Below are 112,434 nucleotides of genomic sequence, written 5' to 3'. Positions count from 1 at the left end.
CAGCCTCTGGAAAACACTGTACTCAGAAACAGGGAGGGTAGAAAAGGCAAATAACGTGTCAGCAGTATTATGAAAATGGTTTTGATATCGTGAAACCCCAGAAACGGTCTGGGGGTGCCCTATTCGTATTTTTTTTGAAATAGAGGAAGGGGCACAGGTGGGGGCAAAGGCAGTAGTGAGGGTGGTGTTAAGGACTGTGAGACATGGTTCGGGGGAGTGGGCAGTTGCTGGGGCAGGGGCAGTAAAAGTGGGGGAAGGGTTGGTTGATCAGCTTGTTTGCTTATAAAATGTCAAGCCAGAGGTAAAATACAACTTGAAAAAAACAATCGGTAATTCTGCAAATTGGTCATTTAGCTGCTGGACAAGCAGATTGGCTTTTGGTGATCTGGCCACTCTGGGAAGCTGAGACCCACAGAGCTGAAGCCCAGTCCTGACGGTTCACAAGTGCTGGCGGGGACGGGATCTGGGCCCAGGTGCTTCTGACTTCACTAAGCCTACAGCCCCACCCCCTGGGTCTTGGGGTTTCTGTGTCTGGCCCGCCTCTTCCTTGTACTGTTGTTTATCAAACACTTTTCTTTATATTGACTCCCTTTTTAAGAAAATTGTATTGAAGTATAGTTGATTTACCATGTGTTAATTTCTGCTGTACAGCAAAGTGACTCAGTTACACACATATATACATCCTTTTTTATATTCTTTTCCATATGGTTTATCACAGGATATTGAATATAGTTCCCCGTGCTCTACAGTAGGACCTTGTTGTTTATCCATTCTAGATATACTAGTTTGCATCTGCTAACCCCAAACCCCCAGTCCTTCCCTCCCCGACCTTGGCAACCACAAGTCTGTCCTCTACGTCTTTGAGTATACTGACTCTGTCGTTTTTTTTTTTTTTTTTTTTTCACACACACTGTATTTTATTTTTACAAGAGATAAATAGACTGACACCAAGCATTGTACATGGATGACCACAACAAAAGCAACAATGATTGCAATTACCAAACATGAAACACACTCATACTATGTCATAATATTGACATTCAGTCCAGTAATCCTCCAGTGTAACAGCTCCTTTACTTTGCAGTGAAAATTGATTTGTATATTCTTTGCCTCTGAGTCCTTGTGGGATTTTTTCTTTTTTTAAATTCAAACAGAAAGTCACAAAAATTATACTCACCCTCAACTGACTCTGTCTTAAAACTTATTTTAAAAGGCAATTTTAATCACACTAGCTAATACTATATAGTGATTATTAAGTGCCAGACTCCATTCTAAACACTTTCCATGCAGTAATTCATTGAGTCCTCATGGCAATGCAGTGAGGTAGGCACTACTGTTATTTCAAGGCCCAGATGAGGAAACTGAGGCACAGAGTGGTTATGTAACTTGCCCAAGGTCACACAACTAGGAACATGGCAGAGTCTGGATTCAGACCCAGAGGTCTGACTCCAAGTACATTCTCTTAACCACTGTATTGTTTCTTATCATAAAATATAAAAAAACAAGTCTGCCCAGTTGAAGTCCGTGGGGAGAAGCTGAAAATGATCAAATTTTCGGCTTTCGTCGTTACCTGTCCCCGGAGGAAATCAGGCTTTCGGACAGCCCACTTGATTCCCAGCGGTGACTCTGAGGCCCACATCATTCTTCTTTCAGGCCCAGAGCACTGAACTCCTCCCAAGTGGCAGACACTGCTTGGTGGGTGGGGGGTGGGGGGGTGGGAAGCAGAGCCAGAGGAAACCAGAAAGAACCAGTCGCTGTTGCCGAGGAGTTTAAAGTTTAGTAGGGAAGATAATTTCAATAATATGGCAAGTGAAGGGTACGGTGGGAGCCCACAAAACGGACATGCAACAGAGCCGGGGGCATAGGGGAAGGGTGATCGGGGAGAGCTTCCTGGAGGAGGCCACACTCAATTGGAGTCTAAATTCTAGAAGGTTAAGTGGGAGTCAGCAGGCACATGGTGGCAGAGGAGAAGAGGAGAGCTTTCCAAGCCCAGCGTGAGCAGAAGTACAGGAGAGGAGCATAGCGTATGGGGGAGAACTACGAGCACTTTGGCATTAATCAGCCTTGCAAAGGCCTGGAAGGGAGTGAGACTGGAGGGGGAGGCAGGGCCAGGTCCAGTGCGGGCCTTGTTCCGTAGGTGTTGGGAAGCCATGTATTCACCAGCAGATACCTGCCGAGCACCTGCTCGGTGCCTGGGGCTGTGCCAGGTGCTGAGGACACCACACTGCACAATACAGACAAGGACGCTTCGTGTTCTGGGGGAGGACCCAACAGCCAGGCAGGTAAAACAAATGATACAGGGGAAAAAAGCCAAAATGGCAACAGAAAATTCAGAGAAAAGCAATTTAAAATAGGGGATCGGGACTTCCCTGGTGGCACAGTGGTTAAGAATCCACCTGCCAATGCAGGGGACACGGGTTCGAGCCCTGGTCGGGGAAGATCCCACATGCCGCGGGCCGCGGAGCAACTAAGCCCATGCGTCACAACTACTGAGCCTGCGCTCTACAGCCCATGAGCCACAACTACTGAAGCCCGCGCGCCTAGAGCTGGTGGTCCGCAACAAGAGAAGCCACCGCCATGAGAAGCCGGCACACCGCAACGAAGAGTAGCCCCAGCTCGCTGCAACTAGAGGAAGCCTGTGCGCAGCAACAAAGACCCAAAGCAGCTAAAAATAAATAAAAATAAATAAATTTATAAAATAGAGGATCATGGAATTCCCTGGCTGTCCACTGGTTAGGAATCTGCGCTTCTACTGCAGGGGGCATGGATTCGATTCCTGGTCAAGCCGGGGCATGGCCAAAAAAAAAAAAAAAAAATAGGGGATCAGAGGAGGGAATATTTGAGCAAAGACTGGAAGGAGTGGAAAGGGAGCTGTGTGATACCTGGGAAAGAACATTCTAGGCTGGAGCTAATGTAAGTTCAAAAGCCCTGAGACGGGTGTGTGCCTGGTGAGTCTGAGGAGGCCAGTGTGGCTGGAGTGGCACGGACCAGGTGGGGAATGCTTGGGAATCAGGTCAGAGAAATAAGGGGGTTTTATCAGGCTTTAGACAGAGGAGTGACATTTGGCTGCCCCATGGGTGAGGGTTAGGAGGCTGTGGGTTGGAGGCTAGCAGACAAGGGTGGAGGCTGCCACAGTGGGAAGATGAGCCGGAACGGAGTGTTTAGGAGGCAAATTTGGCAGCGTTTGGTGAAGATTGACTGTGGGGAATGAGGGTAGAGAGTCAAGGACACCTCCTCAGTGTCTTCCTGGGTGTCTGGCTTGGGCCTCTGGTGGAGCCCTTCATGAAATGGGAGGATGGAGGGTTTGGTGGGAGTGCAGTGGGGGAAGATGATGAGTTCAGCCCTGAAAAGGTTAAGTTTGCAAATTCCCTGGTGGTCCAGTGGTTAGGACTCCACGCTTCCACTGCAGGCTGGTCGGGTTCAATCCCTGGTCCGGGAACTAAGATCCCACAAACTTCATGGCCAAAAAAAAAAAAAGAAAGAAAAAGTTAAGTTTGATGTGCCTGCAGGGCATCCAAGTGGAGATCCAGAGGCAAATGTTTTTTCTTAGATGGACAGAAATTTTGCTAAAGATGGAAATCTTTAAACAGCATACTTATATACATATGTCTTATGTCACTGCTCAGATATCACAAACTGTAATTTTCTAGGTCAATCTGGGGCCTAAAATATGTAAAAGAATTATTTGTTTACAATTTTACCAAAGCTAAACTTTTTAAAATAAAAGCTATTATTCACTAAATACAAAGTTCACCTGATACCACTGAGTTAGGCATTGCTATGGACTAAATGTTTGTGTCCCTCCCAAAACTCATATGTGATGGTGTTCGGTGGTAGTTTGGGAGGTATTTAGGGTTAGATGAGATCATGAGAGTGGGGTCCCAGCCCTCATAAGAAGCAGAAGAGACCAGAGCCCCCTCTCTTTCCACCGTGTGAGGATACAGCAAGAAAGCAGCAAATGGCAAACCAGGAAGAAGGCCTTCACTAGGCACAGGATCTGCTGGCACCTTAATTTAGGACTTCCCAGCCTCCAGAACTGAGGAATAAATGTTTGTTTAAGCCTCCAGTCTGTGGTATTTTGTTACAGCAGCCTGAGCAGACAGAGACAGGCATCATCAGGTGTATCCCAGCTAGGGAGTCAGAAGTCCCAGCTTTCCCCCATCAACAGAGGAGTGGATAAAGAAGGTGTAGTACATACATATTGTACAATGGAATATTACTCAGCCGTAAAAAAGAACAAAATAATGCCATTTGCAGCAACATGGATGGACCTAGAGATTGTCATACTGAGTGAAGTAAGTCAGACAAAGAAAGACAAGTATATGATATCATTTATATGTGGATCTAAAATAAATGGTACAAATGAACTTATTTACAAAACAGAAATAGAGTCACAGATGTAGAAAACAAACTTATGGTTACCGGAGGGAAAGGGGGGAGAGATAAATTTGGAGATTGGGATTGACATATACACACTACTATATATAAAATAGGGAATTCCCTGGCAGTCTAGTGGTTGGGACTTGGTGCTTCCACTGCAGGGGGCACAGGTTCCATCCCTGGTCGGGGAAGTAAGATCCTGCCTGCCGTGTGGCCAGAAAATAAAATGAAATGAAAAATATAAAATAAAATAAAATAAAATAAATAAAATAAAATAAAATCCTACTGTATAGCACAGGGAACTTCTACTCAATGCTCTGTAATGACCAATATGGGAAAAGAATCTAAAAAAGAGTGGATATATGTATATGTATAACTGATCCACTTTGCTGTACACCTGAAACTAACACAACATTGTTAATCAACTCTACTCCAATACAAATTTAAAAAAAAAAAAAAGAAGAAGAAGAGAAAATACTTGAAGAAAGAACAAAACAAAGAAGTCCCAGATTTCCCGTTCATTGACTGTGACCTTGGGGAAGGAATTCCATCTCCTTTTCACCCATTCATTTATCGCATATTCAATGAGCTATGGCTGTGCTTAGGCACTGAGGAGAAAGCCATGAATGAGCAAAGCTGACAGGGTTTCTGCCCTCAAGAGAGAGTAGAAGTAATGGAGAGGCCTGTGGATCACCCGTGACCTGGAGCCTCCCTTCCTGCCTTGAGAGGCTCAGGAGCAGGTAGGTTATGTCCAAGCCCAACCAAGCCCTGGGACCTGGGACCTGGGACCTGGGCTTTATGTGCCTCGTTTTATTGTACTCTCATCTTATCCCTGCAAGACATCTATATGCTTACTCTACAGATGAAGAAATGCTCAGAGAAGCAGAGCTATTCACTGAAGGTCTTATAATTAATAAGTGATAGATAAAAATTTAGAACTTGTGCTTCCCTGGACACCATCGAGAGAGTGGAAGACACCCCACAGGATGGGAAAAGAGATTTGCAAATCACATATCCGATAAGGGAATTGTATCTAGACTATATAAAAAACTCTTACAGCTCAATAATAAAGACAAATAGCCCAATTTATTCTTTTTTTTTTAAATTTTATTTATTTATTTTTGGCTGTGTTGGGTCTTCGTTGCTGCACGTGGGCTTTCTCTAGTTGCAGCTAGCAGGGGCTACTCTTCGTTGCAGTGCGTGCGCTTCTCACTGCAGTGGCTTCTCTTGTTGCGGAGCACGGGCTCTAGGCACACAGGCTTCAGTAGTTGTGGTGCACGGGCTTAGTTGCTCCGCGGCATGTGGAATCTTCCCGGACCAGGGATCAAACCCGTGTCCCCTGCATTGGCAGGTGGATTCTTAACCACTGCGCCACCAGGGAAGCCCCTAGTTTCAGGTTTTAAATCGCGACACCTCATCTGACCAAACTCCCCAAAATAACAACTTGCTGGGTGGCTAAGGCAGAGATTTAAGTGGGTTCCACTGAGGGAGTTATTAAAATGTCATCCTCTCCTCCTTCAGGACCTTGAAGGCCTCAGATCACTTGGAGATGACCTTTCTAAATTAAAAGGTAATTCCTATGAAGGGTGTAACATGGGGCACGGAGTAAGCACTAGCTATGCGTTACTATTATTGTTGTTGCTGTTATCGGATGACTCCTAGGAGTTATGCAACAGTGAGGTGAGGTCATTCTGGGATTAGGGTGTAACAAAAATCTTCAGGGGCTCTCGGAAGCTGCTGCAGCCTGAGATCTTAGCCACAAAGCAGTGAGGATATGGATCAATTTATGCATGGAGCTCTAGAGCCCTTGGGGGTGGAGGTGGGGAAGGTCAGTACCCTAACCCTAGGCCTAATGATTCAGCCAGGGAGACCTGGAAGTGGACCAGAGCTGCTCACTCAAGGCTGAGAGATGGTCTCTGAGATATATTCACCTCTAGGAAGGGAGTCTGGGCTCAAGACTTGGGGCCCAGAATCTCCATCCATCCATCCATCAAATCATTGAAGAAATATTACAGTAAATCTACTAAGGGCCAAGGCAATGTCATTTTTTGACCCTTGTTGGTCTTAGTCTGTCAGACTTTTGGGGTCCCCACCCCACATCTTCTCACATCTGATCAAATGCACCTATGTCCCACATCAAATAATATTTTGCTGTAAATTTCTTTGAAAGAAATTTTATAGTTTTGCTTTTGAAATTATGTGACTTCATGTAACTTGTTTAAATTATGATTTGCTAGAAAAATGTAAAAAAAAAAAGAAAAAAGAAACAAACAAAAATAAAACAGTCCAGTGGGAATAAGCAAAATAAGGACAGGGTATGATGGATGCTGAAAGATATAGTGTTCTGAGAGAGAGGGAGGGGGCTCCTTTAGACGAGGTGGTCCTTATTCTGAAGAAATAGCATTTAGGCTGAGACAGGACAGCTGGGAAGGAACCTGCCCCCTACAGAGCAGGGGGAGTCTCTCCAGGCAGAGGGAACAGCCAGTGCAAAGGCCCTGAACCTGGAAAGCACTTAGCTTGTGGACAGGAAGAGGGTCATTGTGGCAGGGGCTGAGTGAAGGGCAGTGAGAGAGCACGAGATTAGTTCAGACAGGAGGGCAGGGGCCAGGTGATACCCAGCTGTACAGACCATGGTACGGAGTTGAGATTTTGTTCTAAGTGGAGAGCGCCAGTTAGGTTGGGCTCCCTGGGGAGCAGATTCAGAGAGGGTGATTGGCGGGCAGGAGGTCCATTAAGGAGTGCTCTCAGGATCAACACCGGGGGATGAGAGGGGAGGGAGGCAAGACTGAGCAGAGGGAGAATTTGAGCTGCCGTGCAGTCTCAATGGACACCTCCCCTGACACAGCAGGGAGTTCTGAAGCTGGGATGACCCTTCAGATTTGTCATTAGATGCAGCTGCCTGGGGGAGTGGGCATGACTCTTCAGCCGAGGCCCCGAGGGGCTGACAGCGGAGGGCAGTGAGCCAGTAGCTGGACACCAAGTCCATCCCTGAAGGAGAATCTGGTCTGTGCGTCACAGCCCACAACCTGATCCAGTTTATGTTTAAGGAGGTCCCTCTAGCTGCTGCGTGGAGAGAATTATTGGAGGGAAGAGTGGGTCCAGCCAGGCCAGCAGTGATGGTGGTTTGGCCATGAGCGATGGCTGTGGGAATACAGATAAGTGGATGATTCTTGGAGACATTGGGAGGTGGAACCAGAGCACTTGAAGACGGATTAGATGAGAAGCATGCAGGGAAGGGAAGAAACAAGGACGCTTCAGGTCTGTGGACTGAACAACCGAGGGAACAGTGATGCCATATGCTGCGATGTGGGATTCCTGAGGGAAGTGGCTGGGTGGGAGGTGAGAGAGCAGGGAGAGAGCGCCCCTCAACTTCTTTACAGGCTCGAGACCCTGGGAGTGTCCAGGACCAAGCTTCAACAGCGCCATCGTGTGGTGGTAATAAGTCATAACAGCAGTGGACTCCAGACCTCAGTTGCCTGCAAGGTGGGGAAAGAGGTCAGACCACAGAAAATACCCTCAGAAACCAGCCCCACGGCGCCTCTTTCACACTAAGTAAATCATTGCGGATTTTGGACAACTCAGAGTAGGAGGGAGATGAGGAGCCTCAAAAGAAAGAGATAGCTAGGCAACGGAGTTTGAGGAATTATTTGAGAAAGATAAAATGGTGTTATTGTACCTGTGCCATAAAGGAATCAATCGACATAATAATAATGTTGACAGCTACCATTCAGTGAGCAGATAGGAGGAGCTGCATGATCCCTTGTAATCTACACGCATCAATACAAGGAGGCTCAGAGAGGTGAAAAGATGTGTCCCAGGTTATATAGTAGTAGATGGTGGTGGAGTTAGGATTAAAACCCACGTCAGCCTACCAATGGATCTCAACTCTGTCAGATCCAACATGCCATTTTAACAGTAAATATTTTACAATGCCCTCTTTACATCCCAACATCTGGATTGTGCCTGATGCATTATTGTGCACTCGGTCAATATTTGTTAAATGAATGAAATGAAATTCATGGATAGTATCCTACCTAACGACATAATTTTTAAAATCAAGTAAAAAAATGAAAGCAACTTATGCTAAAGAAATCTGCATTTCCACAGGTACATGCTCAGTCAGGATCACATCGGAAGACATAACAAGGTGATTATTGTGAACTGGGATCACCCCAAATACTGATCTAGGCATGATCCTTTTCTTTTCTTTTTTAAAATTAATTAATTAATTAATTAATTTTTAGCTGCATTGGGTCTTCGTTGCTGCATGTGAGCTTTCTCTAGTTGTGGCGAGCGGGGGCTACTCTTCCTTGCGGTGCGTGGGCTTCTTACTGCTGTGGCTTCTCTTGTTGCAGAGCACGGGCTCTAGGCGCGCGGGCTTCAGTAGTTGTGGCACGTGGGCTTAGTTGCTCCACGACACGTGGGATCTTCCCAGACCAGGGCTTAAACCCGTGTCCCCTGCCTTGGCAGGCGGATTCTTAACCACTGCGCCACCAGGGAAGTCTGAGACATGATCTTCTGAAATGGTGAATGCCCTTTGTAAAGATCTGAACTCATACAAGGAAAATTCTTCCCTGGATTTTCATTTTAGTAGACTTCCTGGAAAATTCAGTGTATGCTCTGACTGTGCACATAATATTACATGTTTACATATATAACAGAGTTAGGGTTCTTGGCGCAGATAATTATAAACAGGTTTTTCCTCTTACATAAATGACCAGTGGGACATTAGAAAGCTGTGCAGGACACGGAACAATTCTGTTATGTGGGACTGTCCTGAACATTGAAGGATGTCTAGCATCTCTGGCCCCTGTCTACTAAGGACCAGAAGAGCCCCTATCAATGTGAAAACAAAAATGCCCCTACATATTTCCAAATTCAAATTTCCAGGGACAGTAGAGCTCCCTTGAAACCTCTGGTGTATGTGAAAGCCTAGCCACCTAAGCTTTGCTTAACTGGCCTTCTCCTCTTTCCGAGCCCACCCCTCCCCCCCCCAAAGACCTGGGCTTTCACACTCTCACTTCTCATCCCACCCTTTAGGACTCTCTCTGCAAGTGTTTGTTGCTAGAAGACTAGAACTGAGGTAATGAATGAGGTACATTTCTATCTTATTTCTGCAAATAGGCTCAGAGAAGTAAAGTAACTTGCTCATAGCCACACAGCCAATTTGAAGTGGCTAAACCAGAATTAAAAGCTAGTCAGTCAGTCTGACTCTAAAGCCTGTGATTTTGCCCTCTTTTCTAATCCCTCCTCACTGTCTCCTACCTCTCAGTCTTGGGGAAACAAGTCTTAGGAAACTGAAGTATTTCACTTACTGGGTAAAATTTTTAGAAGTTGTCCACCATTTCCAAAGGTCAGGAGGTGAGCTGGAGGGATCTGGAATGGATTCAGACCATACAGCTGTTAACTACCATTTTCATAAATCAGGTGAAATTCCCGGAAGGAAACCCTGCTGTTTGCCCTACCTTGTCCTAGAAAAGGAAGTTCCATTTGGCCAGGTCCAGGGTGTTGGGCCATCCCCTAGACATTTTCATTTCTGGGTAGCGTTTGCTTCAGTGTAAATGCAGACCTTCTCAAACCCTAGTGGCAGAAGAGGGTGAAATCAACCCCTTATCCTGGGACCTAGGGATGAGCTGCAAGCAACTACCATTTCATTGAAAATTCAGGTCTTTAAAGAAGTGCTGCTGGAATTCCCTGGCAGTCTGATGGTCAGGATTCATTTGGCGCTTTCACTGCCATGGACTAGTTCAATCCCTGGTCAGGGAAATGAGATCCCTTAAGCCACTTGGCACGGCCAAAAAAAAAAAAAAAAAAAAAAATACTGTAAATTTTGCACACCATCCCTAATATTTGGGGGACATTCCAATAGAAAATAAATTTAAAATAAACTTCATCTCAGTGTAGAAATTGACATATAAGGGCATACTTTTCAAACATAAATATTTCTAAGATTCACCCACATATTCCAAGTTCCTTACCTAGACCTACTGAAGCAGAAGCCGGGGCCACGCATTGCATTGTCAACTACTCCCCCATTCCTCACTCCACACCCCCTGGCCACTGGGTGACTGATCTATTTTTCTTTTTCTCTTCTTTTTTTTGACCACGCGGCTTACGGGATCTTAGTTCCCAGACCAAGGATCGAACCCGTGCCCCCTGCTGTGGAAGCGCAGAGTCCTAACCACCTGACGGCCAGGGAACTCCGGTGGCTGATCTATTTAGTTCATTGAGCTTACTTGGGGGAACAATGCTCTGTTTATCCTCTGGCTTTAAATGGCACCCCTCCTGTACCCCGGGGTCTGCAGAGGCCAGTTTGAGAAGCAGAATCTCTATCTGTATTAGAACTGGATTCAAACCCTGCTTCCATCTTCACCCTTTCTACAACTTGGGCGAGTAACTGAATCTCTTGTTGCCTTAGTTTCCTTATCTGCATCACAGCTGTTTTGTGGGGTTGTTGTGGGGTTCAGTGAGCTAATACATATGCATGTACTGAGAATGCTGAGTGCCTAGCATGTAGTTAGTGCTCATTAAATGGACATTATTTTTACTGTTGTTAATATTTTTGTGTACTGGGCTCTCTTCTGGGGAACACGCATGCAGACAGACCTCTAAGGTGGGCCCCATGATCCCCACCTCCTGGTGTTCACATCTTTGTGTAATCCTCTCCCCTCCCCTTGAGTATGGGAGAGACCTGTGACTTGCTTCTAGCCAGCAGAAAACAGCAGAAGTGTGAGACTTCCCTGGTGGTGCAGTGGTTAAGAATCCGCCTGCCAATGCAGGGGACACGGGTTCAATCCCTGGTCAGGGTACTAAGATCCCACATGCCATGGGGCAACTAAGCCTACGCACCACTACTACTGAGCCCACATGGTCTGGTGCCTGAGCACTACAACTAGAGAGCCTGTGTGCCACAACTAGAGAGAAGCCCACACTCCGCAACAAGAGATCCCGGGTGCCGCAACTAAGACCCGATGCAGCCAAAAATAAATAAATAAATAAATAGTAAAAAAAAAAAAAAAAAGGAAAGGAAAACAGCAGAGGTGATTGATACAAGTGATTACATGTGTGATTATATTAGACAAGACTTTAATATCCTCGCTTTCCCTTACCCGCTTTGAGGAAGCAAGCAGCCGTGTTGGGAATGTCCACATGGCAAGGAGCTGAGGGTGGCAGACAGCCATCAGCCAGCAAACAACTGAGGCCCCAGTCTGAGGTCCCACAAGGAGCTGAGTGCTGCCAACAGCCCCGTGAGCTTGGAAGCAGATCCTTCCTCAGTCCAGCCTCCAATGAGACTGCAGCCCTAGCCATTCGTTTTGTGATAATGTTCCACACAGCGATAGAGAACTGATACACCACCCCTCTCCTTTCAAACTCTTGGTTCCTACAATTCTCCCCTCACTCTCCTGAATCATCAATATCTCCCTTTCTATTCCATCAACTGATAAGCATACTCTAGTGTCTCTCATCTTAAAAACACGCTTTTTGGCTGTGCCCCAAGGCATGCAGGACCTTGGTTCCCCCACCAGGGATTGAACCCCGGACTCCTGGCAGTGGAAGCATGGAGTCCCAACCACTGGACCACCAGGGAATTCCCAATTCACCACTCTTTTTTTTTTAATAAATGTGGTTTTTATTTTATTTATTTATTTATTTAAATTAATTAATTTAATTTATTTACGGCTGTGTTGGGTCTTCGTTTCTGTGCGAGGGCTTTCTCTAGTTGCGGCAAGCGGGGGCCACTCTTCATCGCGGTGCGCGGGCCTCTCACTGTCGCGGCCTCTCTTGTTGCGGGGCACAGGCTCCAGACGCGCAGGCTCAGTAATTGTGGCACACGGGCCCAGTTGCTCCGCGGCATGTGGGATCTTCCCAGACCAGGGCTCGAACCCGTGTCCCCTGCATTGGCAGGCAGATTCTCAACCACTGCGCCACCAGGGAAGCCCCAATTCACCACTCTTAATGACGTCCCCCATGACCCACATGTTGCACAATCCCAAGGTCACTTCTGTCTCCTCATCTTACTTGCCCTCTCTGTGGCATTTGACACAGCCAGCCACTTCCTCTTTCTTGAAATCCACTCTCTTCTTCTACTTTCTTGACCTCATCCTCTCAGACTTCCTTCTCTCTCAATGTCAATTTCTTCCCAGTCTCCTCTGCTGCCTCCCTCTTTTCAGCTCAGCTCCTGAATGTTGCCATGCCCCTGACTTCACTTTCCTCATGTGTAATTGTACAATTTCTCTCTTGAAGGTTGTTGTGAGAATTGCCTCAGATAACATATGTGTGACTTAAAAAAAATTCCTCCCTTTCATTTGTGAATTACGAGTATGCGCTCTTCCCTTGCTCTGATGAGAAAATGAGGCACCCTTTCCCCCAGACACTTGTCAGGTGGCTCCGGTGTCCAAGGAACAGACTTTGGGGAAGATGACTGTTTCCCACGAAGGTGAAATATGACAGCAATGTGGATCTCTGGAAACCCAGATCTAAGAAAAGTCTCACTGCCTCTGCTGGGCCTTAGAAATTGCTAGACCTTTCAGGAGGAGGAAGTTCACGGGGCTAAGAGTCTAGGAGTACAGAGGCAGTGGCATTGAGCTCAGCCAGGGTCAGTGGGGGTGAAACCGTGTACCTCAGACTGGGACTCGAACCCACGCAGCCGGGACTCGAAGCCGACCAAAAGCCTTGGTCTTCCAACTGAGAGCGCACACCTGCTTTCAGAACTTAATGCAGCTCAGGTTCTTGATGTCTCATTGCAGAAAGAATTCAGTGAGAGACAAAGTGATAGGTAAGAAGTGGATTTATTAAGAGAGAAACACTCTCCACAGACAGAGTGTGGGCCACCTCAGAAGGTGAGAAAGGCACCAAGGTATGGGGTTGTCAGTTTTTATAAGGGTGGGTAATTTCTTAGGCTAATGAGTGGGAGGAGTATTCTAGCTATTTCGGGAAGGGGCGGGGATTTCCAGGAATTGGGCCACCGCCCACTTTTTGATCCTTACGGTTGGGCTTGGAACTGTCACGGCGCCTGTAGGTGTGTCATTTAGCTTGCTGACGTGTTACAGTGAGCATATACTGAGGTTCAAGGTCTAGTGGAAGTCGACTTGTCCGCCATCTGGGACCCATTTGGTTCTAATCAGTTTATGTCATGTCCTTGGGCTGTGTCATTCTTTCAAAGGTTGTGCCCTGCCCCCTTCCCTCCTGTTTCAGGGGTGGGTCAGGGACGCCTTCCTGAGGAATCGTCCTCTAAACCAAGAGCTGAAAGGTGTCTGGGAGTTTGGCCAAGGGAAGAGCAATGTGAAGCTTCCAAGGTGCCCAAGAGCTTGAACTTCTGCAAATAGAATGAGACTGGAGTGTCAAGTGCACAGCACAAGGTGACGGCCAAGGTGCTTCTGGACCTGGAGGGGGCCTTAGGAGCCAGATTAAGGACCTGGGACTGTCTCCTGTAAGAGAGACAAAGGGAGCCCCGAAGAGCTGCAACTGGGGAGGGCACAAGCAGAGATCAGCCACTGCTGGGCTCCCTCAGGCCCTCCCCTCTCAGACATCAGCTCGGAGCTTGGAGCTGACTCTGGTCTGGCTCCAGCACTCAGTTTTGAGTAGCTGAAAGTCACTTCGTCTCTACAGCCCTCTGCTACCAAAAGAAGTCAGGTGTGGACCGGATGATCTTTAGGACCAGCTCTCCCCACTCTCCATGCCCAGACTAACCCTCTACCCACTTCTGGGGCTTCCCCAACTCCCTTAAAAACTCTCTTCCCTGTTTCCTGTCCCCCAGCTGGTAACATCTTGGAGGAAAATTCCTTTTTCTCATCTCTCTCCACTAGACTGGGAGCTCCGAATAGGCAGCACTATGCCTAGTGTATCTGTTCATGCTTCCTCTTGCTAGGCCTTGAACACAGTGGTGAGTGCTTGGTGGAACAAAAGAATGGTCCCAACCCTGTGCGCTGTTCGCCAAGTTTGTGTTTGATCCCCATGACAGCCTGAGGCAGTACCAGTGCAGGGAATTTTAGCTGCCATTTTGCTGATGAGAAGAGGGGCCTCGAAGAGCTGGTGGAGCTGTGAACTCAAGCTCTGAAGCCAACTCTCTGGGTTCAAGTCCAGCTCTTTCACTTAGAGCAGATGTTTGGCAAGCCACTTAATCTCCCTAAACCTGTATTTTCTCAGTTATAAGTCAGGGATAATAACATCTACTTCACAGGATTGCTACAAAGATTAAAGGGAGATGGCATATAACATGTATAATAAGCATGCAATAAATGCTAGTTATTTTTATTCTCAGGCCAGCATCCTTTCTCCTCCCCAAATGTTACCGAGTCCAAGCTCGCCCTGCTCGCCGCACGACAGGCCAATAAATCGGGAGACGAGGTGTTGAGGCAAGGAAAACGACCTTATTCAGAAAGCCGGCAGACTGAGAAGATGGTGGAGTAGGGTCCCCCAAAAACCATCTTATCGGGGTCTGGATGCCAGTTTCTTTTATAGAACAGAGACGGGGAGGAGGTGAGGAAGTAAAGTAAAAATGCCACTTATCTTGCAAAATAGGAGGGGATGTGTTAATCTCTTCTTTTGTGCAGCCACTCACAGATGGACAGGGTCAGAATGTCTCTCTGTGAGCTGAACAAAGGCACTTTAGTTTAACAGGCAGAGGGGCAGGGTTCCCTGTGGCAGGATGCTCACAGCTATAGACAGTGATTATAATAACAAAAGCAACGAAATGCAAAGGTTAAAGTAAAAGAAACAGATCCAACAGGGAGTCAGAACTGGCTCTTCCCTGCCACACAAACATCAGCTCCAAGACGTAAGATTACTTCAAGGCTGCGGCTGGGGCCACCCCGGGGCCACCCCTCCCCAGACCCGGCTGGTGCAAGGACGCGTTACTCAGCGCGGGACTGACGCCAGGCTGCCTGCACAGCCAGCGCGCCCCATGAGCCTCACGTGAATAAGCGAGCGCGCAGGCGCCCCCAGCCGGCGCCCATTGGCCGGCACCCCGCCGCCCTGGAGCTGAGGGAGGGACGGAGGGAGGGACGGAGGGAGGGACGGAGGGAGGGACGGAGGGAGGGACGGAGGGAGGGACGGAGGGAGGGACGGAGGGCCCCCCAGGGCTCCCCGCGACACCCCCGATCCCTCTGGCCGCGGGCTGCTCCGCCCGGTTGGTTGGGCCGCGCGTCTGTCAGAGCGTGAGAACGGGACGCCGGCTTCGCCCTCGCCATGGCGCCCTGGCTGCAGCTGCTGTTGCTTTTGGGGCTGCTCCCGGGCGCCGCTCCGGCCCCCAACGAGCCCCGAGCGGCCGGTGCGCAGGCCTGGGAGCTGGCGTCCCCGGAGCTGCTGGAGCCCGCCCGCTTCGCCCTAGAGATGTACAACCGCGGCCGGGCTGCCAGGACGCGGGCCGCGCTGAGGGTCGTGCGCGGTCGCGTCCGCCGGGTGAGGACGCGCTGGGGGCGGCGGCGGCGGCGGCGGCGGCGGGTGGGGGGCCGGTGCGGGGTGAGCGGGGCTCTCATCCGAGGGCTGGGAGCTTTGAGGTAGACTTGGGGCTGGGGCGTTGGACCTCTAGGGATTGGGAAGGGGAACGGCACGGTGGGGCTGTGAGCCCCACGAAGGCCGGACTGAGGAGGGAGTGGCTGTGCCCGCCTCACGGCGCCCCCCTCCCCCCCCCATCCAGGCGGGCCGGGGGTCGCTGTACTCCCTGAAGGCGACCCTGGTGGAGCCGCCCTGCAACGACCCCACGGTGTGCCAGCTCCCTGTGTCCAAGAAAACCCTGGTGAGTTATGGGGTTCCTGCGATACCCTGCCCCCAGACTGAATCTGGCAGTAGTTGGGATGATCGGTCAAGTCTAGAGGGAGGAATCTGAGGCCGCAGCTACCCCACCGTGAGTCACTCCCCAGGCCTGGAAGGCCAGAGACCAAGATGCTGTAAAAGGGAGGGTGTCTGGGTGCTCACTCCCGTACTGTGCCTTGCTCTCCCCTATGGGGATGGTTGCCTTGGAGGTGGTCCTCATTGGGGGACCCTCCGGCTCCATCTTGCCAAGGCCTTGCTCCTGTCCCAGCCCCCCGACGGGCTTCCTCCTCTTCCTCCAGCTTTGCAGCTTTGAAGTCCTGAATGAGCTGGGGAAACACATGCTGCTGAGGCGGGACTGTGGCCCAGTGGATACCAAGATTACAGGTGCTGGGTTAGCCCAGGGATGCTGGGATAGCTCAGGTCAGACTTCGCTCAGGGGTCAGTCCTGATGCTTCTCTGTTCCAACTCTCTCCAGATGACAAAAGTGAGACTTTCAGTTCATTCCTTCCACTGTTGAACAAGGATCCCCTGTCCCAGGTGAGGAACCTGTTTGTCTGGGGAACTGGCTGCTGCCTTATATTCTCTCTCTTCCCCTCACCCTGGCCTGGGGCTCCCGGGTCATTCTGAGAAGGACGCCTTGTAAAGACCTCTCTGCCTTTCCAGGACTTTTCTGTGAAGATGGCTTCAATCTTCAAGGACTTTGTCACCACCTATAACCGGACATATGATACGAAGGAGGGTGAGGACCTAGCCTTGGCTGTACCTGTCCCGATCAGATCAGGACCTTCCCCCCAACTTGGCACCTTGGTGTGGGAGAGGGGAAGGGCACAAGGGGCAGTGCCTCCTTTCAAGGGCCCCTAAATCCCCAACTTCTTGCTCAGCCTCCCAGGACTTGGCAGCCATCTCAGGTACCTGGCCCCTTCTCCCATCTGATTTTCCTAGTCAGAAACCATAGGTCTCCATCATCCTGGGTAGAGTGGGATGGGGCAAAGGCCAGATTTTCTCTGCTGGAGGACCCCTAGCATGGTGGCCTTTTCCCACAACCTCCTGTCTCAGGATGTCCTCTGGAGCCCATTTCGGTTCTGCCTTCATACCTGGGAAGTCATCACCCCAGTTTGGCCCCATTATTATCACTTGCAGGTCTGGCCCCCTACCCTCACCCACCCCAGGGTTCTGCCCTTCTTGAAATAAGCTTCAGGCCTGATCCAGAGTTTCCCATTCCCCAGGGAAACCTCTGTCTCTTATCCCCAAGCACCTCTCCTTTTATGATCTGCCTGGGGCCCAAGCCTCTCTTCTACTCCTTGTTCCTCAGAAGCCAGGTGGCGCATGTCCGTCTTTGCCAATAACATGGTGCGAGCGCAGAAGATCCAGGCCCTGGACCGTGGCACAGCTCGGTATGGGGTCACCAAGTTCAGTGACCTTACAGGTAGGGGTGGTGGCCAGAGCCGTCATGGTACCTGGAAGAGACAGGGCCTGCTCCCAAGGCCCCTGGTCAGGACTGGCTTAGAATACTCTTTTCCCATCCCCTGCCCACAGAGGAGGAGTTCCGCACCATCTACCTGAATCCCCTCCTAAAAGAGGAGCCTGGCAAGAAGATGCGCCTGGCCCAGTCCATCCCTGACCTTCCTCCACCTGAGTGGGACTGGAGGAGTAAGGGGGCTGTCACCAAAGTCAAGGACCAGGTTGGATCCCCAAGAGGTGAGGGTGGGACATGAGGACTGCACTGGCGTTTGGAAGGGACCCAGCCCTGACTCTCCCTGTCTCTTGCAGGGCATGTGCGGCTCCTGCTGGGCCTTCTCAGTCACAGGCAACGTGGAGGGCCAGTGGTTCCTGAAACGGGGGGCCCTGCTCTCCCTCTCTGAGCAGGGTGAGCATCCCGCTCTGCCCACCCCGTCCCCAGCCAGCCCCTCCGGAGGGCTCCTCGGGACCAGCCTTGTGTCTCCTAGAGCTCTTGGACTGTGACAAGGTGGACAAGGCCTGCCTGGGCGGCTTGCCCTCCAGCGCCTACTCGGCCATAAGGACTCTGGGTACGCAGTCATGGGCTTCAGGAGGGGCAGCGGGAGCCCCAGCTCCCTCCACAGGAAGTCACTTTGGGAGGGGAGAGACAGGAGCGTGGCAGTCACGTGAACTGGGTTCAAGTCTTAATGCTGACCCTTACCGGCTGAAGACCTTGGGCAGGTCAGCTCTCTCAGAGCCTCAGTTGTCTCACCTGGGAAATGGGGCTCCTCATGCCCACTTTGTAGGATCGTCTTAAGTGTCAAGTGAGGAAATGTCTGTAAAGCCCCTGGTGCACAGCAGGGGGTCTCGGTGTTTTCACTGCTTGGCGGTCTGTATTTCTGTAGTGCTGCTAAAGCAGGGAGCAGCACACTTCACCCCTGAGAGGAGGCATTGTCCTAAACTGGCGATTCAGTTGAGCAGTGGGTCGCAGTGGCCGGAAAATGAGGGCTGAGGGATTGAGGTGGCTGTACCAAGATTGGTGAGGGAATCTGGCAGGGGTCTGGGCCAGATTGGGAGCAAACTGTCAGGGCCGCAAGCCCTGAGCAAGCCAAGGTCAGGAGTCCCAGGAATGCTGGGATGAGTGAGGAGTCAGAAGCTGGGAGCTGGATTCCATCTCTGCCACATTTCTCACTGGTGGCTCTCCCATCCCTCTGGGCCTCAGTTGTGTCACCTCTAGAATGAGGCCTCCCTCAGAGAGGATGGCCCGTAGCTGGGAGTGGATAGAGAACGTGAGGCCTTGTGTAGGAGGGGCTTAGCACAGCCCCTGGCTGGGAGCAGATGAGTATTGTGAACTGGGGCCCACATTTTCTCCAACCCCCGATCTGCCCCCCGCCATTCCCCAGGAGGGCTGGAGACAGAGGACGACTACAGCTACCGCGGCCACTTGCAGACCTGCAGCTTCTCTGCAGTGAAGGCCAAGGTCTACATCAACGACTCAGTGGAGCTGAGCCAGAATGAGCAAAGTGAGTGAGGGAGGGGGTGAGGACAGGCCAGGTGGGGCTGGGGCCTGGGTGCCCCTGACACTGCCCCTGCTCTGTCTTAGAGCTGGCGGCCTGGCTGGCCAAGAAGGGCCCCATCTCCGTCGCCATCAACGCCTTTGGCATGCAGGTAGGACCCCAGCCTCATCGCTCCTGCTCCGGTTCTTGCTGACTCCTCCCCCACTTCTCAGAACTGGCCCCCTACTCGTATTCTCCCCCTCAGTTCTACCGCCACGGGATCTCCCACCCACTGCGGCCCCTCTGCAGCCCCTGGCTCATCGACCACGCTGTGCTGCTCGTGGGCTACGGCAACCGTGAGTTCCGCTAACCCTGCTCTGCCCATCCATCCACCCCAGGTCACAGGCAGAGGCTGGACCACAGCATCTCAGGACCTCTGGAGGGGGCATCAGGGGAACGCCGAGGAACCTTGTCCTTACCTCTGCCTCGGGCTATGGGCCAGGCAGGATCATCCATCCTCTCTATGAATGGGAAAGCCAAGGCGCTGGGAGGTTGAGGTGTTATGAATGGATACCCTGCTAGAGGCGGGTGGGGGTGTCCTCCCCAAACCCCAGAGCCGTACCAGGTCTCCAGGAGCGTGGTAGGTGGGCCTGTCTTGCTTTCCGCTCTTTTCCTAGTACCTGTCACACAGTAGGCCCACAGCAGATGTTTGAAGAGTGCAAAGTGCTTGGGGCCCTGACTCCCTGCTCTCCGCACTGCTCCCAGGCTCTGCCACACCCTTCTGGGCCATCAAGAACAGCTGGGGCACTGACTGGGGCGAGGAGGTGAGTGTCGCCTGCTTGGCCCCAGCCCTCCAGCCCCCATCCTGCCCCAGTGCCCTCACCCACGCCCCCTCTCTCCCAGGGTTACTACTACTTGCACCGTGGCTCCGGGGCCTGTGGTGTGAACATCATGGCCAGCTCAGCAGTGGTGGACTGAGGCGCACCAGCTCAGGGCCTGGTGCTGGCCGGAGCAGCCCCTTCCCCTGCCTGACCTGCATGACCAGGCCCCTCCCCAGGAGGCACAGCTGGCTGAGGGATGGGCACCAGGTACCTCAGGGTGAGCAAAGGCCACTGGGCTAGGGGCACAGCCCCTACTCCCACCCTGAAGTTCCCCAACTGCACCTTTGTTGAATTGTGGTAGCTAGGAGGATCTTGGGGTGAAGGATGATGTCTTGGCAGCCAAAGCTGGGGCAAGAACCCTGGGCTCGGGTAAGGAGCAGGGGGAAGAAAATATTCTGGTCTTAAAGCCAGCTTTGTCCTCTGTAGGCTCTGGCTTCCTGCCCCGGCTTTCCTCTGATGCTATAAATTTTCTGGTCCCCCCTGGATCTGGGGACAGTGTTGCCTTCCATGTCTAGAGAAACTGTTGTAACCAACCTTTTCTAACACAATAAAGAGGTGTCCTGGACCCCAGTGTGGTGTGAATGTCGGACCCTGAGGGCAAGGAGGGGTGGTGGGGACCCCTGGAGGAGGGTCAAGGTCAGGCAACTGGTCCTGCCCAGAAGCCTGAGGGCCCAGCTTCTGCTTCAGGAAGCAAAAGGAGATGGAGAGAGGCCCACTGTGGCTTTTTATTGAGAAACACTTGGCCGGTCATTCTCTAGGGCCCTTGCTCCGAGGGATGGATGGGATCAGCCAGAGGAAGCACCCTCTCTCCGGACTTGCATAGAGAACCTCAGGGGTCGAGGTCAGAGGTCGCTCTCCCCGTAGAGGGCACTGGAGAAGGCCACGTAGTCCAGGGCTCCAGCTGGAGCCCCGGCCCCCTTGTAGGGCGCCATGCGGCGGATGCAGTACTCGGCCTGCTCAGCTGGGAGTTCCCGCCGCAGCTCCTCAGGCGTGATGTAGTTCTGGGGAGGAAGAGGGATTGAGGGCCCACAGGTCCTGTTCCCTGCCCCCGCCCGCCAGCCCCCTGCACCGCCAGGGACTCACCTTGTCTCCCGCCAGGATCTTGAACGAGGCCACAACCTGCTCAGCCGTGTCGGTCTCGGCTGTCTCTCGGGTCATGAAGTCGATGAAGGCCTGGAAGATCACGACCCCGGCTGCGTTGGGGTCCACCATGGTCATGATTCGAGCAAACTCCACTTCCCCCTGCAGGGTTAGAGGCCGGGCACCGTGCCCGGGGGTGCTTAAGCCAGGAGGGCTCCTGGTGTCCCCCTGGCCTGACAGCTCCAGTGACAAGGTCCCCCCTTTCTCCATAGACCGTCCGCTGCAGCCTTAGCTCTAGGTCTGGGAAATCCTTTCTGCTAGGCTGTGCTCTGCTTCCTGCCCGTGGCAGTGCTTCCTGCCCACGGCAGTGCCCCCTGCTGCCCGTCGGTCCTGACGTTTTCCTGGGCCTCTCTGTAGTGCTGTTTCTGTGATGTGGAAACGTTGCAAGCTCAGGCTTTGGAGTCACACAGAACAAGGTCCAAATCTAGTGTCTTTGGGCAAGTTAATTTACCTCTCTGAGCCTTTGGTAGCCCCTGTGTGAAATGGGGTAATTCTCCCCAGCCCCAGCGGGTGGGTGAGGAGGAAATGAGGTCGTGTGTGAGGTGGAAGGGACACGGGCACAGGTGGGATGGCTGAGATGTGGCTGGGGGACACTCACCAGGTCGTAGCCCATGGAGATGAGGCAGGCCCGGAAGTCGTCGGGCTCCATCATGCCATTCTGCTTCTGTAGTGAGGGAGCAGATGTCAGGCTCAGTCCCCAACACCCGCCCCCCCGCTGCCCCTAAGTCCACCACCGCACAGGGCTAAGCCCCTGCTGACCCGGTCAAAGTGGTTGAAGGATGCCCGGAACTCGTTGAGCTGCTCCTGGCTCAGGCCCTTGGCGTCTCGGGTCAGTATCTGGTTCTCCACCTCGTTGATGGTGCGGGCAATGGAGGTGAGCAGCTGCTCCCAGCCCACACGGATGTGCTGGGAAAGCAGAAAACAGGCTGGGTCAGTGGGTGGCCAGTGCCTGGCCACTAGGTCTGGCTCCACCCCCAATTCACTGTATGACCCTGGGCAAGTCCTCCCCCTTGCTGGGCCTCTGTCCCCATCTGGAGTTTCCACAGAGTGACGTCCAGTGGCCCTTCCTGCCTTAAAGTTTGATGATTTATTATGTATTACGTATTGATCAACCAGCCATGGCCAATCCAGGCCTGGGTTTAGACTGCTCTGTGACTGGCCAGGTCACTTTCACTCGCTGGGTCTCAGTATCCCCACAAGTACATTGGGGGACCTGGCCACGCTGAACTGGGGAACCCCTGGGGCAGATGTGCTGTGTCCAGTTGTGGCCGCCCCAGGCTTCCCCAGCCAGTGCCGCCTCCCCTCTGTCCTGAGCGGGTGTGATCCCACCTCCATGCTGTAGACGGTGTGCTTATTGTCGAACACCGGGCCCTCCTGCAGCAGCTGGTGGTCACCCTCCAGCCGGTCGATGTTGCTCTTGTAGTTGATGATGTTCTGCTCCTGCTGCCGCAGCCCCGCCATCTGCTCCTCCAGAGAGCCGGCCATTCCCGCTGCCAGGCGCCCCACTTCCTGCAGGGGGAGCCGGGCAGAATGAGGGCTCCCAGCTCCCGGTGGCCCAGCCCTGGCCCTACTCTCCCGGGCTGGCTTCATGATCCCAGCCTTACCTCCACCTTCCCCTGGATCCAGGGCGCGACGGCATTGGCCTGGGCTGCAAACTGCCGCCGGAGCCTCTCGTTCACCTGTTGCCTTGTCAGCTCCTCGTGCAGCGTCTGGTCACGGCTGGGTACCAGCTTTAGGACCTGGGAGGGAGGCTGGTTGTGCCAGGGGCAGCTCTGGGAGTGGGAGACGGGCTCCAGCCCCTCACACTGCTCCTGCCGCTCTGAACCAAGGCCTCAGGGCTCTGTGGGGGGCAAGCTCTGAGCACTCAGCCTCTCTAGGCTCGTTTCCTCGTCTGCAAAATGGGGCCCATGACATCATTCTTAATGAACTTAGATTGTTTTATAAAGGATGTCCACACACCAGGTCTAATTCTGCTTCAGTCAGGCCTGACAGGGGCTTCCCTGGTGGCGCAGTGGTTAAGAATCCGCCTGCCGATGCAAGGGACACGGGTTCGAGCCCTGGTCCGGGAAGATCACACATGCCGCGGAGCAACTAAGCCCATGTGCGCCACCGCTGAGCCTGCGCTCTAGAGCCCGCGAGCCACAACTACTGCAGCCCGCGTGCCTAGAGCCCGTGCTCCGCAACAAGAGAAGCCGCCTCAATGAGACGCCCGCGCACCACAATGAAGAGCAGTCCCCACTCGCCGCAACTAGAGAAAGCCCGCGCGCAGCAACGAAGACCCAACGCAGCCAAAAAAATGGAAAGAAAAAATAACGCCTCACAGGAAAATGCTGCTGTTACGGCCATTCTACAGATCAGGGTGGTTAGAATGCATCTGAGCGGGGGGAGGCAGGGAAAGGCCACAGGTGGCACTGACCGTGTCCCACTTGGTGTTGATGTCCTGCGGGCTGAGGGCGATGTACGGGTTGGTGGAGCTGGGCCGCAGCCCGTATGTTTGGCAGATCTTCTGGATCTCACCCTGGATGTTCAGGATGGCTCCCCTCTCTCGGTCGGCCTCGGGCAATGTTGCCTTGAACTGCTCGTGTGCTGTCACCAGGCTCTGGGGAGGGCAGGCAGGAAGCATCAACCAGCGCCCCTACTTCCCTCAGCAACAAAGGGCAGCAGCGTGCTCCGGGCCATCCAGTGGGGCCAAGGCAGCAGTGGCAGGAGAACCCAGGCCTTCCGTCTCCCAGCACTCGGGAACTGGGGTTTTTCTCTGGCCCCCCATTCCCCAGGAGCCCAAAGGGGTGGCTGACAGAAACAGGCCGCTTCCCTGTCATCCCATCCCACCGCCCCACACCTGGAACCCCTGTGCCCACCTGGGTCTCCTCCACCGAGTGCACCAGCCACACGTCCTGCAGGTCCTCCACGGCGCCGTCCAGCCAGTTGTTGAAGGGCGCTACCCGCCGGGCAAACTCCAGCTGCAGCTGGTCGATGGTCTCTAGGAGCTTCTCCATCCGCTAGGGGCCACAGGGACGGCCAGTCAGCAGCCTGCCCAGCAGGCCCTCTCACCTCCTCCAGTGTCCAGCCTCCACCTCCCTGGCCCCCAACCTCACCTCTAGCGCATCCCGCCTCTTCTGGGTCAACGTGCCCAGGTTGTCCCACTGGTCGCAGATGGCCTGGCAGCGGCTGTTCACCGAGGCCACCTCGTGGTAGTCTAGATCACTGGGGGCGGGAAGGGGGGCAACTTTGGGGCCAGACTCCAGCCCAGATTTCTTCCTGACTGCCCTCCAGGGGCTGGAACCTGGGCACAGTGGTGGTGAAGGCATAAGGGAGCCAGGAGAGGTGGGGGCGAAGCGGGGCTTTCCTAGAGCAGGGGCTTCGCAGCGCATTCCTGGGAGAAGGGGGTCCTCAGCTCCAGTCCCTGGAGGAGCTTGGGTGGAGGGGCAGGACCTGGAGTTTCGGGGGCCGGTTTCCAAGAGGTGGCACAAGGCCCAGGCTGCTGGTGAGGATTGGGCCTGCCTGAAGCTGAAGGGAGCTGCCAGGTTTGGGGGCAGGTCGAGCGCCAGTGTGGGAAGAATGTGGGTAGCAGAGCGGGGTCTGGAGATGGGGAGAGGGTTACAGGAGGAGGGCAGAGTAAGTGGTGACGGGGAAGGACATGAGTACCAAGGCAGGGTTACCAAACCAGGGAAAGCAAAAGGTCTGGAGGGCTATGGGAGCAGGGAGAAGGGGTGGAGCCAGGTAGGGGCGTGGTCACCCTGGGCTGCCCGGCGGCAATCCGCGCCTACTTGAGCTCCTGGGCCAGCGCAGCGACATGCTCCACGCGGTCCTGCTGCGCCGCCAGGTCGCTCTCAGAGGCCTCGTGGTGCCGCAGCAGCGCCCGCACCTCCTGCAGCGAAGCCGACGCGTAGTCCCGCTGGCTCAGCATCTCCTCCTTGCCTGCTCGGAGAGAGGCCCGGCTCAGGTCACCGAGCAGCAGCCGCGACGGGAGCAGGGGGTCCAAGCCGGGCTGTGTGACCATGGAGGGTCCTCATCTGTGAAATGCAGGTGACCACACCTGCCCAGCCTACCCTCGGGGTTTGCTCTGAGACACTAGTGTGATAAAGTTAAGTGAAGCTCCTGTTCCAGGGCATGGCCCGTGAGTGATGTCAGGGTCCCTTGACCCTGCACGATTTGGGGTGGCCCTTGGTACACTTTTGGTATTATTCGATCGCAAAGTGCTTTCCCATGACTCTGTGAACCCAGTGAGCCCTTGATCCATTTTCCTTTGCTTACCCAGTGCCTGGCACTTGGTAGACCCTTTATGAATATTTGTTGGATGAATGAATAATGAATGTAAAAGTGCTTTGAGAATGACAGTTACCATAATTATGCAAATAAGACCACAGTCACAGTAATTGCAGCAGCAACCATTTATTGAGTGCCTCTGCATTTTGCAGAGAAGGTAACTGAGGTTTAGAGGTTCAAAGACCTGTCAGGATCACATAAGTGGCCGTATATGTAAGGAATTATTCTGTCAAACCACTGCTATTCAATATGTCCATAATCCATTATTAGCGTTCATTATTTTTTTAAGCAGGACTCATTCAGTTATAGGATTAAAATCCTTGATAGAATACAGAGCGAATGTTTTCACCCAGTGATATATTTGATTCATGCACTATTTTGGCATCAGTATACTTTGGGTATAATGTAAATGATGTTAGTGTGGGGACTCACCTTTGGACACCTGCCACATACACAAATAAAGTGCTAAATGACAAATTAATCAGAGCAGACCTACAGAAGACCAGAGCCAGGAGAAAGGGGCCTGAGTTTACAGATAAAGAAACTGTGGTCCCAAAAGGGGCAGTGACTTGACTGCACAGCAAGTCAGGGTGGGACTAGAAAACAGATCTCCAGCTTCCTTGCAGAACACCTACCCCCGACCAGTCTCCACCCCAGGACAGAATCAGGCCCCAGAGGTACCTACTCTGGGTCCAGGCTTCGTGCAGGGAGGCCTTCTGCTGGAACTTCTCTGCCAGGTGCTGCAGCCGCTGCAGGTGCCGGATCTCCGAGAGCAGCCAGTCCTCATAGCCCTTCTCCGCTTGCTGCAGCGCCCCCCATGCGTTGGCGATGTCCTGTGGGGCAGGCAGAGGTGCCCGCCATCACAGTTCACCCATTGTACAGATGGGGACAGAGAGTCCAAGGTCACCCGGAGCATGTGGGCAGGGCTGGGGTCACCACCTCCCCTGGCCTGGCTCACCGAGACCAGCTTGCCCTCAGATGGCATGAAGGCGGGCCGTTGGCTCAGCCGCAGCTTGGTTTGCAATGTGTTGAAGTTGATCTCCAGCTGGCACTTCTCCTGCACGCGGGGCGGCTTGTGCAGGCGCCGGTAGTCCCGGAAGTCCTCCAGCCTGTGCTGCATGGCGTTCATGCTGGGCTCGCCGATGCGGTTCTCCAGCCACGGCACGGTGCGGCGGATCCATTCCAGCAGCTGCGGGGCCAGGCAGGGGCAGAGCAGAGAGCGCTGAGTGGGCCTGCTCACCTCGCCCACCCCTCTCCACCCACACCCAAGCTGTGGCCAGAAGGCCGGGCCTCCAGCAGGGTGGGGGTCCCCGCTCGTCAGGGCAGGAGCAGGATGGTTAACTTCTGAGTCCAGGGACCGGTGTAGGTCGGCAAAGCACAAAGGGCCAGGAGACTGCCTAAAGATGAGTGAATGGAGAAATGAACGAGTAACTGGATGGATGATGAGTGGATGACAGGAGCCTGGGTGGGCGCAAGGGGGCAGGGGGTGGGTAAAGATGGCAGGAGGAGGCTGGGAGAGGCCACGGCTACTCTGAGGAGAGGGAGGCTCTGCAGGTCCAGGCCAGGGCTCAGCTGGGTTGGGAGGAGCGGCAGGGCCGGGTTGGGAGAGCACAGGTAGGGGAGAGGGGGAGGTCCTCTCAGCCCCAGCCTCACCTCACTGGCCAGCTTCTCGTACTCCTCCATCAGCTTCTCGTTCTCCTGGTTCACGGCCAGCACCTTGCAGATCCTGTTGGCGGCTGTCTCTGCCTGTGGTGGGAGTGGGCAGAAGGGCTGGCGTTAGAACAAGCTGCCACAGACACCCTCTGTAAACTCAGCCTCCCTCTGTAAACCCTTCAAACCTGGGCCCATGCAACAGAGGAGAGGATGAGGGGGCACATCTTGTAGGGTAAGGATGGGCTTCCAGGCCAGAGGCCTCTGCGCCTGAGCTCCCCCAAGGATCGAGTATGTGCGGCTGGGACAGTGGCACTCCCACCCACGTGGGGCCTGGCACCCCCAAATGTGGAGATGCTGCCAAGCTTGGGCCCCTGGGCCCACACGCCCAGCCCAGGCAGCAGCAGCTGAGCCCCTACCTGCTCCGCCCCCGCGAAGGCGTGGTAGAAGCAGGAAACGTAGGTCATGACGGCCTTCTCATCAGGCTTTGGGGTGTTCACGATGTCTGCGGGATGGCAGCGAGGTGTCGATTGGCCGAAGCCAGGAATGGGGAGTGGGCTCATGTCCCCACCCAGGCAGAGAGTTCCCTCGGGACGGTAGGGTGCAGAGACATCTAGTCATGGCCACTAGCTGCCAGATGCCCCAAACCCAGCTCTTCCCTGGAGCCCTCTCGGATCACCCCAGGGCCTAGCAACCTCCCCCTCTGTGGGGTGAGGAGAGCATGAGGGCGTGGGTGAGTGAGCAGACACTGTAGCCCTGATGAGGCCCCAGTCCGCACTGCCTGGTGTCTCTAACCATCCCATACCTTGGTCTGTCTGTCTGTCTGCCTTTCTCCTAAGTTCACACACATCCAGGGTACCAGGCACAGTAGGTGCCCAGAAAATGTTTGCTGGTTCAACTGACTAAAGCCCTTATGGGCACAGGGACAAGAGGCAGGACCCACCCGAGAGCAGCTCCCAGGATGGGCGACCGTCATGCCGCCAGGTGACCCAGGTAACTGGGATATGAGGTAGAAGGTGGAGCCATTACATTAAGGCAGAGGCGGCAGAGCCTGGTTCCACTGGGTGGAGAGGGACAGGGGACCGGATAAGGGCTCCTGGAGAAGGGGGCCTGTTGGCAAGGAGGATTCTGCCCAGGGAGCAGGGTGAGGGGCAGAGCATTCCAGGAGGAGGGAGGAGCAGGGGCAAAGGTGTGGAGGTAGGACCGTGCTGACTGGTGCATAAGGGGAGTCCTCGCCAGGGCGAGGCTTACTCTCACCTTCTGCATCCAACATCTTGGGGATGTCCAGGTACTTCTCTGCCACCTCGAAGGCAGTGTTCAGGTTGCCGATGGGGTCATCCTAGATGGTGTGCGGGAGGGGGGGAGAGGTGAAAGGTCAGCTGAGGGCAGAGACTGGGGAGTCGGGGCTGGGGGTGGCAGAGGCCTACCTTGCGCAGTTTGGTGTAGTCAATGAGGTCGGGGCGGTGCCGGTGGATGAGAGCACAGAGGGCCAGGCCATCCTTCCAGCTGGACAGAGAGAAGGGGGGTGTGGGCGTCAGGCCTGGGTTCGAGCTGCGGCCCTGTCCTACCCTCGTCCCAGGAGCACCCCTATCAGGACGGCCTCATCTGTAAAATGGAGTAAAGTCCAAACTCCTTGGCTTGGCATTTAAGGCCCTTGATTGCCAACCTGGAACCATTTCCTCCAAGCTCATCATGGTTCCTTCACATCCTTGTGCTTAAGCTACACCAATTTCTAGATGTTTTTGGTCTCCAGGTCTTTGCTCACAAGGTTCCCTCTGGCTGGAACACCCTTCCCGGGATGTCTCCCGTGCTCCCTCCTCCAGGAATTTCCCCCTTGCCCTCCTGGATTCAATTCAACATTGACCGAGTCCTCCTATTTTCAGACACTCTTGCAGGAACTTGGCTGTGACCTCTTCTGCCTTGTGGCTTATGCCAGGGCCCAGAGCCCGGCTGAGGCCCCACACGCTGATGGGCAGACGGACCTGGTGTGGAAGTTCTGCACATTGACGTTGCGGTACGGCGCCGTCTTCCGCTGACACCACAGGAGCAAGCCCTCCTTGGCAGAGGTTTCTGGGCGGGGACGGGGGTGAGTGTTGGTTGGGGAGGGCTTTGGGCCAGCCCTCTCACCCTACCTGCCTCCTTGCCGCTCACCTTCCACGGAGATGTCCTGGATGGCGAAGCGAAGGATGATGGTCCAGATCATGCCCAGGGTCATCTTCAGGTTCCCGTCGACAACCTCTGCAGAGTGGGGGGGTGGAGACACACTCCGCCTGGCACTCGAGGCCTTGGCTGCCCTCCCCCTGCTCCGCCCTCTGGCCCTTGTCCCCATCCCAGGGCCGGCACCTAGTAGGTAGGTGCTCAATCATTTTCCTTCAAAATGATTCATTGAACACCTACTGGGTGCCAGGTCCTGCGCTGGCACTTTGGGTACCTTGGCTCCTGACAGTCCCTCCTGCGAGGCACGGACGGTTATGCCCATTGTTGCGATGAGGGACCGCACCCCCGGCCCCTGCCCAGGCCTCCTCCTGCCACCGCCTCACCTTCGGCACCGATGGACACCAGCTTCACCCCCTTGCTGGCAATGAAGTCCAGGGCCTTGTTGACATTGGCGATCTTGTGGAAGCGCATCTTGCCTTTGTCTGGCCTGGACAGCCTCTCTCCTGGGGGTGAGGGGAGAGGTCAAGGGTCAAAGGTCATGAGAGGAAGCTGAAGACATGGTCCTCAAACTTCCCCCTCCCTCAGCAATCCCCCTCCAGCACTCTGATGCCACTACTCCCCCAGCTCTCTGGGTTTTCCCCTGGGTCCTGGGGTCCCTGTGCACTGATTTGCACCCCTCACCTGAAATGACCTCCAGGAGCAACATGAGTTTGAGGCCATTGCGGAAATCCTCCTCGATGTTCTCGATCTGGGTGCCAGCCTTGCGCAGGTGCGAGTTGCACCAGGCAGTGAAGGTCTGGGGGCAGAGGACAGTGCTCAGACCCTAGTGCTGAGGACAGCGCCCTGGCTCCTCTGTCAGGGCAGATCTCAGAGCCCAAGGCCCTGGATTCAAGGACCGGCTCAGCCACTGACTTGCTGTGCATCTGGGGCCAGCCCCTTTCCCTCTCTGAGATTTAATTCTCCTGGAAAAGGAGAAATGGGGTCTGGGGCTCATTCAGGTCCCAGTTTGGACTTGGGGTGCCTCACTGCCGGCACAACAGCTTGTGCCAGTCTCAAGCACTGAAGGGGGAATTAGAAATCTGTAAAGCAGACACTCCAAAGTGTGGGGCTCTCTGAGGCACAAGGGTCAGTGCAGGGTGATACTGCCTCAAATCTGAAAAATTCTGGGTCGAAGCACAGATAGCTCTGAGGGACTGTGCACCTGTGTTTTTATTATCTCAGCCTCACCGACCTCTTAAGGCTGTTGTGAACTGGCTTTCAAGCAGACCATGAGGCTGCAAGAGCTTTCTGCAGGCTGTAGAGGATCAGCTGGACACTCAGGCCCAGCCTGACCTCGTTTCTGGAGGAGACTGCCCTCCCTCTCCGGCCAGAGTGTGCTTCCGCCTCAGCCTCTGTCTGAGATGGGAGGGGTGGTATATGGCTGTGTGTCTTTGGGGGATGGCAGTGACCTAGAGCTTGGTGCACAAGTTTCTACCAACCTACCAAGCCTCGAGGCCCTGGATTCTGCCATCAGCAGTCCTTGGTGGAATCCATACTTGGGCTCCAATCCCAGCTGAGCTACTCACTCTCTGTGACCTGGGATGTGCCCCTTGACCTCTCTTGGGCTCAGTCTCTCCATTTGCACAATTAAGGGTTCAGACTCAGTGATGTCTCAGGTCCTTCTTCCCCTGACCTTGCAGGATTCTGGAATTGAGAGCATCCCCCTGCCACCGCAAAGCAGATACTCCAGGGAGGTGGCCCTGGAAATCATTTGGAATTCTTTCCCTCCGCTGTGTAAGTGGGTGCTGAGCACTAAATTGACGGGGCCCCGAGCACAAGAGAGGGCAGTTGGATTCTCTGGACTTCCTTCCAACCCTGGAGTCTCAGATGCTCTGGGTCGAGATAGGGCAGGAGGAAAGGCAGCGCTGGGTGAGGCCTCCGTGGTGGAGGAAGGGGCATTCTTTCATTTGACAAACATGACTTTTAATGAGATTTGCCCTTGCCCTAAAGGAACTCACAGTCAGTCAAAGAGTCCTGTTGGTCTGAGAAGTGCTGGGAGAGACTAGTATTGGGGAGACTAGGGGAGGAGTTCTTCATATCAAGTGGGGGACCTCTTGGGGAAGGTTAATAATTGATCAGAACTGTGATGGAAGAGCAGGAGTTACTCAGGCAGGGAAGGGCAGGCAAGGGCATTCCAGGCAGGGGCAGCCACACGGGCAAGTGCTTGGCGATGAGAAACAGTTACTAGGTCTGTGGGGCTACAGCTATCTGGGCACCGCTCTGGGGGTGTTGGGGTATACGTGGTGAGAGGCAGGCCGGAGGGGCGGCAGAGGCCAGGTCATGCACGATCTTGAGTGCTAAGCCAGGGAGTCTGAACTTGATCTTGAGGGCAACAGGGGAAGCTTTCAGGCACAGGAGGGGGAGGGGCAGCACTGTGTTTTAGAAAGCTCATTCTGGTTGCAGAGGGGAGACAAATGGCTTGGCAGAGCAGAAGGGAGAAGTGAGGAGGTGCCGACTGAGACCAGGGTGAGGGAGGAAGGGTGTCAGTGAGTGGGACAGGGCAGGATCAAGTGGATGAGATGCAAACATTTGTCCTTGCTAGAATATAAGCTCCCTGAGGCGGCGTCTTTACTTTTGTCCCCTTCTGAATTGCTGGCACCTAAAACAGTGCCTGGCACATACTAGGACCTCCCTAAGAAACAATGAATGAATGTTTGCAATGAGGTTGAATAAAGAGGACTCGGTTATCAGGTGGGAGGAGGCAGGAGTGCTTCAAGACATGGAGGAGAAGCAGGCATGGGGGTGGGACTAAAGCTGAGCACAGAGATGTTCATTACATTGTAATAAACAATGTTAGATGAGAAACAACCGGAATGTCCAACTCCAGGGGGTGCTGATGAATTTACAGAGCATCTACTCTATGCAATCATTGAATGAGTCGATGAGGTGGGTGGCTGTAAGTTGGGTTGGAAGGATGCTCCTGATATTTTAAGTGATGAAAGCAAGTTACAGACTAGCCTGTATCTTATGAGGAGCATGTGGACCTGGATCTGGAAGAGGCCTGGGTGGGTGGGTGGGTGGGGGGATAGGAGTTGTTGCAGAGCAGATGGCAGCTGGAGCCAGGGACAGGGATGACATCACCGGGAGATTGCTGGACCCAAGGACCACAGCCCTGCTTGGAGACAGGTGCAGGAGGAGCCTGGGGGGAGGCGTGTCACCCCGGGCACCCTAGCTGAGTCAGCTGAGCCTCCCAGCCCCTGGGGTCATCTCCTGTCAACTAACCCAGCGGAAATGCTCTGATTCTAAATTCTGGGATTCTCAGATCCTGCAAATTCCACCAAACACCCCTGTTCCCCTGCCCTTTCCTGGACACATACACTGTTGGCAAGTGCTGAGCAGGGTCTAATGACCTTGTGGTACACTCCTACCGCTGTCCTGACACACTCCCCAAAGTTTCCTCACTCCAGCCTGGATCATTTTCTCTTTTGGGTCCCCAGGTGTCCTGCCCCCTCCACTTGGGAAAGTCTGGGAGTGAAAATAGATCGGGGAGGGGAGGCCCGAGTGCCTTACAAGGCTGGGCCTGGGCAGCAGCTGCCCATGTGCCCCTCTCAGCTCCTCCAAGGTGCTGCCTCAGCACGAAATGTCTATCTGGCCAGAGAGTCAGGTTACCTACCACGAAAGGGAACCCAGGGCTCCCCTCCTCCCTGACCTCGTGGCCTTTTCAGCAGATTCAGGGCCGCTGGGGTGAGGAGGGGTATCTTGGGAAAGAATGGGGGTGGGGCAAGCAATGGGCAAAGACCCTCAGGTTGCGGGGCATCCTGTTTTCTGACAGCATATGATTTGGGTCCTATCTCAGCCCCAGTTTCCTCATTTGACAGTTGGGATAGAGTGACCACGGACACCACACTGGAGAGAACATACAGAGGGTGGGGAAGGGGTCTGGGACGGTTACCCCTTCCCCACACTCCCAAGTCCTCTAGCTGCCTGGCTGCAAGTCCGCAGGTGGGGTCTGGGAATATTTCACTAGAGAGTGGGGTTGTGGAGACAAAGATCATTCTTCCCGACACCACCCACACCGAACTTGGATCTCCCGGGCTTTGCCCAAACCATATTCCTTAGCAGAAGTGGAGCAGTGGGCCCAGGGGAATGAACCCTGTGGGGTGGGGACCCCAGAAACTCTTCTTGCCCTCCTAAACCCCTCGTGAGGGTCTCCAGCCCTCTATTCGGGCCCTGGGGGACAGCAGAGGACTGATGGGCAGAGCCTGGGCGAGGAAGTGGCACTGAGGGTTAAGACAGGCTCTGCCCTTGACCTGCTGAGATGCCAAGGACAAACCGCCTGGCTTCTCAGGCCTCAGTTTTGCCATCAGGAAATGGGCTAGCACTCACTTTCCGCTGCTGCTTCTCCCAGGCCGGGTCCAGCAGCAGGTCGCGGTCCCAGTCCTCCTCCTGTTCCATGTACTCGCCGCCCCTGCCGCCGCCGCCCGCGAAGGGCCCCTCCCCGGTCCCCAGACCCTCGGGCTGCATAACCATCATCATCTCGCTCGGGGTCCTGGCTCCGCTCCGCTCGGCGGGCTCCAGAACATGGGGGCCGCGTTAAGTAGCGCCCGGCCCAGCCCCGGATCGGATTCCCGCTAAATATGGGGGAGGAGGGAGGGGCCGGATGGGGGCGAGGCCACTCGGGTCGGGACCAGGCAGCAGGTTGTCCTGAGGCTAGGAGACTGCAGAATTTGGGGGCACTGGGGTGTACCCCGTGGCGGAGATCCGGGGTTCGCGTTCCGGCTCCGCAGCTTGGGCGCTGTGTGACTCTTGGGAAAGCCACGGGCCCTCTTTGAGTCTGTTTCCTCACGTGTACAACGAAGATGACGATAATAATAGTGGCTGCAGACTGCTCTAGAAGCTACCTTTTGGGCCTCCTCATGACCCTTTTCCTGCGCCGCGCTGGTGGGGAACAGGGAGCACTGTTCCCATTTCACAGTCAGAAACACCGAGGCGCCGAGCTGTTTTGAATGTTTTCTGGGGTGATGAAGGGAGACACTAGAGCATGGGGAGGGGCTCCAAGCCAGCCGGATGGGCCAAGGCAGGGGTAATATCGGGGCGACTAGGGTGAGAGGGGGAATGTGCTGAGCCGCGAATCCCCGACGCCACCGAGGCTGCGACTCAATCCTCCCGGAGTGCCGGCCAGCGGCACCAGTGTGCGGGACTTCTGCGGGAGGGGCGGGGCCTGCGTGGGTGGGCTGTAACCGCGCTGCCCTACCGGCTCTAGCGCCAACGAGATTCCAAGCATCTCTTTGGCTCGTTCGGCCGTTCAATCACATCTCCGTATCTGCGGGCCCTCCCCGTGAACCTGAACGCTCACTCACCCCTTCAGAGCTTCTATTGGTCGTAGCAGACGTCCGTTTGCCACTCTCCCCGCCCCAACACGGAAGCGGCGGGGTACCCGGGATCCGACCGCTAGTGGGTCCAGGCCATGGGGCAACCCTGGGCTGTGGGGGACGCGGAGGCGGCGTCCGCGCGGCTTCCTCTTGTGCTCACCGCGCTGTGGGCCGCGGCCGTGGGCCTGGAGCTGGCCTACGTGCTGGTACTGGGTCCCGGACCGCCCCCACTGGGACCCTTGGCCCGGACCTTGCAGCTTGCGCTGGCAACCTTCCAGCTGCTCAACCTACTGGGCAACGTGGGGCTCTTCCTGCGCTCGGACCCCAGCATCCGGGGTGTGATGCTGGCCGGCCGTGGTCTGGGCCAGGGCTGGGCGTGAGTGGGGCACGGGATCTGGCGGGGGGAGAAGCGGGAGCTTTGGGCAGGGGGAGGGCCTCAGGACCTGAAGATGTTAGAACCAGTTTACAGTAAGATCCGCTTGAACCAGACGGCAGAAGGAGTATCATTCATCCACTTACAAATATTCGAGTACCTACTACGTGCAAGGTACTATTCCAGGCACTGGAGGTACAATAAAACATATTCCTGATTTCAGGGAGGGGGCAGATGATAAACTTTAGGCGTAATAAGTCAGCAAATAATGTAGAATGTTAGAAGGTGTTGGTGGTAAGGAAACAGAGCAGGATAAAGGAGACTCAAATTGCAGTTTGAAATAGGGTGGTCAAGGTAGGCCTCATTGAGAAGGTGGCATTTGAGCAAAGACTTGAAGGAGGGGGGAGAGTTAGCCACAGTCATCTGGGGGAAGAATGTTCCAGGCAGAGGGAACAGATAATGCAAAGACTCTGAGGCATTTGTGTGCCCAGCATGTTCCAGGAACAGCAAGACAGCAAGTGTGGCCAAGGTGGAGTGAGGGGGGAGAAGAGAAGTCAGAGACGTAAAGACCTTGTAAGACCTCGAAGACTTTGCTTTTCACTAGAAGTGAAATGGAGAGCCATTGGAGGGTTTTGAGCAGAGGAGGGACATGACTTAGATTTTATTTAATTGATTTATTTTTTTCTTGGCCGTGCCAGGGATCGAACCCGGGCCCTCAGCAGTGAAAGCGCGGAGTCCTAAGCAGTGGACCTCCAGGGAGTTCCCCTGACTTAGATTTTAAAAGGATCAGTCTGGCTGCTGGGGTGAGACTACACCAGTTGGGACAAAGGTGGAGTCAGGGAAGCCAGGCAAGAGGCTGTTGCAATAATCCAGGGGGGAGCTCATGGTGACTTGGACGGAGGTGGTAACAGTGGAGGACAGGAGAAGTTTGCTTCCGGGTGTTAGAGACCAGAGAAAGGCCTCAGGACTGGGGCTCTCAGAGCTGGAAGAGCCCTCAGACCTGCTGTGCCAGGAATGGAAGGGCCTGGGAAGTGGTGTTTAGCCTGCATTTACCTGTGAAGAACCTGAAGCTTAGAGAGGGCAGGGGCTGTGCCTGCTTCCCCAGGATGGGCTCAGGGGCTGACCGGGCATGAAATGGGGCACTCAGAGCTGCTGGGGGAACTGACCCTGTGGTTCCTTCCCTGCAGTTACTGCTACCAGTGCCAAAGCCAGGTGCCACCGCGCAGCGGGCATTGCTCTGCCTGCCGCATCTGCATCCTTCGCCGGGACCACCACTGCCGCCTGCTGGGCCGCTGCGTGGGCTTCCACAACTACCGGCCCTTCCTGTGTCTGCTGCTTCACGCCGCAGGTGTCCTGCTGCACATCTCTGTGCTGCTGGGCCCTGCCCTGTCAGCCCTGCTGCGAGCCCAGACACCCCTCCACACCGCCGCCCTCCTCCTGCTGCCCTGGCTCATGCTGCTCACAGGTGGGGGGCCAGGGAGGCCTCCACAGGGAGGCAGAGGCCCATTCTGGTGGGCGATGGGATTTCCGGCTGGTTCTCCAGGCAGCGCCCTGGGGACCTAGTCCCAATGTCAATTACGGGAGGTGAGGGGAGCCTGGTATTCACTTGGGTGTGCGGTCTGGTAAAATACAGGGCCTCAACGTAGGTACAGAGTTCTGGCTGAGAGAATCAGGGGAGGGTTCCAGAAAGTGGAGCCAGGGGAGGAAAGACTAGTGGGATTTCACCTAGAGGGGGATGGGACGGTGAGAGAGCATTCTAAGTGGGGGGCATTCGGAGCTAGGGGAGCAGCGTGAACAAAGGCTTGGAGGTTGGGCACGGAGTAGTGAAGGCATTTGATGGGAATTGTGAGAATTAAGGCTAGGGCAGTAAGTGAGGACTGGATGGTGGAGGGCCTTGAATGGAGTGTGAGGAGATGGTCCTTACTTGACTGGGCGGTGGGGAGCCAGTGAAAGTTACAGGCAGGGGAAGGTCCAGTCTTGGAAGTGGGGAGGGGACGTTTTGAATCAGGAGACTGATTGAGAGGCTGTGTTCTGGTTGACACTTTCCTCTGACACCACCCAAGGTAGAAATCCCACTGGTTTTTTATACTTTGTTCTCTGCCCCCCATAATGCTTCGGGCTTTCTTTTCCCTGACTCCTTCCTCCTGACCTGTCCACGGTCCTCTCTGTAGCCTTGTCCTGCGATTACTAAACTCCCTGACCACTCTGAATAGTGGCTCTGTCTCCTCATCCTATCTAAGCCCAGCTCTGTCCCCAGGACCCCCCTCCCTGCAGCCCAGGGGGGGTCTTGGGAGGCCCAGTGGGGCTGTCAGGGTCTTCCTGTGCCCACACTGGCTTCCTGAGCAGCCCTCCTCTGCCCTCCTCATGACCCCCTGCCTCCACTGAGACTCAAGCCCTCCAGCTGCTCCTGTCTGCACGCCCCCAACCCCCGGCCATCCACAGTCTCCCACTCGCTCCCCGCCGTCACTGAAGACTTGGGCTCCGGCCCCTCGTCTCCCTCTCAGCCCTGGGCCTTGCTGAAGGCATAGGTATCTGAAAGCGTGGGTGAATGGCCCCAGTCGTTCAGCCTCTTGACCTCCTCCCCTCCTCCCTTCCCCTACTCCCACATCCCCCCCCGCCGAGTCGTGTCAGAATCCAAAATGTGTCACCTCCCAGAGCACCCCATGTCACCCCTCTCTCTGCCCCCACCACCTCTCCTATCCATCTCTCACTCTGTGCTCCGCGACACCTGCTCCGGAGCTCCTGGCCCTCACCTTTCTGTCCATCAGCACCTTCCCCCTTCACCGCCCCAGGTCCAGCGTAGCGCCCTCATTCCACCGGCCTTCTGCAACATTTCATCTCAAGCCTTTTTGCTCCGTCCTCCTTCCGCTGTGCCTTCCTGGCTTCTCTGTGTCTGCCCTTGGCTGCGGAGAGCTGCCAGAGATGCCTGGTACTATGTGGCAGTTGCTTTCATGTCACGTTCATGGCTGCTGACCTCAACAGGCCCTCAGCGGTGCCTGGCTGCCCTGGTTTCTCATAAGCTTCCTCCCCCTAATGGCTGCAGCTCAATTCTTCCCACTTTCTTGTCCTCCAAGCCCCAACCTCTCTTGAAAATACATCACAGAGGAAATTAGACATCAGATGGCACGTCCAGAATCGGCTGTCCCGTCCTGGGGGCAGAAGCTGACTGCCCCAGCTCCTCCTGGTGCCCGACCCCTCCTCCCCGCTTGGAGGCCTCACACCGTGTGTTGCTTCTCCTCCTGCCACTCCAGGCTCCCTCCACTGGCTTCCTTCGGGTTTTCCCACCTGGTACAAAGCCTCTCTTCACCCCACGTCCTCCTCTTCCAGCTCATGCCTTCTGGCTCTTCCATCAGCAGCCAAGTCAAAGGACTTGCCTGGGCTCATAGGCTGCTTTTCCTTGCCTCCCACCCATTCCTCCACCTGCTCCAAACTGACTTCTGCCCCCACCCGTCCTCCGAGACTGCCACAGTCCCCGGGCCTCTGGCTCCACAAAACCCAGAGGACCCTTCTGTGTTCTTTTCTTGCTTATGAGACCTTTCAGCCTCATAAAACTGCTGGCCTTCAGCCTCCTTAAAGGGCTCTACGCTTGACGTCCCTGACAGCTTGTACTTTGGGGTTTCCTCCTTCCTTCCTGGTTTCCCTATATCTGATCCCTAAGGACCTGGTTTCCTGGCTGAGGTCGAGACGCCGTTCTCATCTCCCTACACACTGTGCCGGGTCTCAGAACCGCCCGGGTACCAACCACTCACAAATCTGCGCATCCAGCCTGGGCTTCTCTCCTGAGCTTCCAGAACTGTCCACTCACTTGTCTCGCAGGCACCTCTCCATCCTGCCTCAGGACCTTCAAACAGAATGTGTTCTCCCCTCTTCACTTAGCAAATACCTCCTTAACCTTCAGGCATCACCCAAAATATCACTGTCAAAATAGATGAAGTTTATTTCCCTGAGCCTCTTAATAAGTTTCCATGTCATCTCCCCGCCAGTAGGCTCTCTTTTTTTATTGAAAAAACATTCACATAACATGAAACTCATAATTTTAACCATTTTCAAGTGCACAATTCAGTTGCATTTAGTATATTCGCAGTGTTGTGCAGCCATCACCACTGTCTAATTCCAGACCATTTTCATCGCCCCCAAAAGAAACCCTGTACCCATTAAGCAGTCACTCCCTATTTCCCCCTAGTGCCCCCAGCCCCTGGCAACCACTAATCTTCTGTCTCTATGGATTTGTCTGTTTGGGACATTTCATATAAATGGCACCATACGATACATAACCTTTTGTGTCTGGCTTCTCTCGCTCGACATCACATTTCACGGCATCTTGTAGTTCATTAGTTCACCTGATACTTATTCCCTACTGTGGGTCAAGATGATGCAAGATGCTGTACTTTTCCATTGTCACACACATCACAGCTGTAATTAAGTAACTGAGACATGATCTCTTGAATGTCTGTCTGTGAGCTCCCTGAGGTCGGAGATGCTACCTGCCAGTCATCCTGGTATTCATGGGGGGTGCTCACAAGTTTGTGATGCATGAGTGAAAGTCACATCTAGGGCAGGGGGCTGTGTCTGCCCGTTTCACCAGTGTGTTCCCATCAGCCGGCACGGGTTGGCCAGGGAGCAACAACTCAGTGTTTGCTGAACGGAGCAATGCGCCCTGCTTCATGGTGGAGTAGGGGACGGGAGGAGGGCGGGAGCTGGGCTCTGGGACGGCTGGGCCTGCTGCTTCTCCTTGACCCTCTCTGCTCTCTCCTTGCAGGCAGAGTGTCTCTGGCGCAGTTCGCACTGGCCTTCGTGACCGACACGTGTGTGGCGGGTGCACTGTTGTGCGGGGCTGGACTGCTCTTCCATGGGATGTTGCTGCTGAGGGGCCAGACCACGTGGGAGTGGGCTCGGGGCCAGCACTCTTACGACCTGGGCCTCTCCCACAACCTGCAGGCGGCCCTGGGGCCCCGCTGGGTCCTTGTCTGGCTCTGGCCCTTCCTGGCCTCCCCGTTGCCGGGGGACGGCATCACCTTCCAGACCACAGCTGATGTGGGACTCATGGCTTCCTGACTCCAGGAAGAGCCTGCGCTGTACAAGGAGTGGGGAACAGGAGAGGGGACTCAAATAACTCATTTCAGGCCCACCCCCAGCCTCAGAAGGGGAGGTAGGCTGGTACGCTGGTACTTGATGCCTGCTTTCAGCAACTCCAGCCCCGCCCTTAGCCTTGCCCTTGCCCAGCTTGGACTCCTAGTGTCCAGGGCTTGGGCCCTGCGGCTCTGCCTCTATCAGTGGCCCCTGAGTACAGCGAAGGGTCTGGCAGGGGGCTGCTCGGCCTGCCCAGCTGCCCCTTTGCCAGGTTAATAAAGTGCCCACTTGGTGCGTGGACTCCCTCCATCTTTGTGGGTTTCTGGACCTTCACTGTTTCCCGGGCTGCTGTTTTTGGTTCCTCTGATTGTCAGGCCTGGGAACCACAGAATGCCTGAGGGTGTGAGGAGCCAGGGCTCTGCCTCCTGCGGCCTTGGGGCAGTGGGGTGGCCAGCAGCTTAAGGCAGAATGTAGTGATCCAGGGTATGAGAATCCAGAATTCTTTCCCAGGTTCAGTGCTTTATAGTTAGGAACATTTCACAGCAACAATTTCAATGAACTTCTCGCCAGCTAACCCGGTGCACTGGGTAGCAATTATGTGGGTGATAAAGCCCTGAGAGTTGATGTGATAAGATCATGTGGTAGTAAATGGAGGAGTCTGGATTTGAACCCAGATCTTTGTGCTTTCTCCTTCACCCTTGAACAGCCGAAAAAATCAAGGCAGAGAAATCAGGTGGGGATGTTCAAGCATCTGTGCTGGCTGGATGGTGCTGAGACTGCTAAGCTCCTCCTCTCCGGACTCTTCAGGAGCTACTTGTTAAACACTTTTATTTAAATATAGTAAATAGACATTTCCAGTTAAATGTGGCAGGTTTAAACATGTGAGTTTGTTTCCTCTTAAAATCTAAAATGATAGTAAAGAAATTAAAAATGATGTAAATTTACAAAGACAAAGAAAATAGGAGGGAGACAGCACTAGACCAAAGAGCCTGACAACATTCTGAAAGATGGAAAGTGGATAGAGGCTAATTTACTCTCTTAGAGAATTAGAACTTGAAATTAAGCGTTCCCCTCTTGGAGGGGCCGAGAGGCAGCCCGATTGCCCCCAGGAGCCCTGGAGAGGTTCACCGTGGAAGGCAAGGTTTGGGGCTGACAGTAGGGACGGGACTGATTCAAGGTCTCTATGAGAAGCAGCTAGGTTGCCCCGCCCCCCAGGACCCACCTGACTCCTTGCTACCCCGCTGGGGTGGAGGCGGGGGCTTTTCGAAGAAGCTTTGCATCTCGGGGGCCCTGGGGAGGGTGGGGGTGAGGGACTGGACCAAAAATGAAGTTAAGTGAAAACCTACAAGTGCTGCTGGGGGAGGGGGGTAGTCCTTCAGTGACATGGCAGGCTTGCCTTCCAAGAACCCTCAGAGAAGCCCACCCTTCTGACAGGCCCCGCCCATGCCCACAAAGGTTTGAGCTGCTAAGACTTATTTGTTTTTCTGAACAGCATGCTCTGTTACTAGTTTTTAACTCTGTTAGGAACTTGGTATACTTGTCACTTTGTGCTGTACATAAGCATTGGCAGACTTCTGTTTCGTCTACTGCTTTACCCCTCACCCTCCAGAATATCTTTTCTTGGTTTTTTTTCTGTAGTGAAAAGATACAAGGAAATATTTATAAAATAAAGAGAAACAACACCCCCCCCCCCATTTAAGAAATGGATACTATTTCCTTTGAGGTCCCTGCTGTGCCCCTCCCTGGTAGAGGAAACACTGTGCTGTCTTAATCATCCCCTTGCTTTGCTCTGTGATTTTATTACATATGTTTGTACTGGTTTTGCATGTTTTTGAATTTTATATAAACGGAGCCACACCATGTTTATTCTTCTGTGATTTGCTTTTTCCTTCAATAATATGTTTCTAAGATTTACCCAAATTAATGTGTGTGGCTGTAGAGCATTCCTTTTCTTTGCTGTATAGTGATCCATTGAATATACCACAATTTATTTTTCTCTCTTGTCCCACTGATCATTTTATCTACCCCTGTGTATGATCTCCTAAGATCTATACTTGGCCCTTGCTCTTCCATATAAATTTTAGAATCAGCTTGTCAAGTTCCACCAATAAAAACCCCCCTTGAAATTGTGAATGGAACCTAACTGAATCTATATAGATCAGTTTGGGGAAAATCAACATCCACGTGAAATTGAATTTTCCAGTTTGTGAACATGGTGTATCTCTCCATTTAATGTTTTCAATAAAGTTATGTATGTTTTCTCATAAAGATCATGCCTTTTTTGGTTAGATTTATTCTTATGTATTTGATATTGTGATGCTATCATTCATAGTTTATGAAAATAATTTTCTTATGTCCAGCAAATCTAAAACTTATTATTTACTTGAAAATTCTTCTGGGTTTTCTGTATTTATAATCATATCTATGAAAAGATAGTTTTGTTCTTCCTTTTTAATTTTTACCTCTCTTATTTTTAATTTTTTTGGCTGTGCCACGCGACCTACAGGGTCTCAGTTCCCCGACCAGGGATTGAACCCAGGCCATGGCAGTGAAAGCCCAGCATCCTAACCACTAGACCACCGGGGAACTATCTCTTATTTTTCTTGCCTCTCTGGGTGGAAGAAAGGGTGGCTACCCTTGACTTGTTTCTCACATTAGAGGGAATGATTTCAATATTTCACCATAAAATATGTTTGCTGTTTTTTTATTTAATAGATGACTTTTATTAGGCTGAGAAAGTTCCCTTCTATTCCAAGTATGTTGAGTTTTGATTCTTTTACTTTCATTCTCTGCCTCTTAAGAATGGCCTGTAGATGGATTGTTTAAATCTTTGTCTTCTAATAACTGAAGTATAGTCAATTTTTTTTGGCCACGCCACACAGCATGTGGGATCTTAGTTCCCTGACCAGGGATCAAACCTGTGCCCCTTGCAGTGGAAGCAGAGAGTCTTAACCACTGGACTGCCGGCCAGGTAAGTCCCAGTATTTAGTCATTTTTATCTATTGTAATTAACGTTCTTGGATATAGTTCTACTCCTTTATTTTGTGCTATTGTCCTATCTTGTCTAGTTTTTTACCCTTTTATTTTTTGCTGGGTGTAGAATTCTAGGCTAATAGTTATTTCCTGTCAATATATTGAAAATATCGTTCTGTCTTCTGGTGTCTATTGTTGCTGTAAGTCAGCTGTCATCTATTTCATTGTTTTGTTGTTACTGTTCCTTTGAAGATACTTTCTGTCTCTAACTGCTTTTAAGATTTTTTTGTCTTTGGTATTCTACATTTTACTGTGATGTGTCCAAGTGTGGTTTTCTTTGTATTTATCTAAATGGCATTCCTTAGGTTTCTTGATTCTATGAATTGATGTCTTTCATCAGTTCTAGAAAGTTCTCAGTCATATCTTCAGATGTTTTCTCTGTCTCTACTGGAACTCTGATTAGACCTTCCTACTCCATCCTCGTCTTTTTAAAAAATATATTTATTTGGCTGTGTCGGGTCTTAGTTGCAGCACACAGGATCTTTAGTTGCAGCATGCGAACTCTCAGTTGTGGCATGTGGGATCCAGTTCCCTGACCAGGGATCAAACCCAGGCCCCCTGCATTGGGAGCACAGAGTCTTAGCCACTGGACCACCAGGGAAGTCCCCCTCCTTGTCTCTTAATACCTCCTGTTTTCTCTGTTTCTGGCATTCTGAATAATTTCCACAAATCTATCTTCCAATTAAGTCTTTCATCAACTGCTAAACCAATCTATTGAAGTTTTTTTGGTTTTTTTTTTTTTGTTTTTAGTGGTTGTACCAACTCATCGAGTTTTATGTGTCAAATGTTTTATTTTTCATTTCTAGAGGTTCTGTTTGGTTCTTTTTCAAGTTTGCCTGATCATTTTATATACTCTTGCTGTCTTACATTTGAAGTTTTTTTTTTAATAATCTTTTTCTTATTTATTTATTTTTGGCTGTGTTGGATCTTTGTTGCTGTGCGCAGCTTTCTCTAGCTGCGGCGAGCGGGGGCTACTCTTCATTGCGGTGCGCAGGCTTCTCATTGCCGTGGCTTCTCTTGTTGCGGAGCATGGGCTCTAGGTGTGCGGGCTTCAGTAGTTGTGGCTCGTGGGCTTCAGTAGTTGTGGCTCTTGGGTTCTAGAGTGCAGGCTCAGTAGTTGTGGCACACGGGCTTAGTTGCTCCGCGGCATGTGGGATCTTCCCGGACCAGGGCTCAAACCCGTGTCCCCACCACTGGCAGGCAGATTCCTAACCACTATGCCACCAGGGAAGCCCAAGTTTTTTTTTCAAATTATTATTATTATTTGGCCATGCCATGAAGCATGTGGGATCTCAGTTCCCTGACCAAAAATTGAAGAATTATGAAAAAAGACATGGGGTCCAGGAATTAGGGAATCTAGCCCAGAACATGGCAAACAGAATTCCCAGAAGTGCTCACTGCAGTTCTAGAGAGCCAACAGCATTCACTTAGGCGGGGGATGAACAGAAGTGTACAGAAAAAAGAGGAACCATCAGACTGGGTTGAGGAAGAATTAGCAATCAGTATAATATAGAAAACTAAGCAAATGAAAAAAACAGGGCAATTATTAACTCCATGAAAAATAAGTACACAAAAAAGGTAATTTAATTATAGCCCAATTCTTGGCTCTGTAGTAAGTAGATAACTTTCACACAGTAATCCAAACAGTGAGTATGGATTTACCTAAAAACTGGGGAGAAAAGGAGAGGGCAGGGTGCTCCCACAAGAGAGCTATAAGCCTCATCTATTACGATAGGGAGCCAAGAAATAATGTCTAAGCATAAACATATTTAAAGAATAGCTAAGAGAACTGTAGCATGGGAGCAGTACTGGGGAATGGGGAGAGGCTTGCAGGATCTTAGTTCCCTGACCAGGGATTGAACACGGGCCGCTGCAGTGAAAGCGTGAGTCCTAACTGCTAGACCGCCAGGAAATTCCTGAGAGGCTGTTTTCTTGTTATAAACTGCCTAATTCCATAGTACTAAGTAGGTACATGTTTTTAGATACTTTAAAAAAAAAAAAAAAGGCACCACTCTCATCTTTTTTTTTTTTTAATTAATTAATTAATTTATTTATTTATTTTTGGCTGTGTTGGGTCTTCGTTTCTGTGCGAGGGCTTTCTCTAGTTGCGGTAAGCGGGGGCCACTCTTCATCGCGGTGCGCGGGCCTCTCACTGTCGCGGTCTCTCTTGTTGCGGAGCACAGGCTCCAGACGCGCAGGCTCAGTAGTTGCGGCTCACGGGCCTAGTTGCTCTGCGGCATGTGGGATCTTCCCAGACCAGGGCTCGAACCCGTGTCCCCTACATTGGCAGGCAGATTCTCAACCACTGCGCCACCAGGGAAGCCCTCTCCTCATCCTTAATGTACAGTTTCTTGGAGCTCTAACTGGTGAGGGCATTGGGTATCATGCACAGTTTCTTGCTTTGTATTGCTTTATTTACACTGTCCAGACCAGTACAATTCACATATTTTTTAATAATAGGTACATTGTATTACATCATATAAATTCACGTTAGGTGTTGGGCTTAGGAATAGTTTCTCCACTTTCATCATCATGAATAACTACGAGTAGAACCCAGATCAGACTCCTTTGTTCCGAGTTCACACAGTTCATCACTTCACTGGGGTGAAAGGGATTGTGAGGTCATCTGGCCCAGCCCCAGTGACACAGCTCCAGTGACAAGGGGCCCAATACCTGCTAGGGCAGGCCCTTCCATCTCTGATAAGCTCTCTCAGAAAACTCTTAAGGTTAAGCTGAAATCTCTCTGACTGACAGCGACACTCGCTCTTCCTGTCTTTCCATTTCCAGACGAAACCTCCTGCTTATTCCAACTGTGCCTCAGTCGGCTCGATCTAGAAAGTCCAGACCACCCTGATCCAATTGGTCTATGTTTGGGAGTGGCTGGACTGTGCAGAGAGGAGGGGGATGGGGCTCTTTCTCTGGTCCAGTCCCCTTGCTTCTCTTAACCTGGCCCCAGAATGCATTCCCTGGGGAGAACAGGGGGGTGACTGTGGGCTGTCCCTCACTGTCTCCGGCACAGAGGCTGTCGCCCGGCAGAATCGATCAGCTTGGGGCCCTTGGTCTCAAGAGCAAAAGCTCTGCACTTACTCCTGTCAAGTACCCCCTTTCTGGAGTTGACTCTTTGTTTCCTCTAGAGGGGCTGCCAACTCTAGGATGTTAGAGCTGAATCTGGTCAAACTGCCTCATTTTACACTTGGGGAAACTGAAACACACAGGGATTTGGGTACTTCCCACAAGCCTGAGCTGTCTGCCACATGCTAGGCTGTACCTGGTCAGACAGAAGATATAGGTCCTTCCTCAGGCAGTAGGGTTCCTGGCTCACAAATGGCTCAGGGCGGCCCTGGTAGCGCTAACCCAAAAGAAGGCTGTGAGGTGGGCCAGGCAGACTAGCCAGGGGGCTCCAGGAAGCACCAAGGGCCCAGACTGTGGGTCTCTGATGCTTATGGTCTAAACACGTACCTTCGTTCAATCTTCAACCTGACTCAACACCTATGGTCCATGCCTTTCCAGTGAATCTCTCACACTATGGCCACTGCCCAGTGAACCTGCCACTCACCTGACCGATCTGGGCTCCGGGGCATAGAAGAGCATCTCGACTGGCAGTTCTAGGCTTCTGCCTCCCGAACCCCCTCCCCAGGACCCCAGAGACGCCCCTCCTGTGTGCCGCGGCCCCACCTCTGCTCTGTCTCGCTGAGCCTTCCTCTCCTGGGATGCTTTCTGGGCACGAGCATCCAAGTCAGGAGCAGCAGCTGTGTGGTCTTCAGAAGCCTGGTGCGGGGCTGGGGCCGCTAGCTCCTGCACGGCACTCTCTGCCCCCCCGCAGCAGCTTCTCCCTTGGTGATCTTCATGGAGCATCACAGGCCTGAGGCCTTGGCTGAGCCCAAGACTTCCTGTGGGAAGGCAGCTATTCCCTGGGCCCCCTGACTAGAAAGAGGGGCCCCCTGCTGAGCTCACGAGGGGAGATCAGAGCATGTGTTTTGCCTGCAAGCTGAGCTGGCAGGAGCCAAGCCTCTGGAACCCCAGGGAGCAACAGGGGGCTCAGTCTCACCCAAGGAAAGCCTCTGATTGCCTCAGGCAAGGCCCCAGCCAACTCTGCAGCAGCAGCAGAGTGACATGCCTACGGGAAGCGGCAGACGAGGAGGCTGGGCCTATGCCCTCATCTCACCTTGAGCACTTCAGAACTCTGCCTTCAGACCTGGGAGTGGTTTCTGGGGAAAAGTGGGGGGAAGAGAGAGCCCAAAGGGCCAATGCCTGGGTTTCCCTGAGGAGGACGGAGCCCAACCTCCTGGGGACTCACTGACCTGCTGCTACAGGTCACCCAGTGGTCAGGGTGGTGAGAAAGGGGCACTAGGAGAGGAGAGGGAGGCTGTCGCCCAGCACACTGCTGCACCGGAGTGGGCCTGGGGCCGTTGACTCTGCCCGGCTCAGTGGAAGGGGCTGGATCTCCCTGGTCCTGATTCCACAGGGGCTTTAACACGGGCCCAGGGGTCAGGCAGCTGCCAGCCCCTCACTCACAGGCATGCTGATATGGGCGCTCAGCAGGGGTGCGCTCTGGCCTTCTCGGAGCACCAGCACCTATGGAGAAGGTGCCCAAGGTAGTAGGGGGCATTCCCCCTTTACCCCTGATCCTGCAAAGGCCAAGCACGGCCTGGTCTGCACTGGCCCTACTGCAGGGCTGTGTCAAAGGGGAGGAGGAGGCTGGGAGGCCTCTACTGGGCAGACACCCACCCCGTCCTGGCAGCCACCCGGGGGCCTTGTCCGCACTCACTCACACTGACCTCCCCAACTAGTACCAACGGGCAACCTACCTTGATAATGTCTGAGATGCCCTTGTCACTAAGACTCTCCACAAAGGTCTCCAGGGGGTAGTTGAGCCCTGGCACCAGCAAGGGGACCTAAGTTTGGGGACAAAGAGGTAAGGAAATCAGCCCTCACGCCTAGACGGTGTTTGGTAGATTCCAAAGCACTCTCATACCTGCTGTCCCCGCTGAACTTCAGTGTGCCCTGGCAGGGTGGGCAGGGATGACAAGCCCGTTTGAGGAGGATGTGGGCTCAGTGGTGGGAGTGAATGCCACAGGGCTGCATGCATGTCCCTAATTAAAGCTAAACCTTTTTTTTTTTCTTTTCTTTTGGCCACACCGCACAGCAGGCGGGATCTTAGTTCCCCGACCAGGGATCGAACCCGTGCCCCCTGTAGGGGAAACGTGGAGTCTTAACCACTGGGCCGCCAGAGAAGTCCCTAAACCTAAACCTCCAACCAAGTCCAGGGCTATTTCTTTCACATCCCGAAGTCTTTCTCAGTTTCTGGTCCTTCCAACTTAGGGTCAAACCTGGACCCGGGGGGAAACCAGGCTCTTCACTCTGGAAGAGTCCCCTTGGGGCTCCCATTCCTGCTGCAGGAGTGGCTGGAAAACAGGGTGGGCTCTGGGACCCCAGAGCACCAACAGGCTTCTGAGAGCAGCACCGGTGAGGCCTGAACTCTCCCTGTTCTCCCAGAACCCGCGGTGTGCCTCCCTGAGACCTCGCACAGGCCGGGAGAAAAGCAGCTGAGGCAGGTCTCGGGGGGTCCCCCAGGGCCCCTGCTGCACCCTAGTCTGGTCTGTGGCTGTAGCCACTTGCCAGCTCCCTCACCTCTGACCTGCGGACATCTAATCCGGCCCCGCCCCACCCTTTCTCACTCCAGGTCTCAGTAAGGTGGGTCCAGTACCTTGAAGAAGGCCCGGGGCAGAGCATAGAGCCCCTCGTTGTACAGGAAGCAGACCAGCAGCCCCAGGATGGGTCGGGCTGTTGAGGTGTTCTGCAGGTGAAGGGTGAGCTTAAAGGTGGGGCCCAGGCCCTGAACCTGTGCAGAGGGTGGGGTGGGGAGAAAGCCCGTAGGACCTAGTGGCCTTGGGGGCCGAATACGGCCTACCCCGGCCCTGCCCGCCTGCTCCCCCATCAGTGCCCTCAAGTCACCTTCCTCGAACCGCTCTAACGCACTGTCCATCCGCCCCTCAAAAGGCACGGAGCTCAGAAGCTTGGCTCCATGTGCAAGGGATGAGCAAAAGCCCAGAGCGGAGAAGGGGCTCGACCGAGGCCACTCAGCAAGTTGGTCGGAGGCACAGCTGGCCTGGGGAAGCCGGCCCTGGCTCCCACCTGCGTCCGCGCCCCGCCCCGCCCCGCCCAGCTCTTCGCAGGGCCTGGCCCACCTCCTCCTCTCGTCCTCTGGTGGCTGCAAGGACTTCACTTTCCTCCCTCTTACCCTCGACTGCTCTGCAGCCGCTTCCTCTCTGTATCTATCCACTTTCTTTAGGGAAAGAGACATCAGAAGCCCAACTGGATCAGACAGCACACCTCAGGGACCCATTCAGAGCCGGCTGGAGCCCTGACGACCTTGAGGTCACTTGTGTCTGAGTACAAGGGCCCCTCATTCTCCTTGTGCCAGCGTTAAGTCTCGGGATGGCCCCTTCCCAGTACCGGGCAGTTCGAACTCCTTGGGCTGCCGGCAGTTACCGAAATGAACAGGTTTCTTCCCTGTACCACAGCTGTAAGAGTCCCTCCATGCTCCTGGGAAGAAGCATCCCAAGGTGACCACCTGTGTGCCCTGCCCCAAGTCTGGGGGCTCGTCTGAGGCACCGCATGGAATGAGGGGGCTGGAGAGCGTGCCCCACTCTGCGGCCAGCCAAGGGGAAGAGGCGGCACAGGGAAGAGAAGGTGAGAGCGCTCTCACAGAGGAGGACATGAGACTTGGGCCCTGGGCCTGTGGGAAGGCGAGAAGGGGCACGGGGCCTAGTTGCCTTGGGATCCGCTCCGGGGCTGAGGCGGGCCCGTCCAGCCCTGACCTCTGCCCCTCTGGCCCTGAGGTGGCCTGATGCCCCCCGCCACGTGGGTGCTCACCACAGCGTGCAGCTTGAGCGGCTCCCGCGCCGTCGCAGACACGGGGCTCAGGCTGGACTCGAGGGCCTGCACGTAGGCACGGGCGGCCCGGAGGCGCAGCAGGTAGAGGTCTGCCTGGAAGGTCCGGTGCATGGCTGAGGAGGCACACAAAGGGCCGATGCTGGACGTGAGGATGCTGGACGTGAGGCGGGCGGAGGGGGCAGGGCCGGGGGACAGCGTGCTCAGGCGGCCGTGGGGAGAGTGCAAGAGGACGGCGCAGCGGGCAGAGGCTGGGAACGCGGGGAACAGGAGCACCGAGGGCCCGCAGCCAGCCTCTGGTGACACCGGACGCTGCGGACCACTCCCTGCTCCTCCTTCCTGGTTCTCCCACCACCTGGCTGCCCACACAACCTCAGCCTCCTTTGCTGGATCCTTCTAGTAAGGGCTGGGGTTCCCTTGAGTTTTGTCCTTGGTCCTCTTCTCATCCTGTCTTCCTCGCTGCACCATCCATGTCCTGCCCCGGCTGTGACCACCCCAAAGAGGAACAACCGCGAGCTCCTGAGGGCAGGGGCGCATCAGGGCCCGGCCCACGTCTGCACCTGGTACTGTGCGCTCATCTTTGGCAGCTCGGCGCCCGGCCTGCCTGCTGCTTCTAACTGCCTGATGGGCACCTCCACCTGGACGTCCCATCAACCCCTGGAGCTCAACGCTGCGGAAACCAACCTCATTTCCCTAACTCCGTCACTGCATCCCCATGCGTCAAGTCACCCAGGTTCACCCCTCACAGCTAATCATTTGCCAAGGTCGGATGACTCTTCCTCGAGGCCTCTCCAGAGCCCGCTCCCTCCCTCCGTCCCGCGGTCCCTACTTTCCAGACTGAGCACCTTGGTCAGCCAGTCCGTCCTTGCTCCTCGTGCCTGCGAGGAGCCTTCTGCCACTCAGAAGCTTTCGTCTTTATGTTATCCCATCCTTTCATCTTTCCTTTTTCCTCTAATACTTTCACAGTTTATTTTTAATTTACCCAGAATTAACTTTTGTGTTTGGTATGAGGTAGAGTTCTAACTTTTTTTCTAGAAACAAGTTGTCCTAATTATGTTTTTTGGACAGTCTCTCCTTCCCCCACTAATTTGAAATGACACCTCTATCATATACTGACTTTCCACGTGTACAAGGGTCTGTTTCTGGACTTCCTAAACGTGCCACTGAGCTGTATCAATTCCCATGCTGATGCCACAGCTGCTAATTCCTACAGCTTCATAGTTCATTCTGCTATCTGATAGGCTGAGTCTCCTCATTCTTATTTTCCCCAAACTTCTTAGATGTACTCTTAGAATCAACTGGTCAAGTCCTCAAAATAAACCCCATTGGGATTTTAACTGTAACTTTGCTATGTTTCTAGATTAATCTCAGAAGCTGTTAACTAATCAACAGCTTTACAGCTTTAGGTCTTACTACCCTGAGACTTGGTAAGTCTCATCATTTAAATATTCAGGTGGTCTTTCCTGTTCTTTAAAGCAGTTTTATAATTTTCTTTATTAGACTTTGTATGTTTTCTTGTTAAGTTTACGTCTAAGGATTTCTTTGCTATTGTGAATGGAGACTCACTTTTCTAACTGGATACTGTTGGTATATACAAAAGCTATTGATTTTTGCTATTTTCATTATACCTTAGAGAACTTCCTAATTATTTCTCTAATATATCAATTGCTTCTCTTGGGTTCTCTAGGCTACAACAGCCTCCTAGCTATTTTCTTTATCCTGTAATTTATCCTTTAAACTGTAAGCCAGATTCCTTTCAAAGACAGAAGGGGTTGAGTTACTGTATTTTTCTGCTTAACGTCTTGCCCATCTCTCCACTACACGGAATAAACCAAAACATCTTAACTTTGCATTCCAGGCCCTTTCGGAGCCAGCTGACCTGCTTTTCCAGCCTCCCCTCAGGCCACTGAACCTTCCTGCACTGCACCCGCAGCTACATGGCAGATGCTGCTTAGATCCAGGTAGCGCCAGCCCTGTGCCTTTTCCCAAGCCTCTGCCTAAATCGCCCTCCCCTCTCCCTCTCTGGCTGGTAGGCTTATAATCATCTTTTAGGGTCAAATCCAATATCACCTGTCTCTGAAGCCTTTCCCAGGCTCCCAGGCAAACACACTCCCTTGTGTGTCTCAACAGCCCTGTGCAGAGACTTATTCTACACCTGTCATGCAACATGAAGTTAGCAAGGTCTACTGAGCTCTTTAGGTAGGGACTGGCCTAATTCTAGGCACCTGGCACAAGGCCTGGCATAATCATAGGTATTAAGTGAATGAATGAATGAATGAACAAAAAGAGCAGAAAAATCAAATAGGATAAGGAGGAACCTTGATCAAATTCTACTTCTCTCATGAGAATTCCTGCCTCTAGAAGTGGCTGCTCCCTCCTCGAATTCTAGGGCCTCTCGCCCTCAGCCACAGCACCTTCCACCTTGAGGTCTAGCTCTTTGTTGGCAGGGGGTACCTCTTAGGCTGTCTCTGGGCTTCCAGAGGCATGAGACCCACCCGGTTCACCCAGGTCTCCTCGCACTGCTCAGGGCACCCAGGTGGCATTCACCCAGTTCCTGCTGCTTTGGCGCAAGGGAGGAGGAAGAGGAAGGAGCCAGCCTGAATCTCACCGGTGCCGGCTTCCCGCTCTCGCAGTGTCTGATCCACATAAAGCCGGGTCTTTCGGGGCACGTTGAGCTTCATGGCCTGGGCTGGTGGGGGACCTGCTTCACCTCCCCCCTCCACAAACACTGCTGTGCGCTTCAGGATCTTGATAATCAGGCCACCACCTAGGGAGGAGGACAGACAGAAGCAGATTTGTCCTCCCCAGTTCTACCCTACATTCCCATTCTTTCTTCCCAAACAATCTGTCTCATATCGACCCATTTCAGTCTTCCTGCTGAGACTCTGTGTTTCTGGAAGGAATGAAGTGTGTCCTACCATTAATTCATTCATTCATTTAGCAGTTGATTTACTTGTTTATTTTTGGCTGCGCCACTCTGCTTGCGGGATCTTACTTCCCTGACCAGGGATCAAACCCGGGCCCCCTGTAGTGGAAGAGCAGAGCCCTAACCACTGGACCGCCAGGGAATTCCCTAGCAGTTATTTATTGACCACTGTGATGTTCCTGGCATTGTGGCTGATACTGGGGTGAACTGGAGACACAGCCAGGGCCTGGCCCCCAGGTAGCGACATCAGACTGCTGGTGAGCTGTCCCCAGTGAAGGCCCAGCCCAGACAGGACATGTGTCTGTAAGCCCTGCTTTCCAAACCCAGGCCCACCCATGTTCCACATCCACCTCTTCTTCTTTCCCAGGATCTGGCCTATCTCACTGACTCCCAACTTTAAAACCCTTGCCAGGCCTGACTCTCCTCACCTCGTGTAGTCATGATGAGGGTGTGATCTTCCCGCCCGTAGCGGCCAAAGCAAAGGCTGGTCACTGCATCCTACAGTGGAGATGTCAGAGTTTAGCTGGGAAAATGACTCAGTGAGGAGAGCAAGATTGGGGGGAGGGGGATAAGGCTGGGAGACCCCAGATATGATGTAAGAGGTGAGATGTGAGGCGAGGCCTGGAGCCATGCTGCCTCTAATCCCAGCCCCCTCCTCACTGCCGCGGCCACAGTTCCAGACTGAACATCACTGGCTTTGGGGTCAGCTTCCTAAGAGGTCTCCCAGCCTAGTCTTCCTCCCCAGTGTCTTTCACACTGCTGCCTCTGCTGCCTTTCAAAAATACAAACATGACCACGCCTATTCCCTGCTGAAAAACCTCCAGTGGCTTTTGCCCTCCTTGTTAGGACATTCAAGGCCTTCCGCATCTGACGCCAACCTGCCTTTTCTATCAGTTCTCTCCCTGCCCTTTCCCCAACCCACACACAGCACACCGCCTGCCCTCCCAGCAGCCTGTGGTCCAAACCAGCTGCTTTCCAATTTTACATTGTGACATACGACACTTTATACATACAGGTACACAAAGTTTCACATGTGATATCTTCTGAACTTCTTTTTTCTGGTTCTGTTGCTGGCCTATTAAATTGATTTTGTTTGAAAAACTCTGGTCCAGATTCATCAAACTACCTGGATTCCTTTAAAGAACACTCATGCCTCTCAGCCTTTGTTCATGTTATTTCCAGTCTGGAATATTCTATCTCCATTTATCCACTCCACTTATCGAAGCAGACTGCTTCAAGGCCCAGCTGAATTGTGATTTGCCCTGTGAAATGGCTCCTGAGTTCCGTCCCCACTTATCCTTCACCACCGCCCCCAGTCACTAGGCTGCCTCTGTGCTTTTTCAGTGCTTTGCTCTGCTTTAGTCTGCCTTGTATTTGAATCAGCTGTGTCTCTAGCTGGCTATCACTTCAGACTGTAAGTTCCCTGACAGTAAGGATTCAGTCACTGATTTATCCTTCTAATACAGTGAGTTGTGCATATGAGATGCTCAGCGAATGTTTTCAAAATGCATCAGAAGTTAAGGGTGGCAGGTGGAGTGGCGTCAGGAGAGGCAGCTAAGGGGCCCCACCGGCGGGAGCGGGGCAAGGAGGAGTCAGCAGCTCACCGGCGTGCGGACGACGCTGAGCAGGGCCTTGTCGCGGTAGATGCGGACCTCTCCGTTGGCCAGTCCGGCCATGACGGCCTGCAGGCCCCGGGAGCGCTGCTCCAGGAGGTTCATGGTCAGGATGGCCGCGGGCATCTGCACTGTCCACAGCCTCTTACCCTGCAGGGGGGACGGGGGACGGCTAAGTGTCTGCAGGGGGCTCAGGGCTTAAGAGCGGAAAGAAGGGGTGGCTGGAGTTGCTGGGAAGGGAAGGCCAGAAGGGCTCGCCTGCTGGGGGAGGGGCTGAGGAGGCACGGGCGGAGGGGCTGGGGCCGCTGCTTGCCCGGAGGCCACACCTTGTGGGTGAAGCCGTGCAGGCTGTCTTGGTTGCTGCCCACCACCAGGACCTTGTGAACCCGGACAAGCCCCACAGGCTGGGCGCTCAGCTCGATGCAGTACTTGGGGCGCTTGGAGTCTCTGTGGAATAAAGACACACTCTCCCAGCCCCAGAGAAACCCTCTCTCCTTCCCTGGCTGACCTTCCTCTTTCCAAGCCCCACAGACTATCCTGGCAGGAACCTTGGCCCACAGGCAGATGACTGCGGTACTAGTTCCACCTCCATGACTTAGTAGCTGCATGACCTTGGACAACAGGAAGTGTGTCTTCCCTCCTAGCCTTCCTCTCAACTTCACCACAGTAATTTGTGTGATAACCTGGCATTTACCAGTTTACAGTGAGCGTACCGCAGGTTAGACAAAGTAATGGACCGACGCAGTTTAGTCATTTATCAGAAAAGCATGAGGAGTTTACTCTGTGTAAATGCACTGTTCTCAGTTTCCTGGCCTCTGTGTCTTAATTTCTCTCATCCAGAAAGTAGGGATAATTCCTGTCTGTCCATCACAGGCTCTAGCCCACCTTTCTTAAGTCTGAGCCAGAGTCATCTCCCACCTGCTGACTCGTCTGAGAGCTTCCCCACTGGTCTCCGGGGCTCCTTCCAATCTACCCTCCACCCAGCACGGTAATCTTTAAAAAATGTAAACGGGTCATGTCATTCTTCTGAGTAAAACCCCATAATAGTTTTCTACTGCACTTCGGATAAAATCCAAAATCTTTACCGTGTCCCACCAGGTCCTGCATGAGCCGACCCTGGTCTCTACGTCGTGTCTTGCCACCAAGCTTGAGTGGCACATGACAATGTCTTTCCCACCTAGAGTTCGCTTAAATTTCCTCTGCCTGTAACACTCTTGCTTCACTTTTTGAACAACTGGCTCCTTCTTAACCTTCAAGTCATCTCCCCACACAGGCATTCGCTGATCACCCTGACCCCATTATTTTTTCCCATTGAGCCTAGATTTTTCCTCCATAGCATGCATCCAGTTTGCAATATTATCTTGGTTTATTGACTTTAATATCTATCTTCCCACAAGGGCAGGGACTTTGTTTATGTTTTGCTCATCAATATATCCCCAATACCTTATACAATGCTTAATACATAGTAGGTGCTCAAAAACATTTCTTGAATTAAAAAAAATGACTGTTGAGAAATATCAAACTAATGCATAAGGAAATTTCACATACCTATAAAAGCAACAGAACAAATATGAGAGACTATTTTTATTTCTTCTAATATCTGATTGCATCACTCGTGTTACGGCCACCCAGCCCAGTCTCTCACTTTGCCAGGCCCCATCGGACAAGCCTCCACACGTCCCCTGTGCTCAAGGGCTCTGCCTCCTATATGAAGTTCTCAGCTCTTTCCATTCCCACATTCCAGCCCCAAAGCCCCCTGGTCATCTTACAAGCCCTCAAAACCACCAGGTTTCTGAGATGTTCCTCTGGCCCCAGAGACCACGGATGTGGCTACCTTCTCAGCATATAGATGTTCCCATTGCGGCAGGCAGCAGCAAGACGGAACTCCACATCAAACTGGCCAGAAACCTCCAGGAAGACAGGGACGCTGGGTAGGCTCATCTGCAAAGAAGAGACTCAAACATCCTGATTTCCCTGTAGCCCCAGCCCTTCCCTGACCTGAAGTAACTTCATTCCTCCAAGTCCCAATCTCCTCACTCACACCCTGCTGGTCACAGTTTAAACTTGTACAGTTTTTCTGGAAGGAAACTCGGCAACATGTAGCCCTTTGACTAAACTAGGCCACTTCTAGGAATGCATCGTAAGGAAGCATTTAGATAAGCACGCAAAGATGTTTGGGCAAGGAAGCCCGCTGCGGTGGTGTTAACAATAGCAAAAAACTGCAAACAAATGTACAACAGGTGACAGGGTACATCTATATAATCGATGTTGTGTGGCCTTTGAAAAGGCTGGTGTGGTTTTATATAGATATGGAAAGATACTGATAAGCTTCTGCTACATGAAAACAGTAGCTTACATGATCCTATACCACGAGGCCATATTTGTAAAAAAAAAAAAAAATTATGCAAAGTTATATATCTGTGTCTAAATATGAAAATGTCTGGAAAGACTTATGCCAAAGACTTATCTGTGGGTGGTGGGATTTGGGCATATATATCTTTTTCTTTTCTTCTTCTTTTTTTTTTTGGCCTCATCACATGGCATGTGGGATCTTAGTTCCCCGACCAGGGCTTGAACCCGTGCCCCCTGCAGTGGAAGCACAGAGTCTTAACCACTGGACCGCCAGGCAAGTCCCTATATCTCTTTCTTTACGCTTATCTACATTTTATAATTTTCTACAATGAACACATATTACCAAGAACTAACTGGGGGGCAGGAGATATTGGGGAACGGGGGAGGGAATGGAGCCTGGGCCACGGGTGTGCCCACGGCCAGGCCGCACACTGACCTTGGCCAAAACAGTGAAGGCCTCTGGGTCCAGCACCAGGAGCTCCTTGTTCTCAGTGCCCAGCACCAGGCAGGACACAGCGTCCTCGTCAGCCAGGTTCTTCTTTAAGGTGGTCATGGTGGTGATCACTGTCTGCAGAGGGACTCCAGGGGTCACCCAGTAGCTCCCCTCACACCATCCCCCCAGATACTCCCAGGACGCCCCAGGAAGAAAGAGGGCAAAGGAGGAGGAAGAGTATCAGAGATGTGACAGAAGATTTATGTACAAAGGTGTTTACTGCAACAAACCTAACTTTCTAACAAAAGAGGATTGTCTAAGTCAATTATAAACTATCTGTATGATAAAAAACCCATGCAGTCATTTACAAAAATCACATTTTACAAGAAGACTCAATGACAGGGAGGATGCTTCTAACGTATTAAGAGAAAACACAGGTAAAAAGTTATGTTAGTATTATCCCAGTTTTAAAAAAATATATGAATAAAAAAACATGCTGAAAAGCTAAACCCTTAAATACAAACACTGGTTATCTCTGGACAATGAGATCATAGGTGATGTTTAATTTCTTCATTGTGCTTTCCTACAGTTTCTACAGTGGGCATATGTTCTTTTTCTAATTGTGATTGGACAGAAAACAAAAGAGAAGGGGACGATCCCTTTTCTAGGAATTTCTCCTATGGAAATAATTTAGCGGGACTAAAATGTTTCTTTGGATAAAGCTGTTCATTGTGTGACTATCTTTAAGATAAAAAAAAAGGAATGATCCTCAATGCCTAGTGGAAGGAGAAAAGTTATAGAAATCTGGATGTTAGTGGCTCCCAATCATGTAACCATGGCACATACTTGGAACGATGGCCTCCCCAAAACTGCATCATTTAAGCAATACTTACTTAATTCACTTCCTGATTTTAAAAGTACTCAAAGATAGTGACAACTGTGGACCTGAGCTGCTGATCAGCAGGAGAGAACGGTGTTTCTCGCAGAACTGTCTAAGGCTAGCCAGATGCTGAGGTATGTGTTGGTCAGTGTGTTCGGCTCACGTGGCCTCTGCCGGAAGTAGCCGGTTCCCCTGCGGCTTTCTGAAATGCAGGGACAGCTATGGGAGCCCATCCCTGGGCTAGGGTTAGGAACCCCTAGGTCAGGAACCACTGGAGTTCATCAATGAATAGGATCATCAATAAAGCCATTAAAAATAATAATAATAAAAAAAAATAAAGCCATTAAAGGCATAACTAAGAAAAATATGAAGTGCATAAAAAGGAGACATTTCTTCTCCAATGACCTGCACGTGAATAGTTACATAAACTATGAATGAAATAATGAATAATCAATGAAATAATCAAGGGGCCACTTGATTAAAAATGGAGTTCTTCAAGACTAATGCTCAAGATATAATGTTATGTACTCAAGGGAAGCAGGGTATAAAAGCATATTTATAAAGGAAATGTACCAAAATGGTAAGAGTACCTCTGAGTAGTGAGTGTAGTTACGTATATTTCTCCTTTATATTTCTCTTTATTTTCAAAGTTTTCTCTAATGAAAATATATTACCTTTACCCCCAAGATGATAAAAGTTATATAAAGCTACATAACTATATATCAATTCAGAGCTGTCACTGTGGGGCTTCCCTGGTGGCACACTGGTTAGGAATCCACCTGCCAGTGCAGGCGACACGGGTTCAAGCCCTGGTCCGGGAAGATCCCACATGCTGTGCAGCAACTAAGCCCGTGCGCCACAACTACTGAGCCCGCGAGCCACAACTACTGAGCCCGCGCGCCTAGAGCCCGTGCTCCGCAACAAGAGAAGCCACCGCAATGAGAAGCCTGCGCACCGCAACGAAGAGTAGCCCCCGCTCGCTGCAACTAGAGAAAGCCCATGAGCAGCAACAAAGACCCAATGCAGCAAAAAATTTTTTAAATGAAAATAAATAAATAAATTTATTAAAAGAAAAAAGCTGTCACTGTTAACTGGAAAGTAGAAGCCCTGCAGCTTTGTGACGATATATGTGGAAGGGTAACTGCAAAGTAGAACTAGTCGCGTTTGTCTGTAGAATTTACCACTAATGTTACATGGTCTTTTTTAAAAACTGCCCATATTTTTTCTAGGGAAATAAGAGAGGGGGCAGTACCTGCCGCCTGATGGACTTGGACTTGTGCTGGTTCACAAATGCCTCCATTTCACTCAGCTCCAGCTGCAGAAACCTGGACACACAGAGCACTGACACCTGCATGCCTTGGGCCTGGCTGCCCTCCCCAGGCCACTCCACAGCCGCTCCCTCCCCCCTGGGAGCTTCTGGAGCTCTGGCCCTCCAGAGGCCCCTTACCTGAGTGACTGTACAGACAAAGGCACCTCTGCCTTCTCCCTGTAAGGAGAGGGACCATCATGGCAGGTTTAGTTAAGGAACAGGGCCTGGGGGGTCAGACTGCAGGCTCTGGGATGAAGGCGTAGGGGTGGGGGAGTGAGGGAAGGGTAGGAGGCATACGAAGGGGGAAGTGGGATCTCACCGGATGCCCTCCAGCATCTCCTTCAGGGTCAGGGGGTCAATCCGGTCCTGGGCCAGCATGCGAAGAAGGTACAGCCTGTGAGCACCAGAGCCAGGCAGGGAACGAGGACAACCCCGAGGCTGCCACCTTCGCCTTCTTGTTCTCATCCCGCACATCACTCACCTCTTTGGCCTGGTTCCAAAGGTCTTGTTCCAGGGGGTTTGGAGGCAACTGGGGCAGGTTGAACTTGAAGTAGGGCCTGAGATTCTTATACACATACACACAAGGGCCTGATGCGAGTGCCAGCGCTGGTGTCCGGGGTTCGTGTTGATCCATGAGGAAGGTGGCAGCAGCGGCTGGCAGGGCAGGTAGCGGGCTTTCGCTCAGCACTGTGGGTCCTTTAAGCACCTTCAGGCGGGGCTGCTGCCCACCTGGGCCAAGGTCCCCCACCACCAGCTGTAGAGAGAGGCTGGCTGATTCCAGGCTCAGGGTCTAAAGACCCCCCCCCCTACTGCCCCTCTTCTTGGGCTTAGCTTTTTGCTGGTGCACATTCATATATGCTCACAATGCACCATGGGTGGGTGGGGGAAGGGCAAAGGCTTTGCAATAAGGCTTGCAAGCCGTGTGACCTTGGGAAAACTGATGCAACTTCCTGAGCCACAGTTTTCCCACGTGCAAAAGGGGAATACCTACCATATGACACTTGTAGTGAAAATCAAATGAGATAATCAACTAGAGAACCTAGCGAGGAATAGGTGGCAGCAGATGTTTTCATTGTTTGTTCAGTAAACATTTCTTCAGGGCCTGCTCCATGCCAGGTACTGTTCTAGACACTGGAACAGTTGCTGAGGTCAGTGGGGGGCCTGAAACTCATATCTGGGCTCTGAGGCCTGGCTTCCAAACGAGAACAGAGCTAAAGATGCAGAACCAATCACGCAGAGCAGGATGTGCTCTATGGACCCAGACAGGAGAACCAAGCTCCTCAGCCTGTCTTTTCCACCCTCCAAGCCACTGTAGCTGTCATGCAAGCCCTTTCTCCTGAGTGAGGCCTTCAAGGCCCCTCTGATCTGGTTCCCAACTTGTTTTCTAACACCTCCCTATTCACGCTATGCTCCAGCCAGAATGGGGGCTGCCACAGAATGCCCGGATTCTGAGCAGGTACAGTGTGCTAGGAGCCACACCAGTAACTTCATGCATCCTTTCATTTAATCCTAGCAACAACCTGTGAGGTAGGTACGATTATTAGCCTCATTTCACAAATGAGGAAGCTGTGGCTTAGAGATGTTAGGTAAAAGTCACACGGCTAGTAAGTGGTAGAGCTAGGACCTGAACCTAGGTCTGTCTGGATCCAAAGCCAGTGGTCTTAACTACTATTTCATATTGGCCTCAACTTTCTAATTTCAAATTTACTCTTTCCAAATATGCTGTGAACTTCCAAGCCTCTCCGCCTCTGCTTGTGCTGTTCCCTCTGCCTGGAATGCCCTCCTCTCTTCCATGCCTTCTTGGTACACTTCATTCATCCTTCAGCACCAGTTCATGTTACTGCCCTCTAGTGCCTCCTGATAGATTCACTGTTCTTTCACTGGTGCTCCCGTAATACTTTCCATATATTCCATTTTAGCATCCACTCATCTACCCCAAAAATATTTATCAAGTGTCTAATTTGTGCCAGGCACTGGGTTAGATGCTGGGAATCGACAGTAAGCAAACTAGCCATTGAAAAAGTTATTACACTAAAGCATTACCATTTCACATTAGTTATTGGGTCTGTGATTTCTCTACCCTTCACTGCTGTCAGCCCAGCACCAAGCATACACTAGGTGTTCAGTCAACATTATGGATGAATTAAGGACATTGTCTATAGCTCCTTCTGACTATGGACTGACTCATTTCTGAGTTTAGTGTGTGCACAACACCTGACACACAGAAGGGGTTCACTGTATGCTTGCCGAATTGTTGAATGATTTATGGATAGGAATTGGGGGGCCAAAGTCACCAAATCCTACTGCACAGTCCATGTAGGGTATGATTCCCTTCAAGCTGCCCACATAACACACCCATTGTGGGTTCACTGCCCTTGCTGAGGGCTGAGCTGACAGACCCAGGTCTGTCACCTTTTACAAACTCGGTAAACTCGGCCTCTCAGAATCTATTTTCCCACTAATAAATAATATCTATGTATGTGAAACTGCCTCAAAGAGAGTCTAGTCCAGACATGTTGACTTCCTTTCTTTAGCCCAATATATATCTCAACCTTTTAAAAACCTGTGCCTTCAAAATTTTTTATCTATTTTTTTTTTTTTTTTTTAATATTTTCTTGACTGCACCATGCGGCATGTGGGATCTTAGTTCCCCAACCAGGGGTCGAACCCACACCCCTTGCATTGGAAGTGCGGACTCTTAACCACTGGACCACCAGGAAAGTCCCCCAATTTTTTATTTCTTTATTTACATTTTATTTACTTACCTTTATACTTTAAATTAAATTTAAAATTTAACCTTTTTATTATGGAAAATTTTCAGTCATATACAAAAGTAGAGAGACTCATATAATGAACCCGCAAATACTCATCATCCAGCTTCAACAATGATTAGCTCATGGCTAATCTTAAAATCTATGCCTTTTTAAAAAAAAAAAAAATTATTTATTTATTTGGCTGCACCAGGGTCTTAGTTGCAGCACGTGGGATCTTTAGTTGTGGCATGCGGGATCCAGTTCCCTGACCAGGGATTGCACCCGGGCCCCCTGCATTGGGAGCATGGAGTCTTAACCACTGGACCACCAGGGAAGTCCCTATGCCCTTTTGATAAACATGAAACTCTCACTCTCCTCCCTTCTACTTTCCCTCCAGAGTAACACCCACCCCCAACCAAGGGATGTGCCGTTCCAGCAAAGAATTACCTCAAGTTAACAAAATTAAGAGGCTTTATCTTAGTATAATTTCCAGCAGCATTTTGCTTTGCTTTACTTTCTGCAGTCTGTACTGTGAAATCAACAGGTTCTCTTCACTTTCCACATTATAAATAAAATTTAACCCTAAATGTGCTTTTTCAAAGTACACGTTAATCCCAGATTATGCTGAGCTTCTTTGGAGCCATCGGGAAGTCTCACCTCTGGGGTGATATGCTTACCTTGTACTCCCCGTCCCCATGCAAATCTGCCAGCTCTGGAAAACATAAAACAGCCATAAGCCAGGGTCTCAGAATTCTAGAGGCTTCACTACAGAACCATCTGACTCCTCCGTCCCCCAAGAACCGGGGTTCCTGGTCCCAGAGACTCACCCAGGCAGGCGGAAAAGGTGTGGATGTTGGCCATGGGGTCGTAGTGTGCATCCAGCCATTTCGAACTGGCTTCACTGCTGGGAGAAGAGGGAAAGAGTTGCGGGGGGCGCGGAAGATGAATCCCAAGGGAGGGGAAGAAAATTTGCCGGAGCTTGTTTCTGAGAATGAGGTGTGTAAGGAGCTCTGAACTAGGGGTATAGAACATCTGGGTCCAAGTCCAGGCTCCACCACCGGCGCACAGAGTGACCTCGAGTCACCCACACGCACCCATTCACTCCTTTGGCCTCAGTTTCCCCACTTGATCTCTAAGAGCCCTTCAAGGACCGCCAGCGCTGCTGAGAACCGCAGGAGCCCAGATCCCGGGGACCAGGGCACCCTCTTTACATAGGTAGGAAAAGAGGCCTCCAGGACCCCAGCCTTCACCTCTCAGCTCTGCCGCTGTCGGAATCCGACGAAGACGCAGCAGCCATCTTCTCAGGCGTCACCCTGGCAACCAGCTCCGGCAAACCGCCGCGCAGCGCCTAATAGAGCCCGGGTTCTGGAAAGCTCGCGTATAAAGGTTCCGGGCGCTCAGCTTTCCGGCCCGGGACGGAGAGGCCAGCGAGCAGGATGCCCTGGCTTCTGCCGGGTTTCTAGCTACTGAGATGCAATCCCTCATTCCAGCTCCTATCATTTATCCTTGATCCTTCCAGTAGGAGCTTCTGGGCCCTGCGGCTCAGGGTCAGCGGCAGGGCCCTCTGGCTTTGAGCCCTGGAGAGGAGCCCTTCTAGTGTTTACGAACAGCAAAACTAACTCCTCTCCTCTTCATCCTCATGGTTGACCGGGTGGAAAAGAGGCCACTCCTTTTCTCCCCCCTTACACTAGAGGTCCAGGCTCAGAGAAAAAACACAAAGGGAAAGACATTAAATCCTAGGATTGTGACTGAAGTTGAGGCTTTCCAGTTTTTAGGTTCCTGGAATATTTTAAAATAGAAGAAAAGCCACGAAGGAGGACGGCAAAAATTGTGCTATGTTCATCTCTTGACTCTCTATATATACACATTTAGAGGTAATGTCAAAATCCCGTTGTGGACGGGAGCCTAAAAATGACCCTCCTTCTCCCTCCTTAGGCCTTGATCCCAGCACCCTGCTGGAAGCAAATGAGAAGTGAGGCAAAGGCAAGGAAGAACCACACAAATTGCAAAGATGGTGGTGGTTTCTAATATTTATTTTTCTGGTTATAAAAGTAATACATGAAGAGCACTGGATTGGGAGAGGTTTTGAGTCCTGCAGGGTGACAGGTCACTTTCTCAGAACCTGCATTGCCTCATCTGGGAAGCCGGATACGGAGCCCTGCCTTGCCCACCCCACAGAGGGCAGTGCAGATCAAATGAGATAACACAGGGGAAGCACTTGGTAAGCTGGAAAGTGCTGTCAAATGGAAGGGCTTAGTGTCACCACCCTAGGCTGAGGTAGCACCAAGGTCCGAGCTCCTGCCCCTCCCCTGGCCCTTAAGACACACACAAAAAGGGGGCCACTTGCAGCCTTGGTTTAATGGAGTGGGGGAAAGGCCGCGCAAATCTGCCTCAAGCCTGGCCAGATGGGGTTTCACTGGGGCACTTCCAGAACCGGGCATCAGCTGTGGCCAGCTGGGTGAGGATCTCCTCCAACTCGGGCCCATCCTCTGGGAAGCGCTCAGAAAAGGATCGGATGAGGCCAGCAGCTGAGGCCTCATACTCAAGAAGCTGTACTTCTGAGCCTGGGGAGGACACGGAGAAAAAAACAGCAGCAGGAAAAGGTCTTAATAGGGAAACAGAATCATAATCATAATCATAATCATAGGAGCAGCTAGTTCTTCCTGAGCTCTTACCATGTGCCAAAAACTGTGCTCAATATTTCTTTATCTAACTGAATCCTTAAAATAATCCTATGAGATAGGAAATATTAAAGGGGGAGTATTCAGTGAGTTGCTGCATTCATTCATTCATTCGTTCATTCACTTAATAAAGATTTACACCAGTGCCATGTTAGGTAAAACAGACACAGTCCTTGGCCTCCAGGAATTGCCTTATCTCTGTCTACTGTTGGACCCTGGGCAAGTTTCTCAACCTCTCTAAGCCTCAGTTTCCTCATCTGTAAAGTGTGGGCAAGCACAGTACTTGTTCTCTCAAGAAGCTGTGGTGATTAAATACAATAATGCATTGAGGGAATGCTCACCAAGCCCTAGCTACCACGAGCATCACGACCTCTGAACCTATTACTCATCTGTTAAATGGGGCTGTTCCCAGGGTACCCATCTAACTTATGGGGTGTTCCTGAATACTCATGGGAAGCACTTCCCTCTAACATCCTTCCACTGCTCTACCCGCTCACAGCACCTTGTTGTGCTCTGTGGCCTCATGGGATGTATGCAGCTAAGAGCACAGGCTCTGAGTTCAGATGGCCCAAGTTCAAATCCTGGTCCTGCCACCCACTAACTGTGTGACCTCAAGAAAATACATTCCCTTCTGTGTCTTAGTTTCCAGCTGAAAAATGGGAATAATAACTTCCTCACTGAGTTGTTGGGAGTTGATCCATGGAAAGTTTTTACCCAGACTCTGGCACATGGAAGTCCTCAAAAGTTAGCTACAATCATCATCAGCATCCTCGTCCTCGTCACCACCACTACCTTTGAAAATTCAACCTGTTCTTCAGGCCTTAAAGTTTTACCCCCACTTCCTCCCCAGACCCTTCCCTGAGTCCCTCAAAAGTAGAGGTGATCTTCCCTTCTCTAAGTGTTCAGAGCACTGTTTGTGTCTCTTGGGCACCCATGAACACTTCCCTTATAAGATCATTTCTCTCTCTGGCTTATTCCTAATGGGCTGTGAACTACTTGAGGTGAGTAGTCCAACCCCAATGCCTGCCCAGGGCTGGACAGTCAGAGCAATGACGACGTTGTCCATGTAATGAGCACTGACTATGTGCCCGGCATGATCCATTCCCTCACTCGTTTGACAGGCACTGAGAGGCTCCTGTGGGCCAGGCCCTGTGCCAGGTGTCAGGGATGTGCTGCTCCTGCTGCCATGGAGATGAGCAGACGAGCAGACAGGAAAATGGCAGAGTGACAGCCGTATGAAGAAGAGGAAGCTGGGTGATAGCTCAGGGGGTGTGCCCGGAGGGCTGGGAGCCAGCGAGAGGGTTGCCAAGGGGTGGGGGCCCAACTCCTCTATTTTATTTTTTAAATGAGGTGTATTTTCATTGTTATTAATTTTTCCTTTTGGCCGCACCACGTGTTTTGCGGGGATCTTAGTTCCCTGACCAGGGATTGAACCCGTGCCCTGGCAGTGAAAGCACCGGGTCTTAACCACTGGGCCACCAGGGAATTCCCCAGAGTAGAGTTTAGAATAAACCTTTCAAGTGCTTTTTCCTCACCAGGAGGAGGTAATTATTTCATTTAACCCTCACAACTGCCCATGACTACGGTAGTGAGGAGCAAACGCTCTTAATACAAAAGGGCCTTTAATACAAGAGGTACAAGCGCAAGGCAGACAGGGCCAGGGATTCTGGAAACGGCATCATTGCTTGAGGAGGGAGAAGGACCACGGGGATGCTGATCTCCCCCCGGGCTCTGCCGAGTCCTGTTGTCCCCTGGGCTCAACTCAGCCTACTGGGTGCCAACTCTCTGCCTGAGCTGACCTCACTCCTGGGCCCCCGCCAGGCCTGATTCTCCGGTATGATGCCTGGCCTCCTCACAGGCCCGGGGTCTGCCTGTTCTACTAGCCCCTGCTCTGCTGGCCTGCCTCAAACCTTCTGTTGCCGTCTGAGAAGCAGCATGACTCCGTGTTTGGGGGGGTGGTGGTAGATGCCAAGGTGTGGGCCTGAGGTTTGGCATGGGGAGGAGGGCCACCCCAGGTAGCCTTTCCTGAACCCCGGGTTGGTTCCAGGCCTTCTCTGTGCTCCCAGAGGGCCCTGCACGGCCCCCATCAGTGGGGGCTCAGGAGCCCATTACCTTTGAGGCGAGTGTTGGGCTGAACGATGAGCTTCCGGGCTTCCTTACGGAGCAGCACTGTGTCCCTGAGGGAGAGGAAGCACTCGGGGGGCGCATCGGTGACCGCCGCATACCCCTCATACAGGGCCCGGCCTCCGGCCACATCCCCCGTGGACTTCAGCACCTGTGGGAAGACAGGAGTTAGTGCCTATCATGGGTGCCCTCCCGGCATCCACGGTGCTTTGCCAGGGGCTACAGCCAACGGTGCCCAGCCCTGGACTACATCTGCTCTCTCGCAGCTTTCCTGCGTTGAATACACGAGGAATGCGGATCACATGTTAGCACAGAGTAAGTGCCCGTACTAAAGTGAAGCTAATGGTTCTCCTCTGCTTGTCTCACTTGAGCTGTAGACAAGGAAGGTATTATCATCACCCTCTTTTTTTTTTGAACCTTTTTAGGGACTTCCCTGGTGGTTGAGTGGCTCAGACTCTGTGCTCCCAATGCAGGGGGCCCAGGTTTGACCCCTGGTCAGGGAACTAGATCCCACATGCTGCAACTAAGAGTTCGCATGCCGCAACTAAAGGTCCCACGTGCCGCAACTAAGACCCAGTGCAGCCAAATAAATAAATAAATATTGGGCTTCCCTGGTGGCACGGTGGTTAAGAATCTGCCTGCCAATGCAAGGGACACAGGTTCGAGCCCTGGCCCGGGAAGATCCCACATGCCGCGGAGCAACTAATCCCATGCGCCACAACTACTGAGCCTGCGCTCTAGAGCCCGCGAGCCACAACTACTGAGCCCACGTGCCACAACTACTGAAGCCTGTGCGCCTAGAGCCCATGCTCCGCAACAAGAGAAACCACGACAATGAGAAGCCCGCGCACCGCAACGAAGAGTAGCCCCTGCTCGCTGCAACTAGAGAAAGCCCGTGCACAGCAACGAAGACCCAATGCAGCCAAAAAATAAATAAATAAATATATTAAAAATATAAATAAATAAATAAGTAAATAAATATTAAAAAATAATAATGAAATTAAAAAATAAAAACATTTTTATTTTCACCATGACAAACGTTCAAGCAATTATTCTTAGTGTTCAACAAATACTTTTCCTCGGCTGCATGGCATGCGGGATCTCAGTTCCCCAACCAGGTACTGACCCTGCAGTGGGAGCTCAGAGGCTTAACCACTGGACCGCCAGGGAAGTCCCCACCCTCTTTTTTTAGTAAAACATTTCACACACCCAAAATATATCGTATGTATGTTATAAAGAATAAGACACCCATACAACCACCACCCAGCTTAAGAGTCAGTCCAATCGCCCCCTCCTTGACTGCACCCTGTGGCCTCCCCCAACTGAGGAATCAGCACTCGACTTGGTGCTCATTAGTCCCTTGTTTTCCCTGAGTTTTACTCTCAACCATAAATTTTTGCCCACATCCTGTGATTTGCTTTTTCTGCTCGAGTCACATCTGAGATTCATCTGTGTTTGTGTGTGTAGTTTAGTTCACCCTTCTCACGGCTGTACATATTCCACTTACAAACACGCCACAGTTTCATCTCTTCCACTGTTGCTGTGTAACCTGTGCTTTTTGCCCTTTGAGGCTGCTGTGGACATCCTGTACGTCTCCTGATGCTCAGAGGCAGGTTTCCCCAGAGAATCAAGTCTGGAGGTCAGGTGAATGCTCATCCTTAAAGGACGATGCCCACATTGTTTTCCAGAGTTGTTGCACCTGTTTACATTCCCAGAAGCAGGGGCTGGCAGTCCATCCTGCTCGGCACACCAGGGTGGCATTGAGTTTTTCATTTTGCCAAGCTGGTGGGTGGAAATCTCATGTTGTTTAAGTTGCACTTTCCTGATGACTAACGAGATGGAATAACATCCCACAAGTTGGTGGGCTACTTATTTTCGTCTTCTGTTCATGAGTTTTGCCTATTTTTCTGTTGGGTTGTATTTTCCTCTTTTTTTTTTTTTAAAGTTCTTTATATATTTAGATGCTAACCTTTTGTTAACACATATGTGGTGAATACCCTATCCTAGTTTAAGACTCATCTTCTCACCTTCTTTATGGTAAGTTTTGATGAATAAAAGTTATTATTATTGTTATTATTTTGGCTGCGCCGCATGGCTTGCGGGATCTTAGTTCTCCGACCAGGGATCAAACCCAGGCCCACAGCAGTGGAAGCGCAAAGTCGTAACCACTGGACCACCAGAGAAGTCCCTAAAAGTCATTTTTAATGTAGTTAAAGGGATCGATCTCTTCCTTGATGGCTTGTGCTTCTTGTATAAGGAGAAATTCTCCTCCACCCTGAGGTCATAAAGATATTCTTTTCTCAGTTTAAAACTTTGCCATTCACGTGTAAGCCTTTAATCTCTCTGGGATTGAATTCTGTGTGTGGTATAACGTAGAAATCCAAAGTGTCTCTCCATAAGGATAATCTATTGTCCCAGGGCCGCTATTAAATGGTCCCTCCTTCCCCAGTGGTCTGCAACGCCACTTCTGTCATATACCAAACAATCAAAGCTCTTGGTTCTGTTCCACTGGTCAATTTGTCTATTCCTGCCCCAGTGCCACAATGAATTTAGAAGTCTCAGAATAAAATTTGATATCTGGTGGAACAAGTCCCCAACCTGTTTTGCTTCTAGAGTGTTTTGGCTCTGATTCATGGTCCTTTATGCTTCCATCTAAATTTTACCATCAGCTTGTAGAGTTCCAAGAAAAACCCTCTTGGGCGTTTACTCAACCTTGCTGAACTCTTTTATTACTTTCAATAATTTATAGATTCTTTTGGCTTGCCTATGTAGACAGTCATATCATCTGCAAAACGATGAGTTTTGTTTGTTTGTTTTTTATTTTTTGGCAGCCCACATGGCATACGGGATCTTAGTTCCCCGACCAGGGATAGAACCCGTGTCCCCTGCAGTGGAAGCACAGAGTCCTAACCACTGGAACGCCAGGGAATTCCCAAAACGATGAGTTTTGTTTCTTCCTTTCTAATGCCTAAACTTTTTACTTGTTTTTCTTGTTTCCTTCTAAAAGCTAGGACCTTCAGTACACTGTTGATCAGAAGTGGAAACAGAAAGTATATTTGTCTTCTTCCTGATTTTAAAAGGAATGTTCTAGTGTTTCAACAAATGACATTTATTGTACTTTCTTTTCTTGAGACACTCTTATCGGTTAAAGAAATTCTTTTTGACTCTGAGTTTCTTAAGCGTTTTTTATCATAAATACATATTGACTTTCAAGAGCTTTTTCTAAATCTATTGAGATGATCATGGTTTTTCTCCTTTAATATGGTGATTTTCATAAATATATTTTATAATGTTAAATAAATATTTCTGGGATTTCTTTCATTTCTGGGATTAAACCCAAATTGATATTTTCTGGATTTGATCTACTAAGATTTTGTTTTAGAATTTTGGCATTTACATTTTCCTTTCCTGAACTGTCTTAGATTTTGGTATCAAGATTAAACTGGCAGGGCTTCCCTGGTGGCGCAGTGGTTGAGAGTCTGCCTGCCAATGCAGGGGACACGGGTTCAAGCCCTGGTCCGGGAAGATCCCACATGCCGCAGAGCAACTGGGCCTGTGAACCACAATTACTGAGCCTGCGCGTCTGGAGCCTGTGCTCTGCAACAAGAGAGGCCGCGATAGTGAGAGGCCCGTGCACCACGATGAAGAGTGGCCCCCGCTTGCCACAACTAGAGAAAGCCCTCGTACAGAAACGAAGACCCAACACAGCCATAAATAAATAAAAATAAATAAATTAAAAAAAAAAAAAAAAGATTGAACTGGCATCTTACAATGAGGTAGAGAACATTCTCTTTTTCTATTGTATGGAAGAGTTTATACAAAATTGATACCATCTGTTACTTGAATATTTCGTAGGATTCATCTGTAAAACTCTGTGGGCTTACCTTTTTTAAAAAATTAATTAATTATTTATTTACTTTTGGTTGCGTTGGGTCTTCGTTGCTGCGTGTGGGCTTTCTCTAGTTGCGGCGAGCGGGGGCTATTCTTTGTTGTGGTGCTGCAGGCTTCTCATTGAGGTGGCTTCTCCTGTTGCAGAGCAAGGGCTCTAGGCGCATGGGGTTCAGTAGTTGTGGCTTGCGGGCTCTAAAGCGCAGGCTCAGTAGTTGTGGCACACGGGCTTAGTTGCTCCGCAGCATGTGGGATCTTCCCGGACCAGGGCTCGAACCTGTGTCCCCTGCATTGGCAGGTGGATACTTAACCACTGCGCCACCAGGGAAGTCCCAGCTTAGCATTTTTTGTATGAAGATTTTAGACCACCGATTTAATTTCTGTAATGGCTATAGGATTATTCAAGTTATCTATTCATGAGTCAATTTTAATGTTATTATTTTTCTAGGAATTTGTCCATTCATCCAAGTTAAAAATTATTACCATAAATTCCTGCTATATTTACAGTTATGTCCCCCTTTAAATTTCTACTCTTAATTTTGCCTTCACTTTTTTTTTGGCCATGCAGCATGCGGGATCTTAGTTCCCCGACCAGGGACTGAACCCAGCCGGGCCCCCTGAGATAGAAGCGCAGAGTCCTAACCACTGGACCACCAGGGAATTCCCATTCTATGATGTTTCTAGACAGGGGTTCCGCTTGTCATTCTTGGTATTTCTAGAGCTTCCTGGATTTATGAACTGGGTCTTTAATCAGTTCTATAAAATTCTCAGCCATTATCTCTTCTAATATTCCCTCTCTTACCTTTTCTCTCTCCTTTCCTCTTGGAACTTCAGTTTATGTACATTAGACCTTTTCACACTATCCTCCATGTCTCTTAATCTCTCTTTTAAATTTCCTAGCTTTGTGTCTCTGTGCTACATGCTGTATAACTTCCCTTATCTTCAGCTGGATTTAAAACCTGTTTCAGCTGCCTATTTTTAGTTTCAGTGATTATAAAGATTATTGCTAGGAGGTCTATGTGGCTCTCTTCCAAATATCTGACGTTTTGTGGCTCTGATCCTTACTTATTTTGCCAATTTGCAGGTGGCAAAGTAGGATTCCTACTAGGGCACCCTCCAGGTAAGCCTCCCCCTCTTAGACCCAGGGTTAGAATGATTTTCCCTAGCTTTGGAGTAATTAAAACCGACTGGGAACTCCTGGGGGAAGGTTAGAGAGAATACCTCACCTTTCTCTCTTCTGCATGATACTTAACACCCAGAATGTGAACACACATTCATCAGGTCGACAGGTTAGACCCCAGGAGCTTAAACCAAAGAGTTGGCAACAGGGGTGCTGACGGGACCCAGGTGTTCACATCATGAACAAGTGAGTAAGGCAGGTAGGCAGTGAACCCGGCAAACTGGAGAGTCATGCCATGTCCAAATGTCCAAGTGTGCAAATGCAGTGGCTGCTGCTCAGTTCCAGCCCATCATTCACGTGGGAATTACGTCTATTGATGTCAGACCTTCCAAGAAGTCAGAAATACACATTTGTATCTCACCTCACCAACTTTTACAATACAGGTGGGCCAAAGCTATGACTGTGTTTGTGACCCATGGCTGAAGCCTTTCCCTATGGAAAAGCCTTCATCTTCCCTGGGGCTGGCTCCTTGCTGTGCTCTTGGCTTTTCCTGGGGGGCTAATAAAAGAAACAGCAACACCAAAAATGCTTCCATATTCCATATCTTCTGTAAAACTACTGCTGCAGACACTGTCCATTCTGCTGAATGATTCCTCTCGTACAGAGACCCACCTGCTTCAATCTCTAGAACGGAATGCTCTGTGTTCACTCACTACTAAGTCACAGTTCAATACTGGCCAAAGATTTGGCAGATTTGACTCATTTATCTAGTGACATTATTATTATTAATAGACTGTTTTGGAATAATTTTAGATTTACAGAAAAGTTGCAAAGATAGTACAGAGAGTTCCCGTGTGCTCCTGGCCCAGTTTTGCCTGTTGTTAACATCTTACAAAATTGGTACATTTGTATTAACTAAACTCTAGACGTTATTTAGATTTCACTAGTTTTCCCACTAATGTCCTTTTTCTATTCCGGAATCTAACCCAAGACACTGCACTGCGTTTTGCATCTAATGATTTTTAATTTCTAATTTTATTTTACTTTAATGGCCAAACACGGATCTTTTTAGGAAAAATGCCTTACATCCCTTCTGGAAATAGGTGGGAGTACAATCATAAAGAGATATTTGCTGAATTGAAGGCTGGGCCTTCTTCAGGTTGAAAAAGCCAGCAGGACCTTGTTCTGATGGAAGGCACTGCCCGATAAGGAGTGGGTCACCATCAGTGGTCCTCCAGCTTTGCTGAGTGTCAGAATCACCTGGCAGGCTAGTAAACATGCAGGTTCCGGGGCCCCGCACTCAGAATTTCTGAATCAGGAGGTCTGGGGTGGGGCCTTTGAGTCTGTATGTCCTGGGCGATGCTGCTGCTGGTCCCTGGACCACACTTTGTGTCACACTGGCTTGGATAACACGACATTCTATTGCTCAGTTCCACATATATGTTGTTTCATTTAATTCCTATCAGGTGAGGCAGGTGATGTACCTCATTTAACAGATGAGAAAAGTGGAGGCCAGCAAGGCAAAGTATATTACCCCAATTACACAGCTGGTTAGTACTGGCACCAGAACCCCAAAAGGTCTCCTGACTCTAAACATCCCTACATGGGAGGGATGTCAGGGCTGCAGTGACCACTGTCCCTCCCTCCTTCACTCACCAAGCTCCAGGCTTCCTCCTTCTGTCTCTCAACCCACCAAGCTCCTCCCAGTCCCAAGACCAGGCTTTACGCTTTGTTTCTTCTGCTATCAGATCTTCTAATAGCTGGTTCCTCCTCGGCACTCAAATTCCAGCTTAAATACCACCTCCTCCAAGAAGCCTTCCCTGTTACAGGGTGGGGAGACAGAGTGAGGCTGGAGGGGGCCTCCAAGGTGAGAGGCCCCTGTTTACCTGGAGTCTCCGCAGGAACCTCTCCAGGGCGGGCTTGCCCACGGTCCGGATCTTGTTGCGGTCAAGGTGGACCTGGGCATCTGGGCGCCCATCGGAGCCTGTGGTGGGAGTGACGGTAACAAGTCCCTCGCCAGCCTCCAGCAAGACCCTCAGGATCACAAACCGGGCCTGCATGTGGGCCTGCCGGGGCCAGAGAAAGGAATCATTTGCAACCCCGAGGCAAGAATTATCAAGAGCTCATTCCAAGGCCTGATATATCATATGTGCCCACTAATTGTCAATTATTATTGTCGTTTTATTCTTCCCCAGCCTGTGGGTCCTTTTGTGCCTATTCCTCTCCCCTCAGATGCTTCCCTTCTCCTCTCACAAGGGAGGGCAGGCTGCCCTGGTAGACAGGAAGGCCATTTCCAGGCAGGACCCAGAGCCCCATGTTTCCCCTTGTCACCCACCATCCCCTCTGCTGCTCCACAGCCCACCCTCATGACAACAGTTACCCCCAGAGGGCCCCTCGCCACCAGGACCCCGAGCACTTTCTTCTCCACAATCCTGTTTGCATTCAACAGTGGGATCAAGAGGGCACCGTTATCCCCAGTTTACAGATGACAAAACAGAGGCCCAGAGAGGTGAAGTGACTTGCTCAGGGTCACACAGCTCGTAGGAGAGAGCAAGGACTAACCCAAGTTTCCTGACTCTAAAACGTGTGTTCTTTTTTTTTTTTTTTAATAAATTTATTTATTTTAAATTTATTTTTGGTTGTGTTGGGTCTTCGTTGCTGTGCACGGGCTTTCTTTAGTTGCAGTGAGCGGGGGCTACGCTTCGTTGCGGTGCGCAGGCTTCTCATTGCGGTGGCTTCTCGTTGCGGAGCATGGGCTCTAGGCATGTGGGCTTCAGGAGTTGTGGCACATGGGCTCAGTAGTTGTGGCTCGCGGGCTCCAGAGCGCAAGCTTGGTAGTTGTGGCACACGGGCTTAGTTGCTCCACGGCATGTGGGATCTTTCTGGACCAGGGCTCGAACCTGTGTCTCCGGCATTGGCAGGCGGATTCTTTTTTTTTTTTTTTTTTTTAATTTTATTTATTTATTTATTTATTTATTTATTTATTTATTTATTTATGGCTGTGTTGGGTCTTCGTTTCTGTGCGAGGGCTTTCTCCAGTTGCGGCGAGCGGGGGCCACTCTTCATCGCGGTGCGCGGGCCTCTCACTATCGTGGCCTCTCTTGTTGCGGAGCACAGGCTCCAGACGCGCAGGCTCAGTAGTTGTGGCTCACGGGCCCAGTCGCTCCGCGGCATGTGGGATCCTCCCGGACCAGGGCCCGAACCCGTGTCCCCTGCACTGGCAGGCAGACTCCCAACCACTGCGCCATCAGGGAAGCCCTGGCAGGCGGATTCTTAACCACTGCGCCACCAGGGAAGTCCCCGTGTGTTCTTTTGATGACACAATATTGCCTCCTCAAAACAGACTTACTTGACTTCTTTTTTTTTTTTTTTAATTTTTTTTTTAAAATTTTTATTTATTTATGGCTGTGTTGGGTCTTCGTTTCTGTGCGAGGGCTTTCTCCAGTTGTGGCAAGCGGGGGCCACCCTTCATCGCGGTGCGCGGGCCTCTCACTATCGCGGCCTCTCTTCTTGCGGAGCACAGGCTCCTAGACGCGCAGGCTCAGTAATTGTGGCTCACGGGCCCAGTTGCTCCGTGGCATGTGGGATCTTCCCAGACCAGGGCTCGAACCTGTGTCCCCTGCATTGGCAGGCAGATTCTCAACCACTGCGCCACCAGGGAAGCCCACCTGACTTCTTAAAAGATTTCAATTGCTTACCCTGTCTCTAAAGTACATCTCATCACCGAACAGTGTAGCCTAATGGCTCTGGAGGCAGGCTGCTTGGATTTGAATTCTGGTTCTGTTACTTACCAGCAAGTTACTTAATCGCTTTGTGCTTCAACTTCCTCATCTCTAAAATGAGGGTAATAACAGTACCTACCTCCTGGGTTGACACTGGGGACAAATGGGTTAATTCACATAAAGCGCTTAGAACTAAGTGGCACAGAGTAAGTCCTATGCAAGTCATCTGTTAGTGGTCATAGTAAAATCATCTCATCTGATTCACCCTCAAAGGTGGGCAAGGAGATTATTATTCCCATTTCACAGACAGGGACACCGAGACTCACAACAGTGACGTGACTTGCCCTCATATGCAGTGGACTCTGGGATCAACCTAGTTTATGCGCCTCATAGGTACGGTTGTCCCTTCCCTATACCCAGAATCCTGATCTTGGTCCCCACCTCAGGCTCCTCCCTCCTGAGGGGTCCCCTGGCCCCCACCTGTCTCCAGCTGGAGGCCTCAGGGGTGTAGAACTCCAGAGCAAGCAGCCCGGCCCGAACCATGTTGAGCCAGTTCACGTAGACCACATCTTCTGCATCAGCCCCCTCAAAGCCAAAGATCCTGGGGGAGGGAGGGGAAGTGGCAGGGGGGAGGGGGGTCAGAGGCTACCCGGGCCCTGCCCTCCTTGCCAGCACTCCCTCCATCCACAGAGGAGGCCCAACCCCCCAGGCCTGATGCTCGTACTCCAGCACTTGGGGGTTGAGGCAGAGGTAGAGGCCCACGCTCTCTGCCCGGCACTCTTCATAGCTGGAGGCGATAGTGCTGAACTTGCTGTCCCAGGTCTCCCCGCTCCGGTACCAGCTCTGAATCTGGGAGGGGAGGCCCAGGAAGCAAGCTTAGGGGTGCCTGCCACTCCCCTGGGCCGCCCCACTCCCAGCACCCCAAGCCTCCGCCGAGGCCACCCTCACCTGCTCCCCTGTCTCTGGGTTGATCACTGTCTCCTGGTCAAAGTTGAATGCTCCTTTCTCATCCTGCAGGAGAAGGGTCATGAACGTGGGGCAGGTGAGGGCAAGGTGCCCCTGCCCTGGGCCAGGCCTTCAGCCCTGGATCCAAGTGGCTCAGAAAGGTGACCGGGAGCAGTGAGTGGATGGCAGGAGCAGCAGGTCCACCGACACACTGCTGCCTCCAAACCTGTCCTGTGACACATCTCAGAGGCCCCAGAGGTAGAAGAACGTGAGGCACCTACCCCTGCACGGAGAGTGACACTGCAGGCCAGACGGGGAGGGACATGCCCAAAGTCACATGAAGACTTGGACTCAGTATCTCCAGAGCCCAGCTGGAGATGTCCCAGTGGGTGGACCAGAAGGCCTGGCCGCTCCTCACCTTCCTGGCCCCTCTGCTGGCAGAGGAGGTCACAGCATGTGACTCTGCCTCAGAAGCATCACCCTCACCGTCCTCTCCATGTGCCAAGTGTCTTTCGTGCACCATCCATTTCACCCTTGCAACCACCCTCCAAGGAACATTCTATTACTACCCCACTTCACAGAGGAGGAAACTAAGGCTCAGAGACTAAGAACCCCAAAGCGGAATCAGAGCACATAATGTCTGTGCACACTGTCTCTTAACAATAACACCCATTTTCAGAGGGCCTATCGAGTGCCAAGCAAATCCCAGGGCTTTGCCTTTATTCCTCACAAAAGCCATACAGTAGGAGTCAGGAACCCCATTTTACAGATGGGCCAACTGAGGCTCAGGGAGGGGAACTGTCTTGTGCAAGGCCACAGAGGGGCCACATGTGTCCCCGCTTCCCTGGGACTTCAAAGCCTGGACAAAGCCCAATGCCAAGCTGCTCCCCCATCAGCTGCTCTCTGGATCCTCCTGACTTGCAGGCCCAGCCCGTCCCCATTCAGGGAGGCAGCCCCACCCTACAAGGAGCAGGCCCAACCCTGCACTCTCTGACAGCCCTGCCCCACCCACCCCCAGTCATGTCATCCATGCAGCTCCGGGCTGGGGGTCCACAATGGGCTCTTCCCAGCCTGCCAGAAAGGCTGTCTGTCTTCTCATATTCCCTGAGTGGGTGTTGAGGGGGCTCCAGCCACTCTGGCTGGCCAGGAGGAAGGGGCAGCTCTGAGGAGAAGGGGCCCCCTACAATACCTGGAAAGGTACAGGCTCCAGGGAACAGCAGTGCAAAGACAGACAGTGCTGCAGCCTCAGGACTAAGGGCTCCAGACACTGCCCCCTCCCGGCCTCTCTAGCCCTGGGGCTGCCTGGGTCACACCCTCAGGGCAGGCTTCCCTGGCCTGAGCCAAGCAATTCTTCCTGTGGGGGGACCTTAGCTGGACAGTCCTGCAGGTCCCACTCAATCCTGGGACATCTTGGGGGAGGCTGAGACACTGAGGGCCAAGACTGGAGCCCCTGAGGGGCTGACTGTGGAGGAGGGGAGCCGTAGGCCTGGCGCTGCGGAGGCTCCTGCGGGCACCAGGGCCAGCCCCGTGTTCTTACCTGCACGAAGAGCTTGCCGCTGCCGTGGCCCAGCAGCTCGTGCAGCCCCACCTGCACGTCAAAGGAGGGTCCCTTCCAGCGGATGTACAGGTCCTGCCAAGACAAGCGGAGACCCACGCTGCCCACTGTCCCACCACGGCCACACGGCCTGCCCACACCCCCCGTGCCAGGCCGAGGGCCCATCGTGACGCACACATTTGCTAAAGGCCTACTACCCTGGGCACCGCAAAGCCCATCCCATCCTTGCAGCAACCCGCGAAGAAGGGGCTGCCTCCACTGTTTGCCAGCTGGGGAAACAGGCTCCAAAGACACAAGGTCAAAGGTCACAAGCGGGGAAGCAGCAGAGCCAGGCCCGAAGCCGTGTTCTTTCCTCTCCTCTGCACTGGCCTGTCCGCATTCCTGCATCAGCTGAGGTCAGGCCAGGCCCAGCGCCGGCCCTCGGGCTGCCGGTGCCCACCTTGTCCTCCTCCTCCAGGAAGGTGAGCTTCTCCCGCTGCGTGGCGTAGGCCACGGCCAGCACGTTCCCCAGCGACACGTTCTTAAAACCTTCCGTCTGCCTTAGGTCGTCATCTGGAGAAGGCGGGGGCGGGGACCAGGGAGAAGGGGCAAAGGTCAAAGGTCACAGACGAGGAGTCTGGACAAGAGGGGCAGGCCGGGATGGTGAGCGGAGCAGGGTGATTTGTGGCCAGGGTGAGTGTGTGGAGGCGGAGGGTGCGACTCTCAGTGGGGTCTCCTGGGGGTTTGGGCCATCCTGTCGTGTTTGAGGGGCAGGGCCCGCGGAAGCTTACAGTTGGGGATGTTGATGCCAGCAGGGATGCCGGAGCCGGCGAAGGTGAGAACATCCAGGGAGGTGAAGTCGGGGGTGAGGAACTTGTCCTTCTCGAAGGCTGGGGGCCAGGGAAGCTCCTTCAACAGCTGCTCCGCACTTGCCACCAGCCACTCAAACTTGGCACTCATGGCCTTGTTCACCATGGCCACGAAGCCTGTCGGGGGAGAGAGTGGGCTGTGGGTTGGCAGGGTTTGGAAGGGATCCCACACCCTCCTCAACCCCTCTAACCCTCCAGCCGTCATGCAGGTATTGAATGCCTGCTGTGCACAGTGACCCTGTGCTGGCCACTCGGGAGAACAGTGACCCAGGCCCGGGCCCTGCCTCCACGAGGTCACTGTTTTGGGATGGGTGGGGTACAGAGAGAAGGCTTCGCTGAGTAACGCCTGAGGTGGATCTTAAAGGAGATTGTGGGGAGTACACAGGGGATGATGGAAAGGATCAGATGCCCAGTGGAAGGGACGGCGTGAACAAAAAAAGATGCTCTCGTTTTTTGGGGGAACTGTGAGCTGTCCTGCATGACTAGCGCACCTGGCTTATGCGGTGGTGAGTGAGGCTGCTGCACAGGTGGCTGGGACTGATCCTTTCAGATTCAGTGCAGTAGAGTTCCTGGCTCAAAGCAGTGTTTCCAAAATTGTACTCCATAGAACACATTTTCTATGAGAGCCTTCATAAAGAAAGAGCTCCCTGGTCAGATAAAGTTTGGGCAACATTATACACTCTACCTCCATCTTCTTAAAGGTTCCCAATGCACATTTGCTCATTAAAGGTACTGAAGAGTCCTGCAAGCAGAGACTCCCTGCTGCTCAGCAACAAATCCTTCTTGATGTAATTCCTGCTAACCCTGCAGGGACTACGCCCTGGAAAGGCCTGACCTAGACTGAGGAAGGGGTCAACCTTAACCTGGCCAAGGGATGGGCTTGGCAATGCCTCCCCATCTGGATTCGCTCTGTCTGATGAAATCATCACACCAGGGCAGGAAGAGAGGATGATTAAAATAGCAAAGAAGGAAAAGCGACCTAAATAAATGTCCAATGATTGGGGATTATTAAATAAATCAGGGGGCAGCTATGTGATGGCATGCCATGCAGCTGTTAGATATGTAGTACAATATCAAATGTTGTGGGAAATTATTTATGATATATTGTGAATACTATACACCTATTAAAAAGAATGTGGTAGGTCTATATGTACCGATAGGAAAAATATCCATGATACATGATTAAGTGAAAAAAGCAAGCGACAGAACAATACACAGAATATAATCTCATTTACCTGGATGAGTTAAAAGGAATGCGTGGGGACTTCCCTGGTGGCGCAGTGGTTAAGAATCTGCCTGCCAATGCAGGGGACACGGGTTCGAGCCCTGGTCTGGGAAGATCCCACATGCCACGGAGCAACTAAGCCCGTGCGCCACAACTACTGAGCCTGCGCTCTAGAGCCCGTGAGCCACAACTACTGAGCCCGCATGCCACAATTACGGAAGCCCGCGTGCCTAGAGCCCAAGCTCCGCAACAAGAGAAGCCACCGCAATGAAAAGCCTGCGTGCCACAACGAAGACCCAACGCAGCCAAAAATAAATAAATTTATAAAAATAAAAAAAAAAAGGAGTGTGTGTGTGTGTGTGTGTGTGTGTGTGTGTGTGTGTGTGTGTGTGTGTGAATGCTTCGACAAAGGCCTGGAAGGACCTGTACTCAACTGCGAACTGTGGTGATCTCAGGAGGGGTGTGACATAGGAGAGGGTAGTAAAGGAGGGATTTCACGTTTTATCCTACATACGTCTGTACTGTTCCAATTACTTGCAACAAATGCAGATTTTAAATCACACACACACGTTTTTAAGCATAGCACTATACAAAAACAGAAGACAAAAAGTACATTCCAAATTTTAACCTTGGGGTGGGTACAATCACAGTTGATTTTTTTTGGTCTGTATTTTCATAATTTTTGACCATGAACAGAGACTACTTTTCTAATAATCACAATGAGTTATGTAAAAAGGGGGGGACCTCTGAGACTGAGGCTGCTGAGGAGGCCCTGGGGTCTTGGCCCTCAGAGCAGGCCTGGCAAATCAGGACCCGGGCAGGAAAGCTATGAGTGTGCACACCTGTCTCACCCGCCAGCCCCTGGACTGCCTGTCCCTTACGCCTTGTCCCTGGGCCTGGATCTCTGGGCTCAGATCCAAGCCCTCATGGGCTGTCGGGGCTTCCCTCTCTCCTCCAAGGCTAATCTCGCGGGCTTTTGGCAGCTGGATGCTCCAGACTCTACATCCAGGGGCTGGCGAGAATAAAGCTTGGCAGAAAAAAGTCTAAATCCTCAGGCTGGATGCCCTGCCCTGCACTAGTGGGTCCCATGGGGGCTTGGGCACAAGGGCCGAGGCAGCCTGCCACCTGCCCTGAGATGACAGCAGCCGAGTCAAGTTCACAGTCTCAGGGTTAATTCTGCTCCCATCAACCCAGCCCCGTTTCCGTGCCTGGCATTGTGCTGAGCCGTCTGCATATAATACCTCACTTCCCACGACACCCGAAAAGCGGTGACGGATGCGCAGAGGTGGGGTTAAGTGGCTCAAGGTCACACAGCCATTAAGTGACAAAGCTGGAGCCTATGCCTGGACCAGACACGAGAGGCAGCACAGCACAGCAAAGTGGCTCAGAGCCAAGGTGCCTGGGCTAGGCCACCCACCACCTGTGCCTCAGTTTCCACATCTGTGAAGTGAGGAGAGACATTCTCATAGGATGATGGTGTCAAAATGAGCTAGGTGTCCAGTACATGGCAAATCATCAATGGCTGTTGTCATTGTTATTATTACTGCTGAGGGAGGAGGGGGCAGGGGAGAGTCCTCAGGGGACAAGGGTAAGGGTTTCCATCTGACCGCCCACCTCCCAGAAGTTACCTTCAAACTCTCCGCGGGAGCCAAAGGGGTCTCGGTAGCTCTCGATGAACCCGATGTAACTGGGGGAGAGAAGGGCTGAGATGGAGGCGGGGCTGGGGGGAGGGGGCAGGGCGGGGTGAAGGCTGGCGCCTCACCTCTCCACGATGGGGCTTTTGTCCTGGATCCAGAAGCGAGAGCCCTTCTTGTGGGCCTCAATAGAGCCGTGGGTGAAGCTTTCTATGTACTGGGCCAGCATCTGCTCCTGGTGGCTGGTGGCTGCATAGGCCTGGGGGTGAGCAAGGGTTGGTCAGCCTCAGGCCACCCACCTGTCCCCATACCCGCCTTTGCTGCCCAGAGGGGCCTGGAGAAGCACCTCAGCCCCTAGCCAGCCCTACCTTGGCTTTCTCCAGGTGCTCCACCACCTTCTGGAGGATGGGTGCATAGTCTCCCCGGGTCACCCGGAAATTGCTTCCCTGGAATTCATAGCTCTTCAGCTTGGAATTCATTTCGGAGTCCAGAATAGGCTCTGAGGGAAAAAGGATGGCTCAGGGAAAAGGCTAACATAAGACACCCCAGCAGGCTTCTCGCTGTGACACTCCTTTACTCTAAGATCTTCGATGGCTCTCCACTGCCCACAGAAATTAGTATAAACTTTCATCTTCAAAAATATAGATATTGGGTTGGCCAAAAGGTCGTTCGGCTTTTTCCGTACCACCTTACAGAAAAACCCAAACGAACTGTTTGGCCAACCCAGTGTTATGTTACATGAAATGTTCTAAGTGATTTACATGTTAACTCATTTGAGCCTTGCATCAGCTCTGTGGGGAGAGGGAAATTATTATCTCTATTCTACAGATGGGGAAGCTAAGGCACCGACAGGTTAAGTCAGTTTTTGAAGGTCACACAGCAGCAAGTAGGAGAGTCGGATTCAAACCCAATGTGGCAGATTGTATTTAAAAAGCTAGCCATACCCTAGATGTAATCACAAGAGTCCTTATAAGGAGGAGACAGGAGGGTGAAGGGAGGTAGGAGATGTGATGAGAGAAGAAAGAAGGGGGAGAGATGTGAGGAAAGGGCCACAAGCCGAGGAATGCAGGCAGCTTCTAGAAGCAGAAAGAGGCAAGGAAACAGATTTCCCCTGAAGGCTCCAGAAGGAACTGGAGTCTTCTTTTAGACTTTGGACCTCCAGAACTGTAACAGAATAAATTTGTGTTGTTTTATGCCATTAAATTTGTGGTGATTTGTTACAGAAGCAATGGGATATTTTTTTTTAAAGGATTTTATTTTAAAAAAATTTTTTTGGCTGTGTTGGGTCTTCGTTGCTGCACGTGGGCTTTCTCTAGTTGTGGCGAGTGGGGGCTACCCTTCGTTGCGGTGCGCGGGCTTCTCATTGCGGTGGCTTCTCTTGTTGCAGAGCATGGGCTCTAGGCGCGCGGGCTTCAGTAGCTGTGGCTCGCAGGCTCTAGAGCGCAGGCTCAGTAGCTGTGGCGCACGGGCTTAGTTGCTCCACGGCCTATGGGATCTTCCCGGACCAGGGCTCGAACCCATGTGCCCTGCATTGGCAGGCGGATTCTTAACCACTGCGCCACCAGGAAGTCCGCAATGGGATATTAACACTGTTGTATTTTGCCTGTTGTCTCTGATCCATACAACATACTTCTAGCTTATATTTAAAAAAAAAAAAGATGGCCACAGTATCTCCCATCTCCCAAAGTGATTTCTCCTATCAGGACGTCTCCTCTTGAAGCGGGGCAGGCAGGCTTGTGGCTACAGCAGAAGTGACGCCATGTGACTGCCGAGGCTAGGTCATAAACGGCGACACAGCGTCTGCCGGGCTCTCTTGGGGTGTTCGCTCTGGAGCCCAGCCACCATGAGCAGTATGAAGATGCTGTGTGAGGTGTTTTGCTTGACAGCCCCAGCTGAGGTCCCAGCCAACAGCTAACATCTACCACTGGACATGTGAGTCGGTGAGCAGGCAGAGGATCCAGCCTCTAGCTGTTGAGTCACGCCCCACCTCTAAGTCTTCCCAGCTGAGGCCTCAGACATTGTCAGCCAGAGACATGCTGTTCCTAGCAGGCCCCATCCAAACTCCTGACCCACAGAGCCCGGGAGCATGAAAAGGTGGCTTTATATCACTAAGTAAGTGGGGGTGTTTGTTACGTCAGGCAGCCTGGCTCCAGAGCCACACTCTTAACCACTGTCCTCTGCTGCATCCTATAGGCCCAGCTCATATTCCCGTGCCATCTCCTCCTATTCCCTTGAGCCCTTATCCTCTTCCCTAGTCAAATCGAACTACGTACGTGCTGATCCCTAAACTTTCCCACCACCTTGCTTTGGCTCATGCTGTTCCCTCCACCAGAAGTGCTGTTCCCGACCTGTCCTCCTTTGCTTGGTATCTGAGGATCAACCAAGGCCCAGCTGCTGGGAAGGCACCGGTGAATGAAACACAGAGTTCCTCCTCTCAAGGAGCTTGAAGTCAACAGAAACATAACTGGGAAATTACTGGGCATGCTGATGAGCAAAGAGGCTGTGGGAAGACAGGGAAAGGTCCTGGGAAGGTGAGGTCCAAGCTTGGCCTACAGGACGATTAGGGTTCATCAGTGGAACACCTAGAGGGGAGGGAGGACATTCCAAGCGGGAATGGGGAACAGACCGTGCAAAGGCCTGGAGGGTGTAGGTGAGAACATGGGGTTTTCAGGGAATTGGAAGCTGCTGAGCATGGCTGCAGCCCAGAGTCTAAGTGGGAGGCTGGGGCTGGGAGGTGGGAGGTGGGTGGGGAAGGGAGGGCCGGGTTACAAAGGTCCTCACAGGGGCCTGGATGCTTCTCTTAATGCTGCATCTGTATCCCCCTCACCTGGTAACAGACTCCAGTTTTCTTTTGAGAACCACCCCCTCACAACCACCCCAAGTCCAGGTGGTGGGTCCACCTGGCTGTAAGGTAGGCTTGGGACCAGGGTCCCTTAACCACAAGGACTGGTTCACAGGTAAACAGGGGACCCGAAACAGAGAAACTTGAGCCACTCCCAGACGTTAAGACACTACTTCGGGGAGAAAAGGGCTCTCTTTGTTGGAATGGCCTAGCTGGTGGCTATCAGGCTGTGTGTTTTGGTTGACAGCCCCAACCGAGGTCCCAGCCAACAGCTAACATCTACCACTGGACATGTAGATGGGAGCAGCCTGCTGTGGGTGAAGTCAAAGAGAGCTGAGCCAAGACACAGAGAGAGAAATTTCTGAGAATACTGTCTGAGCAGCTGGATCCAGCTGTGCCTGAAGCTATTGTATTCTGGGCTTCTTAATTACTCAAGCCTATGAAGTCCCCTTTGCTGTAGGCAAATTTGAAATAGGTTTCCTCACTTATAACCAAGAAATTCCAAATGATGGAGCCCTTAGAAGTGCATCTGGGCTTTGCCTTGAAGGTACTTTGGGAGATATTTAGGAAGTGGATTTTAGTAAGTTCACCACCCCCACCTTTCTGTATTCTCCCCAACCTCCAAGACACACGTGGTCACCTTTTCCATTAAGCCTTCACTGAGGTGCAATTTGGATTTCTCCTCTAGGCTGTCATGGGACATATGGTCCAGCCTCTACTTCCATTGTTTACATGGATTGTTATCTTCTGCGCCACTGCCTGGAGGATGGGGACCATGGCCAACACGTGGCCCCTGTCAGAGGCTTGCAGCAGTGATGTTCGCCACGTGGAACGAAGGCCCTTCCCCTGCCCTCGTGCCTCCGCTTAGCTTTACATCACCACCAGCACCGGGGCTGGGGGTGCTCACCTCACAGGAACACCATTTGCTGAGCACTAGGGCTTGCACCTAGCAAGCCTTCGATCAACATCTGCCATAACTATTACAACTGCGGTTACTCCTTGCAGCTACCGTAGTCGGCTAACCCCTGTCCTGGGTTCTGGCCCCCTCCACGCTGGTCCAGGAACACAGGAAGGAGGAGAAGGGGCGTGAGCTCACCTGTGCTCAGCACAGAAGCCAACCGCACCTCGTAGCAGGGCTTCCCATCCTGGCCAACCTCCTTGAAGAGCCGTGTGTTGTAGGCACTGAGGTTCTGGAAAAGACCAGGGCAGGGGTTTGGGGGAGAGTAATTCCAGAGCGGGCTGTGGGGTGGGGGGAGGGAAAGTGGGTCACACCATGGAGAGAAGATACACAGGTAAACCAGTCCAGGGCCTCCGGTAGACCTGCCTGAGTTGTCTGCGAGGGGAGAGAGCAGGGTGGGCAGGCCAGGGCCGACTCCCGCTCTGCTCAGTACACTGAGCGCTAACTTTTACTAAGCGCTGTGCAAGACACTTCGTGACCTCAGCTAACCCGGGGTACAGGAGGCAGGTCCCATTCCACAGATAAGGAAATGTCGCTGTGTGGCTGAGCTGGGAGGTGAAAGTGACACACGGATGCCAGAGCCCAATCCAAGCAGCTCTGATGTTCTGTGTCCTCCTGCCCTGAGGCTGTCACAAGGCCCTTCAGCCCAGGGTGGGGCAGGGGCGGCTCCATCACGGCACACATGGGGACATCTTCATTCAAGCCAGGCTGACCCTTAGACGAGGATTCCCAAGTCTTCTCCACCTCAAGGACCCAAGATGCCCATGCCTCTGGGCCCAAGCTGAGACCCAGGACTGGGCGCCAGTGCCAAGGGGACCCCCAACAAACCACCACCCCAAGTTCCCCAACCCCCAAACCTGTGAGTCCAGAAAGTCTTGGGCTAGTTTGGCATCTTCCATGGTACAGTTCCCAGAGAAATAGGTGGTGATTCCCTGTCGGGGAAGGGGCAGATGGGAAATAGGAGTTGCTGAGTTGGGTTGGGGAAGCTGGTGAATTCCTTCCCAGCCACCCTCTCCAGCCTCTGGCTTCCTCCACTTCCTCTCAGCAGCCTCCACCGTCCCTCTCCAACTCTTTCCAGGGGGAAAAAATTACAACACAAACAACAAACAGAGGCCCAAGTCCAGCCTTCCTGCAGCTCTGTGCCAGCCTCTCGCGGGCCCGCCCCTAAGGTTTGCTGCGTCCCTCACCCCACGCAGCTCCCAAGCAGCCTCCAGAGGTGGGAAGCTTTGGCCCCCTCCTTTCCCATGCCCCCTCCTCAGCTCCCTCCAGTTCTCAGCTTCTCTCCTTCCTTCCTCCTGCACATGGCATCCCAGGATGTCAGAACTGGGAGGGCATTCAGAAAGCGTTCCATCCAACCTGCTTACAAACGATGACGCTGAGGTCCGCGGTGGAGGGCAGCTTGGCCTCAGGCGTGACGGACAGCCCGCTGCCTCCCCATCGGGTGCCCTTCCCTCCATACCAGGCGGCCCCCAAGGATGCCCTCCACTCCCCAGTGTGGCTGGGGGGGCCTCACCTCCTTCCCCAGCCCGAGGTGTCGAAGCCTCGATTCCAGAGAGAACATGAGCTCCCCGCAGGCCTGCCAGAGGCCCCTGACTTCCTCCGGGTGCTGCTCCGCGGCCTTACTGCCCAGGATCACACGTTCCAGCTTCTCCTGCAGGGGAAGGGAGGCCCGTGGCCTGGCCACACCACGCGAACCTGCCTCCTGGAGCACCCCCCCTCCCCACCCCCATCGACCCCCAAGCTCTTCTCCCACAGTCTAAGACCTTCTGGCTCTGAGTGCAGTTGACGGACCGGCAGCGTTGACATTGCCCGAGAAATGCAGACCCTCACGCCCCACCTGCTCAGGCCTGCTGGGTCAGAAGCTGCATTTCAACAAGCTCGCCAGGCAATTCGTGCACTCAGTAGGGGCTGAGAGCCCTGGTGTAAGAGCTGCCTCTGCCCCAAAAGGGCCCGAGCCCCGTGGTCCCAGAGAGGGACTCCTCATGCCCAGGCTCCTCCGCTGTCCTCAGTGGTGACCAGCAGGCTCCATCTCTGCAGCACCTAACAGCGCACAGAGCCCTTTCACAGCCTCCGCTCATTCGTCCCTCGGGTCAGCAGGGTCAGGAGGTGGCTGCAGCACCCAAGGCCGTGCAGTGTGGTAGTGACAAGGTCAAGGCTCCTCTCAGGGCCCGACTCCCACTGGGGCTCCATCTGCTGCATGCCCCGCCCTCCCATCCCACCGGCCCCAAACTGCCCACCTTCCCCAGCCCTCTTCAGCTCACCTTGGGCAGGTTGGGAACAAACTTGGTGTCACCAAAGGACTTGTAGTTGCCCATGTTGGAGTAGACACCTGCAGTGTAGACCAGGAACGCCTGGGGGAAAGGGGGTCAGAGGAAGCACAGCCTCCCTACCCCACGGAGGTTCCCTCCTGGGATATTAACACCCCAGAGAAAACAGTATGGGTGAGGCTGGGAGATCGGCGGGGCAGGACCCACATCCTGGGAGGTCCCAGTCTGGCCACAACATGCTTTCACAGCCTAGTCTTCACACACCCATCGTCCAGCCAAACTGGTCTTCTCAACAGCTACCAAATACATCCAAGCCCTCATGCACCTTGTTCCCTTTACATCAGCACCCTCTCAGCCACCTGCGGCCCTCTCATGTGACCCCCGAGGCCCAGTGCAAACACCACCTCCTTCTGCAGGAAACCTGTCCACAGCCCTCACCTGGCAGGCAGCCAGCACCGGAAGCATCAAACGTTAGGGCTGGAGGGGCCTTGGTCAACTACTCTATGGCTTTTGCTGGCCCCAAATCTAGTCTCCCTTCCTCTGGCAATAAGGCCTCACATCTTCCTTTTGGGATAGGGCGAAATCTCTCTTCCCCAACTCCAGGGGTGGGCACAGGCCCAAGCTGGCCAATAAGAGCCCAACCAGGAAATTTCCCAGTGGCAACGAGCCTCTGTTTTATACCAAGAATCATCAAGCCTGAAGCCCCTGGAGCTCCCCTACTTGGGTGACGGAAGAAAGCAAAGCTGAGAGATGAAGACTGCATCACCACGGTATCACCGAGTCCCTGAATCTAGTCGTGCCTGAAGCCTCCCTAGCCCTGGACTTTTCAATTATGTGAGCCAGTAATTCTCTCTTTTTTTAAATAGACTTTATTCTATAGAGTAGGTTTAGGTTCCCAGCAAAACTGAGCGGCAGGTACAGAGATTACTCCAAAGTCCCCTATCCCCACACAGGCACAGCCTCCCCCATTTTAATAGCCCGCACTAGACTGGTGCATTTCTTACAACTGATGAACCTACACTGACACGTCATCACCCAAAGGTCATAGTTTACATTAGGGTTCACTCTTGGCGTTGTACATTCTATGGGTTTAGGCAGATGTATAATGACATATATCTACCATTATGTATGATACATTACTCTGTATTATACAGAGTAGTTTCAGTGTCCTAAAAATCCTCTGTGGTCGTTCTCCCTCCCAACGCCTGGCAACTACTGATCTTTTTACTATCTCCATAGTTTTGCCTTTTCCAAAATACCATAGAGTTGGAATCATACAGTATGTACCTTTTTCAGATTGGTTTCTTTCACCCAGTAATATGCATTTAACTTTCTCCATGTCTTTTCATGGCTTGATAGCTCATTTCTTTTTAGCACTAGATAATGTTCCATTGTCTGATGTACCACAGTTTGTTTATTGATTCAGCTACTGAAGGACATCTCAGTTACTTCCAAGTTTTGGCAGTTATGAATACAGCCGCTATAAAAATCGTGTGCAGGTTTTTTTGTGGACATAAGTTTCACTTCAAGTTTTCACCTTGGTAAGTACCAAGGAGCATGACTGCTGAATCGTACGGCAAGAGTACGTTTAATTTTATAAGGAAGTGCCAAACTCTCTTCCAAAGTGGTTGTACCACTTTGCATTCCCACCAGCAATGAACAAAAGTTCCTATTGTTCCACATCCTTGCCAATATTTGGTGTTGTCGGTGTTTTAGATTTTGGCCGATCTAATAAGTATATAATGGCATCTTGTTTTTTAAGTTTGCAATTCCCTAATGACATACGATGTGGAGCATCTTTTCATATGATTATTTTCCATCTGCATATCTTCTTTGGTGAAATATCTGTTAAGGTCTTTGGTCCATTCTTAAATCGGGTTGCTCGTTTTCTTACTGTTGAGTTTTAAGAGTTCTTTGTACATCTTGGATAACAGTCCTTTATTAGACATATATTTGCAAATATTTTCTCCCAGTCTGTGACTTATCTTTTCATTCTCTTGACAGTGTCTTACACAGAGCAGAAAACTTTAATTTTAATAAGTTCAGCTTATCAATTATTTCTTTCATGGATCATACTTGGTGTTGTATCTAAAAAGTCACCTGCATACCCAAGGTCATCTAGATTTTCTCCTATGTTATTTTCTGGGATTTTTATAGTTTTGTATTTAACATTTAAGGCTGTGATTCATTTTGAGTTAATTTTTGTGAAGGATGTAAGGTCTGTGTCTAGATTCTTCTTTCTTTTTTTTTTTTAACATATGGATGTCCAGTTGTTCTAGCACCATCTATTGAAAAGACTATTTTTGTTTCATTGTATTGCCTTTGCTCTTTGTCAAAGATTTGTTGACTATATTTATGGGGGTCTATTTCTGGGCTCTCTATTCTATTGCACTGATCTATTAGTCTATTATTTTGCCAACAGAACACTGTCTTTTTTTTTTTAATTAATTAATTAATTAATTTTTATTTTTGGCTGCGTTGGGTCTTTGTTGCTGCACGCGGGCTTCCTCTAGTTGTGGCGAGCAGGAGCTACTCTTCATTGTGGTGCGTGGGCTTCTCACCGCAGTGGCTTCTCTTGTTGCGGAGCACGGGCTATAGGCACATGGGCTTCAGTAGTTGTGGCATGCAGGCTCAGTAGTTGTGGCCCACAGGCTCTAGAGCACAGGCTCAGAAGTTGTGGTGCACGGGCTTAGTTGCTCCACGGCATGTGGGATCTTCCGGGACCAGGGCTTGAACCCGTGTCCCCTGCATCGGCAGGTGGATTCTTAACCACTGCACCACCAGGGAAGCCCCAGAACACTGTCTTGATTATTGTAGCTTTATAGTAAGTCTTGAACTAGAGTACTATCAGTCCTCCAATTTTGTTCTTCTGCTTCATTATTGTGTTGGCTATTCTGAGTCTTTTGCCTCGCCATATTAACTTTAGAATCAGTTTGCCGGTATCCACAAAACAACTTGCTGGGATTTTGACTGGGATTGCATTGAATTTATAGATCAAGTTGGGAAGGAGTGACATCTTGACAATATTGAATCTTTCTATGCACAAACATGGAATATCTCTCCATTTATTTAGTTCTTCTTTGATATTTTTCATCAGAGTTTTGTAGTTTTCCTCATATAAGTCTTGCACACATTTTGTTGGATTTACAACTAAGTATTTCAACTTTTTTGAGTGCTATTGTAAATGGAATTCTGTTTTAAATTTCAAATTCTACTTGTTCATTGCTGTAATATAGGAAAGCAATTGGCTTTTGCGTATTAACTTTGCAACCTGCAAACTTGCTATAATTACTTATGAGTTCTAAGAGTTTTTGGTTGATTCTTTCAGATTTTCTACATAGACAATCATGTCATCTGTGAACAAAGACAGTATTATGTCTTCCTTCACAATCTGTATACCTGTTATGTCTTTTTCTTGTCTTATTGCATTAGCTAGGACTTCCAGTACAATGTTGAAAAGTAGTGGTGAGAGGGGACATCCTTGCCTTATTCCTGATGTTACTGGGAAAGTTTTTCACCACTAAATATGATGTTAGCTGTAAGGTTTCTGGTTTTCTGACAGTTTTTATCATGAATGGGTATTGGATTTTGCCAAATGCTTCTTCTGCATCTATTAATATGATCATGTGATTTTTCTTCTCTAGCCTGTTGATGTGATGATTTACATTTATTAATTTCTGAATGTTGAACCAGATTGGCAGGATAAATCCTACTTGGTCGTGGTACATAATTCTTTTTATATGTTGTTGGATCCAATTTACTAACATTTTATTGAGGACTTTTGCATCTATGCTCATGAGACATATTGGTCTGTAGTTTTCTTTTCTTTCATTGTAATTTTTGTCTGATTTTGGTTTTAGGGTAATACTGGTCTCACAGAATGAGTTAGAAATTATTCCCTCTGCTTTTCTCTTCTGAAAGAGATTGTAGAGAATTGGTACGTTTAGTACCAATTAGTTAGTACTACTAACTTAAATGTTTAGTAGTGAACCTATTTTGGCTTGATGTTTTCTGTTTTGGAAGGTTGTTGATTAATTATTGATTCCATTTCTTTAATAGATATAGGCCTATGTAGATTATCTATTTCTTCTTTGTCAGTTTTGGCAGATTATGTCTTTCAAGGAATTGGTCCATTTCATATAGGTTATCAAATTTGTGGGCATAAAATTTTTCATAGTATTCCTTGATTATCATTTGAATGCCCATGGATCTGTACTGATGTCCCTTCTTTCATTTCTGATATTAGCAGTTTGCGACCTCTCACTTTTTTTTCTTAGTTAGCCTGGCTAGAGGTTTATCGATTGCTATGATCTGAATGTTTGTGTCCCTCCAAAATCAGTATGTTGAAACCTAACCTCCAAGGCCATGGTATTAGGAGACAGGGCCTTTGGGAGGAGATTAGATCATGAGGGCATAGCCCTCCTCATTGACATTAGTGCCCCTACAAAAGAGATCCCAGAGAGCCAGCTCAAATGATCCATCATGTGAAAACACAGTGAGAAGTCAGCAGTCTGCAACCCAGAAGAGGGCTTTCACCAGAACCCGACCATGCTGGCACCTGTCTTCCATTCTTTTTCTGCCTTCTGTAGTTTTAACTGAGCGTTTTATATGATTCCATTTTCTCTCCTTTCTTAGCGTATCAGCTGTACTTCTTTTTCTATTTTTTTCAGTGGTTGAGTTTGCAATATACATTTACAACTAATTCAAGTCCACTTCATGGGCAGTTTGAGTACCTTATAATAACAAAATAATCCCAATTCTTGCCTCCCCTCCCTCATATCACTTCTGTCATTCATTTCACTTCTACATAAGCATACATAAGCATATACATACATGTACACATAAGCACACATAGTTGGATATGTTGCTGCTATTATTATTTTGGACAAACTGTTATCTCTGAGATCAATTAAGAATAAGAAAAATAAAAGTTTTTATTTTACCTTCACTTATTCCTTCTCCAATGCTTTTCCTTTTTTTACTGTACATCTGAGTTTCTGACCTATATCATTTTCCTTCTCTCTAAAGAACCTCTTTTAACATTTCCTGCAAAGTAGGTCTATTGGCAACACATTCCCTCAATTTTTGTTTGTCTGAGAAAGTCTTTATTTCCACTTCACTTCTGAAGGATAATTTCACAGGGTACAGAATTCTAGGTTGGTGGCTTTTTATCTCAACACTGTAAATATTTCAGTCCACTCTTCTTGCTTGCATGATTTCTGAAAGGTCAGATGTAATTCTTATCTTTGTTCCTCTGTGGATAATTTTTCCTTCTGGGTTCTTTCAGAACTTTTTCTTTCTCTTTGATTTTCTGTAGTTTAAACATGATATGCCTACATGTAGGTTTTGTTTGTTTTTCTTTTTTGTTTTGCACTTACTATCCTACTTGGTGTTCTCTGAACTTCCTGGATCTGTGGTTTGGTATCTGACATCAATTTGGGGAAATTCTCAGTCATTATTATTTCAGATATTTCTTCTGTTTCTTTCTTTCTTCTTCTGGCTTTACCACTATATATATGTTACACTGCTTATAGTTGTCCCAGTTCTTAGATATCCTATTCTGCTTTCTTCAGTCTTTTTTCTCTTTGCTTTTCAGTTTTGGAGGTTTCTATTGAGATACCCTCAAGCTCAGAGATTCTTTCCTCTGCTATGTCAAGTCTACTAATAAGCCCATCAAATGTGTCCTTCACTTCTATTAGTGTTTTTTTGATCTCTAGCACTTTTTGGATCTTTGTTGGAATTTCCATCTCTCTGTCTACATTGCCCATCTGTTCTTTTTTTTTTAATTGAAGTATAGTTAATTTACAATACTGTGTTAGTTTCAAGTATACAGCAAAGTGATTCAGATATATATATGTATATATCTATATGTATATATCTATATATGTATTCTTGTTCAGATTCTTTTCTATTATAGGTTATTACAAGATACTGAGTATAGTTCCCTGTGCTATACAATAGGTCCTTGTTGTTTACCTATTTTATATATAGTAGTGTATATATGTTAATCCCAAACTGCCCATCTGTTCTTGTATGCTGTTTACTTTATCCATTAGCACCCTTAGAATATTAGTCATAGTTGTTTTAATTCCTGGTCTGATAAGTCCAACATCCCTGCCATATCTGAGTCTGGTTCTGATACTTGCTCTGTCTCTTCAAGCTGTGTTTTTTGCCTTTAAGAATGTTTTCGAATTTTTTTCTTGATAGCCAGACATGATGTGCTAGGTAAAAGGAACTGTCATAAGTAGGCCTTTATTAATGTGATGGTAAGGTGTGGGGGCAGGGGAAGCATTCTAGAGTCCCATGATTAGGTCTCAGTCCTTTAGTGAGCCTTTGCTGCTGGACTATGAACTTCACACCTGCTTCTCAGTCCCATGTTCCCACCACTCCTCTTAGGTGGGACAGATGGTCAGAGCTATGGAGTTGGGTATTTCCCTTCTTCCAGATCAGTTAGGCTCTGATAAAACCCTAGCAGGTTTGGTTCTGGTTAAACAGTTTCTCCTGAGGGCAGACCATGTTAGGAAGAACAGAATGTTCTAGCATATTTCAAAAATGGTTCCTTTTCCTCTCCTCCTGTGAGGAGCATGAGGGACTTTTTCTCTGAAATTCATTATGAGAACCAGGTCAAGCTCCTGGAGGTACAATCCCCCAAACTGTGGGCCTCCGTTATGACTGGGTCCCCTTGGAGTTTTTAACTCTTGCAATTGTCCACACTGAGCCTCCAGCAATTCATCAGTTACAGTTCAGGTTTTCCTACCCCAGCACTGGTTCTGTGGAGGTTTCTGCTCATGAATTTTTGCTCTGTTAAGCTGTGATTCTCTGTACCTGCCTGTCTATCTCTCCAATTTTGGGGGCAGCAGTTTGCCCTGTGACCTCACTTCTCTTAAGGATCTAAGAAGAGTTGTTGATTTTTCAATTTCTTCAGCTTTTTACTTGTTGTTAGAACAGATGGGCAACATCTAAGTTCCTTACATGCCAGACCAGACTGGGAGTCAAGGTTTTTTTTTTTTTTTCTTCATTTAAGCCAATTTGAGGTGGGTTTCTGTTACTTACAAAGAATCCCACTGAAAATAATGAATACTTGGGTAGCACTTTTCCATTAATAAGCACTTCCCCAGCTATTAGCTCTTTTAATGAGTAAATCAAGGCCTAGAGACAGGATGTGATTACTCAAAGTTCAAAAAAATGTAGAAGAAACAGCCTGGGCCTCAGCACAGAGATAAGCAATCCAATCCCTTTATTTTACATATAGGAAGACAGACCATATCCTCATACATTCTTGGTGAAGCTTTTTCAGACGATGATTTAACAGCACCAATCAATTGCCAATGTACAGAGCCTTTGACCCAGCAATTCTACTTCTACAAATAGATCCTACTCACACATGTGCATAAGTATGCTCATCGTGGTATTGTTTGTAAGAAGAGTAGAGAAAAACCTAAATGTCCATCAATAAAGAAAAGATTAAATTGATTATAGTGCACATTGCTGTGGAATGCTTCACAGCCAATAAAAAAGAATGAGGTGGATTTATATGTACCCCATGTAAGTTCTCCAAGACATGGTGTTCAGTGAAAAAAGCAAAACCCATAAGAATACATAGAATGTGATCTCATATGTAAAAGAGAAAATAAGGAACTAATACATGTGCATATGTACATGTACAGGTATGCAATACAGACAGAGGACTGAAAAGGTTATATATCCCACCATCTTCAGTGGTTATCTCTGGGGAGGGCACTGACAACAAATGATCTTTTTGTTTTGTTTTGTGTCTTTCTGCATTGCTGTAATGCATTAAGAATGCATTAATGTATTCCTTGGCCAATAGACCCACAGACAGACAAAAACAAGGGGACAGGCAGAACATTCTGCCCAGGGACGCACAACACGGTAGAGGAAGATATGGTCCAGAACGCAGACCTCCTGATTCCTATACTGGACTCATTCCTCTACCGCCTCCGAATCTCCACAGCTGTTTCCTTTACTCCACAGCCCTTGTTATAATCACAGCAGCCACCACTTATCTTGGCGTCAGGTCGCTACAACCCTAAGAGGTACAGACTACCCTCATGCATATCTTGGAGATGAGAAGACTGAAGCTCCAGGAGGGGATGTCCCTGTGTTTGAAACCTTTCGTCTAATGCAAAGAGACAGAAAGTCCTTTGTACCCCTGCTTCCTGGCCCCTCACACCCAGAAGCCACTCAGGAAATGCAGGTTGGCCTGAGAGAACTGACCTGATATTCCTCCTCGGTAAGGCCCTCAGCCAGGGCATGCTGGCGCAGCTGGTCGGGGTCCTGCGCACGGAAGAGGCGGCTGAGCAAGGCATAGATGTAGGGGGCCTCAGGGGAGGTCTGCAGCAGCACGGCCAGGCCTCCATACCAGGCAGCCCGTGACAGGTGGTGGGCATAGAGGCGCTCTGCGGGTAACAGCAGGCGGAAGGCCTCGCGGCAGTCCAGGCTAGACACGCCGATGTCATTGGGGAGGATGTACTGGGTGTCCGCCATGGGCCCTGCTGAGAACCATCACCATGATCACAGCCATCATTTATCGCACGCCAACTGCACACCTGACTCTGCACTCTCACAGTCTGATTTAATCCTCTCCAAAGTCCATGAGGAAGGGAATACCATTGTACCCATGCACCAGATATGCTAACTGAGGCTCAGAGACGGTTAGGTGACTCACCCAAGGAGATTACAAAATATTCTGGTAGGCAATGTTTGGCCCGTGGCCTCTCAAACTTAAAGATTGAATCCAACTACCTAGTATTACAGTTGGGGAAACAGGTCCAGAGAGGCTAGAGCTTTGCCTAATAACACAAGGGAGAGGTCAGAAGCAGAGATCTACATCTCTGGACTCCCAGCCCCAGGCCTCACTCCTCCCCTCCTCCTTCTCTGACCTCCTAGCCTCCTCCTTCAGAATTATCCTGCAGGTTCTTCAATTCTGCCCACCACTGTGTTCATAAGGACAAAGTCCCAGTTGGAAGACCCAGGTTCCAATCCTGGCTCAGCCCCAGACTCCTAATATCAAGTCAATTGTTTTACTTTTCTGCCCCTCCATTACGGCCTCTGTAAGATGAGATTGATAGTAACCCCAACCTCACCGGGTGGGTATGCAAATTAGATGAGGTCACGAGGTCACAAGGTCACTCCAATCGAATGGAATGTACCTACAGCAGTAAATGATTTTCCCTGAACTCTTCCTCTCGCACTGATCCCAGGATCTGTCCCACCCTCAGCCCTCTGCCTTTTCTTCGGTCCTCCGTCCTCCTGTCCTCTCCCTGTACTGGGCCAGGGGAGCTACCCTAGCTACAGAAGTTCGGAGTTGGGAGAAAACTCATTTTACAGTTAGGGAGATTGAGGCCAAGCAACTTACCGAAGGTCTCACTGCCCGGTTGGGATCTGGGTGTCTCCCAACCCAGAGTATACTCCACAAAGCCCTCTCTTACTAGGAATGAGTTTCCAACCTCCCCCGCCCCTCCCGATGCTGCTCCCCAACAGCACAATCCCCTGGGTTCTGAAAGGAGTGTTAACCCTTTGCTGCCTGGAGCATTCCTTGGCCTCGGGGCCGCGATGAATTTGGCAGGGGTACGGGATGGGGGGCAGAAAGAGAATGATGTTGCGCTCGGCCCAGACTCGCCCTGTCCCCCGAGGATGACACATTGTGACCCCGAAACCCGGGCGCCGCGCCTCACCTCACCTGCAGCAGCTGCTCCGATCGCAAACTCACTTCCTGCTTCCGGCTCCCCCCATTCATTGGGGCTCCGCGAACTCCGCCCCCACCAGCCAATTGCCGGGCCTCGCGGCCCGGACGGGCATCGCCTCCAGCCAATAGGCGCGCCGAGGCAAGCTTCGCCGGCATGCCGGCTCCCGGCCCCAGGCACCACGGGGTTGTAGCAGAACTGCCCCTGCGGCCTTGGCCTTTTGTCGGCAGGTGGCGCCCGCGCGGGGGTCAGGAACCTCAGTGGCCTGGCCGGTGGCGGCCTAGTCCCGGCTGACGGGGCTGACAAGGGACCCCGAGTCCAGGCGGGGCGGCGTGGCTGTCACGGCCAGAGCACCAGGGATTCCCCCCACACAGTCCTGACCTCCGCTCTCCTTTGGGGTTTTTCCCAGTCCCCCGACCTCAGTTTTGTATGGGGGAACCTGCACCGTGGGAGTGATGTGGTCCTTCCTCGGTGGAGTCGAGGGCCAGGGGGCGGAGGCTCTTCCGAGACTGCAAAACCCTTCGTGCAGGGAATCGAGGCTACAGGTGAGTGGGCTCCTGCCAGGGCTGACATGGTCCTACCGTGTGGGGGGCGCGGAGAAACGCCCCCAAGTGCTTCCCTGCACCGCTACCGACTCACTGTGGGTCTGATGGGGGCTGCAGCTGAGTATCTTCGAGCCTCAGTTTCCTCAGCACAAAGGGGCGAGGGGCCTGGCAGTTCCCCGGTGCTTGCCGGGTGCCTGACGGATGAGAAAGCCGCCTGCGACCCCAAAAGGCTGTCCAGGGCAGAGCCGAGCCTTGGATGTCTGGAGAGACTCACAGGAGGATGGCCTGGGCGGGGAATGGCATGTGGAAGGGCCAAGGGCCCAGCCTGGGCGAAGTGGGGAACGTGGTGAGGGTCCCAAGTCAGAGGTGGGGCAGAGCCAGGCCATCTATGGTCCAGTCAGGCCTCCGCTGCCTACTGGCTGTGTGTCCTTGAGTGGGACACTTTACCTCTCTGAGTCTTGGCTTCCTCAGCCAGAGAACCAGGCTAAAAATCGTCTTTACTCGGAGGGATGTTGTAGGCTTGAGTGAAGTGTTGACAGGGTAGTGCTGCCCCCTAGTGTTGTGCAGAGAGGGATGGAGGAGAGGGATACCCTCCTTGCCAGCCTTGGCCACACCTGTGTCTAGGCCCAGAGCAGCAGCTGCCCACCACTGGCACCAGTTTCTCATTCACAAAAAGTGCCCAAGGCCCTGCTTGGCACAGCGGTGCGAACTGTTGACTCTGATGGTGATTATCATTATAGGGAGGAACTCAATAAATCGGTCTATGTCCTTAGAAAATCACTCTTCTTCCCTGTGCCTCGATTTTCATTGTCTTTAACATGCGTGTAAAGTCTTCCTTGACTTGGGAGAGGTTGAAATGTACACAGATAAAGAAGGAAGTGCTGTGCATGGACACCAGTGGGCAGCTCAGGCCAAGGAAAGATCCCAGTACTCCTGGGAAACCCCCAACCAAGCTGCATTTTTATCTTCACAGCTAATATGAGCACTTCCTGAAGGTCTGTGCTAGCAGCTTGACATGGAGGATCCCATTTAATTCTTGCAAAAACCCTGAGATAGGATATCATTTTACCTATTGCACATATGGGGAAATGGAGGCTGATGGATTCATTGACTTCCCTAAGGCCACCCAGGAAGTCCTCAGGTGTCCCTGAACTGGGGTCTAGCCTTCCACCACAGTGTCCCCTCCACCTGTCCCAACACACACACACACACACACACACACACACACACAGTATCACATGCAGCAGTCCACTCCCTGGAGTCATGACCATCCCCAGCCTTGGCTCTTGCCCACGGGAATGAAGAAGGAGTAGGTGAGGAAGTAATATTAAGTACATACTATGTTACAGGTGTCCTCCACACATTCACAACCACCTGGCAACATAGGGACTGTTATTCCATTTAACAGCTAAGGAGACTGAGGCTCCAAGAGTTGGAAAGGGGTAGAGCTGAACCAAGACCAGGGCTGTCTGACCCCCTCCACCAACACCTCTGAGTTCTCCCTCGTGTGGCACCTGTGCCTTTTGCTTGCCTCTCCTCCTAGAGAGTCTGAGGTTCCCTGATAGAAATGGCATGGGAGTGTTCCCCCGTTTGGTTCTCAAAAGAGTGAGAAGAGAGAACTGGAAAGAGTTGGATTCTTACTGCTCTGGCTGTGTGTTTGTGTGTGTGTGTGTAGGAGTTGCAATGCTTCCAAGTCCACCCCAGCATCCCCATCTGGGCTCCCCCTCTGTGACAGTGTGATGCTCTGGAAGCAAGAGTCTGATCACATCCTCCTCTCACCACCAGCAAGTGCCCTCTCTCAACAGTCCCAGGTCTGGTCTCTGTGGCGCCAGCCAGCCATGTGGATTAGGGCAGGTCCCTCCCCTTGGAATCTGTACTCCCTAAGGCTCTGTCTTCCACTGGGGATGATGCCCAGGTCAGGCTGGTACTCAGAGCCTCTTCTTCAGATTTTTATATTTCCAGAACCTCCATCTACCTGTCTTTCCAGCTTGTTTGCCCCAGGAAAGCTCTGGGGCAATCCCAGCAGCACCCCGAGCTTGCCTTGGCTCTCAGGAAGAGGTGACACTTAGCCAAGATGAATAGGGATCCAGTTCAGACTTGGCCTCTATGGCAACCAAGGCCCACCAGACCTCAGCCCAACATTCCCACCCCTCATTCCTCTTTTCTGCCTCCTCCACACCCACCTCATTGGTCGTCAAGCATTTTCCCTGCCACACCTTTGCCCATGCTGTTCCCCTTACCTGGGTTGCCCTCCAGACCCCTCCCATCCCTGTCCAAGGAAAGCAGCCCAGTGTGATGGAGGAGAGGGCAGGCTCTGAGGCCAGGCAGGCAGCTGTGGATTCGAATCTGACTTGGCCGCTTTCCAGCTGTGTGACTTGGAGCATGTGTTTTAATCTCCCTGTAAACAGAAATGGTAACACCTCCCTCCCTGGGTTACTGGGAGGATTAAATAATAAAACCTCCGAGAAGCAGAGCCTGGTGCCTGGTGAGTGCTCAATGAACATAGTTATTATTAGCATTAGCACAGTGCGGGGCACACAGTGGGCATTCGGTGATGGTAGCCCTTGTGTCACAGCCAACACTCTGGAACCACGAGTCCTCTCGCCCCACCCCGCCCCCGCTCAACTCCTGACTGTCCAGAAATGAGGATCGGAACTTTCACCCAGCACCTTCCCTGTCAGCATGGCGCCAACATCTCGTTCCAGCCACCTTTCTGCCCCCTGAAGCCCGTGCTCCAGCCACTCTGAACCTCTCACTCAGTTCCCTGCATACTTGCACCTGAGCCTGTGCTCGGCCTCCCTTCTGCCTTAAGTACCCCCCACCCCAACTTCCTGTGGATCCTTCCTGCGGGGATTCCCAGCAGTCCAACGAGGCGGAGCCCTTACGCACCTCCTCAGTGAAGCCTCTCTCACTCCTCACTTTTCTACCCTCTGGTGAGACCAGCTTCACAGCCCCTGATGATTCTCTGATCCTAGCGCACAGGAAGCCATGCTGTCCTTCAGTAATTGGTCTGTCATCCACTAGACTGTGAACTCTGCCAGGCAGGGAACCAGGTCTGACTGTCTCTGTGTCCCCAGATCCCACTTGGCAAAGGAGTCCAGCCCACAGTGGGTATCCGCAGATGTCGGTCCCAGCCTGCCGCCCACCCGGCACTCCCTTAGGGGCTGGAGGCGTTGCACGCATGCAGGACACGAGGGATTTGTGAGGGCAGCTGAGCAGCAAGGTTTATAGAGGAACCCAGGGCAGCAGCAGGGTGATTATCTGGAACTGGGTTGGCAGGCTCAGGGCACAGCCAGCCTAAGCTGGGGGTCAGGGGCCCATGGCCCCTTCATTCCCCCAGGGGCACAGTGTAGGCGGCATGATGTGGGATGCCCCAGGAAGGGCCAGGGCGTAGGGGTGAGCTTCCCTCCATCAGCCCGGGACAGAGCTGGTGCTGAGGCCCCATCATTCTGACCAAGGTAGGGGTCCCAGAGACCCCCCTTTGGAGCCAGAGTTAAGAGGGGAAGGGCACCACCCATCCAACGCGTCCATCTGGTGTGGCGATGTGCCAGCAGGTAGAGTCCCACATGCAGAGCTCCCTCTGGGCTGCAGGAGGTGGGGGACCTGGGTGGGCAGGTGGGCGCGGCAGCAGGGGGCCCCCAGGGAGCCTAGTCCAGCGGCCCCTGGAAAATGAGGCGGACACAGCCATGCTCGCCGGTGAGCCAGGCCCCGCAAAAGGGACAAGCAGCGTGGAAAGCGTGGGTGCCATGGGGCAGTGGCGTCTGAGCCCAGTAGCGGGCAGTCTTCTCAGAGCAGACGTGGCCACAGGGTGCGAAGGCGTGGCTGGGCGGCCCGGGGTCCAGGCAGAGGCTGGCCTCCTGGCCGAGCCACAGGGGCACGTAGGGCCCCACGAGGCGGCAGAGAGGACACTCGCGCTCCTGGGGGCCCCGCTCACGCCGGCAGCCCCAGCCGTGGTAGCCGTGGACATGGCCACAGCGGACGTAGACCCAGGGCTGCTGCTTGTCGGGTGCCGTGCGGCCACGGGCCGGGCTGGGGAAGGCGAGGGTGCTGAGGCCCACGGGACACTGGGGCCGCGCTGCATTCGCCTCCTGCCTCTGGGCCTCCAGCTGCTTCAGCGTGGGCGCCCGCAGCAGCCCCGCCGGCGTGCGCCACAGCAGCGTGGCTCCACACAGGTCAATGAGGGAGCCGTCCTGCAGCACGTTGGACTCGTTTTCCACCTGCAAGGGCAGCAGAAGAGCCTTATTGCCCAAGAGGCTCCTGAACCCCCTGCCCCTGGGCCGCCATGACCCCAGTCAAGCCACCCATCCATCCCACTGAACCTCCCTAGAGAGAGCACTCTGGACCCGTGGGGCTGGCTGGGTCAGAGGAGGGGGTTGGACTGGGGCTGAGGAGGGGGGAGGGCTGGGGCAGAGGAGCAGAAAAGACTGAGAAGCCGCGTGGGAGGGGAGGCAAGTGGTCCCAGGCAGGCACCATTCCTTACACTCAGTGGAACGTGGGCCTCAGTCACCTCATCTGTCAAATCAGAAGGCCTGGACCAAAATGGGAGTTTTCTAAAACATTTTCCCAGGCTCTCCCCTAATGGCAGAGGCCAGAAACTCCTCTGTCCAAAACACTGGGGACTTAGCCCAAAGCAGGGGTCCTAAGGGCTGAGGTTAAAAGCAAGGACTCTAGCACTAGATCGTCTGGGTGTGAATGCTGGCCTCAGCATTTACTAACTCTGTGTCCCTGATCAAGTAACTTATCCTCTCTGTGTCTTAATTTCCTTATCCTCAAGATGGATTTTACTTCCCTGTATAGCAAGTTGTTCTCATGAATCAATGTAAACACTTGGAACGGTGCCCAGAACATAGTAGGTGCTCAATAAGTGTGTCCTAGTGAAACGTTCAAAAGCACAATTTTAAAAAATAATGTTTCCCCAGATCTCCCAATAGAATTGATGCTCTGGAAAGATAAGCCATGCTTTCCCTCGAGGTTTGGCATCTCCTTGCCCGAGGTGCTCATACCTGGGAAAAGCTCTGCGTGGCCCATTTGAGGATCTTCGCCACATGACATTGGGCAAGCCCCTATGTCTCTCTAGGACTCTCCCAGCTCCTAACATTAGTTCTCTGATCTGTACCACATGGAGCGTTCACTGTCACCTGTGTCAGAACTACTCCAAGGCCCCTTCCTGCTGGGAGAGAATAAAGCTAAACCCGTGTGAACGTGACAGACATGTTACAAACTGCCAACACTTCAGGCTACAAACTGCTCACACACAGGCCAAGTGTCACCCTCATAGGAGGGTGTGAATTTTTCAGCTGCTGGCATCCTCAAAGCCACTTGGTACTGCACGGTGCGTTGGTGTGGGTGCCACTTCACATCACCCCAGGGACCTCCGGCAGTATGTGGGCTACACTTGGAGATGCTGGTCTGGTCCCCTCTGTGGTGCAAGTGGCACGTGTCCCCAGATGGACCCTGTTGGGGATCCCTTGTGCAGCAGGACTGGAGATCATCTGTCCTGGCTTGGGAAGGGGGAAGGGGAGATTGGGAGGACCCAGGAAGGATGAGGGGGTGGGGAGGAGGGTGGACAGGCCACCTACCAGCTTCCCCCGCTGCTGTGCCGAGCGGCTGTCCCTCAGAGTATATACATTCCCACAGACCGAGATCTCCCGCCAGACACCCGGGGCCGAGTCCTCAGAGAAGCCGCCTGCTGGGTGCATCACCAGGACCCCGTTGGTGGTTAAGCCGTCCATCAGGCCGTCAGGGGTCCGCCATTTGGCTGCCCGCTCCTGGGACCACACGTGGGATCAGATCACATCCCCGAGTGGCCCCCAGCAGGCTGCGAGCCAGGAGTGCTGCCCCTCTACCCTCGAGCTCAGAGGTGGCCCGGAGAGGACTAGAATTGGCGCTGCATGACCTTGGGCGTCACCTGACCTCTGTGAGCCTCGCTTTGCTCATTTGTTAAGTGGGGTTGCTAATCCCTGCATAGGTCATGGTTATGATTACTGCAGGCTGGTCCATCACCCCAGGATGCTGCCCCTCCCCAGCCTACCCCTCGGCTCGCTCTCAGATGTAGTGCTGGTCCCTGCCCGGGGGGCTCACTCACTCCAAGGAAGATGTTGCTGGAGGCATCGAAGCCAGCGGCATAGATGCGGGAGGTATAGGGCGGCCGGCGGTCACAAAGGATGCGGCAGGCATAGCGGGAGATGGTGCTCTGGGCAGAGGGGCCCTCGGCAGCCCCTCCTCCAGGGGACGTGTCTGTTACCACAAAGTCGATCATGTTCTCCGTGGAGCGGCCAATCTGTGAGGGAGGGGAGGGCAGGCACAGGAATGCCGTGTGCACAGGTCAATCCTGCGGGCTTCCCATCCCAGGGTTCCCAGCAGCTGCTCTGTGTGCAGGGTCACCAAACAAGGAGGGGACAGCACCATCCCAGTTCCCTGGGGGTCTCCACATCCAATCACTGGTGTCTGTGTTCCTGCTTCTCTGTCTCCCCCCCAGTTCCTGGAAGCACCCCACTCAATTAAAAACTAGCTGATTTGCAGATAGAACAGTGAAAGGGTAACTGACACCCATAGTCTGGGAATGTTCAAATGTTAGTAGAAAATAGTGAATTTTTGATAAATATTTACTATATATCATGTTAAGCATTTCGTGTGCAATATCTCAGTTAATCTTCCCAACGATGCCCTGGGGTGGGACTATAATGGGCCCCACTTTACAGATGAGGAAACCGAGGCCCAGAGAGTTTAAGCGACTCTTGCCCAAAGTCATCCAGCTACTAACTGACAGAGCTGGGAGCAGAAGTCAGGCAGTACGACTCTCACAACACACTCTGAACTCCTAAACTGTATGCCTCCCGCGGGTGGGAGTCCAGGCTTGGGTTTGAATCTTGATCCAGCCACTGACTTCCTGTGTGACTTGGAAGTCAACAACCCTCACTGGGGTGTCCTGCTTCCTCATCTGAAGAGTGGTCCACTGCACTGAGGACACAAAGTACCTGCCCCGTGGCCACGAGCCACCCCCTGGAACACCTGCAGAGCTGAGCGTCCAGGCCTGGTGGTCCAGTGGCCAAGGCTTGTGGAGGCGCCCGAGCATACCTGGAACATGTCTGTGTCACTATCATGTGTGTACTCGACTATGACCGAGTGGCTCCGGGACAGTGTGTACGAGATGCTGTGCTGGCCACGGTTGCTCAGTGCCTGGTGACAGAAAGGAGAAGTCACTTTCCCAGGCATGTGGCCAGGAGAAGGGTGAGCCTCTAAGCCAGAAGTGGAGCCCAAGGCCCAGTGGCCACTCCTAGGGAAGGGGCAGTTCCACCCTTTGCAGAGGGTGTATTGTGCAGCTGGCACTTTACACATGTTACCTTATTTGATCCCTAAAGCCACCCGAAGGAGGCATGGTTATCATTCCCGTTTTACAATTGAGGGAACTGCAGCTCCAAGAGGAGAAGAAACTGGCCTAAGGTCTAACAGCTGGAAACAGCAGAGCCCGAATTCTAACCCAAACCCTCTGCAGCCAAAGGCCTTTCCTTTGTCATTGCTGTGTGACTGTCACATCCCCTCTCTGAGCCTTGGCCACCTCTAAAATGATGCTGACCACTTCCATCCAACGGATGGGGTCTGGTGGTCAAGGAAACACTTTGCAGACTGTAACACATGGCAAGGGATCTCCCACCAGCACCATTTCTCTGGGGCAGTGAGTGAAGACACAGTGGGCTCCCCTGCTCCAGCGGGGCTGTGGGCAGGTAGGACTGGGAAGACCAGCACCCAGGACTGCTAGGACAAGCTGCTTGCCTTGGACACAAGCGGTGTGGAGATGTGGTGCATGACGTCCGGCTTCACTCCGTTGGCGTGTGGCCGGCGGCTCAGTGCCAGGCGGCTTCGGCGGCGGCCCTTGTCCCCACTTGCCAGACACCCATTGTAGCTGTGGATGTGAGGGTTAAGAAGAAAGGGTTGCAGGGAGAGAGAGAGAGAGAAAGTGAGCCCCTTAGAGACTAGGAGGAACTGCCAACTTCTGGGCAGATCCTACCTTAATAGACAAGCCCTAGAACCACCCACAACTAGAAGACCCTACTATATCAAATTGGGGCCTTCGGGGAGTGGGGTGGGGGGTCAGAATATCCTCAAAAGGCCTTGCATCCAATTAACCAGAGTTTTCTGGACTCCTGAACCATGCCTGGCCAGGTGCCAGGTGCTGGCATGGTATAGCGACACACCACAGTCAGTTCTGTGCCCTAAGTTTTTCAAGGAACCTGGGTGCCACCTGCCATGATCCAGGCACAAGCCAAGTATGCCCCAGGCCCAGAGACAGGAGAAGGGAATTCTGGCCCCAGGATCAGGTTTCTAAGAGAGGGGACACCCATACTGGGCCTTGAAGAACTAGAAAGGATTCACCTTTAGCAAACTGTCATTAATTATATCACAAGTACTACCGGAAACCAGAATGAAAGAAAACAACAGACCCACAATGCCACTACCTCCATATCGCCACACACATCAAATTTCTACCTTCCTTTCCAGCTCTTGTCCAGAGGGAGTGATTGTGGAAGGCAAAGATGGAGTGAGTCATAACCTTGATCGTTGCCATGTACCGGAGCCTCCCATGTTCCTGGTGTTTCACATTATTAATTACCTAATGGAACGTGTGCAACGTCCTGCCAGGCAAGTATCTTTCTTCTCATTTTACGAATGAGGAAAACTGAGGCTCAGGGAGATAAAATGACTTGCCTGAGGTCCCAGGCTAGTCAATGGGAAAAGTCTAGATTTGAACTCGGGTCTGTCTGACTCCAGCCTCTTCTGCAGAGGACTTTCTGTAGGGAGGGCTCACCCTGAGCAAAGGTCCTGAGGCTGGAAGGGTTTGGTGAGATCAGAGAGTGATGACTTGGGTGGTAAAGTGCAGCAGGGGAAAATGAACTTGGTGGGAGGGCCCTGAACACCAGGCTGAGGATTCCAGACTTTATTCCATAAGCAGTGGGGAGCCATGGAAGGTTTGGCGGCAGGGAGTGAAAAGGATGAATAGCTGGCAAATACAGCTGAGGACCACTTGAATCAGAATCTTCCCCGGCCCCACACATGGAGATTCTGATTCTGTAGGTTTGGGATGGGCCTGTCAATGGGTATTTTCCAATGTGCTCGCCAGGTGGCTCTGATGTCCAGCCAGTGTGGGGCTTCACTGCCCTGCAGAGAACAAATGGCAGTCAAGAGGGGCCTGTCCCCTTAGGTCTGAGCTCTCCCTCATCAGTGGCCTCACCCTCAGCTGCAATGCCAGCTCTTCCTTTGGGACATCGAGCAGCTGCTTTTTTTTTTTTTTTTGGAAAGTGTGGAGTCCTAACCACTGGACCACCAGGGAATTCCGAAGCAGCTGCTTTTCTAATGCAAGCACCCCTGAGAGGGGCATCACTTTTGCCCTTGTAAGCTCTTCCCACATATGGGGGGTGGGACAGTTCAGGACACAGGCTGGGGCCTCAGACGGGCCTGGCTTAAATCCTGGCTTTTCCGCTTATCATATGACCTCTGTAAAATGGGGCTAATTTATCAGGACCTACCTCACAGGTTCATTGTGAGAACTAAAGGAGATAAAGCATTTAAAAATGCTTGGCACAGAGTTTGGCATATATATATAGCAAGCCCTTGGTAAGTGTTAGCTATTATTATTATTACTGAAAAAAAAAGTACATGGCATATACACATCAACAAACAGTAGCCATTATTATTTCTAAATAATCATCACAATGATAACATAGCTTATCAGATACTTTCTTCGGGGTAGAGAGAGAGGCCAAAAGGAGGTACAGACCAGGGAGGAAGGAGAGGAATCTGTGCCTGGGGCAAGAGCTAGGTGGGTGGTGCAGAGATCCTGGTCAGGTGAAGACCAGGAAGGGATGAGCTCTACTCAGCCACCAACTCATGTCTCTTCCTCTCTCCTGGCCTCAGTTTCCTCATCTGTAGTGTGAGGGTCAGCTGTAGCTTAGCAAAAGTTCACTAGACCTAGAGTAAAAAGCCCTGGGTCCAAATCCCAGCCCTGCCACTTACCAGCTGTGTGCCCTTGGGCCAGTCACTTCCCCTCTCTGAGCCTCGGTTTCCTCACCTCCTTCCTCACAGCATCTTTGTGAAGATTGAAATGAAATAATGTCCATGAAAGGGCTCGGCACAGGCCTGCCTCCCAGAACACTTGGTGCGTGCCAGGCACTGTCCTACGTGCTTTACAGAAATCACCTCATTCATTCCTTCCAACAACCCTCTGAGGTATTATTATTAGCATCCCTATTGGGAAATGGGAAAACAGAGGCACAGGGAAGTAAAGCAACTTGCAGAGGCAGGATTTGAACCAAGCAGTTTTGCTGGAGAACCAGAGTTCCTCACCTCAGACTACACACACTAGGTGCTTTATGAAAGGCAGCTGGTGTTACTTTCTTCTGCTCAGAAACGTGGGTGGGCAGTTAGAGTTGTCTCAGTAATTTATGAAAAATGGGAAGATACAATAACAATTATGAATTGAGGTGGGCTTGGTCAACTTTGTCTCTCAGCTGGGAAGGTGAGGAGGGACAAACAGCAGAAGGCCCTAAGTGGGGAGAGCCGGGGCCCTTGGTCTGGCTGTCCTGTGGGGTGCCTGGTGCCCCACCCCACCTGGACCAGGGAGGCTCACCCCAGAACGATGAGTTCACCATACTTGATGGGCTCCTCCCCTGGCTGTGCATCTTCACCGGGAGAAGAAAGGACACAAGAGCCCTGGTTCTCCAGGTGCTGGAGGTCTGAGGTTCGAGGGGAGCCCACGTCAGGGTTTCCTTCCAACACCATTCTGGGCAGAGTGGGAGAGGAGAAAAAGAGCTTTGCAGCCTCCCACCCCAGCCCCCTCAATGCCAGCTCCAGCCTCCTGCAGGCCACCTAGGCTAACAACAGAGTGACCTTTCACCCACTCTGTTGCTATGGCAACCACTTCACTTCTGCCTCCCCTAAACTGACAGGGTTGCTGGGATACCAGGGAAGGGAGATGGATGGGATGGAACCAAGAGGGTGGGGCTGCACAGAGGGTCAGAATATTTGGCAGGGGCAGAGGGATGGACCAACTTGGGGTGGCCAGAAGCTTCTTTTTGGCCAGGACCTCAGTCTGGGATGTGCTTGGAAGAAAGTCACCCCAGGAGTTGGGGGCCCTTACTGCTCATCCTTCACTCAGTTCCTGGGTTTGGCTCTCAGCCCCGGGACCCCTGAGTAACACTTCTGTCAGGTTTTTGGAATCTACCTGCCCATCTTAATCTTTCTGCCCCTTTGCTGGTCTAGGCCTCTGTCTGTCTGTCTGTTTTCTCAGTGACTCTCTGTCCCCGCCGCTGTCCTTTTCGCCATCTCTCTACCCACGCTCCTCCCCATCTCCGCCTGTCTGGCCACCTCTACCTCCCCATCAATCTGCCCCAGTCTCCCCATCTTGTCCTCGCCCTGCGGGCAGGCCTCTGGACCCCTCCCCGGCGCACCCCCCTCCCTCCCTCAGGTGTCAGTCTGCAGTCCCCGGGCCGCCCGGGTCTCTGGAGGCCTGTGGGGGCGGCGCTCCCCCCTCCCGCTCGGGCTGCAGCAGAGCCAGTCCCCGCAGGAAGCCTGTTTGGAAAACATCCCAGCGCAGTAGGGACTGCGCCGGGGCAGGCCGGCGCCCCGCGCCCGGGGCAGGCACAATGACAGCCCAGCGCATACGCAGATACACACCCGGCGGCCCCTCCACACAAACACACGCGCTCACACACACAGTCCAGCACAACCCGAGCCCCGCGGGCAGTGCCCGGACGGGCGCAGAGCCCACCTTCGACCCGCGACAGCAGGCGCGATCGCGCAAAGAGCCACAGGCGCCCGCCCTCAGACCAAGTACCCCTGCCACCCAGACACTCAAACACGCCCCCAGCGTCCGCTGGGGCCCGCCCGGCGAAGCCCCCGCCCACTCCGCTCCGGCGGCCTCACCTGGCCGCGCTCCGGCCCCCGCTTGGCGCCGCTCCCTCCGCGCCTCGCTCCTGCTCGGCCCTGGGGCTGCTGCGGCGGGATGGGCCCGGCCCGCGGCGGCTCCGCGCTGCCTCGTCACGGAGACACCCGGAGCCGGGGGAGGGGTACGGGCGCCAACAGCCACGCTCCGCCCCCTGTGCTTATGCCCCGCCCCGTGGAAGCCCCGCCCCCACTCAAGACCCCGCCCCTTGCGGCGAAGCTCTTCCCCAGTCGGCGGAGCCCCGCCCTTTCTCAGGAGGCCACGCCCCTTATAGGGCCCCGCCTTCGGGCCCTTGGAAGCCCCGCCCACCATTCTATTTTGGGAACGCCCCCGCCCAACTTCGCCAGCTCCGGGACTCTCAGGTAGTCTACGAGACCCCTCCCCCAGTTCGGGCTCCCCTGACCCCGCCCTCATTTCTGGGGACTCCCGGGTTCTCCTTGAGACCCTGGCGCCCCCTCCCCCACCGCGGTCTAGGACCTTCCCACTGGGCTGGAGGCCCCTTTCCCCACCTTAGGCCAGGGACTCTCCACCTCCTGCCCGAGAACTCGCCTCCCAGATGGGGAAGCCGCGGAATTAGAGGAGAGAGGCAGGGGCGGGAAGGAGAGAGAAGGAAAATACTAGAGGAGGCGGAGGAGGGGGTGTGCGTCAGCAGGAAGGCAGAGGAAAGCCGCCGCGTTTGACTCCAGTCGCAGACCTGCCTTCCCCCCACAAGCTCGGCTGCTTTCTCGCTGTGCAACCTCCGGCTGACTCTGGGCCCCCCAGGTGTCTAGGAACGCCTCCCTCTCTCCCGCCAGCTTGCACACACCACCTGAGATGCCGCAAAGGGAATGGGAACCTTTTGGGGTTTGCAGTCCCCTCCGGTCCTGGGCTTGCAAGAGATCTCGTCTGTCAGTCTGTGCCAGGTGCTATGTGCTGTGCTTTGAACAAAATAAGCCCTTTAATTCTTGGGAGACAGGCACTATAATCACCCATTTTACAGATGAGAAAACAGAGATTTAGGAACCTGACTTGGTCGTGGTTATTTTCCTAGAAAGGGCCCAAGAGTGGATCTCAGCTATGTGACTCCAAAGTCTGGACTCCTAACTTCTATACCTTCTTGTTGTGACTTGGGAAGGCTGGACAGCACTCAGAGGTGCAGAGCCAGAGAGACCCAGAGATGCATCAGATAAGATCCCTAGAGCTCATTATCTCTTGGTCTGTTTGGAACTATAACCAAGAGCTGGGGGAAGGCCAGAGGGTGGACCTTTAATTTGCATCTTTGGAGTGCATGTTTTATTGAGGAAATCAAGGAAGGCTGCACAGAGGAGGCCACCTTTGGCCCCAATCAAGAAGGATAAGTGAAAGTTTGCCCACACATTCCTGAGAGGGGACACACTTCCCCTTCGTCTCCCCAACTTGTTGCTTATGAAGCTGCCAGTCTCCAAGACTCCTCCTGGGCCCCACCACATCCACACACACCACTAACTCCGCCACCTAAAAATAGTCCAAGATACCAACTGCTTTGCCAACTGTTCTGGGGCCCCAGCAGCCAGATGAAACAAGAAAGCAGCTGACAGCACACCCTTTGAGGACAAAAGCACTCATTAATCAAAGAGAAACTCCCTGAGAGGCCACCACAGGGCAGGCTGGACTGCTGAGCTGCCGGCAGCAGGGCATACAAATCCTGCACCACAGGGTAGCTTCCATCCCTGACTGCCTACAGTATGCCCACCTGCATGCCAGGTATGCACAGCCATAATAGGACACAGGGACACTGGGACAGTCTTACTCCCCTTTGCACTCCCAGCTTCCAGCACATTTTCTGCCAGAGCAGGCCCTCTGTGAACATGTACTGAATTACTATTAGAATTCCCAGTTTACAGATGAGAAGAGTGAGGCTGGAGGTGGGGGGCAGCCAGGTCACACAGCCAGGCAAGTATGGAAATGACGTTTGACCAGAGCCCCCGTGCTACGACCTGACACCAGACTGCAGGAAGGGCTAAGAGAGGTTCCAAGTCTTTGTCCCAGGAGGCAGAGATTTCTCCTGTGGTAGAGCACTGGGCTTGGAGCTGCATGGTGGGTACAGCCAGACCAGGAAGGACCTCTGGGAGCATGTGATGAGCCTGATTGAAGCATTGCATTGTCCAGGTCAGGGAGAGGAAGGGTGAGTTGAAACACCACCAACAGACACAGATTCTCAAGTCCCAGCCTTGGCTTCTGGCTCTAAGGCCCATGCTCTGTCCTAAGAACTCCAGCTTCGGAACTTCCCTGGTGGTCCAGTGGCAAAGTCTCCGTGCTCCCAATGCAG

The 112,434-nt window shown here is 52.0% G+C and overlaps 6 protein-coding genes across 18 annotated transcripts; 2 read left to right on the top strand and 4 right to left on the bottom strand.

The window, feature by feature from the left end:
• Window positions 1-15,432: 15,432 nt before the first annotated feature.
• Window positions 15,433-20,513, top strand: CTSF (cathepsin F). 4 transcript variants are annotated; one of them, XM_061203828.1, is made up of 14 exons: window positions 15,433-15,780; window positions 16,019-16,117; window positions 16,434-16,518; window positions 16,610-16,671; window positions 16,798-16,873; window positions 17,447-17,560; window positions 17,671-17,816; window positions 17,905-18,001; window positions 18,081-18,161; window positions 18,975-19,094; window positions 19,175-19,239; window positions 19,466-19,569; window positions 19,833-19,891; window positions 19,971-20,513. In XM_061203828.1, exons 1-13 carry the CDS (start codon window positions 15,568-15,570, stop codon window positions 19,876-19,878), a joined length of 1,308 nt encoding a protein of 435 aa, XP_061059811.1. In that variant the 5' UTR covers window positions 15,433-15,567; the 3' UTR covers window positions 19,879-19,891; window positions 19,971-20,513. The 4 variants fall into 4 exon arrangements, with proteins under 4 accessions (XP_061059811.1, XP_061059812.1, XP_061059810.1 ...); XM_061203827.1 differs by lacking the exon at window positions 19,466-19,569 and adding an exon at window positions 19,333-19,423 and having other exon boundaries at window positions 15,434-15,780; window positions 17,450-17,560; XM_061203826.1 differs by lacking the exon at window positions 19,466-19,569 and adding an exon at window positions 19,333-19,423 and having other exon boundaries at window positions 15,435-15,780.
• Window positions 20,514-20,673: 160 nt separating this feature from the next.
• On the bottom strand, window positions 20,674-29,977 carry ACTN3 (actinin alpha 3). The gene is made up of 20 exons (XM_061203825.1): window positions 29,843-29,977; window positions 29,545-29,664; window positions 29,156-29,242; window positions 28,987-29,074; window positions 28,432-28,510; window positions 28,262-28,343; window positions 27,424-27,509; window positions 27,008-27,100; window positions 26,313-26,543; window positions 26,040-26,187; window positions 24,856-25,006; window positions 24,184-24,292; window positions 23,947-24,087; window positions 23,505-23,687; window positions 22,693-22,827; window positions 22,418-22,597; window positions 21,848-21,994; window positions 21,687-21,752; window positions 21,032-21,190; window positions 20,674-20,949 (listed from the first exon to the last, which is right to left on the bottom strand). Exons 1-20 carry the CDS (start codon window positions 29,865-29,867, stop codon window positions 20,791-20,793), a joined length of 2,469 nt encoding a protein of 822 aa, XP_061059808.1. The 5' UTR covers window positions 29,868-29,977; the 3' UTR covers window positions 20,674-20,790.
• Window positions 29,978-34,530: 4,553 nt separating this feature from the next.
• Window positions 34,531-42,214, top strand: ZDHHC24 (zinc finger DHHC-type containing 24). The gene is made up of 3 exons (XM_061202098.1): window positions 34,531-34,888; window positions 36,073-36,350; window positions 39,645-42,214. The coding sequence occupies exons 1-3, from the start codon at window positions 34,608-34,610 to the stop codon at window positions 39,938-39,940; spliced, it is 855 nt and encodes a 284-aa protein (XP_061058081.1). The 5' UTR covers window positions 34,531-34,607; the 3' UTR covers window positions 39,941-42,214.
• A 2,843-nt stretch (window positions 42,215-45,057) lies between these two features.
• Window positions 45,058-63,469, bottom strand: BBS1 (Bardet-Biedl syndrome 1). Of its 4 annotated transcripts, none has more exons than XM_061202094.1 (17): window positions 63,399-63,469; window positions 62,976-63,052; window positions 62,826-62,860; window positions 59,877-60,149; window positions 59,715-59,761; window positions 59,534-59,572; window positions 59,339-59,411; window positions 57,210-57,341; window positions 56,256-56,362; window positions 54,748-54,868; window positions 54,413-54,571; window positions 53,237-53,306; window positions 52,491-52,649; window positions 49,865-49,998; window positions 48,696-48,830; window positions 47,797-47,883; window positions 45,058-47,563 (listed from the first exon to the last, which is right to left on the bottom strand). In XM_061202094.1, the coding sequence occupies exons 1-17, from the start codon at window positions 63,443-63,445 to the stop codon at window positions 47,477-47,479; spliced, it is 1,782 nt and encodes a 593-aa protein (XP_061058077.1). In that variant the 5' UTR covers window positions 63,446-63,469; the 3' UTR covers window positions 45,058-47,476. The 4 variants fall into 4 exon arrangements, with proteins under 4 accessions (XP_061058077.1, XP_061058079.1, XP_061058078.1 ...); XM_061202096.1 differs by having other exon boundaries at window positions 48,696-48,785; XM_061202095.1 differs by having other exon boundaries at window positions 56,256-56,329.
• Window positions 63,470-64,170: 701 nt separating this feature from the next.
• Window positions 64,171-97,701, bottom strand: DPP3 (dipeptidyl peptidase 3). Of its 5 annotated transcripts, none has more exons than XM_061202093.1 (18): window positions 97,661-97,701; window positions 96,196-96,470; window positions 87,952-88,041; window positions 87,204-87,341; window positions 86,548-86,622; window positions 85,829-85,922; window positions 82,259-82,389; window positions 82,019-82,149; window positions 81,885-81,943; window positions 78,954-79,148; window positions 78,623-78,735; window positions 78,166-78,258; window positions 76,632-76,694; window positions 76,408-76,532; window positions 76,164-76,284; window positions 73,848-74,027; window positions 66,942-67,104; window positions 64,171-64,712 (listed from the first exon to the last, which is right to left on the bottom strand). In XM_061202093.1, the coding sequence occupies exons 2-18, from the start codon at window positions 96,463-96,465 to the stop codon at window positions 64,540-64,542; spliced, it is 2,214 nt and encodes a 737-aa protein (XP_061058076.1). In that variant the 5' UTR covers window positions 96,466-96,470; window positions 97,661-97,701; the 3' UTR covers window positions 64,171-64,539. The 5 variants fall into 5 exon arrangements, with proteins under 5 accessions (XP_061058076.1, XP_061058073.1, XP_061058074.1 ...); XM_061202090.1 differs by having other exon boundaries at window positions 96,196-96,473; window positions 97,661-97,693; XM_061202091.1 differs by having other exon boundaries at window positions 97,656-97,681.
• Window positions 97,702-100,830: 3,129 nt separating this feature from the next.
• On the bottom strand, window positions 100,831-110,233 carry PELI3 (pellino E3 ubiquitin protein ligase family member 3). 3 transcript variants are annotated; one of them, XM_061203821.1, is made up of 8 exons: window positions 110,129-110,233; window positions 108,834-108,986; window positions 108,221-108,292; window positions 105,983-106,112; window positions 105,287-105,388; window positions 104,295-104,489; window positions 103,789-103,977; window positions 100,831-102,426 (listed from the first exon to the last, which is right to left on the bottom strand). In XM_061203821.1, exons 2-8 carry the CDS (start codon window positions 108,983-108,985, stop codon window positions 101,857-101,859), a joined length of 1,410 nt encoding a protein of 469 aa, XP_061059804.1. In that variant the 5' UTR covers window position 108,986; window positions 110,129-110,233; the 3' UTR covers window positions 100,831-101,856. The 3 variants fall into 3 exon arrangements, with proteins under 3 accessions (XP_061059804.1, XP_061059805.1, XP_061059807.1); XM_061203822.1 differs by lacking the exon at window positions 108,221-108,292; XM_061203824.1 differs by lacking the exons at window positions 108,221-108,292; window positions 108,834-108,986.
• Window positions 110,234-112,434: the final 2,201 nt, after the last annotated feature.

This window comes from Eubalaena glacialis, chromosome 10, assembly GCF_028564815.1.
Source record: "Eubalaena glacialis isolate mEubGla1 chromosome 10, mEubGla1.1.hap2.+ XY, whole genome shotgun sequence".
NCBI classification, from domain to species: Eukaryota; Metazoa; Chordata; class Mammalia; order Artiodactyla; family Balaenidae; genus Eubalaena; species Eubalaena glacialis.
The sequence above is the reverse complement of the archived record's forward strand: the minus strand, read 5'-3'. Positions and strand labels throughout refer to the sequence as shown.

What these genes read in the sequence shown, in the direction of transcription:
- CTSF (XM_061203826.1), top strand. Translation starts at nt 15,568, where the DNA reads ATGGCGCCCTGGCTGCAGCTGCTGTTGCTTTTGGGGCTGCTCCCGGGC. An exon ending in CTCGGCCATAAGGACTCTGG is followed by an intron (nt 18,162 to 18,974) that starts GTACGCAGTCAT and finishes GCCATTCCCCAG; the next exon opens with GAGGGCTGGAGACAGAGGAC. An exon ending in TCAACGCCTTTGGCATGCAG is followed by an intron (nt 19,240 to 19,332) that starts GTAGGACCCCAG and finishes TCTCCCCCTCAG; the next exon opens with TTCTACCGCCACGGGATCTC.
- ACTN3 (XM_061203825.1), bottom strand. Translation starts at nt 29,867, where the DNA reads ATGTTGCTCCTGGAGGTCATTTCAG. An exon ending in TCAACACCAAGTGGGACACG is followed by an intron (nt 22,828 to 23,504) that starts GTCAGTGCCACC and finishes CCTCCCTCCCAG; the next exon opens with GTCCTAAAGCTGGTACCCAG. An exon ending in AGATCCTGGCGGGAGACAAG is followed by an intron (nt 20,950 to 21,031) that starts GTGAGTCCCTGG and finishes CTTCCTCCCCAG; the next exon opens with AACTACATCACGCCTGAGGA.
- ZDHHC24 (XM_061202098.1), top strand. Translation starts at nt 34,608, where the DNA reads ATGGGGCAACCCTGGGCTGTGGGGGACGCGGAGGCGGCGTCCGCGCGG. An exon ending in GGTCTGGGCCAGGGCTGGGC is followed by an intron (nt 34,889 to 36,072) that starts GTGAGTGGGGCA and finishes CCTTCCCTGCAG; the next exon opens with TTACTGCTACCAGTGCCAAA. An exon ending in CTGGCTCATGCTGCTCACAG is followed by an intron (nt 36,351 to 39,644) that starts GTGGGGGGCCAG and finishes CTCTCCTTGCAG; the next exon opens with GCAGAGTGTCTCTGGCGCAG.
- BBS1 (XM_061202094.1), bottom strand. Translation starts at nt 63,445, where the DNA reads ATGGCTGCTGCGTCTTCGTCGGATTCCGACAGCGGCAGAGCTGAGAG. An exon ending in ATGGGGACGGGGAGTACAAG is followed by an intron (nt 60,150 to 62,825) that starts GTAAGCATATCA and finishes CTCTCTCTACAG; the next exon opens with CTGGTGGTGGGGGACCTTGG. An exon ending in GAGATGCTGGAGGGCATCCG is followed by an intron (nt 59,573 to 59,714) that starts GTGAGATCCCAC and finishes CTCTCCTTACAG; the next exon opens with GGAGAAGGCAGAGGTGCCTT.
- DPP3 (XM_061202093.1), bottom strand. Translation starts at nt 96,465, where the DNA reads ATGGCGGACACCCAGTACATCCTCCCCAATGACATCGGCGTGTCTAGC. An exon ending in TTGTTCCCAACCTGCCCAAG is followed by an intron (nt 87,342 to 87,951) that starts GTGAGCTGAAGA and finishes CTTCCCCTGCAG; the next exon opens with GAGAAGCTGGAACGTGTGAT. An exon ending in AGCACCTGGAGAAAGCCAAG is followed by an intron (nt 82,150 to 82,258) that starts GTAGGGCTGGCT and finishes GCTCACCCCCAG; the next exon opens with GCCTATGCAGCCACCAGCCA.
- PELI3 (XM_061203821.1), bottom strand. Translation starts at nt 108,985, where the DNA reads ATGGTGTTGGAAGGAAACCCTGACGTGGGCTCCCCTCGAACCTCAGAC. An exon ending in CCACACCGCTTGTGTCCAAG is followed by an intron (nt 105,389 to 105,982) that starts GCAAGCAGCTTG and finishes TTCTGTCACCAG; the next exon opens with GCACTGAGCAACCGTGGCCA. An exon ending in CACAGCAGCGGGGGAAGCTG is followed by an intron (nt 102,427 to 103,788) that starts GTAGGTGGCCTG and finishes CTGCCCTTGCAG; the next exon opens with GTGGAAAACGAGTCCAACGT.